The following is a 144179-nucleotide window of genomic DNA, read 5'->3' as shown; positions in this document are numbered from 1 at the left end:
TAAAGACAAACTATACTTTAACACTTCTTGCCAAAACTACAGTGGTTTATAATAATTAAAAATCAATTTATAAAACCTTTTTTAATAAATTGAAATAGCTTTTTTCTTGTATTTAAGTTATTTTTTTAAGTAGAATGACTTTGAAGAATTTTAAGATGATAGGTATCATTTATACATAGAAGTTTTAATAGCAGAGTTTAGAAAGGTATAGATGGATTCATGGTTTTGACAGCTTAGGAAGATTAGCATATTAGATATTTTTTCCCAGATATTGGAAAAAAGCTGAAGAAGTTCTTATTTAATTTTTTTCCAAGATGTTTCAACATAGCCGTTCATCAAAACAAAAACGTATTTATGACACGGTAAATCAGCTACTTGAATGATGTATTTCACTGTTTTTTTTTTAAATTTTATTATTTATCTGAGAGAGAATGAAAGTGAGAGAGATCACAGAGGCAGAGGAAGAAGCAGACTCTACTGAGCAGGGAGCCCGATGTGGGGACTTGATCCCAGGCCCCTGGGATCATGACCTGAGCCAAAGGCAGTCGCTCAACCTACTGAGCCACCCAGTGTATTTCACTGTTTTGCAAGCGAATATCATGGCTCCCTACTGCCTAACATAAAATAAATCTTTAAAAGTTAATTCTTTGCATGACCCTCCTCATTCTTGTGTTATGTCTTTTTACTTTCCATATTGATCTCTATATCAATACAGCATGTTAATTTCCATTTTTCCGCTCTTAGCTTCTATTGCCTTTTTGTTCCTTCTTTTTCATTGTTTTTCTAAGTAGGCTTCATGCCCAGCACAGAGCCCAGTGTGGGCTGGAATTCACAACCCTGAGGTCAAGACCTGAGCTGAGATCAAGAGTCAGATGCTTAAATGACTGAGCCACCCAGGTGTCCCCCAATTTTTCTAAGTAACGCTCCACACACCTAGGCGCTCCTCTTCTTTGCCATTTTATACCTATCACTCTGTTCTAGATCTTATTCAAAACATCTTAAATCCTTGTCTAATCATACTCCATTTAAAATATTACCCTTCAGTACTTGCTCAGTTTTTGCTATAATTAGACTTAATTATCTAAATTAAGGAAAGTGTCAGAGGATTAGGAACTAAATATCTACCATAGCCAGGGCATGTGATATGGTGTCACATAATGGATGTTACTAATTCTTTATAGATGAGAATGTTGTGGCTCTGAGAGTTTCAATACTTTGCAAACAGTCTCAGAACTACTAGCAGAACTGGGATTCAACCCTAGGACCATGTCTTCTCTCCAGCCAAAGAGTGTGTCCTACTGCCTCCTAATCCAAAATGGTGGTTGATTCAAAAAGAATACCTATTTAACTTTGGAAAAAGTTGATTTTGTATTTACATTTGAATATAGCAATGTCAGAAATTGTAGAAAGAAACATGTCAAACCAAATTATGGGCATACACAATAAACTTTTAATAGAGATGCACAAAACACCAGGATTAGCAGGAACACCCCTTCTTGAGCTTTTGATTGGGCAGTGGTTTTAGGTTTGGAATAACTTTTAAATTATTTTCTCTACTAAATATTTTCTGTTATAAGTATCTGTTATCATATCAGCTGCATTTTGTTTGATTATAAACAGAAACCATATATTTTTTCAATATTATTCATTCCCTTGAACTTGTGTAGTTATGAAGAGTACTGATTTAATAATTATTTGCTGGTAAACTATAATTAATCAGGAAACTCAGGTTTTCTTACTACTGGTTAATTTTTGAGTGTATAATAATGTTGTCTATAACCACCATCATCAGAGAAGAGAGAATTCCACCATTCGCTCATATTTTTAAAGAGGGCGCTAAATGTAAAAACAAAACAAAACATTCCCCATAAAAATGTATGTATATAGTAAATAGTATACCTATGATCAATGTTCAATAGAGTTTTTCTTAAACCCTATTTGTATTGATTTTCCCTTTTATACTTACCATATCTCTACTATTTATGTTGAAACTACTTTCTTCATCTTCAACTTCTGCCTCACTTTGTGATCTTCATTAACCTTAGTCCTTTTGAAACTTAATGAATAATTTTCATTTTAATCTGTACAATTTAAAATAGACATTTCTAAAACCTTTAACAAAACCTCTGGATGTAGCTAGTTCCATATTGTCCTATTACAGGGACAAAACAATTACCCTGAAACTATCGCTTTCTGCCAGTAGATGGCGCCTACGCCTAAGTAACACAACCTCCTTTTTTTTTTTTTAAGTTAAACTATTTGGAAAAATCCTTGTCTTCCTTTGAGGTAAATCCCTCTAGAGAATTTCCATGATAGGTATAATTCATTTCTAAGATTTAAAGAATTGTTCATTCTAAACAATTTGGATTAAAGCCTTTCTAAATGGGCTATACATTTCCTTCTTAAGCTAGAGCATATAAGCCTGTTTCCTGATGATTGATTATCATCATCATAAATATTAATTACAGTGCTACATAAATATATACAGACTATTCTAGTGTTTGTACATTAAAGGCCCCAGATAGCTATGCTTTTGGGGCTTATCCTTTACAGTTATTTAGTACAGTTTAGTATTTGGGGACTTGTTTTTTAATAAGCATTTTTTCTCTTTTGTCCAGGTATTGCTTCTTAAAAGTAACTGTTAACAAATGTCTTCTTTCCCCAAACTTTGTTTCAAAATATTACTACCTCTAATGTATTATAATCAAATACACTAGATAAGTAAAGTTATTAGAATTGGGTCAAATGCAAATACCATCGTTGAATTACATAGGCCTTAGTATGTTTTACAGCATCTGTTTTGACTGCTGAGACACTTTGATAGTTCTATTTGTTTAATAAGTGATCTATTTTATTATACTGATTATAATTATAATTAATAATTGAATTCTAGAGCATTCAAAATTTGATTCCTATTTGCCCTACTCCTTTGACTTCCTTCTCCTTTTAATTTTAGTATTAATAATATTATTGATCCCATTAAGATGACTCCAGGTTTAAGAACTTATTTATTATAGGAAGTTTCAGGAGGTTTTTTTACACTTTGCAGACATATTTTCATTTTTTGAGAAATATTTTTGTTTGTAAGAGGAAATATCTGAAGAAATTTGTGACAAGCGTGGATATTAATCAATAAAGTCATTCTGAAACTTTAACATGCATGAGAATCAAGTAAATATTTTGTTACAATTGCATGCACATTCCAGGGCCTCACTTCTAGAGAGTGTATTTCAGTTGGTATGAGGTAGAGATCAAGACTCAGTATTTCAAATAAACATTCCTATTTATTGATTCTTCTACCTCTTCGTACTTCTCAGAGTTCTTAGCTGACACTAAAGAAGAAATTCTCACTAGAGTGGATGTAAAGTTGAGTATTTTATTTTGGATTCAAATTAAGGTGTGTAAAATAAAAAAAAAAGAGAGAAAGAAAGGAAGGAAGGAAGGTAGGAAGGGAGGGGAGGATGGAAGAAGGAAGGAAGAAAGAAAAGAGCAAAGGGGGTGCCTGTCTGGCTTAGTTGGTAGAACATGTGACTCTTAGTCTTGGGGTTGTAAGTTCAAACCCCACACTGGGTGTAGAGATTGCTTAAAAAAATAGGAATTTTAAAACAAAACAAAACAAAAACCAAAAAAAAAAAAAAAAAGAAAAAGAAAAACCAAATTAAGTTGTGTTATACAATTATAACTTACATGAAGGAAATCAGTTTTCATGTCAAACCCTCTTCCAAAGTAGGGCAATATTGAACATTCCATTTCATACTTATTTTCTTGATAATGTTTGCAGACATCTCTTCGTAATCCAGGTCCCATTTAAAGATGGTAAACTGAAATCACTTCAGTTTACTTTCTGTTAGTAAGATTTTCTAATATGCAATGATAAGAAATTAATTAAAATTAAGATAACTCAGTGTTTAAAATGCTGATCCTGACTTAAAAAAAAAAACAAAAAACAAAAAACGCTCTTTCTAAAAATCAACTTTCACCCTCCTTACCTTGTAGTAACACTTTTCCACGCCTTTTACGTGACCCTGTTTTGAACAGTGTTAACACTTCAGAAAAATCTCCAGATATGTGTCATGTATCTTTTGGTCTACTTTAATAACAAAACACAGTCTCCTTGTTATCCTCACTTGCTCAACCAATGCATATTCTTGCCCCTGTGTTTATACAGTACGTTCATTAGTGGTTTTTACTTGTCTAGTCTTTTGGACCATAAAACTAGAGTTTATTATCCTCCAGGTGATGAATCTTATTTTCAAATTAATTGCAGATCATGTGTGGGCAGCCTGATTGCTGATCCTGCCTAACGAATACATTTAGTGTTTAATTTTTTTTTTCTGTTGCTATTTTCTAATTTGAAGTGGGTAGACCAAAACCAATTAATTCTATTCCAGTTTTCAGTACTTTGCTGCATGCTTCTTCTGTCACTACAGATGCTTATGACTCTTAATGTATGGCTTTAAATAACATTGATATTAGAGATGTGTTGGTATTAAGACTACATGCTCCTGGTAACTGCCGTTTTCAGGTAAACCAGAGCTGCTAATTACCTTAAGACATTTTAGGTCACATACTCATAATGTGAATTAACTTAGCTTGAACAAAGCTGCTTATAGTCAGATCGCGTTAATAGTAATCCCAGTCACAGAACTAGACATCCTTAAGAACATTAAAAAAAAAAATGCTTAAAGACTAGCATACCTAGGTGAATGTGATTTTCCCAGAGGGATAGTTTGTGGGTTGTTTTCTTAATATCTGAAGATGAGATTAGGAAATAGACATGAAGGATATTTTAGATGTGGAAATTAGTAGGTTTTTGTACTCCTCAATATCTAGTCCTTCAAGAGGTATGGATGAAGCGGAAGAGCAACTTTACACACGTGGGGACAAGCATTTACTGAGGCTATTGTAAGATTTCAGGATTTCTGGTGATTTTTACAGTTGATTTTTACAGTTTGTGGCCAAGATTTTAGCAATAATGAGTGAGTAGAAAGATGAATTAAATGACAGGTAAATATTTGTGTTAACTATATCATGACACACACAGTCATAACCCTACGACTACAAGAATCTAGTTTATAATAGAAGTATTTTTTAAAATTGTGCACTGGTTCTAGTTCATAATATTAAACTAATGACACTCCGGCAACTCTCGCCTTCACATAATAACAACCAGGTACCAAAAAACGATGTGACATAACCAGCAGTAGACACTTGAAACCTAAGGAGTAATGAGTGTGATACAAATGGATTTAAATATAACTATTGTTTAGTTTGTATTATATTTCTAACACTGTGCTAGTCATGACTACATGGGTTATTTCATTGTGTCCTCAATCTTATACTCTGCAGAGGAATGGATAGTAATTTTATTCCTGCTTTATTAGTTTTCTCATTCTTAACTGCATATACCCCCAGCAGAAGTAAGCATTACCATCACTAGAATTATTCACTTTAAGGTTGTGTGAGTACTTGAAGAGATCCAAGCATCAGATGGGTGCTTGAACTGGATGAAGTTAAAAATTCATCCAACCCTAGGATTCTCTAAATTTATGTAACACTGCTCTGTTTTAGATTGTGGAGAAGTCTTAAAAACCATACGGCTAGGGCACAAACCCAGCAGGATAATATGGAGATGAGGCAGAAACCATGTTCTGGTGCTCCTAGATAGGCCACTTTCATGGCAATCTGTCCAAGAGAGTTTGGAGTTGATTATGTATACAAGATTAATTGTTTGTCCTGAATTGTCCACATCAGAGTAAAATAATCATCTAATACATAAAACACGAGAAAAAATCGGCTCGAAAGGACTCTCCCTCCCCGATTTTTTTGAGCAGTCAGCTTTATACTCTCACCTACAGAATGAGCAGAGGTTAGAACATTCTAATTCTATTTCTCTGTAGGACACCAAAAATAGAAGCAGCATTGAAATAGTGCTGTGACTAAGCCTAGCCTCACTGTTGCATGTTACTAATTGCATGCACTTCAAGGTTTGAGTTTTTTTAGAAAGCTATTAAAAAGTAGGAAAGTAGGCCCTACAGTATGACTTAGAGTTTACTTTTCAAAAATTCAACTACTTAAAATTCATTAGTATTTAAGGCAGTGTTATTTTCCACCTCTTTTTACTTTATTCCTTTTCATTTTTATAAATAGTCACACAGACAAGTTATAGGCTCATGTGCACGGGCTTTAAAACAACAACAACAAAAAAAAACAGAAAAAAAGATGGCCATTTGGAAAAAATGTAGAGGACAGACTAAAAGATCTGTAATAAACTTTGTTTTCCTTTAATATTATCGTTCAGCTACGTTAACGTGATAATCTGTGTTTGAATATATTCCAACAGCAAAGAATTCTTAAGTGTGTGCTCCAGGGAACTGGGAAGAAAGTTTGGTTTGCCTGCTTAATCTCTCACATGCCTTTGCATCCTTTCTGTAGTACGATTGCTGTTTTGGGGGGCAAGTAGTTTCTTGAAGTCAGTCCCTGATTTCTCACTCAGGTTCATCTTAACCTCTATTTATTTTTACTGTGGTAAAAGTAACATGAAATTTACCAATTTCACCAGTGGTAAGTGTACAGCTCAGTGGTATTAAGCACATTCAAATGTACAATCACTAGCCACCATCCATCTCTATCCACCTTTTTTTGGGGGGTGGGGGTGGGCGGGATAGATGGTCGTTGTTAGAAATATAGAACTGAGCCATTGTTGCAGCTTTCCTGGGCCATATTTGCCCTTTCTTAGCTGGTTTCCATAAGATAAATTTGCCAAAGTCCCTCTAACCTAAAATGCCACATTTGTTTATCTGTATTTGCCACCAACACATACTAACAGCATGAGGGAGATGAGAAGTGATGGCATTAGGAAGTGGATGGGCCAAGGCAAATTATGAGAAGTAATAAGGATGTTTGCAGACCCAAAGATGTTTTGAACTTTCTGTAAAATTACAGTCACATATTTGAAATGAAGAGTTAAAAAAAAAAAACAAAACTCTAAAAGTAAAAGCTCAGAGCTATGAAATTCTGCAGCATGGAATTCTTTCCTCCAGAATATGCAATATGGCACACAAGATATGATTTTATATGATATTGGGGATAAAACTTGTGAAAAATGTCAATTCTTTGTATATTAATTATTTGTAGAACTGAACATATTACCATAGATATTGAATCTCCCAAATAGCTTTATTCACTTTTTCTCAGAATGTGTGTGTGAGATCAGGCCAAACTCACTCTTCCTATAAATATTCATCCCGTAATTTAGTTTTCAATGGAGCCCGAACATATATCAGGTGAAAATAAGATGATCCAGATCTGCCCGTATTGACGTACATGTAGGTGGTTCTTTTACTACCATTTGTGAAATGCTAGCAAGCTGCCTTGGTGAGGGATCTCACATGGAGAGAGATAATCGAGGGACAAGACGGCAAAAGTAAGTCAAGTTGGGCAGTTTCGTGAAGTGACCAAGTACGATATATTTTAAATAAACAAGGCAACTTGTTGACTTATTCAAAGGCAAGGTGTGATAGTATGGCATTTTAGTGCAAATTATTTGATATCTTAAAAACTATTTCTTATTATTTCTTTTCAGTCTAAAGTGACTGACAACACTTCTGAAATCGCTTGTTCCCATTTGAGTGGCATTTCATTAAAAAATCCCAAGCTAAGACCCCTCCTTTCCATTATTAAATATTGTAGTCTACATCAAAACTGTCTACAATGATGAGTTGTTGGTGTTTATGTCTTTACATTAACTGCTTTCCAATTGTATTGGGAAAATTTACTTTTGTTTTTCAAATGCTTATTGGATTCTAAGAGAAACAGTTGTCAGAAATAAGTTTACAGTGACGAATGGCTGCCTCAGTAGGTGTAAAATCAATTTGTAAATTTTGTGTAAGAAAAGGGATATGCAAACTACCCACTGTTCCTTTAGTTACTGATTTTTGGTAGTGATGGTATACCTAATTCCAAAGAGAAAATTTTGTGTTTTAAAAAACAAGACCATGTACTTTATCATGAAGTCAAACATATCACAAACTATGCTGACATTCTTTAGGCAAGGATTTTTTTTCAACCTTCCTGCTTTATATGTCTTAAGTTTCTTCCTGAAATGATAGAATCATCTTTTCATCTTACAACTAAATCTATTTTGGAATCAATGTTCACAGTGGAGAACTGACGAATGAGCGTAGTTAGCACTAAGATGGAAAAACGACAAAGACTGCAGAGAAAAAACTAAAGGACCAACCATGCAAGTAGATCTTATGCTAAGATAGTGCTTATAATTTTAGTTGTTTTACCCTTTATATTTCTCTTGAGGTCAACTTCTGCACTTCAAAATCAATGATTAAAACAGCACAAGCAAGAACAGTAGGTAGATATGTTGTCTAATAGGGTTCTATTAATGCCAATCCTCATTTGAGATAAAGGTACTATTGCTAATTTGCAAATACTAAACCAAGGCCAATAAGGCCTTTAGGTTCCTACTTAAACACATCAAATGTTGCAATGAACTTGCCACGTGGACGATTTTGATTCAACTAATAAGTAGAGAAGTATAATGCTTGCAAATACTGAAAAATAATTTAATTTTACCAAAGGCACAGTATTAACGGCCTGCATTTGAAAACAAAACTGTTGGGTTGAAGTGTAGCCAACTAAGCAAAAACAAATGGTTGTGGGGGACGCCCGTCAAGAGGATAAGTTATTCTGGGTCTACCTGAGGAGGGACAAAGATGAGAGAAGCCATTTAAGAGCAGTTCTGCTTTCTGCCTCTTTTGTTCTTGCCAGGGTGCCCATTTTTAAAGTATTCAAACAAAGAACCACAGACCGCCAGTCACACCATAATACCAGCTTGTGTTTACATTTTCAGCTCTCCGGATCGTGATCCTATTCAGTGCACACAGAGCGAGTGCTCGTGTACACGCGCCCGTCCGCCATCAGGAGGACTGAAACTGTAAACACAAGCTGGTATTTTGGTGTGATCACGCTAATATGGCGGTTTGTGAGGTCGAGGGGTGGAAGGTGAATTATGGATCCAGAATTTCCTTGCTTTTGTCAGTTTAAGTCAGGCTGCTTACGCAGTAGCTGCTTTTCAAACTTGAATAACTCAGCTATTTTAAAGAAATGAAGACCTACCTTAAATAATTAGAGGAACTACACTGGAGAATTGTCTTCCCGGGAAAGTAGGGGAGGTTCCGTTCTTCGGAACCTACAAAGTTAGACCGTGAAAGGCATGGTAATAGTCGAGTTCAGAACATAACCATGTGTTGGGTCATGTCAAAAAGTGTTGGGTAAAATAACCCAATGCCTCTACAGGACCTCTTGTTTCAAAGGAAAACCACCTAGGTGGCTTGTTTTACTATTAAAAGTCCACTTAACCAAGAACATTGGGGAAAAACTGTTTCATTGTTCACTGCACTCTAAAGAGAAATGGACCGAGTTTGAGAAGTAACTTGGAATGCCTTCCCCATTTTGTTGTTGAACGGTTGATTTTTGCCCTTTTGTTACAGGTAGGTAATACATCTTTAATGGAAGTTGTGCTAGATGAGATCATCAAGATATCTGGATTTTGAGATACTATGAAGTATCCTCAGTATAACAAATGTCAGAAATAGTACCCCAACTCTCCTCAACAAGGACAAGAAAAAGATCATTAGAAGCAGATTTATTAGAGTTCAATTTCCTACTCAAACATAGGCTAGCAAATAGATAAAATTAGTTTTATAGTCTCATTTATACCTTCATGCAAATATAGGTAAATATAATCCTGTTAGTCTGTTAATTTTTAAAAAGTATAATTGTACTGAAATTATCAATGTTAGAAAAATAAATGGTGATTTCAGTATATGGGATACAATTTCCTTGCTATTGGCTCTTTTGCATGAGAGTTATATGAGGACTGGTTATGTTTCTAGTCAAGTAAATTAAATTTTCCACTTTGTTGACAACACAGACATTTCTTCCAATGTGTATTCTTTCAATTTGTGTGAAAAATAGTCCTAAATAAAAACTGGTTCTCACACTGTGTTTGTTTGTTGCATTTGTTGTTCTGTGTACAGAGATGGAAGACTAAAAGTTTTCTTCATACATTCAGTTATTTCTAGTTCATCAGAATTCAGTTTGAAACAAAGCTCAAAGAAAGTAAGGTTTTCGTTTTGAGGCAGACAGCCCATTAATAATCATACATGATAATATAAATACGTATATATATATTTAGTTGTCTCGTAGACAACAATTATTCCTGTGACAATACTGCAATTTTTAGAGTAAGAAGTCCAGGTAAGTCCTTTGGTCCATTATCATCTTCAAGCTGACTCCAAGCGTGGAATTATCAGCCATCCATATATCAAGATATGTGGAGTCCCCTTCTCTTAGAAGTCTTCTCATTAATATAGAGAAATTGACCAGTTCATCCCCTATATATGCATATGTTCACATGCAAGAATATATCCAGTGAATACATATAGTTATCTATATAAATGGCAAACCTATAAAAGAGTAAAGAATGCATATTAGCTTATTTTCATTGAATTCATTTCAGGCTAATCTTGTCTCTCCTATGACACTCGGCTGCTTAAAAATTTGTACTATATTTGAACGAAAAGTTTGAGCTCCCACTACATCATTTATTCTGCCCATCTTAGTAATGAATGATGGCAGGACTGATTAAAAATCAAGGTGATAAGGGGCGCCTGAGTGGCTCAGTGGGTTAAAGCCTCTGCCTTCGGCTCAGGTCATGATCCCAACGTCCTGGGATCAAGCCCCGCATCAGGCTCTCTGCTCTGCAGGGAGCCTGCTTCCTCCTCTCTCTCTGCCTGCCTCTCTGCCTAGTTGTGATTTCTCTCTGTCAAATAAATAAAATATTAAAAAAAATAAAAATCAAGGTGATAAAATAGAATCCAAGGAGAGCCCAAAAGTCTGAAAAACTGTTAAGATCTCAGTGGGATTTTCCACATTTTGACCGAGCATTAGCGTATCTTCCATTACCTGGTTTGCAACAATGTCATTTTCCATTGACTTTAGAAATACAATTCTTTTAGAAGGAAGAGGGAAGTATATAAGAATAAAGAAAATGATATGAATGATTAAAAACAAATTTAAAAGAATGTGTTTAAAAACACATTATTTCTTGCTGTATTTTCCTGCTCTAAGGTTTTGCCTCTTTTCCCCCCACCCTTGGAATGCTATCATAGAAACATATATGAAAGTAGCTTTTTTTCTACTTGTTTAGTTAAAAATTTTCCTCTCTTGGGAAAATGGTGGCTGACTTCTGAATTTGAAAAGAGCAGAAGGGGATAGCTATCATTAGATATTTTTTATCCTATTAGTTGAATATTTTTTCATTTAGAGAGTAGCAATATGTTTTATGAGATGATTATTTGGTTGATAGTTCTACTGACCAGATCAGATTCTGTGGAAGATAGTGGGACAGGTGATGCCTCAATTTTCTTCTTCATATCTTACAAGTTAGCTCAAATGGCATTAAATGAGAAAGCACCGGGCCTCGATCCTAAAAAAATTTTCCTCTTTTCAAGAATAAAATCTGTTCAGATTAAGTTAGGCTTCAGAGAAAGTAATGAAAGTCATGGTTTAGATATCCAGAGTTTTGAAAAGTAGAGACCAAAATCTGTAGGTGACATGGAAGGGAGAGTTACAAAGAGGAAGTAAGTTGAAGCATTTGTAACATTTAAAAAATTTACTTTTTTTGGAAGCAACTTCTCATTCTATGTAAGCATTTTCCCTCCCTATTCATTTTTTAAAATATTTCTCATATGATAACATGGAAACAAGAAATAATTTTATAACTATGTGTTAGATTGTATACAAGCATATGTAAAAGTAGAGAGTAAGAAATGACAAGAGCTAAGTAGTGCTTTTATACTTCTTTTTAAAAGAATTTTTTTTTAAAGGTAAACTCTACCCCCAACCTGAGACTCAAAGTCAGGACCCCAGGATTGAAAGCCACATACTCTACTGACTGAACCAGCCAAGTACCCCTTTTTTCAAAAGCACTTCTTACATTTGGTTTACAAAGGCATGGACAAGACTTAGCCTTAGCAATAAATGATGTCATGTGTGAGGTAGACAAATGGATGGGAAATAATATATCACAACAGAACATACATTAATAAAGGTTAATACTTAAAGCAATGCGTACTTAAAGAAAAACATTAACCCAAGGTGATATAATTCAATATAAGACAATCAGATAAAATGCTAACATAGGATGTATGTACCCATTTGAAGGCATTTAAGAACGGTTCTGTCTTTGACTTTTGGTAGAAATGATCAGCTGAATCTCCCTGGAAGATTTACCAAGAGGGACCGACATGCTGGGTTCTCCTGCGCTCTCAATACCGTGTGTATGAATGGTATCCACTGGGTTAAATAGAAACTTGTTTTTTTGCCACTAAACAAAGAGAAGGACATAATATAAATGAGGCATTTTCTAGGCATATCTTTATTTCCCTTTTCATGTTTTTAAAGAGGTTTTGGCTTTTTGTAGCTTTGTAATGGGTGGGATGTGTGAAGAGAGGAATGGCAGAAAAGATGGAGATGTGGAGAATAATTATAAATGTTATACCTTATACTTTAACATTGTTTTACCAGGGAAAACTTCTCTCCCTAAGAAAGTACTGTTTAAAAATCTCACAGGTTTATTAGTCATCTAATTCATAAATGCATGCTTCTTCTTAAAAATTAGGGGTGCCTGAGGGGCTCAGTCATTAAGCACCTGCCTTCTGTTTGGGTCATGATCCCAGGGTCCTGGAATAGAGTCCCATGTCAGGCCCTTGCTCAGTGGGAAGTCTGCTTCTCCCTCTCCCATTCCTCCTGCTTGTGTTCCCTCTCTTGTTGTGTCTCTCTATGTCAAATAAATACATAAAATCTTTAAAAAAAAATTAAGACACAGCACCCATACAGTAGAGTAAAAAAAGGAAAGCCATTGCAGAACCTTAAAACATATGATTTAATCAATATACCTCTGTATCCAGAGGTAAATAATATTAAAAGTGTTGTCTTGTGTTTTAATATTAAAAGTATCATTTCAGAACATATGTTTATTCATTGACGTCACATAAATTATTTGGAGAATTTTGTGGTTTTTCTCAACATTCAACAATACATCTCGGAGATCTTCCCATGTGTTAATGCACAAACCTACCTCCTTCTCAAATGGCTGTGTAGTGAGATGTACCTCAATTTATTTAATTTCCTGCCAATGATGAGCATTTAGTTCCTGTCAAGTATTTCTGTTGAAAACAGTGATGCCATGAGTAGTCTTGTAGACCAATCTTCGTGAGTATGTTCTATAGGATAAATAAATATATATAGTGTGTTTTATAGGATAGTCTATTTTACAGGATAGGTTCAAAGAACTGGAATTGCTGGGTTAAATATATGTGTATTAAATTTGAGGACCACTGTGGAAGTGCCAACTACAATGAATGAAAACGCCAGCTAAACATTTTAAATTGTAGCTTTAAAAACAGCAAAGTTGTACCCAAATTCCAAGAACCTACAAAGGGCCAGTTTTGTTAGCGTTACATTACACTGTCAAGTTCATCCAACTGATAAATAGTATCGAGTTTGGCCATGCCTCAGGTGTTGCTTAGCGGTGGGACAGTCAGTTCCAAGGCAGAATAAACACTATCCTCACCCTTAAGATCAGAGTCAGTCCTCACAGCAGAGGCCCAAGATGCAATTTTCCTTTTGTTTTACAAAAGAAGGAACAAATGTTCAAATAAAACACAAAATGGTATAAAACTAAATTGAGTTTTGAGAAAAGAAAAGATAAAAAAAATTGAGTTTTGAAATTGAAGTAGACATCCTACCTACCTTACTTCCAGCTTGTGCGTGTCTGTGGCTGCACTGGTGATTCTATGAGCAAGAGAGCAAGGCTGTCACTTTTGATCACACTCTTCTCCAAATGGGTTGATCTGTCTAGATCCAATGCAAAGAAAACCTTAAGGGATTTTCAAAACTAACACAGACATCAACACACTTTGACAGTCTATTAATAATGCAAATAGGAAGTTATCAATAGTTGGAATAATGCAATTTTAAAAAGTGGAACCAACTGGAAAGCTTGCAAGCAGTGAAGGCTATTTAACCATGTGAAGTTGAGTAAGCCATCAAAAAGTGAAACTAGGCCTTCACTTGGGCCAAAATGCAATCAGAGCTAATATTATCAGTAGTGTGAAAAGAATATTTGTAAAAAATTGGGCGAGATTAACTGACCCATTTATAATATGCAAAGACATTGCTTCTTACACAAAGGTTACTCCACTGAGCTGAGGTTTGGGAATAAACTGATGTGTTTTCTACACACACAGACACACACGCATTTCATAGAACCACTGGCAGGGGATTAGATAAAAACAAAACCATCCTACCTCATTCTTGCTTTCTACCAAAACACATTTCTTGTGACTGGATCTAAATTAATTGACAGGTTTGTGTTATATTTTTGAAAACTGACATTTATTCTTTCTTAAAATTTCTCATCTCACATATACACACACACACATACACACAAGGAACAGCCAGTGGCTCATCAGACTGAAAGCAAAGGATATCTCAGCTCCTCCCAGTTGCCCTTTTACCAAGAATTTCTTGGTTTTGTGTTATAGACCCCTTTTTTAAAATGCGTTGATGATGCCCCCTTGGAAAAATCAGTTCTACAGCACTAACGAATAACATTTAAAGGGGCATTTTAGTTCTAAAACTTGGGTCTTTGGAGGACAAATGGAAATATATGACTCTAAAATTAAGCCTTAAAGTAATGCCTAAAAATTCAGTTAAAACTCCGAATTTCTCTGTTATAATCAAGAATAAATGGGTTTAGTGCTGGCAATGTTTTGTTGGACGCTCATAAATAAGAGCCTGAAATGATCCCCAGAACATAACTAACCAAATGTATTTCTATCTATTGTCAATTAAGCAATTATGCTCTTTCATTCCATGTTCCAAATATCGATAAATATGTCGATATATTGCTATGATTAAACTACATAATAAATATTTGAGTTAATTTTTTTATGAACAATACAGATTAATGTGTTAGGCAACTTGAGACAAATTCATAGACTCACACTGGTTGGAAGGGCTCATCTGGTCAGTCATGTACCTTCAAATGACCTTCCCCTCCTTCCCCACACATGCCCATGCTCTCTTTCTCTCAAATAAATATGTAAATCTTAAAAAAAAGATGTGATCCCAAATAGGAAGTGATTTTCAAACAAAAATTAATTAGTATATGATACAGAGGAGATATTTTCCCTTGCCTGTTTAAGAATATTCAGGAAATCAAAAAAATTATGTTTGTTTTCTCCCACATTGATTATTTGTACTTTGTAGATAAATCTTAAAGTCTTTTTCTTCTGTCCTTTTGCCCTGACAATTTACAATCCTGTAGTGCCCTGAATGATTATGATTATACCTTGCACTTACTTCTTTTGAGCATCATTTAAAAAAATATAATCAATGGACCACCTGGGTGGCTCAGTCTGTTAAGTATCTGCCTTTGGCTGAGGTCATGATCCCAGGATCCTGGGATGGAGTCCGAGTTGGGATCCTGGCTCAGTGGGGAGCCTGCTTCTCCCTCTCCTCTGCCTCCCTCTCTCTCTGCTAGTGCTCTCTAGCTCTCTCTCTCTCTGTCAAATAAATAAATAAAATCTTTAAATTAATAGAAGAAATATGATCATTATCCTAAATTGAATTATAGTTTATTTTTTCCAGGATAACAAGCACCTTAATTAATCTAATATCATTTGAAAATTTGTGCAGTATTGTTTTGACTTGTTTGAATAAACAGAAAATATTTTTATTGTTATGGGTCTTAAGAGTAATCCCTCAATCCCTTCTGGTAAGGCCTTGAAACAACCTGATCATTCTAAAAGTAGTATGATTGAGATTCCTTTTTCAGTTGTTAATGAGATGAACACATGACATGGCATCAAATTTTATTCATTCACCTGGGAAAAATGGCATAGTTAGAAAAATGCTATATAAAAACAGAGTGATGGCGTAAGAGCTAATCTGCCCTTTCACATATTAAAGTACATTGTAAAGCTATAGTGTATGCTGAGGAAGCAGATACACACTTATTGAATTACTAGATGCCAGTAATTTATTATTTATATTATTGAATCTCCACAATTATCGTATTTAAGAGTGAAAAACCTGGGTCTTTAAAAATACAACTGGCTCAGTATTATTTGTTTATAAGTTTTCATTTTCTCCAAGTCCTTAACTTGCCTTTCCTGGGAAGGCAATATATTTTCCTTTGTCATTCACGTAGGGGTTGGCCAAATCGATGGAGTGGATAGAGAAGAGACTGTGCTGAGTTGAGATTTAAGAAGTAGGGCCAAAGTTTTGCCATCCTTCTTGAACTCCTGTCACTTATCACGAGAAGAATATGCTCTAACCAAAGAAGCATGTGAAACAGTCCTAAGTCTGACCTGGAGCCTGAAGCAAAGTCCATTTGCATCTGGCAGAACCGTGCAACTTCACAGCTGACCCAGAGACCCACGGGAAAGGAAGAAACGGCTGTTGTTGTAAGCCACAGAGCTTTGGGTGAGTGTTGGTTACACAGCACTCTTGCTGCAAAACCTGAACAGTGTTCTTGGAATCTCACTAATATAGAACATACTAATACAGATAAATGAGACAGAAGGAAAAAATAAAATCTGGAACTAGATTACAGTGTATCTAAGAACTTAGTGGGAAAACTATCAGTTGCTCAAAAATTAACATTACCCATTTGGAAAAAAATACGGTCAGATCTCTCTGTCTCAAAAAAGAAAATTTAGATAAGTTAAAGATATAACTGCAAAATATGAAAACACATAGTTAGAATAAACCATTTGAGAATCTTTTTTCACTAATCTTGTCATAGAGAATGTCTAAGAATGATACCAAAGGTATTAAATTAGGTGATAACTCACAAATTTGATCACATAAAGACTTTGTATGGCAAAAATGACATAAATAAGGTAAAAAGACTAAAGATGTACTGAAATATATGGCTATAACAAAGGATTAATATTCTTAATCTTTAAGGAGCCATTTACAAGCCGGTAACAATAAGACATATACTCCAGAAGAAAACCCGGAAAGGATAGAGTAGCTAACTCACAAATACATATGGAAATAACAATAGGCCATAAGCATGCAAAAACACAATAAATCTCCTTTGTAATGAAGTTCTGGAAATTAAAAGAACAATGAAATACCATTTGTCATCTATCAGATTCTAGAAGATTTAAAAAATAATGTCAATATTCAGTACCGGGACGGTTTGAGGGAAAAATCACTGTGGGGTTTTTGAGGGCCAGTTTGGCAGTGTGTATCAAAAGTCTTAAAATTAAGCAGACTTGTGGGGCACCTGGGTGGCTCAGTGGTTAAAGTCTCTGCCTTCAGCTAAGGTCCTGATCTCAGGTTCCTGGGATTAAGCCTCGCAAGGGCTCCCTGCTCAGCAGGGAGCCTGCTTCCCCCTCTCTCTCTCTGCCTGCCTCTCTGCCTACTTGTGATCTTTGTCTGTCAAATAAATAAATAAAATCTAAAAAAAAAAAATTAAGCAGACTTGTTGACCCAGCATTTCCATTTCTTAGGGAAATTACATGTCGAATGTGAAAAGATGTTTTAGAATATTCATTGTAAAATACTGGAAAGTGGCTAATTGTTCATTAAACTGATCAAATTATGGAACACCATGAAATAAAATATACATTTTAATGACAGCCATTAAGAATTATGAAGATCTGCATTTACAGACGTTAAAATATAGCAGCAGTACTCTACTTTAAAAGAAAAAGGAAGCTATTAAACAGAATGCACAGTATGGTCGCATTTTATAAATACATAAAATATATATGAATAGAATTATTTCTTGAAGATTAGGCAAAATACTATTAATAGTATCTTGTTCTGGATGAGAGAGTTGTGGCTGAACTTCACATAAGGAAGTCTTATTTTCTATAATATTTGAATGCTTTTTATGATGAGAATATTGTATATTTATAGTCAGGAATAAGAGTAGTAAAACACCTTCCTTTTTGAAAAGAAAAAAATATTTAAAATGGCAGTATCTTCTACTACAAATATGGAAAAAAGTCTACAGGATTCAAAATAGGTCATATCTATTATTTCTTCCTTGTCTAGGTCCTCATAAATTATTCATGCAAGTCCTATCTATACTAATAATTATTTTTGTTCATTACTCCTTTGCATTTCATTTAAAAAAATGACAGGTATTGTATTCTGCAGTCATTTATATTTTAGGATATTCCTCATAATTGCTATTTTCTTAATTCCAAAGAAAAGCATATAAATAAAAACAATGACATTGAGTAAATTCAGAGTATTTCTACATAAACCAGTCATTTTAGTCTGAACTTAAACTGACCAACTTAAGATGACCAATTATTTTAGGATTATTTTTAAAATTCAAGTTAAGAAAATTGAAAAATCAATTATTTAAAGAAAAAAGCAATTAGCAAATAGTTTTCAATGAGACAAATTAACTTCATAAAAAATCACAGTTATGTAATATATATTTATGATACTGTATATCTTTATAATTCTGTATATCAATCTATAGACATAGATATATAATTTAGATATTTATTGGTATATAAAGTTGAAGTATAATAAACTACAGAACTTGAGTAGGTCCCATCTGAGAACAATTAAAAAACTTTACTGAGGAATGCAAAAATTTTTATAAACTGTTCCTATATGGGAAAATGGCAATATTATATAAAGATGTCCCAATTCATTTATGAGTTGAATGCAATTCTGTTTAGAATTTCAGGTGAGTTTTTAAATCCAGACTGCCTAAAAGGACTACTTTATAGTAAAAAGGAGAAGTTCTTCTTCCCCACAATATCCATTCCCACACCCCAAAAGTAACCATTGGTAACAATTCTTCTTGTTTAATCTTTTAGAAATTTTTTGTGTGTCTATAAGGCACGTAGTCACACACACGCTTCTATGCTTTTGCTGACTTTTTTTAATTATAGGAGGGATAATATCATCCATACTGTTCAACGACTTGCTTTTTCCACTTAATGTATCTTGGGCATTTTTCCATAGCAAAACATATGCTCTCAAGTGAATTTTTTAACTTAATAAAGTAATTCTGAAACGTATAAAGAATAAATAAGCAAGAATACAAAAATGAGTTTGGGGGAAAAAAAAACTATTGAAGAGACACTTGCACTACCAGATGTAAGAATGTATAATTAAAATACTGTGATGGGGCACCTGGATTGCTCAGTCATTAAGCATCTGCCTTTGGCTCAGGTCATGATCCCAGAGTCCTGGGATCAAGCCCCATATCAGGGTCCCTGCTCTGCGGGAAGCCTGCTTCTCCCTCTCCCACTCCCCCAGCTTGTGTTTCCTCTCTCCTGTGTCTCTCTCTGTCAAATAATAAATAAAATCTTAAAATAAAATGAAATACTGTGATAATGGTAAAGGAAGAAAGAAATCAGAGGAGCAGAAATTAATCTCAGAAATGGACTCTGGAAAATAAAGCCAGCATGATTCAAAAGTCTTTTTATTTATTTATATATTTATTTATTTTAAAAGATTTTATTAGTTTGACAGACAGAGATCACAAGTCGGCAGAGAGGCAGGCAGAGATAGAGGGGAGGAAGCAGGCTCCCCACTGAGCAGAGAGCCCCATGCAGGTCTCCATGAGGGACTCCATCCCAGGACCCTGGGACCATGACCTGAGCTGAAGGCAGAGACTTTAACCCACTGAGCCACCCAGGTACCCCTCAAAAGTCTTTTTAAATCAATAGGAAAGAAGTATATCATTCAATAAATATTCAAGGACAGTTGCTGAACAACTGGAAGGAAATGATCAAATCCTCATCTCATGTGACAAGCCAAATAAATTGCAGATTGCTTAAAGCATTAAATGCATGAAATTAAAATAAGAAACAAAAACAAATCAGAGTCATCAAATACGTAGCAGGAAATGTAAGTGAATATCTGATCTCCATAAGGAGTATTTTCTAAATGTACAAGCACAGGTAGAAATTTTAATGAAAACATTTGCGAAACTGATAATTTAAAAATGAAAAAGTCAGGGTGCTCACCTGGCTCTGTGTGTGGGGCATGACTCTTGATCTCGGAGTTGTGAGTTCAAGCCCCATGTTGGGAGTAGAGTCTACTTAAAAAAGAATTAAAAAAAAAGAAAAAGTCAATGACAACATATGATATTACCTTGGAAAAATATAATATATGGCACAGTGTTACTATCCTTATATAAAAAACCCTCAGAAATTAATTAATATAAAAACATCCCGATAAAAAAATGGATCATGTAGAGAAAAGAGTAAGCCACTATGAAACAATATAAATGGTAAATAAATATATGAAATATATTAAAAATTTTGAGCCGACATAACAAAAACTAGATGAACAAAACTGTTTTTGAAACATCACAGTAGATTAAAAAACTGGTGACAGTGTTGGTGAAGAGATGAAAAAACGGACACCTTCATACCTTTCCAGTCGGAAGACACGTTTGATTTACATACAAAAACTTTAAAAAAGCATTTAGACTCTCAAATTCCCATTTTGGAAATTTGTATGGAGGATCTAATTGTAGATGTATACAAGTATTGTCTACAGAGATGTTCATCATGGCATTGCTTATAACGTAGGAAAGTTAGAAACCACTAAATACAGTGCTAGAGAACTTGTTAGGTCAACTATGGTGTACCAGACAGTCATTCAAAGTAATTCTGGTGACCAACATTTAATGACATGGGAAAATATCTGTGATATATTTTAAGTGAAAAATGTAGATCACAAATGAGGTGCCCTGTATTCTAATTATTTTTAATACATATTACTGTACAGAAAAATACGCTGTAATGATATACTTTAAAATATTGACAGTGACTATCTCTCACTGGTTGGGCTATGGGTGATTTTTATTATATTATTTCCATAGTGTTCACAATAAACACTTATTAGTTTTATCATCAGTAATAATGTCACAAAAATAAAATCATGGGGTGCCTGGCTGGCTCAGTTTGTAGAGTGGGCAACTCTTGATGCCAGGTATGTAGGTTCGAGTCCCATGTTGGGTGTAGAGGTAATCAAGAAAATAAAATCACAAAAGAAAAAAAATTAAACAAATGCTTATGATGCAGACATTTAAATTTATGTTTTTTCTCGGGGCACCTGGGTGGCTCAGTGGGTTAAAGCCTCTCCCTTCGGCTCAGGTCATGATCCTGGGGTCCTGGGATCGAGCCCCACATCGGGCTCTCTGCTCCACGGGGAGCCTGCTTCCTCCTCTCTCTCTGCCTGCCTCTCTGCCTAGTTGTGATTTCTCTCTGTCAAATAAATAAAATATTAAAATAAATAAATAAATTTATGTTTTTTCTTAAGTGACTGGCTGCTTTGGGTTGCTTTGTTTAAGTGTAAGCCCCGGTTAGCTTGTCAGCATTTCATTGAAAAAATACACCAAGTAAATCATGAGAATAAAATTATATGTTGATTTTGTAAAAAAAAAAAAAAAAAAAAATCATGATCTTTTGTTAGACAAAATCACACATCTAAAATACATAATATCTTCATTTCTTAAAATGAAACAAATTACTATAATAATTAAAAGAATTCATGGCGAGCCTGGGTGGCTCAGTTGTTAAGCATCTGCCTTTGGCTCAGGTCATGGTCCCAGAATCCTGGGATTGAGACCCCCATCAGCCTGACTGCTCAGTGGGAAGCCTGCTTCTCCCTCTGCCTCTGCCCGCAATTCCCCCTACTTGTGCTTGCTCTCTCTCTGTCAAATAAATAAAATCTTAAAAAAAAAAAATTCAATTAACATTATGCGCCTTTAGGTAAAGACTAAATGGTCCTCCCTAAATTTTATTATGTATTCCCGCTTCATTTTTAAATTAATTTTAAATTAAATTTAAATTAAATTTTTCATTTTTTAATTAATTAATTTTAATTAATGGGAACACAATAAGTATAATAAAATAAGTATAATAAAATTCAATACTCAGCAACAAATCTTTTTTTTTTTTTTTTTTTTTTTTTTTTTTTTTTTTTTTGTTTTCTATTTATTTATTTTTTTTTCAGCGTAACAGTATTCATTCTTTTTGCACAACACCCAGTGCTCCATGCAAAACGTGCCCTCCCCATCACCCACCACCTGTTCCCCCAACCTCCCACCCCTGACCCTTCAAAACCCTCAGGTTGTTTTTCAGAGTCCATAGTCTCTTATGGTTCGCCTCCCCTCCCCAATGTCCATAGCCCCCTCCCCCTCTCCCAATCCCACCTCCCCCCAGCAACCCCCAGTTTGTTTTGTGAGATTAAGAGTCATTTATGGTTTGTCTCCCTCCCAATCCCATCTTGTTTCATTTATTCTTCTCCTATCCCCCTACCCCCCCATGTTGCTTCTCCATGTCCTCATATCAGGGAGATCATATGATAGTTGTCTTTCTCCGATTGACTTATTTCACTAAGCATGATACGCTCTAGTTCCATCCACGTCGTCGCAAATGGCAAGATTTCATTTCTTTTGATGGCTGCATAGTATTCCATTGTGTATATATACCACATCTTCTTGATCCATTCATCTGTTGATGGACATCTAGGTTCTTTCCATAGTCTGGCTATTGTAGACATTGCTGCTATAAACATTCGGGTACACGTGCCCCTTCGGATCACTATGTTTGTATCTTTAGGGTAAATACCCAGTAGTGCAATTGCTGGGTCATAGGGTAGTTCTATTTTCAACATTTTGAGGAACCTCCATGCTGTTTTCCAGAGTGGTTGCACCAGCTTGCATTCCCACCAACAGTGGAGGAGGGTTCCCCTTTCTCCACATCCTCGCCAGCATCTGTCATTTCCTGACTTGTTAATTTTAGCCATTCTGACTGGTGTGAGGTGATATCTCATTGTGGTTTTGATTTGTATTTCCCTGATGCCGAGTGACGTGGAGCACTTTTTCATGTGTCTGTTGGCCATCTGGATGTCTTCTTTGCAGAAATGTCTGTTCATGTCCTCTGCCCATTTCTTGATTGGATTGTTTGTTCTTTGGGTGTTGAGTTTGCTAAGTTCCTTATAGATTTTGGATACTAGCCCTTTATCTGATATGTCGTTTGCAAATATCTTCTCCCATTCTGTCAGCTGTCTTTTGGTTTTGTTAACTGTTTCCTTTGCTGTGCAAAAGCTTTTGATCTTGATGAAATCCCAATAGTTCATTTTCGCCCTTGCTTCCCTTGCCTTTGCCGTTGTTCCTAGGAAGATGTTGCTGCGGCTGAGGTCGAAGAGGTTGCTGCCTGCATTCTCCTCAAGGATTTTGATGGATTCCTTTCTCACATTGAGGTCCTTCATCCATTTGGAGTCTATTTTCGTGTGTGGTGTAATATGTCAGATCAAGAGTTCAGAATGACGATTCTGAACATTCTAGCCGGGCTCGAAAAAGGCATGGAAGATATTAGAGAAACCCTCTCTGGAGATATTAAAGCCCTTTCTGGAGAAATTAAAGAACTAAACTCTAACCAAGTTGAAATCAAAAAAGCTATTAATGAGGTGCAATCAAAAATGGAGGCTCTCACTGCTAGGATCAATGAGGCAGAAGAAAGAATTAGTGATATAGAAGACCAAATGACAGAGAATAAGGAAGCCGAGCAAAAGAGGGACAAACAGCTACTGGACCATGAGGAGAGAATTCGAGAGATAAGTGACACCATAAGACGAAACAACATTAGAATAATTGGGATTCCAGAAGAAGAAGAAACAGAGAGGGGAGCAGAAGGTCTATTGGAGAGAATCATTGGAGAGAATTTCCCTAATATAACAAATCTTTTTTTAATAAAAAATTTCCAATATTTTTCCATATACTTTCCCTAGGGAACAAATCATACCACAGAGCAGGGCGAATAAACTCTAGGGAATATTCTTCATTTGTTCTTTCTAGAAAATGCTAACTTGTTGATTTGGTGGCAAACATATGTATACATATTATATTAAAAATAAAATTAATGTGGGGCGCCTGGGTGGCTCAGTCGTTTAAATGTCTGCCTTTGGCTCCGGTCATGATCCCAGGGTCTTGGGATCAAGTGCCGCATTGGGCTCCTTGCTCAGTGGGGAGCCTGCTTCTCCCTCTCCTTTTGTCTACTGCTCCTTCTGCTTGTTCTCTCTGTCAAATAAATAAATAAAATCTTTAAAAATAAATAAATAAAAACAAAAATAAAAAAATTAATGTAAACCTAATGAAATGTTAAAATTGTGAAGCACAAAGCAGCTAGTTAAAACTATCCACTCTTGCTCATGTATCCTTCCATTTGCTATTTAAATTAGTAGAACAAGCTTTGCACAATCCTCACCTGGTTTATTAAACTTTAAAAGACTCCCAAGTAGCAAATATTGTGCATGATATTATTTTAGGATCTGATTTAAGGTCTGCCTGATTTGGCCGGCAGTGTGATAAGCAGCATGTGAACAGGAAGGGTCAGTTCCAAGCAGATCCTGAATGAGAAGAGCAACTCATTTTCCATGAGCCAGACGCCTTTTTAATTTGTCAGTGCATCTTCCATTTGAAACCAGGTGCTATTCCCGAAGGAGAAAACACTGCCCTCCAGTGGTCGTCACTGGAGAAATGGAAAGAGTTTCAGGTACCATGATTGCTGCACTTAGAGAAAACATTGTGTGTATTAGCTAGTCTCGTTTCTGGCTGTATTTCTTAAGCTGAAAACTACGTCTACAACCGGGCATAAGGACAAAACCTCCAAAGTAAATTCTAGTACAAAAGTAATTACGCCAATTAAATAGTTCTATTAGCTAGGAGAAACGATTATGGCTTTCTGACCCCCAAAGCTGACCATTTATTTGACAGTCAGAGTTGGATTATGTTATCCACCTAGAGCTTGTCACTTCCCAGATAAGGAAAAAGAGATTTCATCTCTATGTTTCCCTTGTTGGCCAATTTTTTAGCTAAAAGACATTTAAAATTGTACAGCAGGCAGAACCCCAGGGGACTGAACAGTGTTCCAACATCCTTAAAGGCTTCCCATCACTTGAAAAACCAAATTCTTCCTCCTGTTTCTTAAACTAACCAAAGTAGGCAAAAGCAATTTTAAAAAGTCTTTGTGTCTAGCATTGGAAGTTTCTCATATTTCACACCATTATATAAATGTCACTCTAACCTATATGTATCACAAATGCTACGCTAAATTAGGGCCAAATTTGCAACCTAGTTTAACTGGGTTTCCTCTTTTTGCAAATGCAGTTTTTGTGTCTGCATTTAGCAATGCATACAAAACTGTCCGTGTAGCTAACTGCTTCGAATTGCTAAATTTGAGGATGGATGTGTAGATCGCCTGAGTCTTTATGCCTGTGCCAAAGCAATCCTGTTCTAGGCATATAAAGACTTCCTAATCAAATGGACCTCGATTACACTGCTAAATTCTTGGACTACTTCATTGAGTCTTTTGGATTTAGTAAAGGAAAAATGGAATTTTAAGGGGAGGGAGATGGTTTCCTAACCTCCCATCCCTCTATCCTTCGGACACCAGAACAGAAGTGCCACGTGTAAGATCAAGGACCAGTCTGTTACCAGCCAAGTGACTTGAACTTAGCCTTATTTTTCTCATCACTGAATAAAGGTAATAACAACCATCACAATCGCCATCACTGCTGAGACTATTAAACGAATGGCCAAGTAAATGTCCTAGAGGCATGATTTTCTAAATATATTACTCTTTTACCATCTTAAGTCAAGGCTCCTCATTCGGTTTACTACATAGATGTCCTGAGTCCTCCAGATAAATTCTCCAAAACAAATGCCCTGTACTATTAAATATTAAGTAAAATATTTTAATATCATATTGTTTAGGGGCACCTGGGTGGCTCAGTGGGTTAAAGCCTCTTCCTTCAGCTCAGGTCATGATCCCAGGGTCCTGGGATCGAGCCCCGCATCAGGCACTCTGCTCAGTGGGGAGCCTGCTTTCTCCTCTCTCTCTCTCTCTCTGCCTGCCTCTCTGCCTACTTGTAATCTCTGTCTGTCAAATGAATAAATAAAATCTTTTTTAAAAAAACATCATATTGTTCAAATACAGCATCTTTAAGTATGAATCAAAATTTTTCTTCTTTTCAACCCCACAGAAGGTGGTATCTATTATATATTCACCTGGATTCACAAAGCAGTTCAAATTAAAAAAATGACAAACATGTAATTATATTTATCCTGAAAATGGCCTAGGAATTAGACATATTTGGGTATAGTGGAACTAACTGTAAAGTCTTTGGTCTTGAAAGTATACAGTTCCACAACCACACCTGTTCTGGTTGTTTATTCAGTTTAGAAAATATACCCTTCAGAAAGAAATACTGCTTCCTTTAGGAGATTAATGTGTTCTCTTTTCAGATGAAGAAAAACTTACAAACACGTTTTAATAAAACACATCGTTTCCCTCTGTCACTAACTGTGGTAATGAGTTTTTACTGAGCCATGGTCCCACATCTTCATCTGTTCCCGCTCTGTACACCTGCAGCATTGTAAGAGATAGTTTTGAGCTGGATAAATTAATCCAGTGCTGTCTTCACTGTCAATGACATCTCATCAACCACCTTGTTATGATACTTTGTGTCATTTTGGTCAATCAAAATAGTTTTTAATAATACCACAAACTTTATGATTTAAAACAGTAGGATATAATAAACTAAGACTATAACAATGAAGGGGTCAATACACTATATTAGAAATTTTTGGATGAAGTTCCATTTAGAGATGGAGCAAAGTAAGCGCGGGTAGATAATCCAATAGCGCATACTATTCCAATATTCCAATATTCCAATAGTGCATACAGGGGTTACACTGAACCCCTGTATAAACATTATCTGTGTATTAATAAATGCAAAGAAAATAAACTATGGTTATGACAGTTATAGCTAATCTAAATAAATCTCAAAATCTGACGTTGAAACATATGAACTTGTGGCATTCTGAATTTTGAAAAATGCATTATTTGTGACAGCATCAAAATAATCTAAAGTCAGAACACCTTTCCTGGATATAATTATATTATTATAATTCTCTACCTTGACAGATGACATTTTTAGAAAACTCTAAATACAACTTCTAGTATATGCACTAAAATAAAATGTTAACAGATAGACAACTCACCATAGTATAAGTAACACATTCAAATTTAGTAATTTATTTTCCAGGTGGAAACCAGGCTTCTTGGAAGACTTCAAAGTATGCCAAATGGTCTGATTTTACCATAGAGGTAGGCACTAAAGGACTAAATTTACTTCTGTGTAATTTTTGTTAACTACATTTTACATGCAAATGTCTATACAACCATGTTAATGAAGTTATAGAGAAAGAAAGAAAGTTGGCATTCCCATTTTTCTGTTTTATTCAAAAGCAACTTTCCAGTTGACTTGCTATATCATTTTAAACCACTTTTCATTTAGTGAAAAGAAAATAGAAAAGCCTAACAATACTTTCAAATTGGATCACAAGTCAAGAAAAATAATACCTTACTTAGGAACAGGCTTGACAATTTTTCTCCTGTACCTTAAGTTTTCAGAACATAGGCTACTTTTATTGGAATCAGACAAAAAGAAGTTCTGTTAATCATAAGTATTTAGAAAGTGCAATTTACGGACCCAGAGTTTGTCACTTAGTGGGAAGAAAAAACTTTATCCTTCTTATTAGGATCTCAAATTTTTTTGCACCCAACGTGGGGTTGGATGCTTAATTGTTATCCAAAATCTTCCTTTCCAAGAAAAACAAACAAATATATTTAAATTCTACATGGGTGAATTTCCTATTAACATTTTGGTATTCACGCTTCAAAGCACATCGTGGCATTGAAAATTCTGCCTTCAAGGGGTGTGTTAATCCCAAATTTGTCTCATATTATAAAAGAAGTGTCCCTAGGGTCTAAGACAAAGTGTGTTCTTTAAAAAAAGGCACGCTTGATTTGTAATAGAACTAAAAGTGAGAACATCAGAAGTGGAGGTGATAAAAGGAGAAAAAGCAGAGGTGATGGTCACAAGTCCACATTTATGGTCCACGTTACAACCAGGACCAGTACAATGTCACCTCAGAACATCCGGAAAAATAAAGCAAAAATAAAACTTCCTTCACTTTTGCACATTGAAGGGAATCGAGATCCTCACCCAAATTCCAAACTCCCGGAACTTGGAAATACCTGTAAACCCCCCAACACCAAGGTTTCTGAAACCTGCCACCTCCTAGAAATAGGCCGATCTTCAACCACGGAATCCTGACTACTAAAAATTCACAGATTATCTGAAACATTTACTAATGTTTCAGATAAACCCCACCCCCAAGCTACAGGGAGAGGAAGACCCCAAGTATTGGAGGAAAAGCCTGCTGTGAAAATGCCAGGCTCTTCCTAGGCCTTAGGTTGTCCACCTAATTCTAGCCATAACTATTACATGACTGTATCAGGGAAAACAGTGTGTGTGGGCTATGTGTGTTTGTGAATTGGGGTGGGGTGGGGACAAGGGACCAGGATGTCAAGACATTTAACAAATCCATATGACTTTTTTTTTCTTTAAACATTTGAGAATGTTGTGTTTCTACACGCTGGGCAACGTAAATCCTAAATCTTGCTGGATTTCTGCTACTGCTGCGTGAAGCCTAGGAACGGCATTCTGTCAATGGGAGAAAGAGACGGAAATCAAGACAGAGACAGGCAGCACCCCCAGGACCCGAAGCTTGTTCCTCCTCCCGCATGCTGGAGGGGAAGGAGATGATGACATCCAGAACAAAATGTCTTTGCCACGAGGATGCTAAGGCTCTTGCTTTGTGATCTCTGTGTATGAAAAAGCATGATCAATGGAAGGGACTTCATTTTCCCCCTCTTCTGGAATCAAAATATGAGGGCTTTTTAGTTATTTTTAAACTTCTTCCTGTAGAGTCCATTGCTGCGTTCCATGGAACAGACAAAACTGAGCAAGACAACAAAGACTTGATCTGTAGGAGAGAAGGTAATAAAGAGCAAGTCCTTTCCAGAGGGTAATTAATCCTTAGTCATTCATCCTAGAAGTCCCAGTTACAGTGGAGGTTAATGTTCAGGTAGCTTCTTTCTATTTTCTTTAAAATTTTTTTTAAACATTTTTTTTTTTTTGCAGAATGTTATACTATTAATTGCCAATTTGCATATGTGTGCAGCTGCTGTTTTGGCTCTGAACTCAATCCGATAAGCTTGCTGGAGGTATCGCAGAGCACTTGGCAGCTTTCCTATTTGAAAAGAAAGCCTCTCCCCACTACAGAACAGCTGATCGTCTATCAGCGATAGACCCTGATGGCGTGAATTACAATTACACTACTTTTCACACTAAATCTGGGTGATAGCTACTTGGAAAGAAGTTTCATCATTTTTTACCACAAACTGGAAAAAGAATTACATGGTCATGCTGTGCTTTTAAAGGCAGTTTGGTTCACTTTTGTCTATTTAACACCTAATTCCAAGAAGTCCATAGGCATCCAGAGATCTGAATGGCGCGTAATGAATTCACTGTTTAGATTGAAGATTTTTAAAATCTACCTCAAATTACATTTATTAACAAGGCGACCAGGAAGTGTTAAAGTTGTTAGACGCTTCATTTATTAAATAATTTGTGGGTATTTTCAGTTGTCATATCTAGAGTCATGGGGTTTGCTTATTTTTTTTTAATTAGCAATCCAAAACAATGCTACTGCAATTTAACAATTCATCACATAATCTTGGGCTCTTCAGTTCAGCTGTTAATGTTAGATAATTCAGATTGTTATTTTGATCTGTTTATAAATGATTTAGGTTGCATTGTGCAGTGAGGAGAAGCGCAGCCGCCGACGCCGGAGATCTTCTCCTCTCTCCTGCATGGCTCAGGGGAGCTGAGGGGACTTCCAAAAATGCATTTGGGGAGCTGACCGTCTAGCAGGAGGGAACAAGCGATGGGGGCGAGGGCCACTCGTAATGACTTGACTTATTATAAGTAGTTAGTTCCCTTCGTTCTTAATTTACATTTCCTGTCTGCCTGGAACACTGAGGCACGCCCTCTTCGCCAAAGTGCGTCTTCTTAGAATCCTACATCTCTCACATTTTTTTTTTTTTTTTCTGGGACATTAGAAAGTACCTTCTTTCCTCTTCTTGCGAGAACCGACCAATCATCAGAAACTGTTAAGAGGCCCTAAACACCCCTCTCGGTCTCGCTCTCCGCTCAGATCGCCTCCCCTCCCACCTTGACATTTTAATCCATTTGTTTAAAAAAAAACAAAACCCAAAGCAAAGCCCCAAAGAACAAGAGTTAAGCCCACCTCAAGCAGCAGAAGTGGAACACACTCATCCTGACGTAGTTAACCTAAGAGAAAAATAGATTGTTTTCCTTTTTTAGTCGCTAGCTTTATTAGGTTTCTCACTCTCACAGATTATCCGAAGACTACCCATTGATTGATCGCCCGTAGAGCTGCATTTGGTGTAAAGAAAAAACTCACAGCTTTATTGGCTCCCAGGAGACAAAACAAACAGAACAAGATATTCATATTAATGCAAACAATGCAACAAATGAGGAGAAGAACCGCCCGGCTGGAGCGGGGCTGGAGCAAGGCGCAGAGCGGCGCGCGGCCGGGCGGGGAAGGGCCTGGGTGCCTCCCGCCCGGGAGCCGGAGCAGGAGCCGGAGCCCGAGCCCGAGCCGGGCTCCCCGGCCTCCCCGACCCCGGGCGCGGAGCGGTCGGTCCCCCGCGCCGCTCCCCGGCCTCCGCGACCCCCGGCCGGGCGCCCGGCCTCCAGGCCTCGCCGGCCCTCGCAGCGCGCAGGCCTCCAGTGCAGGCCTCAGGGAAGGGCCTGCCTAGGCCCCTCCACCTCCGCGGGGCTGGGCTGCGAGGACCGAAAAGCCCTCCTCGCTTTCTCTTTTCCCTTCGGTCGGCTCCAGGGGCCCCGCTGCGGAGCCTCAGTCTCCCCTCGGCTCCGGGTCCGAGGCTCCAGGGAAGCCCTAGCGGGGGCGCGCTTCCCCACCCGCCTGCCGCACCTGGAGGGAGAGGCCGGGAAGGGGCCTGGCAACCCTGCAAGGGGGGAAGAGGCAACGTGACCCGGCCTCTCTGAGCTCACGGCATCACGGAGGAGCCTGTATACACACATTGAAACACAACACAAAACACTGCACGATCGAAAGTATGGACAGCAAATGCTGACAGAGATTGAAGAGGCGCTGAGATTTCCCTTGAGGAATGAAAAAGGAAGAAAGAGTTCCAGGCACAAAAAGAGGTAATTGCCTCACACCTAATCACACCCCCTCAAATCCACTAAGAGCCAAAAAAAAAAAAAAAAAAAAAAAAAACCAAAAACCAAAAAACAAAAAACCACAAAACAAAAAACAACAACAAAAAAACAAGCCAAAAAACAAAAAACCAAAAAAACCCCGAACAAAAAACCCCCCAAAACAAAACAAAAAAAACAAACAAACCCAAAAAATTAGAGGAAAATCTGTTAAGTAAGGCTTGATTTCACATCATTACAGTCAATGAAATATTAAAAACAGGGTTCCTAAATACTGATTATCTGTTTTGAATACTGTTTATCTGAAATTCAGATTTAACTGGACATCCTGTATTTCTGTTTGCCAAATCTGGCAATTCTAACAAAAAATAAATAAATAAAAATAAAAAAATTTTTTTTGACCAAACCATACAAGAAGCAAGGTTTATGCTCTGACGTACATTAATATAATAATCAGGACAGTCAGGACTTTTCAATGGGACTTTGACTTTGAAAGGAAATGAGTTACCTTCACAGGATACTTTTCCAAGCTCACTGTAGGCTGGAGGAGGAAGAAATGATGAAAACACTTGGAAATGTCCTTCTATGTGGGAGGAAGTGGCAGTGTCATTGTTGACTGGACTAGAAAATGGGCCAGGGTTCCTTCCTTGAGGCTGGCTCCTTTCCTGACCAGTACACATCCTGCCTGCAATTAATCTGACAGTGGTACATCCCCATGTCAGGATTACATGTTTTCTACCACTTACTGTGGAACCACAGTACTCGTTGGTATTTATCTGGAAAGAGACAAAGTTGGGACCTGAAAACTTTTTTTTTAAAGATTTTATTTTTATTCATTTGACAGAGAGAGATCACAAGTAGGCAGAGCAGCAGGAGGAAGGTGTGGGGTGTGAGGGGTAAAAAGTTGGAGGGGGTGGGAGTGGGGAGGGAAGCAGGCTCCTGGCAGTGCAGAGAGCTGGTTGCTGCTTGATCCCAGGACCCTGAGATCTTGACCAGAGCCCAAGGCAGAGGCCCAACCCACTGAGACACTCAGGCGCCCCAGGGCCCTGAAAACTTTTAAAGGTGGAACAGAACAGCAAAATCTGCTTTGAAATTTCACAAGTGCTCTCACCTATAAACAGATCTCATCCAGGCCCTACAGATGCTGAAAGAAAAGACTTTCAAAGCGGCAGTGGTAGAAACCTCAGGAAAAACTGAACAGTGGGTCTTTGCATATTGGAATGTGTGTGCGTGTGTGTGTGTGTGTGTGTGTGAGTGAGTGTGAGGGAATTGAGAAGCTGAACGGTGGGAGCCTGCTGCTTACATTTCTCCCTCAGTCCTGGTTAGTGAGAGCTTTTTCAAGGAAGCTTTATCACCCTTACTGATCCTTTGGATTCCCAGGGAGCTTGCCTTCCTTTTAAGCCAATTGCTTGAAGTTGCATGAGTACACCCACACAGGCTGCCCCTTTCACAACGGCAAAGGGAGAGACTATTTGTCTAATGAGAGCTGTTTCCCAGAGTTGATTCACCAACGTGTAAGGGAAGAGGATACAAAGCCGAAGCCTCTCCATCGGCCTCAGGGCCATCTTGGAACAAATGAAGGCCAACTCTTGAACCAGTGAAACATTTGCTTGGTTTAGGGAATGTTTTAGTTCCAGCTGGATAGTTTCAGGAAATATATAGGCTCACTTCCAGTTCATACTGGTTTACTTTGTTTTCTTTACTGTACAAACGCTAATCTTCGGGTTAGAGTTTTGACAATTAAAGTTAGCATTGTGGTTTGGGTGTTATGGTGAGGTTTAACTCCAAGCTTTTGAGAAACAAATCTTTTTTACTTTCTCTCCTTAGTTTGTGTCTTAAGCTTCAAAAATACGTTCTAACACTTGCTGCTTGGAGCAAGGAAAGAGAAATGCTTCAGTGCACTAAGGTGCTTCTTCCTCCCAGCAGAAATGTTCTGAGGCCTGCCTCCGGGTGGTGATAAATGGATAATCCCTAAATAATACACCCCACCCGTGGTCAGGTAATGTCAGCCTCCCCACTGTCCCTGTGGTTTAGTATAATGGTTAGTCTCTTGGTGTACAAAAATCTTCTGAGAGAATGATTTAAACTTCCTATGAAGCCAAGTACAAAGCCAATGAAAAAGTATACTTATTTTAAGGTGAAGGATGATTACAGAAAAAGCAGTGGGTTGAAAGACAGGAGAGCTTGAGTTGGGTTCTAACGATTGGAGTGGGTTTGAGGGACTCATTCATTCTCTTTAAATGCAGTTTATTTGGGGTTTATTGTTTGTTCATTTTTTTTTCATCCATGCAGAAAGAAAGTTGGATTAGGCAATCTTTAAGATTTCGTTATTTCAAAAACAACTATTCCTTGAATTAATTAGTAAGCGATGACTTATCTTTTGTACACTGCTTCCAAAAGATATAAGTAAGGTATTTAAAGAATGTATTCATGCTATGGCTCTAAACAACAAAGGAATCATGGACACACTTCAGGTTATGCAGGCGTTCCAGATTCCACGGGGATATTCAAATGAGGGAGACCAGTTCAACATCAAGAGATACGTAAGCAGGTGCAAGTACCCTGGGGAACTTAACAGGACAAGGGATAACACGTTTGAGAACCTACAGTAGAGTCCTCTTTGGGGCCTGAGACCTGAGAAAGAAAAAAGACTGCAGTAAAGAGAAAGCTAAAGTTATTTAGTAAATATACGTGGCATCATCATTCTCGATATCCTAGTGTTTGCTGCATTTTTAGTGTATGAATTCATCCAAGAGGTGCTCTGAGGCTGGAGAATGTTGGTGATCTAGCTGTAACTGGTTCTAGAAAAGACCCAAGGAACTCACTTCCTGACATCCTATCAGGGTTATAAAGTGGTAAGTCTTTTAATTTGAGGCCCTCCTTGTGCTGGAAGCTCCAACAAGCTTTCGCTAAACAGACTTCATTCACATTCTGAATCTGGTTTTTGTCTCACACATATTAAATTTTACAAAACAGAAAGAAACAATAGAGCTTATTAGGAAAAACTTGTTTTGAATAGTAAATTAAGCATAATGGAAATAGGCACATGTTTTAGCACGGTTTTCCCCCCTTTTTTACCAATTGAACATTTACATCTTTTTCAAAGTGCTGTGATTTTCCCCTTAAGTCTTAAGCTGGCATCACATACTTTCAATAAATGAGACTTACATCACTTGTATCTACTGAGAGGAGTCATTGTAATACTGTGGATTCCAAATGCATAGCCTCCATCCATAAAGAGAGTTTTAAGCCGTCTCCTCCGAAACCGTATTAATCAAATCACGGTGGCATTCTAAGAATCCACAGAACCACCTGATTTCAGACAGTGTAAAGCAACTATCAGTTCTGACTGGTTTCAAATCATACCCTGTTCTTGGAGACTGGAAACAGGTACATTCAGAGGTTCACCTGACTAGATGGGTTGTTACTGAGAGATATGCCCCAGGTGGAGGCATCTTCAAAGCCAATATATTTGCCTTATAACTGGTGTCAAATTGATGTATATATTAAAAAATCTTGGAAAATGATCTCAAAAAGGAAGTAACAGCCCAATGAGCCATATGTTCAGGGAAACTAACAGGTTTCCACTGGGACCAAATTTCACTTCACCTTTTTGTCCTTATGTGCAAATAAAAACTTATCTGTAAATACACCATTAAAACAACCATGCAAATTTGTGAAGTCTGTAGACTAGAAGAAATTGCATTAAACCCCTAACAACCAAGACATTGGAAGGTAAAGAGTATGATTAGGTATTAGAAATACATACACAGCACGGAACTGAACTAAATGTACTTGAACGCTATAGGTTTACCACTTCAGAGAGATAGAGATTTTGGTTCTATAGAATTGGTTAATGAAGAAAAAGCTAATGATAGTTAATGAGCTGGTTAATTTTGATGCTGATGGAGAACCTGAGTCTCCGAATTTACATTAGTAAATGTAAAGGTGATTTTTTCCCTATTAGGTAGGTTGCTATTTTAACAGATTCAGATGCCAGAGAGTTTTCCAAATGCCAGATGATACTCTTGCACCGAAAAGTCTGGGATGCAGTGAGGACAGACAGGCCTGCTTAGTGGTTTTCCAAGGAGTAGAAATGAAAAAAGCCATCATTTGTACAAAACTCTTGAGGTAACTCTTTTAAGAATTCTTAATTTTCAAAGGTATAAACATTCTGTGTTATTCTGTTGTAGATCCCACCAATTTTGCACTTAGCTATTGTATTGGTATGCCTGGACATATTCTAAAAGGAAAACTGATTCACTCTGTGTGTCTGTGCAGGTTTTCACTAGATCAATGATGATGATATAAAATACCAAAATTTACTCAATCGTTTTTATTTTATTCTCGTGTGTTGTACTTTAATTATGACACATTACAAACAGAGAAGGGTAGAGAGAATAATATAAGTGAAACTTCCATGTATAAATGACAGCTTTATCGAATCTTCACGTTTTGAAATTGATCTTTTTTAAACGAACAGTTGTGTGTGTAAATTGATGCAATGGTAAAGGTCAGCGGAAGAAAAAAAATTATACTGGCGGGATTATCTTTCAGGGGCTTTTCTTTTCCATCTACATTTTTGGGGAAGGAAGTTTTATGATGTTAATTTAGACACCTGCTTAGCTAAATAGCACAGAAAATGTTGGAAGGAACCACATTCTCATTCAGTCCAAATTCCTGCCAGTCCTCTGAAGCTGTTTCCTTTAACCCACTGAAGTCACAAGAACCGCAGTGTTGCAATGTTTCAATCTCTAAGGGTAGTTTATGTGGAAGTAGAACAGTAAAAGTGTAGGGTATGGGGAAAAGTGCTTTTTAAGCAAAAGCTTTGAGCTAGCTCAACAATCAGCTTTTAAACTCAAAAAAGTAGGAGGAAGTTGTATCACAACCTCAGGTCCTGGGCCTGCCTGCCGCAACAGGTAGAGCAGAGACTCAGGGTCTGGTGGATTCTCCTTCGTCGAGCGACCAACTTCACTCAGGTCAGATCCCTGAGAGGAGCAACCGGGCAGCAAGCTGTGCTTCCAGAAATGCCTCAGCGTCCTCTTGCCTCCAAGTCTATGCGGCAGAGGGTGGGGTGGCCGTTTTCTAAAGGCTTTCTCTCACCAGCAACAGTTTAATGGTGGTTTCTCTGGAGGTCCAGTCTAGTCCTGGGTCAGGAGGTCAAGCCTTGGAAGGACAACCACTGCGAAGGCCCATTGTCTACCTCTCTCTGATTTCTAAGTCGTGGGCGCTATTCTGGCTTGGTGGGACGGGGAAGGTTCTGGGGTTGTCTGTGGGGCGCAACGAGGGAGCCTTTGCTAGGGGCTGACCTCGCCCGCTCCTCGGCTGCCCTGGCGCGGGCCACGGGCCACGAGAGGCCTGTGGGGTGGCAGCCGCCCTAGGGCCAGGCGTCAGATCTGCAGTTTCTCCAAGGACCTTCCTTGCCTTTCTGGTCTCCCCTCTCTTCCCACTCCTGTCTGTCCCTCCTGTCCCTCGTCCTTCGCGAATTCGCTTGGGTTCTCACTCGCTGCCCAACTCGTTCAGTCCCCCAGCAGAAAGCAGGCGTGCACGAGAATGCAGGCTCCTTGGCCTCTCCTCCAAGATGTGGAAGCGAGAGCGCGGGCCCTCGCCCCCCACCCCCACCCCAAGAGGCGCCCAGGGGTGGGCGCTGGGCGCACTAGCGCCGGGTGGCTCTGGCCCGCGGCGCGCTTAGGCCGGGCCCAGAGGAGGACGCCCGCGGCGAGCTGCGCGGGGGCTCCCGACCCGCGAGGGACGCGAGAGCGGTGGCTGAGTTCCACTCGCCAGCGGCGGGAAGGACGCGCGGGAAAGCGAGGGAGCAGGAAGCGGGTGGTGGCGGCGGCGGCGGGCCCGCTGGAAAGGAGGGAGCGCCGCAGGCGGGAGGAGGGAGCGCGGAGGAGGGAGGCTGGGGGGAAGGAGGGAGCGCGGCAGGCAGGCGGAGGGAGGGCTGATTAGCATGCAGCAGCGCTCGCGCGCCCGGCTCCATTGTTTTAACACCTCCCCTCTCCTCCGCGCCAATCTGTCACCGTTCAGCAGGCGAACGCTGCTGCCTCAAATGCTGCTCTTCTCAAATGAGACGGATAATTAGTTGCCCCGCACGAATGCCGCACTCTTCTCACCCCTGATTGCTATCACCTTCTTGCTCCTGGCAGTTTTGACACCTCGTAATCAGCCTGCTGCTTTTCTCTTTTCTTCCCGACTTCTGCTTCCCTCCCCACCCCACCCCCCAAGTTTATTTATTTATTTATTTATTTACTTATTTACTTCTTTATTTATTATTATTTTAAATGCAAGCCTGGTTCCTATTTGGACGGGGCCTCCGCAGAGTTAACCGCGCGCGTATACATGCGCGCGTATATGCGTATATGTAAAATAGGGTGTATGCGCGGGAGTCGGGGGCGGCCTGGCAGTTTTGCGGGAAACACTGCTTCCGCGCGGAGAGAATTCTCTTCTCTTGAAGATATTTTTGGGAAGGGAGGAGTTGGGGAGAGGGGCGGGAGGGGAGAGTTGGGGAGACCTCAATTAATGCTTTAAAGATCTCTTCGAAATTAACAAACTGGGGAGTCTCGGAATCTGCTGTCAGAAGCGTGTTCTTCCCGCTCTCCTCTAACAAGCACTGACAGTCTAATTACTGTAGCTACAAGCAGCTGTCGAGGCAGCAGCCCGGGAGAGAAGGCGCCACAGGCGGAGCGCACCAGGCCGGCCCCTGCGCCCGGCCCAACCGCCCAAACCAGCCCGACTCCGGGGAGGATGGAGAGAAGGGCGAGGCCCCGCACCCGAGAGCCCCGCGAGCAGAAGGCGGGCTTGGGAGCTAGCGGACACGTTTATCGTTTCATATTTATAAAGTCTTTACCTTGAAGGTTAAAAGATGTGGGGGGGGGGGGAAGGAGGGGACGTGAGGGAGTGGGAAGAAATCTCCTGAGCTTCCATCCACCCCTTTTCTACCTCCCCGAGCTCTCCCTCCCTCGGTGTTGGTAAAATAACCACGCAACCCGGGCTGAGGGGGCGGGGTGAGCCAGGCTGGAGTGTAAGAAAGCAGATGTCCCCGCTGGCAGCAGCCTCAGCCTCCGGGGAAAGCTGCACCGGGGGGGCCCTCCCGAGGACATTCACCTCCCACTTCTCAGGCATCCCGCTCACAACTGCCTCGTCTCGGCGGGGGTGGTTTTTTCAGACTCAGCGTTTCGCGTGTGCAGCTTTTTTACCTGGGAGCTGTTCTTACCCGGCCACGCTGAGCAGATGCCAAGATGCAGCCCCTGCACGACTCAGTAATGAGAGACAGAGGGAGCGACCTGGCGGGTGTCCACTCTACCTCTCAAGCCGCAGCCAGTGCCGCCTCTGCAGTGCAGGACTGGAGGCTGCTCTCGGGGCTGCATTTCCTGTGGCCCAAGAGGGCCTTTGTCCCTCGGAAGTTGGAGCTCTGGAGCCCAAAAGGAAACAAGAGTTTCCCGCTCTTACTAACAGTGCTGGAGGTGGGAAAGAGTGGACTGGAGAAGAGTCCCTCATAACACTCTGAGTCACTTTCTGGGCTATCATTTCCTTTGGTTGTCAGCAGGCTAGTAGATGGCAACTGTGTGAAGGGCTCTTTCTCTTCTAGAAAAGAAGGAAAAAGAATCCTCATCCATGAGCTAGGTACAGTGGTGTATTCTGGCTGGTACAGGCTGAGAAGTTTTTATTTTTAATTTTGTGTGTGTGGTGGGGAGGAGTAAGAGAGAGGGGAGGCTGGGTGGGTGGGAGGTAGGGTAGAGACTTGGATAATTGTCTAGGTATTTCCATTCAGCCCCAGTGGCAATGGAGGAAAGATGTACATATCTCAGAACCCTTCACAGTGAATGCCTAATCATGGCTATGTCACCTTGGTGAGGAAGACGTCAACGTGATGTGCTTGGCACCCTGAGAAGTCGAGGCACCATTCTCATTCTTCCGAGCTAAAGTTCTTTATGGTGGCACAGGGGCCTCTCAAATTCCCCTATCCTAAAACCCTCCAATTTTTAAATACACTTACTCCAAAGAAGGCTTAAATTCCTGTTTTGAGAGCTGCAAATCGACGTTCACTTTCTAAAATGGAAGCCATGCTCCAAACGTTCTTAAAAATTGGAGGGCAAAGGGAAACCTAAAAGACAAGCACCACAGGGTCAAAAAATGAAAGACAAATCTCATTTTAAACAAAATTCTGCAGCCCTCTCTCTCAAATGTCTTCCAGTAGCCATCAGTCAGGCTGCTGACAATGAATAACCAATTTCTGAACAACAATATAAATATTTCTAATATAAACCACTGTATATGGATAGCCCTTACAGGGCTTTAGATTTGCTCCCAGGTAATACAAAGTTTCTTTAGCAAGTTTAGTTTGAAAAATAATTTTAAAATTCAAAGTAATCTCCTACTCATAATTAAATATCACCAGATCTGATATCATCACACTTCTATCATTAGAAAACATTAATGTTATGAACTTCCCCAAAATGTGATTTATTCCTTTATTTTTTTCACTCAGGAACAAAGAACACATTTAATGATCACAACACAAGTATTTTTTTTAAATATTTAACTCATTTCATCATGTAGCTATAAACACAGTAAAATTTAAACCAGGTATATTATTAACAAAACAATCTAAAGTGTTTAAATAATTCTACCAGTGATTTTTATCACTTGGCAACACATGTCTTAGGTTTGGTATTTACTTAGACATTTATGTTGTCTGCTGTTCTGTATTGTAGGTTTATTTAAAAAAAAATCACCTATAGCATAAATAATCTAATTAGGTGAAAAACCCTATAAACATCTGACATCACCAAATTCAACAGATCAAACTAGATATCCAAGCAATAAGCTTAGATATTTGAAACAAACATAAATTAAGGTAAGGAACACTGTAAACATGAATACAATGAATTAGTTTCGTACAGAATGATCTTTTAAAAGATGATAAAAGAAAGTTACAATGCAAGTTTAGGGAAAAACTCAAATAGCTGTGACCCAGCTATTTTTCAATAAATGATCTTGAACTAAGTTTGCAATCAATTATTTATAGTATTACAAACCCAAGATCATCATATAGAACTTGATGATCACATAGAATCATCACACAGAGCTGTTTTCAACTGCAGTTTAAGTCTCCCCATTAAAATGTGAATTAAGATGCCGGAGGAAATCCCCCCTGGATGTAATGGAGGGTGGGAAAACCGCTTGACAGAATTCACACACTCGAGGTATATGCAGTTCTGAGCCTGTGCCACTTAGTACCGATGATAAGTCACTGTCTTGATTAGGAAAGGGCTTCCAAATGGGCTGCAGGAAACAAACAAAAACATCTTCTGTTATTTGTATTTAAAATCAACTTACAATGAATCTCAAATTTAATTTTTTTTTGTGTAGGTATGTGCATAAACACAAAATTCCCCTATAGGAAAACAAATTACCTTTCCATGGCATTAGCATGAAGACATGACTCAATCCTCTTTTCATTAAAGGCACAGCTAAACTTTGATTAGAAGTCACTTAAAATACATACATGCACTTTATCTTCACATATTTAAAAATTTTTAGTTTTACTACCAGCAAGTTTTAATACCCATTATCAAATAGCAGTAGTTTTGAAACAACAGTCAACAATTAAAGACTCTTTAAAAATTAAATTCTATCTTTTCTATTTTCCAACAGAAACCTTAAGTTATAGGGCTCCTACTAATACTTAGTACACTAGACATGAACTGTGCATACATGTATTTTGATCAAGAGCCATTCAAATTTCACTATTTATAAGCAAATAAACAATGAATAAAACATACAGGAATAAGTATAGTTTTGGTTTTCAAAATTTAAAATACCAAACAAATTTTACTGATGAGCTGTTTTCTGAAACCTCAAATATTTAATCACTCAACAAAATCTAACATGGGATGCATCCTTTTGACTTATTTTGCTCTTGTTATATAGTGCATCGCTTTGCCTTCTTTACTTTCTTGTGACTGAACACAGTGAAACTTGTCAATAGCTGCCTAACTGAAGTATGGAAAATCACAATTCAACACAACTATCTCCACTATAAGCAAGACATAAATACTCTGAAAATACTAAAGTTATTCTTTCTAAAAAAGAATCTAGTAGGGCAAGAAAAAAAACAGCATTTAGTTCAATAGTAGGTGCTCAATAAATGTTTGTTGACTGGAGTATCTTATTTTCCTGAAATATTACTCTGGCATACCTCGACATAGGTAAATTACCTTGGCATATCTAATTTCTGGTATTTTGAGGAGAATCACCTCAAAAAGTTAATTTAAAGAGATCCCTTTGGGCTTCTATTACTAATATGTTTTTAAAGTCTAGTCCTAGTCCAACACCTGATACAGTGTTAGTTCTCATTCCCTTAACCAATCTCTTTCATTCTAGTTAACCAATCATTTACAATAAACAGTGTATTACTAATTGAAGCACTTGAGTTTCACGACATCACTGTCTTCTTATAAACATTTTACTGGACAGCTGCGTACAGTTGGTGTAAATATACAAAGTCTGTCTAGGCACCGAGATACATTCAAATATTAGAGCAGAGGCTTATAGTAATATTGACTCAATTCCCTTTTTAAGAAGTGACAATTTTATCACAAAAAATAGTAATATTAAAAATATTTATTTTAAAATTTAAAATAATTTTCTTTAGAAAATATGTTTAAAAGCAGTAGTAATAACTGTGAGCATGTAAGCAAAAATAAGTTAGAGTTAATCACATTTAAATTTTACTGCTTGCAGTTTAAACAAAAAGTACAAGTGATTAATGTGCATCACTTTAATGGGAAACTGATATGGACATAAATAAAAAATTGTTCCATTAAAGATAATTCTTATTAAAATCTATACAATAGTAAGAAAAAAGCTTAGATGCAATTTAGCTTCTAAATTTGGTGAGCCAATCTTCTACTGCCAATTTATCTTTAAATCCCAGGTTTATCCTTCTCTATTAGGAGTTACTGGTTCAGATTTGATCCTTTCATAGAATTCAGTTGGGACCCTACTCATTGACTCAGCAAAAGTAGGAAGAAAAGAAAATTACACAGAGCAAAAATAAGCAGATATATTTTAGGCTTTGTTATGATAGCTGAATGTATAAAAAAGTAGTAGTGGTGATTGATATAAAATAAAAATCTGAAATATGCAAACCAAATATTTCACTTTTCTTCATCATTACTAACAATTCAAGAATTTTGTATTTATCATACTAGCTTTATTAATACAAATAAAATGGCAAAATGTTTTTAAAAATTAAGAAATATTCTCTCAAGCCTAAACTGCAACATGGCCTTCAAAACAAACTAATTTCTTTGCCTTTTCTGCCAAAATATCAATTATCTAACCTTATGCCCCATGTCTTGTGACAGCTCAACACCAATTCTCCTGCATTTTTTAAGCTGAATACTTCTCCATCAAGTTGTAATCACATACCAGCTGTTTCCCTTGCTGTAGCATAGAAAGCAAATGCACAATGCAGGGTGCCATCTACTGAAACATGAATGCACAGACTAACTAGTAAAAGAACAAGCAAGAGATATAATGGGGAAAAAAGTAACAAGCATTAGAACTGATGTACTTCACAGCTCCACAGGAATTCTACCTGTAATAAAAGAAATTGTTTAATTTGTTTCATTTAGTAGTAACTATAACTGAGACTATGATGTGAAATAAGGCACAATGTAGAACATAAGTGAGTTTATAATTAAAGCTTACTGTCAGAGATGCCTAGTTTTCCTCACTACTAAAATACCACAGCTTGACTACTGCCTCCTTTGTATGCTGATTTAAAAGTCTGTAACCTATACCAGTACTTAGAAAGCCAAAGGGTATTCATCAAATTGTTGGATTTTTAAAAATAAATATCTCAAGGCAAAGAGAAATTAAACAAATGTGTGCAAATTATACAGATATTTACACCCTTCTGTATTTTCACAAGCTTCTGCTTATTGTAACAATTACATATTTTTCATTTGCTTTCGGCCATTAATTTTCGCTTTTTTTTTAAACTAAGAGCATCATTCTGTGATAGAACCTGGATAAACAGGAGGGTAGTAGTAGATTGGGGGGCTGTGAGTAGTCTCTGAGCTTTAGAAACATTGAAGTGTTTGATTAAAATAATACATATGTAGAGACTATTTAAAAAATATATTAGGCTGCATGTTCATTGCCAGATTAGAAACCAAAACCAAATCCTACAGATCTACGCACTGTATGACAGAAAATGTAATGGAAATATTAGATGAGAGACAGTTCACCTATTCTGATAAATAGGAATACACGATACAATTATTTACTTATGAAAAACCTGCATTCTTGTAAAGAGGGAAATGACACACACAAACTTTTTAATAAAAAAATACCGTTTTGTTTCACAGTATGAAATTTAACAAAGAATCCTACTGTAACACTAATGCTGAATAAAAAGCTTTGAATAAGGGACTAAGAAAGCAACACACACTAGGTATGGATAAAGCTGACATACATTTTAAAATGTGCCCTACATTTTAAGGTACTTTATAATAGAGTTTTACCATATTCAGCTTCTAATTTCATGTCATTTATTATAGGACCTGGGTTTTTGTTTTTGTTTTGTTTTTTTTATTAGAACCCTTAACTGTAGCTAGTCATTAGTTTAAGAAGGATGACTGATAACCTAAAAAAGATGCATTTCTGTGCATCTATGGCAAAATGTGTGTTCACACATAATATATTTGTTAATGCAAAATGGTTACCTGCTGTGGTCCTCGGATAGCTTTTCCCGGGGAATCAAGTGAAGCAAAAGGTGCATCAGACGGGTCCTGAAGTGGTAATGTATTTACATATAATGCATTATGGTTTCCAGGTGGCAAACACGGAGCTCTATCCAGAGTTGTCCTGATACACGTGTTTACAAGATTGGAGGGTTTTGTTTTGTCAGTTGTCTTAAGGTTTTGTATAGCTGATGCTATGGGGTCAATTCCCTGAATTTCAAATAAAGTTTCTTCTGTTTTAACAAAGTTTCCCGGGATGTCTCTGAACTCCATATTAAATTTATCCTGGTACACTGCCTCAGATATGACAGGACCAAGGATATTGGGTCTTTCTGGAGTACTATGTAAAAAAGTAGAGTCATTGTCCGTAGGTGGAAACTTGACATTGAATTTAGAAAGTGATTCAAAAGAGGTATCTTCCTCATCTCGGCCCAGTCCTCTTGGTGTGACAGATGTGACGCATGGTGCACCTCTATTTATATCATCTTTAGCCTGAGGCTTAAACAGCGCTTCTTGTTTATCTGTTTTATCCGTACACTGTATAGGGAGAGAGCACTGTGTTTCTGCAGGGAAAAGAACACAAAAGGAAAACAGTTGCATTCCAATCATTCTTAAAAATCTGAACGTTCAATTAGCTTTGGACAGATGAGCATTATTTTTTCTATTGGTTTTTACAGCAACTGAAGACAACTGGGATTTTTTACAATTGTTACCATCTTCCACAGGCATATTAGCAGTCTCCAGTGGGTGAACTAGAACGTAGTTTATTAGTCACAGTTAAACTACTTTGTCTTTTCCTAGGTCTTCTGCTGTAAGCTTTGCATCTTTTTCACAGTTATCCTGCTCTATGCTTAAAAAAACATTTGCTTGTAGTGTATACATTTAAACATTTTGTCAGTAATGGAAGCTCCAACTGTGAGCTTGCTCAGACAAATAAGTTGTTAAAAAGGAAAATCCTTACTAGGCATATGTAACATTAGACAGGTTAAGAATTTACGTGGATTAGGCCATTTATTACCCTTAATATCACTGTGTGACACAGTGTTTCACCAATCAATTTAGCCGTTGTGTGTACTCTCAATAATCCTTATGTGAGGGAGTAGCAGTAGCAGGGGTAGGGGAAAAAGAAGACAGCAGAGGCAAAAGAAGGATGAAATTTTGGGATGCATGTTCAGAAAACTGTATGTGAATACATAATTCTCTCATTTTATGTACAGACCTCTGAAGCTAGTAGGTAGGTATCAGGTAGGATACCATGGCCTCTGCAGCTCATTTAACAAGAAGCTACTTCTCTAACAAATTCAGCTCTCTAGAACAAATTCAGCTCTCTAGGACACAGGCAAAAGCTAGAAAGTAAGTAAATAGAGCTTCTGAGGAGTCAGAATTAGAGCCAAAAGGCCCACAGATACATGCATTTTGCTCTTATTCTCTTTTTAGATTTATTCTAACAAGCTTGATATTTCCCTAGCTCAGAGCTGGTTAGAAGTAGCAAATTAAAAGGTAGGGATAGGAGTTGTTGAAGACAGATATAGATATCAACAAGAGCTAAAAGCATAAGAGGAGACAAGAAAAACAAAAAGGCAGATATAACAACTCAGAAAACACTATACTCTGGTGCAGGGCCAGTAAGAGCTACATTTCTCGATGCAAAAAAACAATGATCAAAGCACTCTCCATGTTGACGATCCTGAGACATCAGAAAAAGCTAAACTGTGCTCCATAATTTTACCCAAGAAGACAGTTAAGGCTGGAGATTGGTAATGTGTGATTTTCATTAAATGGACCAAAGGTAGAAATTTAAAAAAAATCACTTTAAAAAGGCAGTCATCAGAGAAGTTGGACCTTCACAAAAGGAGGCTTTCCCAAGGACACTGACTGAAACAGCGAGCCCCCAGCACAATTCTGTCCAGGTTAGTAGACACTTAACAAATCTCAGTTCCTTTCCCTCTGGTCCTTGCTGTCTCATGTCACCTTTCCATCTTTTGCCACAGCACATTCCAACACGAGATATTTTCTGCTTGGTCATGATGGCAGTACAGTGCAACAAACTTCTTTGGTTTACCTTCTTATATACTTACTACCTCTCTTTAGTACATACCATCTTATTGGTTTACAACAGCCTCTGAACTGCTTCTTTGCTTCTAAATTTAGCTCATATCCAATCCATTCTCTACATTGCTCCCTATTTTTTTTTTTTTTTTTGGAAATACAAATCTGGTCATGTTACCTTCCTAATAAAGTCTTTTCATGGCTCTCAAAGCCTCATCCCTCAGAAAAGTCATATAGAACTGTCCATGACCAGCCCCTGGTCGCCTCTCCATGCTCTTACCTTTCACCAAACTATAATGGTGGGGAACTTTGTACAGTTCTCCAAAATAGCCATGCTTTCCTGCCTTTGGGCCTGTGTACACACTGTGCAGACTGCCTGAAGTGTCCTCTCCAACTATTTTTTACCTAACTCTTATTTGTCCTTCATTTCTTGGTGTAGACATTAATTTCTCTCACAGCTCTCTCTGGCTCCCCTCTTGGAAGGGGAGGCATGATTCTTGGGTGCCCTGGGGGCTAAACACTTTGCATTATGCTTCCAAGTACACTGTTCTTTCTCCCATTAAAGTAGGTTTCTTAAGATCTTCAACTATGTTTTGTCTCCCACTTAACCCCAGTACCCTGTCCAGTGCCTGGCACATAGAATGCCCTCAATAAATGTATTCTAAATGAATTTGTATTCTGTTCCCAACAGAGTCTAGTATGACAATCTACATTCACCAGATAACCTGTCTGTGACTGGGAGTGGTACAGTATAGAGACCAAGCTCAACTGTTTGGCAGGCTTTCTTTGTCCTTGGAGGTGCCTTCAAGTCCATTAACTCTAGTTATTTTTCTTGATAGTATCCATAACAGTAGCAGGAAATTCTAGGAAACAGTACTTTCTTTGCAGGTAACATTTGCTAACTGCAAAAAACAAATCAGGAAAATCAACTGCTGAGGTAACCAAATTCTCTAATAGTGAGGAGGAAATGCTTACCAAAATGATGTTCACAAGAACAGGAAGAATGATGAAGAATCTGCTGCTGATAATAACGACAACTATTAACGTTAACAGCACTTCTATGTGCCATGCACTGTTATAATCATTATATATGTCTTAATTCATTTCATACTCAAAATAATCACACGGTAGGCACTATAGTATCCCCACTTTACATGTGAAGAAACTGAGACATGAAGAGATTACTTCTAAGGCTTCATAGCTTACAAGTGAGTGGTAGATGTGGCACTGGAACCCAGGCAACCTAATTCTAGAGCCTGTGGTCTGAACCACTAAGCTAAATCCAACATGTTGCTTTCTGTATGTATAGAAGAGCCTCCAAAATGATAGAAATGTGTTCTGAATTTCTTTTCCAGTAGCTGACCTATCCCCCTTGTGAATAAAACCTGGAAAACTCAAAACAGCTCAAATAAAACAGGTATTTTCTTTTTCTATAGCTAGCAGGCATACTTCAGCCGCATTAAAGAAATTTTCTTAACTAATCTGTTTAAGCAATGAGTTACTAAAAAAATATATATATATATTAAACGAGGTACAGAAAAGTACTTGTCATCCTGACACTGAGAAACATGATCAGGGGGAGCAAACTGCTTTTCTATTTTGTTTATTTCAAGAACACTTATTTTCACAAGGAATAAAAAACCAAAATGAGAAACATTTTTAGATTTCCAAATTTTAAGTACAGGCTGTCCATTTAGACTACTTCTTGGTTTAATTACCTTACATACTGACAAAAGAAAAAGATCTGATGGTTGTTTGTAACCTGCAATCCTATATTCTACTCTCATGATCTCTCCTGAAATAGGACCCTCCTTATGGACTAAATAATACTTTTTATGAAGCCACATTTGCTTAAACATACATTTATCTTTATCCCCTCACAAGATTATTGCTGTAAGTGAATGAGAAGAAAAATGGAAAAGGAACTGTACAATTCTACTAACAGCAATTTTCATGAATTATATGTTTATTTATCTAGAAGTGAAAGTCAAATTTTCACAAAAAATAACATGGGGACAATAATGTTGATTTCCAGCTGTATTATGCAAATCACATTTGAAGTGGTTTCTTTAAATTTTTACTCAATGTAATGTTCATTCTTATAAAGTCTGAATAGTCATCTTTTCCCAAGATATTTCTTTCTTTCCCTTTTTGACCTACTACTACCAGAATACTACTTAATATTTTGCTTTTTGTTTGGACCCAGCAAAACTTCCTGAAGTCTGTGGGACACAGATCTAGAATATTTCAAGAATAATGCTGTATTTATTATTTGTGACACGTTTAATATAAAACATAAAAATAACATTAGGAAGCAGTTTTAGTGGGGAAGAAATTGAAGTTAAACACTCAGTGTCCTAGTTGACAGATACATACTCAGATTTAGACCTGTGCAATTTAAAAATGGTCAAAGTATTAAGCCATTGATAATGGGGTAGGTTCTCTGTGTAACAATGAATATATCACCATTACAATGTTTTGAAAAGATGCTGATGTTAAAAAAATAATGTTTATGAATTCTATGTACTGCATCTCTATAGCTAGTACATTTTAAATAAAAATAATTCTTCTTGCCTTGAGTCTACACAAAAGATAAATTTCTCATGAAAATGACAAAGATTCAGGTGAAAGAATTAGAGTTCTTTTAGGGGAGGTAGAAGGGAAAGGGGAAGAAATAAATCATGTTGGTCTACACAGACTGTTTTGCTTCTCCACATTGTGTACCTTTTCTGAAAATAAAGTGGTAGTAGTATGCAAAAAGTAAATTTATACTATAAAATGATTTCTAAATAGCCCAGATATAAGAGCTGTTAGAAATGGAAAGTGATCTTTAATTAAAGGGGTAACAGCACTGCTGCAACATCTTTCAGAGTGAAAACTGTAAATCACATCTCCTGGGAATTGTACGCAGAGTATCTCAAATCACAAAGGTAAAGGAGAATTTATCATTTTAAATGATCAGTTTACCTTCCTTTTGTTTACAGAAGTGCTTGGTAGCCAGATTCAATCCCTGACATTTTGCTATTCATATGAACGACTGAAGCAAACACCAGGCTGGGGTTTTAGGTAAAGGTTTTAAAACACACACAGTAACACATGTGTAAGACAGATGTTCCTTTTAAGTTATATTTTATACTAAATTTGTACTTCATATCTCCAACAGAACTGGCCTCATGAAATGTGAAATGTTTATTTCTGAAACCAAATTATAAAAATCCATAGTGTTCAATCAACTTTCAAGCAGAAGTTAAAAACAAACCTGATGTTTATAATTCACGGTTGCTTACTAACCTATGAATTAATGTTTAATTAAACCTCCAAATAGCAACTGAAAACCTTGAGAAAGACTTTCTATATTTGTTTTGTACTTCTTCCAAGGTGGGACTTCTCATTCAGATGATTAGTAATTACATCACTCAATTCATTCTATATAGTCCCACACACAATAAAGAAAAAAAGCCAATCATTACATAATGTAACACAGTACAGAACTTAGACAGCACTTACCCATTATAAGTGGTGGGAGGTGCAAACTGCAGATCCTTAGCACTTAATAAGCATTTAGAAATATTTTCACAATCAAAAAGAAATAAATTTAAATCAATCGAATTAATATTACTGTGTGTTAAGTCAAACCTTACCAGTTGCAGTGGCTGGTACATTAAGTTTGCTTAAGTGGTCTTTTTGTGCTTTTGCTAGCATGCATAATCTATGAAATTCTTCTTTTAGATCCTGGAAAGTCTTCTCTATATAAGCCCTAAAAATAAATTATTTTAAAATATAAAGCTTTATCTTCAAATATTTTTTAATCATTATTAAACTTAAATAGCACCATTTTGTAACCACAAATTAATTACTGAAAGGTTAAAGTTAAAACAAATTATTTTAAAATCCTAGAAAATGTCCCAAAGAATTACTTTAATGTTTGGAGAACCAGGAAGAAAGGCACAAAGTAAGCAACAAATTAAAAGTTGTAATACCAAAAAAAAAAAAAAAAAGTTCTGATACATAAATGTAGCACAGACTAGCATATCTACTTGTTCATAAATCACACTTTTGCTGGTTGTCTCATTCTCAGTTAGAAATTTCAATGTATTGATTTTTGTTCTCAGTAAGCATTTTAAATAGAAGAAAATTAAGTGTTCCTCATTTTACATTAAAATCTGTCCATATAAAATAATGTGGCCATAATACTTTGTTTATTAAATATTAGAGCTTTAATTTAGTTTTTAAATCCATCTCTGCTATTCACTGTATGACTTACATATGTCATTTTAACCTGGAGGAGCCTTGGGTTGGTCTCTTCTAGTTCTAAAGGGCTGTTATTTTGTTACAACTTCAAAGATTAAAAATATGTAAATAAAAGTATATTTAAAAATTCATGATATTTAGAGTTGGCAGAAAAAGATATAGAACTACCTTTCATGGAATAAAGGAATGCCAAGACTCCTTGGTGAAGTTTCTTTTCTAGGAGAAGAAACCTCTTGTCTTCTTACCTTAAAGATACAAAATAATCACCACTTTAATAGCTTCTAAACTCAAATGAGAATGGGTTAACAGAAAATACAATGGAAAATTCATCTTCCTCATGGAAAAGTATATTTAGGTAGCTTACAGATATATATATGTATTTTTTCTTTAAATGAGAACAATCAGGAAAAAGGAAAATTAAGGTAGAAAAATAGGATGGAGACAAGAAGTATTTCTGGTAACTTCTGTAATTACTATTTCCAGTACTGACAATTCAAGAACTTTCAAATTCAAGTACTGACTGAAATTGTTACTTTGATTATCAAGCACCTGGCATGACCAGCAACTAGGGAAAAAACCTGTATGTATGTGCAATTACTTCTTTCCCATTATTGGCCTGTATGTTTAAATCAATGTCTTTGTATTTTGTTACAGATTCTTTGCTGAGGCATGTAGCTCTATTTAGAGGAAGAAAGAAAACCAAGCTACAGCATCTTAGCATTTAACAAGCATTTTAAAGACAGCACAATGATGTATTTAAGCTACTTTCTGAAGCTAAGTTCTTGCCTTTCACTCCCACCCTGTGGCTTATTCTGGTATTACATTTATTCTGACACTTAAAAGTCAACATTAAAGAACATGTAATAAATCCACTGCATGGTTTGGATTTTTTAAAAAAATCGTTAATCAATCCTAGAAAGCTTTGTGTATCTTCTAAAGACACAAACTGACAAATTCAAAGATTTGAAGATGTCTTTATAAATTATAATTCTACCAAAACTTTATAGGTCTTATTTAAGTTCAAACTAAAACCATGGACATTTGTATTTAGCAACTTTTTAAGATTTAAGGTCATTGTAGCCATTACTAAAATTGATGATTTTACCTCACCGCTTCTTATCATCTGAGTATAACCCTTTTAATTTTGCTTTAAGTTCTTTCAGTTTCTTAGGAGTTTCATTTGTTAAGAAAAATCCTTGATTCCAATTTTTAAAAAAAATTAATATCTTCTCCAATTTATTTCAGTTTATTGCTTTACTCTTCCAGTTTTTTCTTAAGAGTATTTGCTTAACATTTCTAAAATACAGTATTTTTAATTAGTAAAATAAAATCTCGGCAACCCAAACAATTTGTGATTTTATATACTTTATGTTGTCACACTAAGGTAAAATAAATACCATTTGCTGCTGCACGCTTTCTGTCTGGAAAACATTTAGGCCATGTCTTCTTCTGGATTAAAAGCACTTTACTGAGCTTGCAAAGCAGTCACATTAGAAGACATTTTCACAGTCAGTTTGTTTTTAAAAGCAGTATACAAGGTTTTTCATTACTGTTATGTAGTTAAACACTCAATGGATTTTAGTGTGGACCAGGAAAAAAGGCAACATTTTAAGACAGCCAACCATTCAGGATGACACAAGTATGAAAGTAAACTATATTATATATGTATATATATACTTTATTAAGGGGTGCCTGACTGACTCACACAGCAGAGCATGTGACTCTTGATCCTGGGAGTCATGAGTTCAAGCTCCATACTGGGTATAGAATATACTTAAAAAAATTAAATATATTAAATTATATTATATAGATATATTAAATATATTAAAAGATATATAAAAATTATATTACATAATTATATATAATAACATAATATAGACATATATTATAAGACATATATTATTTATATATAATTATATCATACAATAAATTATATATTATACATTAAATAAATTATATCATATTAAATTATCTATATACTATATATTAAGTCATATTATATATATTAAATTTAATACATTAAATTATAATATATTAAATTATATTTATATATAAATTAAATTATATATAATTATATTAAATCGGTATCACCAAAATTAGAGAAAAGGTAACATTTAGAGGACAGAAACACCTGACAATTTAATGTTAAATCAAAATAAAATATGATTAAATGAAATGATTAGTCTCCTTTAAAAATCTATTAGAAATTCTCAGTATGAAACACAATTTTTTTTTTTTTTGAAACACAATTATTTTATTAGGAGCCAGAAAGAACCAAAAAGAAGTACAGTTGACCTTTGAACTATGTGGAGTTAGAGGTGTCAACCCCCATATATAAAATCAATGTGTAATTTTTAAAAAGATTTTATTTTTCATTTGACAGAGAGAGAGAGAGAGAGATCTCACAAGTAGGCAGAGCAGTAGGCAGAGAGGGGGAAGGAGGCTCCCTGCCGAGCAGAGAGCCCAATGCAAGGGAGGCTGATCCTAGGTCCTGAGATCATGACCTGAGCCGAAGGCAGAGGCTTAACCCTCTGAGCCACCCAGTCGCCTGTCCATGTGTAATTTTTGACTTCCCAAAAACTTAATTACCAATAGCCTACTATTGAATAGAAGCCTTACACATAACAGAAACACTCTATTAACACATATTTTGTATGTTATATACTGTATTCTTATAATAAAGCTAGAGAAAATGTTATTACAAAAATCAGGAGGAAGAGAAAATACATTTACAGTATTGTATTTATTAAAAAAGAATCCACATAGAAGCAGACCCACTCAGCTCAAACCTGCGGTATTCAAGCTGTGCTCTGTAATTTTAACTTTTTTTTTTTTTTTAATTTATTTGACAGAGAGAAATCACAACCAGGCAGAGAATCAGGCAGAGAGAGAGGAGGAAGCAGGCTCCCCGCAGAGCAGAGAGCCCGATGCGGGGCTCGATCCCAGAACCCTGAGATCATGACCTGAGCCGAAGGCAGAGGCTTTAACCCACTGAGCCACCCAGGCGCCCTGTAATTTTAACCTTTAAGTGAAGATATTTACAGAAAGTCATAAAGACTATTCCATTTTCCAAAGTACTGATTTGGGGATCAGTACCTGGAATGATTGCTTCTGATGTTAAAGGAATCTTAAAAACAAAGGGGGTGGGATTGGAGATGAGGAGATGAAGGTGAAGGAAGAGGAAGGAAAAGAACGATAGACTTTTATGGTTTGGCAAATAACCTGTGTCAACCTACTACTCTGACATTTAGATTTTTAAAAAAAGATCTTATGTATGTATTTATTTGAGAGAGAGAAAGTGTGGGTGCATGCACAAGGGGGTAGGAGCTGGAGGGGAGCAGCAAGGAGTGGGAGAAGCAGACTCCCCGCTGAGCAGGGAGCCCCTTACAGGGCTCAATCCCAGGACCCTGGGTCATGACTTGAGCTGAAGGCAGCCACTCAACAGGATGAGCCACCCAGATGGCCCTCTGACATTTAAATTTGATAACTGGTGTGGGTGAATTTATCTGGAAAAGATTCCTGAGGTATAACGGTAGGGGGTAAAGGGAGGACTCTCTTACTGAGAAATTTCCATGAAGTACATAAATTTAAGGTCTTCAACTTTGCTGGGATTAGGAACACAGCCCCTGCATACTATTATTATTATTATTGAAGAAAAACATTACAATTGTACTAAGCAATACACTGCATCTTCTATCATTTATACCAAATAAATCTTTTGATATAGTCTGAAAATTTCTGGTCTCCAGCATGCCCCCAAAAAATTTCAAAAGGGATCTTTTAACATGTTAGTTCAACAAATGACAAAAATGGCGAGCACTTCTGACATTGGGAAGCAGGGTTTATCTAGAAGGGGTATAATGCATCAGTGCTATTTTCCACTGTAGCTATTTGACACAACTTTCTGAAAACAGTCATTTATTTTTCAAAAGATGTAGAATTAGTGTTGTCAATGGCAACTCCAACATTATCCCCAGAAACTCAAGACTTGCTTTGCAATGCTAAATTACTTTACTTAATAAAGACCATGCAGTTCGTGGAGCATCCCAGACAGTAACTAAACATTAAAAGAGATAACTTGTATTTTTCTTTCTATTCTCAGCTATTATCCAAGCAGACCCTGCACTGCAGGAAGCTGAAGCTACTGCAACTTCAAATAAGAAAGCAAGGGAACTTTGAACATTATATTTTAGGAGACTTTAAACGTTAAATCATTCAACAAATGAGTTTATTTTGAGGTACTAAAACTTAAAATACTTAACATTATAAACTGTTCCAAGTACTAGTTTGGAAATGCCGAACTTGTGGAATGAATACTGAAATAAGAGCTTTACACGTCGTACTTTTCATTTACACTTCCACTATGGCGCTGGATAAGTCATTCAACTAAATCATTAAGATAAACCCATTTAAAACAGTTGAAAGATGTTGTGAAATGATTCCTTAAATTGCCTCTTATGTGAATTGGGAGAATTTTGTTTTAGTGTAAATCAATTTAAGTTTCTCATAGATGGGTATCATATAAAAAAATGTATGTTCCAGGGCCAGTTGAATATGCAATGATATTTAAGGAGGGAAAAGAAAAAGTGGCTAATATTTTTGTTAGTCCCAAACCAGATTTATTCTTCATGCAAAGATAATGGAAAACTGTGTGTGTGTGTGTGTGTGTGTGTGTGTGTGTGTGTGTGTGTGTTGGGAGTCCAGAATCTGTTAGATATCAACATCTTAAAAGAAAGAAATGTAGGTTTCCCCCAATGCTTGCCTTTTTTTAATATTTAGCACTAAAAGTGAAAGCCTTTTATAAACCAATTTGAAAAATAAAGAAAACTTAAAATTACCAAAATATGGATTCAACCTAAGTGTCCATAATCAGATGAATGCATATAGAAAATGTAGTGTGTGTATACATATATATTACACACACACATACACTATGGAATATTGTACAGTTGATCCTTGAACAACATTGGTTTGAACTGTGCAGGTCCACTCTATGCAGATTTCCTTCAGTATATACAGTATACTACTATAAATGTATTTTCCTTATGATTTTCTTAATATTTCATTTTCTATAGCTAATTTTACTCAAAGAATACAGTATGTAATACATATAACATATAATACGTATATGTAATACATATAACATATAAAATATGTGTTAGTCGACTATGTTAGTAAGACTTACTAACTTACTTAACTTACTACTAAGACTTACTATGTCAGTAAGGCTTCTGGTCAACAGTAGGCTACTAGTAGTTATGTTTTTGGGAAGTCAAAAATTGTATGATTATATGATTATATTTTCAACTATGCGGAGAGTCAGTATCCCTAAATTACACACACACACAATGAATATATCAACCTTAAAAAAAAAAAAAGGAAATCATGTCATTTGAGACAACATGGATTTGGAGGACATCATCCTAATGAAGAAGGCACAGAAAGACAAATATTGAATGATCTCACTTGTATGTGGACTGTAAAGAAGCCAAAATCATAGAATTAAAGAGCAGAAGAGTAGAATGGTAGTTGCTAGGGTTTGGGGTGGTAGTGGTGGTGGGGGAAATGGTAGAGGGATGTTGGTCAAAGAGTACAAAGTTTCAGTTATGCAGGATGAATAAGTTCTGAAGATGCATGAAGTCATGTATAGCATGGTGATTGTAGTTAATACTACCCCACTATATGTATCATTGTATGACTCTTGATTTTGGCTGAGGTCATGATCTCAGGGTCATGAGACTGAGTCCCACCAGGACGTGTGCTTGAAATTCTCTTTCTCTCTGCCTCTCCCAGCCCTTCTCTCTCTCTCAAATAAATCATAAATTTTAAAAAAAGTATACCATATTGTAAGCTGAAAATACATACATTTTATATTTGATAATTATACCTCCATAAAGCAGGGGAAAATGCAATAAAACTTAAGTTCAAAATTATGTTTTTTCTTAAAAATTTTAAGCAACTGAGGTTAGGAAATTAAACTTTGTTATGAAACTTTTAAAGATAATACTACATTCATTAATACAATGTATCTCCCCTATATGGAATTTAAACTTTAAAAGGCTAACATTAAATAAACTGGTAAGTCTGCAATGACACATTTTGAACTACAACAATGACTATCATTCTATTTCAGTGTTCATACCAGAGTCCCTCTAAAATTTAGTTGATGCAAAAGGAGTATTTTTAGATGGCTGAGGCAACTCAGTGTAGCCAATACTTGATTTTGTTTCTGAATGAAGCTTGGTAAAATTATGATTTTATTTACTTATTTTTAAAGATTTTATTTATGTGAGAGAGCGTGAGAGAGCAAGAGTGTGGGGGAGGGGCAAAGAGAGAGGGAGAAGCCAACTCGCCACTCAGCAGGGAGTCCCATTCAGGACTCCATCCCAGGACCCCCGGATTATAACCTGAGCCGAAGGCAGATGCTTAACCGATTAAGCCACTCGGGCGCCCCTAAAATTATGCTTTTTTTTTTTTTAAAGATTTATTTGTTTATTTATTTGACAGAGAGATCACAAGTAGGCAGATAGGCAGGCAGAGAGAGAGGAGGAAGCAGGCTCCCCGCGGAGCAGAGAGCCCAACGCGGGGCTCGATCCCAGGACCCTGAGATCATGACCTGAGCCGAAGGCAGCGGCTTAATCCACTGAGCCACCCAGGCGCCCCTAAAATTATGCTTTTAAGACAGAAAAGAAAGCTATGCTCTTACTTAGAACAATGTAATTCAAGAAATAAACCAGGATGAGATAGGATGGATTAATAAAGAAAATATAAACTGTGGAATAGTTATAAATACTAGCTTGATAAGTCTTCTACAGAAAAATGAGAAATAGGGAGCCTGGGTGGCTCAGCCAGTGAGAGCTCTGCCTTCCGCTCAAGTCATGATCCCAGCATCCTGGCATCAAGCCTCAATCGAATTCAGCCTCCCTGCTCAGCAGGGTGTTTGCCTCTCCCTCTCTCTGCCCCTCCCTCCTGCTCATGCATGTCCTCCACCCTCTTCTTCCCAGAAATAAAATAAAAAGAAAGAAAAAAAGAAAAAAGAAAAAGGAGAGGGGCGCCTGGGTTAAGCCTCTGCCTTCAGCTCAGGTCATGATCTCAGGGTCCTGGGATTGAGCCCCACATCGGGCTCTCTGCTCAGCAGGGAGCCTGCTTCCTCCTCTCTGCCTGCCTCTCTGCCTACTTGTGATCTCTCTGTCAAATAAATAAATAAAATCTTAAAAAAAAAAAGGAGAAACAAATGAGCAGTAGAAAAACCAATCTGAAAACAAGAATTCACTTATCACTTAGATTACTGAAACTAAGAATGAAATGTTAAAGGAGAAACTGAGGTTGAGTATTTTTAAACAGTTTTAGATACATTGAGACAAAGATGTTATGGTAAAGTCAAGCACTGAATATGGCTAAAACAGGGAGAACGTGAGAAAAGGACTGAGACAAGGAAGAGATTAAGATGGAAAGAATGACCAAAAAATTACAAAAAAAGAGATCTGATACGAATATAAAGGCACAGTAAAAAAAAGTTTGAGGACAGAAGGCAAATAAAAAAATATAAGAAAATTGTATTTACAAGAATTCGTGGCTGTGTGAAATCCATAGTTCTCTCACCCTCATTAATATTACTGAAAATCTAGCAAAGCAAGAGAAACACAAATCCTACAAGTCTTGTCTGTTTGGCATGACACAGTGTGCCAGGCAAACCCACTGCCAGTGCAGGAACAATTTCAAGGCAAAATGGGACCCATTCCAGAGTTCTGAAGGAAGCAGCAAGAAAATAAACAATATAAGGATAAAATTAAATACCCCAGTTACTTCCAAGTTCTTCACAGGATTCTGGTTTAATGTAAATCCCAAAAAATCACTATCAATGCTACAATAAAACATTCTTTTAAAAAAAAGTTAAAATCCTTTACCAGTACTGTCACAATGACTGTAATTTCAATTCTATTAAATTAATTTGAATCTAAGAGAGATTAATACTTTTCTACAGTCTGTCTTTTGAAACTTAACTGCGCATTAGGTTCCTTTGCACATCTTTCTGAATTTATTTTAAGAAGAAATATCAAATTGTGAGAATGCAAAATAGAAATAGAATACCTTAAATGACCAATTTATAAAAGTTAGTCCCACCCCTTCTCCAAACACTAGATTTAAAATGAACTGACTTGGAAAGATCCTTTTTGAATATTAACCACAAATTTTATGTTATACCATTACCATGTTGAACTGAAAATATCTTTATGAAAATAGCTGTTATTGAAGCAACTTGCATTTATTAATTATATAACAACCCACATAATCTTGTGAATTAGATACTTTGATTTTAAAGTTTGCCATAGTAAATAAGGCTCTGAAGAGGTCCAATAATTTGCCTACAGTCCAGTAGATGGAGTAGCTGCAACTGGAACCCCAGCTTCATCAGTCTAGGCTCTTCACTTCTCAAGTATAGGACTTGGCTGACATGGCAGCTCAGTAGTAGTTAGCACGGTGAGGTGGATACAGAATGGTAACATTTACACATCACACCAGCACAAACTAATTTTAAGATTCTAAAACCTGTCATACAACAAATACATTTCTCACTGAGAAGCAGTGATAAGCCAAGTTTTGATGTTTAAATTTTGCCTGGGGAAAAACCTTTGGTATGGCCTTTTCTGTGCTCAAGAATGTCCAAATAGAAATTTACATTTTTTTTTTTTTAAGATTTTATTTATTTATTTGACAGAGGGAGAGATCACAAGTAGGCAGAGAGGCAGGCAGAGAGAGAGGAGGAAGCAGGCTCCCTGTGGAGCAGAGAGCCCAATGCGGGGCTCGATCCCAGGACCCTGAGATCATGACCTGAGCCGAAGGCAGTGGCTTAATCCACTGAGCCACCCAGGCGCCCCAGAAATTTACATTTGAAAATAATCTAGATAGATTTACTTAAATTCTGCCAAACCAGTTCACTTGCTGTCAGAAATAATCTGGTAATAGTTCCTTATGTTCCTTAACCGAAATTTCATTGTTTATTTCTCAAACTTATTATTAGAAGTTAACCATGATAATGGAGAGTATCTTATCATTAATTCCATCTTCTCAAAACCTCAATTATCTTCCTACCCCCTCCCCCCCAACAATATCCTAATAGAGGACTGGGCATAGTTACAGTTTTAAATCATAGCTGATTTAAAACCCTTGTCTAACAATTTCACTATGTAGATCCACTTAGGGTTGATGTGTTCCGTTGAAATTGGGTCAGAACTGACTATGTATTGAATAACTTTGGGCTGTACTCTGAACATTGTGAATATGTTGTGGCGACATTATGCTACATGGTGACAAGGGTGGTAATGTTTTTGCAGGCAATTAACCCGATGAAGGACAATTCAGATTATCAGTTCTTTCCTATAACCCTTAGCTGCAAACTGCTTCCTATTTTGCCCCTGCACATCCATGACCTCAGGGGAGAGCCAGAGACTTGGCCTGAATCCTTTCTTCTCTGGCTCTCTCCTCTGGGGCTCCTTCACTCTCTCTGGTGACCATGCTTATTCTGAGCTCATTCTCCTTCCTGTTTCTTCCAGCCAGAATGATGGTGGGCTTCCTATTGCAATTTCAGCCACTGCAGCTATGCCCACTCTCAGGACAGAACTATAGAAAATCAAGAATTTACTCTGAGTGACTACTTGCTCCACATTTGACTCCTTTCTAAAATATGCAAAGTTCAGTGTCCAGGTCCTCTGGGAGTTGTTCCTGTGTATGTTGCCACAGTTAATACTATTTGTAGAGAGCTGGTTAGGTACTCATTCTTCATACAGAAGCGCCAACTCCCAAACTCAGGTTTTTTTTTTTTTTTTTGCTTTTTAAAAAAATTCCTTCATTTTTCTGAGCTTTCAACATAACTTTCCAGTCTTAATCACCAATCCTTTGGCTTTTCCTAAAGCTGTCATTCTGTTCACTGCTGATTTGACAGTATTCACACTACTGACCATATCCTCCTCCTTGAAACATTTTTTTTTGGGCTGACCAGTGTAACATATTTAGGTTTCTTCTTAAGCTTTGATATTTGCATTGCCCCCTACCAAGGCCATACATGTGGGCATTCTCTAAGGTTTAGACATGGGTACACTGTTCTTCTCTCATTATATACTTTTCTTACCATTCATTGTCACATCAAATCTACTGAGTTTTCATTTTCTACAGTCTATATTTGCAGGCCTCCCTTCTCTCTTTATAATCACACATCTCTTTTGATCACATACCTTTTCACTTGCTGTGTTGTCTTACTGTAGACCAAGTTTTAAAACATAACCTAATTACCTATTCCTCAAATATGGTTCATACTTCTAACCTTCATTTTCCTTTTTAAATATAAGGATGTTCTCCTTAGCATCAGAAGATCTTAGGGTAAGAAAAAACTAAGAGGAGAAGAGACTGTTTCATCAGCTGCAGCAAGCAGGAGAAAGCAAGAGTTACTGGCCATCCAACAGAAGTAAATTCCAGATGACACATTGAGGGAATATGGACAAGTGAGTGAGCCCCTGCAACATTATGTGGATGCAATGTAGAGTGAGACATACTGTTCCTAATGTTAAATAATAAAGACAATTGGGGTAGAAAAATGGGCGTAAACCCATCTGATACGGAATTACTAAGATGAATATTAAGTTGCAATACAAAAATCAAAACACCACTGCTGGTAAAAAAAATGGGAGAGAGAAAACAAAAGATCTCCATCTTGGATAGAAAAAAAAATCTTTCAGGAAAAAACTTAGGTTTCGTAACACGGCAAGACTGCCTAAGTATAACATATTAGGTACAAATGAAAAATTAGGTGAGCCTTCCATGCCTCTCCCCCACCAAATTCTAGAAATATCTTTAAGGAGACTACAAATCCATTAAGAGCTTGTTAAAATACAATATTGGGAAAAATGCTAGTTGGAGATTCTGTGGTTAAATGAAGCTAAGTGGTTGTCTTACTGTTGATTTCAGATCCCATAATATTCTTATGCCTTTAAAAACTGTCAGAAAGGGGGCGCCTGGGTTGCTCAGTGGTTTAAGCCTCTGCCTTCAGCTCAGGTCATGACCTCAGGGTCCTGGGATCGAGCCCCGCATCGGGCTCTCTGCTCCGTGGGGAGCCTGTTTCTCCCTCTCTCTCTGCCTGCCTCTCTGCCTACTTGTGACCTCTCTCTGTCAAATAAATAAATAAAATATTAAAAAAAAAAAAAAACTGTCAGAAAGAATACACAGTATGTAGCATTTTATAGGTCTGGAGCTCTGTGGATATCCCAGGAAATGTATCAGGCACCACACTATCTTTAACAGATTAGAATAAGAATTCAGTTTGTTCTAGACTTAATAGGTATAGAGAAATAACCAGAAGCAATATATAGGTACTATGATTTCAAGTCTAAGGATATAGCTCTCTAGGCTCAGATCTAGTTTGTGGCGACATGGCTAAACACACCTAGGGGGCTGGAATCACTGGTAAATACAGGACCTGTTCTGGTGTCCCACCTTGGGAAAATGGTGAAGATTGAAAAAAACCAGTATGCCAAGTGTGCTAGCTCCTTCTACGGCAAAACCAATGTGAAAAGATAACCTTTGGGGATCTGGCATTGTGGTTCCTGTGGGAAAATGGTGGTGCCTGGACCTACAATACCACTTCTGCCATCACCGTAAAGTCTGCAGACTGAAATAGTTCAAAGACCAGTAGGAGCTCCACCATTTGAAACAGTGCTAGCCCATAATAAATGGGTTAATTTATGTAACAATAACAACATAAAGGATAAAGATGTAGAACAATTATTTAATAAACGTGAAAAGGACCGAGGAACAAGCAATACGACTTCTTTGCATAAATAAGGATTTCTCAGGAGATGTTAAAGTATTCTTACAGCATGACATTATTTCAATAGAAGGAAAAGTAACTTACTGAGAAAAATCCGTATTTTCTAACAGAAAATTATAATCTGGTAAAAACTGGTTCCCAAAATACGGCTTAGTATCCCTCGGGTCCTGAGATCCTTTCCGGGAATCTACTTTTGGGAGAGAAATCTACATGGGCCCTGAGTGTCCCTGCACATTTTTGCCGCATATGCCAAGAATACAAGGCTCTGACTGTTATTTACGTGGGATAGTTCTTGGGATTGTGTTTGCAGGAGGTAAACCTGAAAGATAATGTCTCCCTTGGACAAGGAACAGGCTGCTGACTGCTTGCTATAAAATGATAAATCTCCCAAGCTCAGGGTTTCTCACCTTTAATGCCACTCAGTGCATATGCAGGCATCCATCTTGGTCTCACTGCATTACCCCTCCCCATCGCCAGGAGGGACCAAAGCAAATAATAATGCTCTTGCTTGCTGTGCTGTGTATAATAAAGATCTTTTTCTCTGATTCAGGAGTCTCGTTTCTTAGAGCACCCCTGAAGCAGTAACTGGTTAACTTATTAGCTAGTAAGTAGGGGAAGATCAACTCTCTGACCCTGAAATCCATGGAGTCAATCTTATTACAACACTATTAGATGTTATTTGCCTTTTTTACTTTGTTGGCAGCATTTATACTGACGACGCACAAACAACAGTTGAGTGAAACTGCAGGCACCTGAGTATGATCGAGGCCATAGAACTAAACTGAAGTCACTGTACTCTTCAATGCCACACATTCAGTAAAAAAAGGATCCCGGGGTGGGGGTGGGGGGTCCTAAGCTATCTTTTTGATTCAACAGTAAAAAATATTAATTTTACTAAATTTTGATCCCAAGTTATTAGCTTTTAAATCTGTATGAGACAAAACAGGAAATACACACAAATTCTGTTTCATACCAAAGTACAAAGGTTGTCTTGGGGAAAAGCACTGGTTCAACTGTTTGAGTTGCAAGCTGATCTAGTCACTTTTTTAATGGAATGCCATTTTCACTTGAAAGAATGACTGACATGTAAGCCATGGTTATTCAGACATTCTCAAAAGCAAATGAAGTTAGCCTTTCACTTTCAAAATAACAACTGACAAGATTTGTTGTCCATGAAAAAAGTTTAAGTTTTCAAGTGAAAATTAAAAGCTTGGGGAATGTATACCTGTTACAGTAAGCTTGACAACGGCCCAATCCTTAAGACTTTTATGATGAGATCAGTATGATGTTAAATATGATTTTTAAGCATTATATCATAGTCAATATTTGTAAGATCTGCATAGCTCAGTGAACCAATATTCTCCAAATAACCAATTCATGATGCTACAAAATCACATAGGTTAAAGATCTAAAGTACAAACAGACCACTGGCTTTTAAAGCAGCAGAAAATTTCACTGGTTTCAGCTTTTATACTGCAATTAACAATTAAGAGACTACTACTTACTGAATTTTGGTATGGTATCAAAAGAGAATAGTTGCAATTTCTAAAAAGGTTATTAAAATATTCTTCCCTTTCCCAATTACATATCTGTATGAAACTAGACTCCATATAATTCAACCAAAAAACAACACAACAGATCATAACAGATCAAATGTGGAGGCACTTCATAACGCTGAAAAACAAATGTCTTCAAAACAAATTTTGAGATTTTTAGGATGATACATTATAAGAGAAAACTGGATTGTTTTGGGAGGCTAAAAGGGGGAAGTAAGAAGAGAAAAGCCATCACTAGAAATAATCAAATTTGCTTAGAAGCCCGGGAAGAAAATTTAAAAAGTGATATGCCATTTCTCATCTTTTTCCTTTCCTCAAAAATTACTTCCATTATTATAAAAACAAAAATCCTAAAATGACGTATTGAATTAAAAAACAGAGGCCCAGAACAGGAAAGGGCTAGGCTGGATTAACAATTCAGATCTGGAGGGGTACCTGGGTGGCTCAGTCAATTAAGCATCCAACTCTTGATTTTGGCTTGGGTCATGATCTCAGGGTTATGGGATCGAGCTCCACGTTCAGGGGGAGTCTGCTTGAGATTCTCTCTTGCCCTCTCCCCTGCCCCTCCCTGTTGTGCACTCTCTCTAAAATAATAAATGAATAAATCTTTAAAAAAATTCAGATTTGGAAACAAAAATTTCTGCCACAGAAATTTCAAAGTAAATATTAAAATGCTTTGGATATCAACATTTTTTTTTGTTTAAGTCTCTGATATATTTATTATGATACTTGAGAAAAACCTCTGAACTTTAATGAATGAACTGGCTGAAGATAATTTTTCTTCCTTCTAATTATTATTCTACCAGAGGGTCTGCAAAGACGAGTCTTGAAAGAGAAGTAATACAGAAGTGTTACATATTAAAAGAAGGTACATTCAATCCAGTCTCTAGTAACAAAACTAGGGGGAATAGGACATTAGCTCTCACCGAGAAGGCAGGGTAGGGTGCTCACACACGTTTTCTCTGATCCTACATAAGCCAGCCCCACCTTAGGCTGCCATGTGCCATTGTGTAGATGGTATAATCACTACTTCTATCTAATAAAAGATGATGAAAAGAGAGAATTGATCATCAAAAGAATACAGTAACTCTTTTTTTTAACCAAGTTGAGTAATAAATTCATAAATGAATTTATTTCAAGTTCCTCTCTTAGAAAAGGTACTCTGTTTAGGTGATGTAAACCAAATTTGACTTTGCCACAGAAATCATTTGATAGTTACTACATATCTTGACTAATGGTATGATTTCTAACTTTTATTCAAATGATGAAAAACATGACAATCTATTTTTTAAATAAACATGTAGATTTATTTTAAATCAGTTCAGTACATGATACAGACTGGTCTTGCAGTTTTTAATGGACTAAAATAGAAATTTCTAAATACAGCAGTGTATGCCTGAGCAACAAATATATGTAAGGTAAAATAGGCGTTTTTTTTTTGTTTTTTTTTAAAGATTTTATTTATTTGACAGATAGAGATCACAAGTAGGGAGAGAGGCAGGCAGAGAGAGAGAGAGAGGAGGAAGCAGGCTCCCTGCCAAGCAGAGAGCCCGACGCGGGGCTCGATCCCAGGACCCTGGGATCATGACCTGAGCGAAAGGCAGAGGCTTTAACCCACTGAGCCACCCAGGCGCCCCTAGGCGTTGTTTTTAAGTAGGCTTCACACGTAGTGTGGGGCCCAACACAGGGGGTGAACTCATGACCCTGGGATCAAAACCTGAGCTGAGATCAAGAGTCAGATGCTTATGCCCCAAAATAAGGTATTTCAACAGAACAATATCTACATGAAGAAGAGAAATCTGAAAATGTTTCTATATACCTTTTAGCTAAAAAAAAGAAATCAAACAACCCAACCAAATTATTAATGACTGCAGATATTAACCTGCTAAAGGAAGGGGGGAAAGGCTGTAAGTTCCATTTTAAGAGCTCTTCTTACAAAACCTAACTGGTTTCATATTATGGTTTTATTGTTAGAGCATTATAAAATTATAGATGGGAGGCTTTATCAGCTACATTTTCACAAAAATTGCTGTATGTATTGACATTAACATCTATCTAGGTATTCATAATCACAATAGTCTACTATAAAGCTTTTATAATGCATATAAAACCAGGTACTTGGACAATATATGGCAACTTGACAAATATAGTTTAAGAGACTTGCAATAGAAAAGTGAGAAACTATAGGTGGCCTAAACTCAGAGAGATCCTAAGTGGGTACTGCATCTGAAATCCGGTGTATATGACAAATGAACAGTTCAAGGATGGGGATACTGTCCAAGTTGTAGACTTGTGAAGCTAGGATTTTATAAGTTACAGAAGTCCAGAGAGTAATGCAGAGTTAAAGTTCATAACCTGCCTGCTTAAACTGTCATACATACAACTAGAGGAACACAGCAATGCCTCTCACTGAAATACCATCTATAGAATAAAGTAACAAAATGGTAGGGAGCATTCTGTCTTCTGTAGTCATTTTAAAAAGGTTATAGTAAATGAAATGCTCTTTCAAAACCTCCAGTTTTAGCTAACTTAATTTATGTAAATATGTACATATGTATGCATCTATGTATGTAATTTGGCACCCAAATGGGGCTTGAACTCATGACCCCAAAATCAAGGGTCACATGCTCTAATGACTGAATCAGCCCAGCACCCCAGCTTTCAGTTTACGTTATGTTCTCCAAAGTGGCCTGTAATAATTTTGATGCTTGCCTAGAAATTTTTTCCATTAAAATCTTGCAGAAAATCTACATATCTCCATAGATTACCAAAATATACGCATTTAACAATTATGTTTTCTTTTCTCTACTTGAACTAAATGTTGAGTCCCTGAAGCCTACCTTCAGCTCACCAGGAATTTTTATTTTTAAATTAAGGTCCTACATGTTTTATCTGTACCATAAAACTATAATGTTTCATTTTATCATATAATTAAGACTTTGCAATGTCTTATAATGTTTGCTATTGTTTAGCATCTCCAAATCCTTGTTTTGCCAACTAGGTTATATAGTTCCTTAAAGGAGGTGGATCTTGTCTTCCTCTTTTTTTGGCATTGCTGTCCGTGACTAGCAAGACTAGGCAAATAGGAGTTGTTCAAATACTTCTCCCCTAAGTGACTGACAAGTGAATTTTTAGACATCAGCTTTCTTCAAACATGACAAAGCCTCTGTATATACTAGAATTGCCAGGTACAGTGCATGTGATTTCCTTACTGTTAGCACTGATGGCAGCTCCACAGCTCCATCACTGTTTCACTCTTCTAGACCCACAAAATCTTTGTGCTCCTCAAAGCTACCATATCCGCTGACCTAATCATAATGACAGGTAACATTAGAAATGTGCCAACTGTCTAACCAGCATCTTTCAGTAACAACTGCATTCTCTGTATTTTTATACTTTTGCTTCAAGCATGTAAGTCAGATGAAAAAAGACATGTATAAAGAATAAACTAGATATATATGCAGAAAAGCAAAAATAAAGCAAAAATCAGCTCTTTGGACAAACACATGAGCTCTATTTAAATAATTAGTTAGAAGTTCAAATAAACTCACACCATACTTTGTAACCTGGATCCTCAACTCTGAAATGACTTTACATTAATCAGTAATGTCAGTTTTTTTGTTTTGTTCTTTTAAACAGAACGAGCTTTTTTTTTTTTTTTTAAAGATTTTATTTATTTATTTGACAGACAGAGATCACAGTAGGCGGAGAGATAGGCAGAAAGAGAGAGGAGGAAGCAGGCTCCCCACTGAGCAGAGATCAGGATCTGAGCCGAAGGCAGAGGCTTTAACCCACTGAGCCACCCAGGCGCCCCAGTTTTGTTTTTTTTTTTTTTTTAACTGAATCAAGACTTTAAGCCAGATGGCAGGGACAGTATCTTTGTTCTTCCAGACATGGCTTGCAATGTCAGGTACACATGCAGTCCAGTTAATGACTGAGTGAAGAGAATTTACCAATATGACCAAATTCTTCTATGCATTCTATATTATTGCTCTCTATATATTTTCTTGCACCCAAATACTCTATCCAGACTTTTGTGTAACTTCCACAAAAACAAAAAGTAGGATCAAAAGATGAGAGCAAACAATTTTTGTTAAATCCTGGGCAGCTAGAATAGTATTTAGTTTGGCAACTGAAGTGCTTTCCCAAAGCAGAATTATAGAAATTTCTTATTTCCAAGATCTTAAAAGTGACCCATTATCACTTTTTTTGGCTTTTAAAAAAGTAAATTAAACAATACCAATTTATATTTACATTAAGACAGACAATTTGTTATTTAAATAATTGCTCTCATGACATGTTACTATGTTTGACAATGGTGTTCTACAAATAAGACAGTAATTTGTGAAGAGTAAGTATGTATATTTTTGTGTTATTTGATTTCCTACATATTTTCAAAAATTTTTTAGAAGATTTTACTTATTTATTTGACAGACAGAGATCACAAGCAGGCAGAGAGGTAGGCAGAGAGAGGGGGAAAGCAGGCTCCCTGCAGAGCAGAGTCCAATGCAGGGCTCAATCCAGGACCCTGGGATCATGACCTGAGCTGAAGGCAGAGGCTTTAACCCACTGAGCCACCCAGGTGCCCCCATATTTTCAATTTTTAAAACTGGCTACAAGAAAAGAGTAACAACAGGCAACAGTTTCTTGGTTCTTTAAAACACTGCTCAGCTATTCTCTGGGAAGTCTACATTCATGTTTAGAATTTTTGAAATTGTTCTTAAGAGGAGAAGCTATGGTATTTTTTTTTTTTTTCTTCTGAGATTAACAGTGAACAGTAAATTCAAAGGAAGTTGAATTTACTACTAAATTCTGCCAAGGTCCTCTACTTTTTTTCACTAGTATTTATCATATCAATTAAATATTACACCCCACACCCGTGATCTTTGGTACCCTCTTCTGTATACCACAATCTACAATCCCATGATACTTTTAAAATACATCTACAAAATCTCTAGTACTCTTCCTTTCAAGAGGAGCTTATTTCCTTGCCTCTGGAGCATCTCTTAACTTATTTCTACTGAGCAGAATAAAGTGGAAGCAAAGGTATGTGATTATATTAGAGACCAAGTCATATAAAGCACTGAGATTTCCTTCTTGCACTCTTGGATCTCTTACTTTTTTACTATGAAGAAGTTACTGGCCAGGTTGTGAGGAAAGATCCATTGGGAGAAGTCTCCTGGCAACAGTCATGTCAGTGAGCCATCTTGGAAGTGGGTCCTTCAACGACACCAACCCTTTAGATGACTGAACCCCTTGCCCATGTCCTGACTTTAATCACATGAGATCTTGAACCAGAACCATCTAGCTAAGCGACTCTCAAATTTCTGACCCACAGGCCGTTGAGATAATAAATATTTGTTGTTTTAAGCTGGTAAGTTTGGGGGTAAAATTTGGGCTACTTTATTGTATGATGGATGATGCAATGACCCCTTCGCCAAAATAATGTCTCATCAAGAAAGACTGTGCAAACTATGGTGGTGTACAAGAAGTGCAACTCAGGGGAACCCAGGTGGCTCAGTTGGTTAAGTGTTCAACTCCTGATGCTGGCTAGGGTTGTGATCTCAGGATGTAGGATTGAGCCCAGTGTCAGGCTCTGCACTGCTTGGGGTTCTTTCTCACCCTCTGCTCCCCTCCCCTAACCCCGCCAATAAAAGAAAAATAAGTGAAACTCAGGTTTTCATTAAATGGAGTACTTTTCTCCTAATGCTCTGAACATATAAACAGAGTACTAAGGGTCATTCAATTATACAGGCTCTGCTGTCTTAACTTTTTTTTTTTTTTTTTTTAAGATTTAGTTTTAGAGAGAGCACACATGTGTGCATGCATGGCTGGGGCACTGGCGGGGTGGAGAGATGATTTCAAGCAGACTCCCCACTGAGGATGGAGCCCTATGCAGGGCTTGATCTCACGACCCCGAGATCGTGACCTGAGCCAAAATCGAGAGCCGGACGCTTAACTGACTGAGCCACCCAGGCACCCCTTGACTTCTTTATGTCCTTTGAGAGGTCAAAGGACCCTTGCATGCTCTGTGTAGGAACACCATGAACAGAGGTTAAACTATAAATTTCATGTTTCCCAAATAAAATTTTCTAAAAGAGCTTCTTTCTCCTCAATATACCTCTTTCTTCCATTGTCTCATTTGCCAAGGCACTCAAAGTTGGTATTCACCATAATGTAAAAGGGTCTTTCCCCTGTCAAATATCCTAACCAAATCCTGAACAAAATATATACTCTAAAGAAAACAAATCCTCAAACCACTCACAAAACTGAAGGAAATGACTGTGGGTGATTAGTAGCTTTGTGTTATTGGTTCAAAGCATATCTATTAACTTAGTAATTCATTACAGAGGCTAGGCCAACTGATTGGGAATGTGATTTCTGGAAATCATTCAGTTTTTAAGAAGACTAACACTATAAAAATATACTGAAAATAGAAAAAAAATGAACTGTACCTTTATCTTAGCCATTTCTGCATCATGCCTTGCAGTTGTTTTTTTTTTTTTTTTAAATATTCTGTTTAATTATCAGAGAGAGAGCAGAGGCAGGCAGAATGGGAGGCAGTGGTAGAGGGAGAAGCAGGCTCCCTGCCAAGCAAGGAGCCTGATGTGGGACTCAATCCCAGGACGCTGGGATCATGACCTGAGCCAAAGGCAGCCACTTTATCAACTGAGCCACCCAGGCGTCCCAGTCTTGCAGTCTTTTTAAAGATTTTATTTATTTATTTGACAGAGAGAGATCACAAGTAGATAGAGAGGCAGGCAAAGAGAGAGAGAGGGAAGCAGGCTCCCTGCTGAGCAGAGAGCCCGTTGCGGGACTTGATCCCAAGACCCCGAGATCATGACCTGAGCCGAAGGCAGCGGCTTAACCCACTGAGCCACCCAGGCGCCCCAGTCTTGCAGTCTTTATATGGAGATGAATACTTTTATAAAATTGCAACTGATAACCAATATATTTCTTCATTTTGGAAAAATGCTGATATATCCAAAATTGAAGTTCTTTAGGAACGGATTTCCCTTGTATTAACTAAAAGTAAATTTAATTATAACTCAGTATGTATAGATCAATATATATGCCAGTTTTAAAGATTTTAATTTCAATTACCTAATTAGGCAGTATTTTTCTAAATGAAGCCTAACTCTACAATATACAGCCAACTCTCAAATATTCAATAAATCCAATTTATTCATTCTTTTAGAATATATTTACTCTTCTTTTTAATTTGTTATATATTTAGTGTTCATGAGCTGTTTGGCTCTGGATATATAAAGATAAGAAAGCTGAAATACAAGACAGTTAATTTTTGTTCTTATTAAATGGTTACAGTATAAGAAGACTGAGTTGACAAGTTATTCAAAGTATTAAACATGTGGCTGTCAGGTAAATGTTTCTTCCACTAGTAAAGATCATTATGAGAACTCACTGAATTTAGATTTATTTCTTACTTGGAACTTTATTTTTTCCCTCCATCGTCTGTCTACAAATTAAAGTTACAATTGATGCAACATTATTTCTTTAGAAATAAGCCATGTCTGACATAATTTCTGTTACTTAAATTTAACGTTAACCCAGGTATCTAGACATATATTTTACAAACAAAAGATACCTTATAAAAATAAAACAAATGTATTTTAAAAAATAATTCTGTTGAAGTCAATGCTTACTGACTGAAAAATAAACACCAAAGCTTTCATAAACAATGGCAAATTAAACAAATAGAAAATAAATGGAATTATTAACATATCTAAGAGCCTTTTACACCATCCCATTTGTTCTAACCAAGACTAATCTTTTCAAAAATACCTTCTCTATATTTTGAACTAGAGATGCTAGATAATAATATTCAAAGAAATGTTACAACCGGAATACAGGAATTTTGAATAAAGATTAATGGTAAATGGTAAATAATATTTAGAAGTCCCTGAAACAGGAAAGTAGAATGACAGTTTACTTAAGCACTAAATTTGTAAGTCGCCATTTTACAGTCGTTCAATTATTTTGTAATATACTATAATAGACCCAATCATAAGACTGCATTTCAGAAGTCAGAATCACTGTTTCTGAATCTAATTTTTGCAAAATAAACCTAAACATATTCCAGTGCCAGGTTTCTTGTGTTTATCAGCATTTTCAGATAAATGGAAACTGCAAAGGGGAGGAGGAGAGATGAATGATCCAAATAAAAAAACAAGAATGATTTAAAAAAAATGAAATGGGAGATACTTTAGAGAACTTCCCATTCTAAAATTTTTATACACAGAAATGTATCTAGATTGGATTTCTCATATTTGATGTTAAATGAAAACAAGTTAAGACAGTCTTAGTTATGGGCTTGGTAACTGAATAATCTTGGCACACAAAGCTAAAATCTTCTACCTTACCTAGAAGAAAAGAAATAAACAGAGCATTCTTGACTTATTTGGTCTTGTGGATGTTAAGAATCCTCATTTACTGGGAGAACTTATTTTATTCAAAAGCGGTTTCATGCTACTAAAACCTAACTCGTTAAAAAAATTCCTTTTTAAACATAACATTTCAATGATTCATAAAAAGAGGGAGAAAATGCATCTGTATATCCACCACGTTGATTTAACAAGTGTTAATATTTTACATCAGCTCTTTTCTCAAAAAAAAAAAAAAGTTGTAGATAAAACTGAAGCTCTCTTTATTCCCTTCCAGAATCACACTCTTCTTTCTCCAATTGTAGAGGTGATCATTTTTCTAAAAAAGTGGTGTAACTTTCCTGTCCATGTTTTTACACTCCTACTACATACTTATGTTTTATAAATAATGTCATTTTGTATTTCAAAAAATTTACATAAATTATTCCCATTTTATCATTTTATAATTTCTACTTTTTATTCAACACTGTTTCTGAAATCTAGGCATACTAATATATATTTAGTTAATTTTAATTTTTCTAAAGTGCTTCACGTAAAGGTGTTATCATTCTGCTACTGATGGATGTTTAAGTTGTTTCTAAGTAATGTAGCTTGAACATCTTCTATATGTCTCCTTGCAGGTACAGAATGTTTCTTTTTATATTGTTTCAATGACGCTTGGACATCCTTCTATATATCTCCTTGAAGATATAGAATGTTCCTTTTATACTGTTTCTTTTTGCTTAAACTGGTTAGGTGGATTTTTTTAAAAAACTAAGCATAAGCAATTGAAGAAAAAAACCAGAGTGTTGTTTTCTAATCCAGAATAATCTATGCCTTCCTATCTACCTTTAGTTAAATGTTTTATTTGTTAAATGCCTGTGATACAGAAAAGAGAATACCAGGAAACATGAAACAAACCTAAGCCTTTATTTTACTTGGAAATACTGCTTCTATTTAGAAACATGTAAGTCATTTGTTTGTATATAAACAGAATTTCTGTTTAAATTCCAATTGTGGATCTACTTCAGGAAAATAAAACAAGATGTGTTATGTATCGGCATCTGAATGTTGCTCTTTGCAGAAGTAACGTTAGGATTGGAAAGATCTTATCCACCTTCTCCCCTGTTTCTGCCCACCCAAATTTGACAGAATACTGACTGAATAATTCAGGAAGTCTGTGGAACCTGATTTCTCATTTCTTATTTCCTTTAGGGAATAAACCAGCAGTGCAGTCTACCTTTAATTCTTTTTCTCTTGGTATTCCTGATTTTACTTTATCATGTGGCTGCTCAAGAGTCAAATTATTCTTCCTTGCTTCACTGTCTTCAAGCAGGGGAACATTGCCAAAACTGTTATCTGCAAGACAAAAACCTCTTGGATATAAGTAGAGAACCCCTGCTTTTGGTAGCACCTTGAAAAATAAAAACAAACCAGAAAGCCTAATTTTAAAGAGATTTTAAAACTATGAGCTTCAAAAATCTTTAGAAAATTACTTTGACAATTTAAATATTCCCATTTAGATTTTTTTCATTCCTACTAAATACACAGAACTCCCACTCCCAAAATAAGTGGTGTTAAAAAATACGTAGAATTTAGAAAACTAGAAGCTCTTTGCACTTAGTATCAACAATAGCAATTAAACTTTTAATAAGCCATATTTCCAGGTATGTATCCCTTGTTTAAGATAATTATTTGCATAACTACCCCATACTTATTCTAGGAAAATTAGAAAGGGCAGACATGGCAAAAATAAATAAATAAAAGCTGCCCACAACTTTTATGACCTGTGAATTATTCCTATTAACATTTTGGTTTATATTTTATCACAGTTTTTCTTTTTCTATACATATAAATTCAAATAAGAATTTTTTGCACATATAAAATTATATATAGATTTTTATCCTGCTTTGTTCATTCTTCTATATATTGTGAATATGCCTTATGTTAGTAAGTTAACATCTATTATCATCACTTTTTCATGGCCACATAGCTGTTTGTTATGCGACTAATTTAATTGTTGACCACTTCTTTATTTCTACTTTTTCATTATTAGAAATTATATTGTTATAAGCATCCTTATATACATGTCTTTGAGTTCTTGAACAAGTATTTTCTATGACATATTTTTAGGACTTGAATTTTTCATTTAAAAGGCACAATCAGAGCTCCTGGGTAGCTCAGTTGTTAAGCGTCTGCCTTTCGCTCAGGTCATGATCCCAGGGTCTGAGATCAAGCCCCATGTTGGGCTCCCTGCTCCATGGGAAGCCTGCTTCTCCCTCTCCTGCTCCCCCTGCTTGTGTTCCTGCACTCTCTCTCTGTCAAATAAATAAATTTAAAAAAAAAAAACAAAAAAAACTTAAAAAAAAGGGCACACATATTTAAGAAAGTTTTTCCTATTTATCGACCTTCTAGGAGGTTTCATCAATTTAAAGTTCTATAATATAGTATATGTGAATGTTCATTTCCCCATAACCTGCAAGTATCCATTTCTTAAAGAAAAATATGTAACTGCACCAAAGTTATTAAAACATCAGAATTACTGAGAAACAATGGAGAAATAAAAAAGAAAAACTTGATTTCCACTTTTCAAGAGGTTCAAGAAATACATAAAAAATTAATATGAACATACCTTGACTGGAATTCACAAGGAATAACTGTGATTTTAGCTTGTCAATAATAGTTTGTTGAAGAGACAGCTGTTCCTGTTGCTCACGTATTCTCTGCTCATAGTTCTCAGTCTGCTGACATAAAAACCAGTTAGCCTGATATTTACTGACAAATATGTACATACATTTACTGTCCATTAATAATTAATTACATATAGATATGAGCTGCCCTACTGCCATTCCCAGGTATTGAGCATGTTATCTGTGAACTAAAAACTGGCTCCAACAGTTTATTAATAGTCATTATAAACATCACTAATTTAAAACCCTTAAAACACTGTAAATTTTAAAAAATCATCTTAATTAAAGAAATTTCGGTTAATAGTTCAACGTATGGTTTCTTGGTTCTTTGGTTAGGATAAAAATTGTAATTTAGAATTCAGTCCCTGATGACAACAACAAAAAAGCATGAATGACAAAATGGATGCTATATTATTCTATAAAAATACCTATTAACTTAAAAAATGTTAAGGTTTCATTGCTTTTAAATAAACAGTTTTGAATTTGTATGTAGAGTTTAAAACCACAAAGGAAGTAGCATAACTAAGACCCTATGAAAATCAAAGGAGTGAGTACAAATTATAAGATTATATTGATCAGAAACTTCTTTTCTCAGATTAAGTTTTATGAAGTCAAGAGAGTACGTGGTTAATCCTTACTGGATATCTTAAATATCATAGTTTCCCTTATATTTTTAACCCTTTCATCTTGCTATATTATTGCAATGGTTGTGAGAATTAAGCAATGAAAGAAGATACAGTTTGCATTAGAGAATAACAGATGTTAACAAACCTTTAAGTAAATATGAAAATGTTGTATTACAATTACCAAATTAGTACAAAGTCTTAAAAATATATTACCACAAATAATAGAGAATTCTTTATCAATTTTTATCATTTGTGCAACAATAAATGACTAAACTGTAAATTTCCTGGATGTAAAATAGGGTCCTAATAATCTCAGAATGTTTTTCAGTAGATACTAAATATTTGATTTTGAGGGGCTCCTGAGTGGCTCAGTTGGTTAGGTATCTGCCTTTAGCACAGGTCATGATCCCAGGGTCCTGGGATGGAGCCCTGCATTGGGCTACCTGCTTAGCTCAGCAGGGAGCCTATTTCTCCATCTGCCTCTGCTGCTCTCCCTGCTGGTGCTCTTTCACTCTCTTAAATAAATAAATAAAATCTTAAAAAAATATTTGATTTTGGGGGCGCCTGGGTGGCTCAGTGGATTAAGCCGCTGCCTTCGGCTCAGGTCATGATCTCAGGGTCCTGGGATCGAGCCCCGCATCGGGCTCTCTGCTCTGCAGGGAGCCTGCTTCCTCCTATCTCTCTGCCTGCCTCTCTGCCTACTTGTGATCTCTCTCTCTGTCAAATAAATAAATAAAATCTTAAAAAAAAACTAATAAAAAAATATTTGATTTTGAATTCAATTTTTATCAAAGTTCAAAATTAGTGAAATTATTATTTTCAGAGACCAGTAAGCTTAAAGTTCTTCATAAATTACACAGCTATTCCTAGATTCCCAAAATAAATTAGCTTACGAAATTAAAGCAAAATGCCACATTTTCCCAAATAAAGGGTGAAATTTTATAGTAATACACTTCAAACAAGAATAACTGACAGAACTGCTAAGTAACTCAAGTGGTTTGTTATCTTTGCATGTTGCCTGAGAGTAGTGTTATAAAACTTGATAACCCCCACAGAACTCTGCAAAGTAACTTATACATAGTACATCCTTGTACTATGTATATAGTACATCCTTGATGAAAAAAAGAAGGAAATAAAGACTCCAAGTTAGAAAGAAAAAGAAGCCTAACTTTATTTTTATAAATAGAACGTATCTTGTGCGTCCATCTGGGCCATATGACCTGTGATTATGAGTCTCAGAACAAAACCTTAAACACCTGGGCCATGCCTCTTACAACAAGACATCTTATTCCTACATAACTTTATAATCAAAACCCTAGAGTGAGTAGGTTGACTGAAAGGATTTAAAGGTCTGTAGCAAATTCTGTAATAGCTTAAATTTACCTGGGCTACACAGAACTACCAGGCTGAGGAATCAGCAAACATGCTGATATTACTTCTTCAGTATCTACTTCTGCATATTTACAACTTTCTCCAAAGAACTCAAAGCTCTTCATAAACACTGATCAATAATTGCCCATTCTTTCATTACACTTCGATAGGGAAAAATATTTTACCATCCAAACACTAAGTAACCAGTACAGAAAACTTAGCTTAGCAATCACAGATAGGCCCAGAATAAGTATGTAAGTTATTCAAACCTCAGCTCATTCTCCTTCTACTATGTATTTTTTCCCCCACCTTCACGGAAAACCAAAGGACTTGTATTTTCTTTTGGAACCAACTCAAAAGGCTCTACCGGGTAATATTCATCTTTAAGTCTCTGGCTTAGAAACATATTTTAGCACACCTACATATAAAATAGTGTAGTAAATGAATAATGCTGAAAATGTATTCATTGGCTGAGAAAAATTTCAAGTTGAAGTTTTGAACTACATCTTAAAACTACTTAATAAAGTATAAACTCCAGCAAACTCTGTAATAACTTAAAAACTGATATTCTGGAAGTTCAGTAGGGGGAAAAGAATAGCAATGGTCTTTGTTTTCTTACTGCTTTTTACATATACTTATATTATACACATACTATATTATATCATATTATAGTATTCTAGTCTAATTATATTTCTGATTTTGCTTTAGACTATGACTTATTCAAGGGTAAAGGCTATTTTCTTCTGGTATCTCTAGAATATAGCACAGTGGCTGGCAAATGTTGAGATGCTCAGTAAATACTAGTGGAATAAATAGACTTTAAGTTGTTAATTAAGTAGTTAAGTATCAGAGAAATAGACATGACTTCAGAAGTTACCTGAAAGAATGGAGAAAAGGCTTTGCTTATATTTTATAAAGGAAACAGGAGAAATGGAGACAGGTCAGTAAGTGAATAAGACGAAAGGAAATTAAGTTGGAAAAATGGGCACAAAAGATAGGCAATATCGAAAGTTTTTTGTTTTTTGTTTTTTTTGGAAAAAAGGGAAGCTCATACCATTAACAAAAAAGTACCAATTCAAGAAAAGAAAATACATATTTAGAAAATAGTATAGGGGCGCCTGGGTGGCTCAGTGGGTTAAAGCCTCTGCCTTCAGCTCAGGTCATGATCCCAGGGTCCTGGGATCGAGTCCCAGGGAGCCTGCTTCCCCTTCTCTCTCTGCCTGCCTCTCCACTTACTTGTGAACTCTGTCTGTCAAATAAATAAATAAAATCTTTAAAAAAAAGAAAATAGTATAAAGATTCTGACCACAAGGTTATGAGAGGGAAAGTTCAAAAGAAGATATTATATCAAATTGGGAAATAACCAGCAGAATTAAATTTATTTGTTATATATATATATATATATATATATATTAAGATTTTTTTTTCTTTTTATTAAATGCTTTTGTTCACTGAACAGATCTGAATAAACTTACAACCTGAAAAGTCCTTTTTAAAGGTCAGATAATTGTACTGTCACAGTATTTTTAAAAAAACAATACAATTACAAACCAAGTAGATTCCAGCCCTATCAAAGACCTCACAAAACAGAAAAATCACTAACAACCACATTGAAAATGTACAACAGCAATGTCTTGTCAACACTTCTGTACAGAGCACAGACATGACAGCTAAAACAGACAGAAGAGAAGATGCTTTTGACAGCCAGTGTGTGTGAATGATTCTTTGAGTCAGATGGCAGCAACAAGTTACCAACTAGGAGATCTGCATGACAACTAACCATCCATCTGTATCAAACACCATCTGGCCAAGATGACTCTGGCTTCTGTGTATTTGACACGCCTTCCAATTCCAAAGACTAGCAAAACAAGTGGTCTACCAGCATCTAAAGAGGTAAACAGGTACTTAGGTACTTGTGCCATAATGTACTCTGCAGTCTTTCCTAGTGTTCAATAGCAAAACTTAAAACAATGCTATCAATATAGTACTCATTTTAAATTTATTAAAAATGGTTGTCCATACATGTCCTTCCCTGGTCATAAACAAAGCAAAGCTTATCTTTAGAACTGTCCCTTTATCCAGGGAAAATTTCAATTCATCTTCAAAACTAAGGCAGCATATTCTCTATAATTTTGGATATACAGCTGCTCAAGTTTTCATGGGTTTCATAAATATTAAAAGAGTTCTATAAATTGAATTTTTTTTCCTACTGCTGACACTGAAAACTGTCATTTTTTTGTATTTCTCAAAGCACTTTTTTCCTAGACGGAGGAACAAAAGTTCAAGTGCCCTTCGTCATCAATGATACTTACAAAAGGTCAAACATCATCTCTTTTCATCCTCAAGAACTAATCTCAATATTCTCAAAAATACCATTGTTTTCCTATTTTCTTCTGGTATAAAGACAATAGGAATTTAACAAATTGAATTGGTTAAAAAAAGAATCTCAATTTAAAACCTTTCAGACTGTTACAAGATAAACAAAGAGAACAAAAGCTTTATAGAAGGCTATCACAAATGCTCTCAATAAGGAAACTCCACAGTTCATGAAGTAAGACAATTAAATAACAACTGTCCCAATATGCAACACTTCCATCACAAACTACCTTATCTTGAAACTCTGGGTAAACTAAATACCAACTTCAATTTTAAGTCAAAAAAAAAAAAAAAGAGAGAGAAAGAGAGACTGTATAGGATTAACAACTCAGAGATCCTGGTTTACACAGCTTATTCTTCAACCAGTCTTTGCTGTATTTTCTTATAACCTAGTTATATTCCCCCACCCCAGGGTCCCCAGTCCCATAAAAAATTACTTAGACTGCAATCTGACAGATCAGATAATCAATCTGATTATCTACTATTTAGTGACAGTGCTGCAAACAATTTCTCAGCATGCCAAATGATAAAAAATGACAAACTATTTTTATTTTATGATCTTGTGTTCTGGTTCTGATTAATTTACTTAGTCTCTTGGAGCTTTGGCTTCTTTTTTTCTGAAATGAAAATGGTATTTGCCTGAAGAACTGAAGAAAATGTTGTGTATAAATTATCTGGTACATAATAAGCTTTTTGCAAATGTTAGTTCCTTTCCTTTAAAAATGAGCAAGATATCTATATAATATCTGTTACCATAGTATGCAGTGTATGCATCCATTAACTAAAGCCTTGATTACCACTGAACATGGATAATATGTCACCAGACTTAACAACCTCTCCATGCTCTAAGCCAGTTTTCTCAGTCTTTCTTCTAGTTCATTGTAACCTAGGACTCTGAAGTTTCTTTCTGAGAAAGCAGTGTGGTACCTCCATTGAATCAAAAACATTTTGTCAAGCAAAAAAACCAAGAACCCCCGTTCTTCAAAGTTTACGAAGAGAAAAAATAGTGAAAAATGATTAAGGAACAATTAATGGCTGTTAAAAACTACAAAAGCAGCACATTTGTTGAGAAAATGCAAAACAACAAAATGGCTACCATCACTTCCACAACAAAACCCCACATATATACATGGTAAAAGTGAGTCTCCTCCTTAACTGTGACTTCTATTCCTCCTCAGAGTTAATTACTGACACTTTGGTATGTAACCTCTCAGAACTTCTGTACACATATATATGTATCTTACTTTTCAAAAACTGAACTATTTTGTAACCAAAATTTTCAACAATACATTATCATTATATGGTCATTTCACTGAACATTTACTATGCACCAAAATCAGAGTGTTCTATTTTATTTTAGTTCTTTAAGTCTGAGTAGATTATCTCCCACATTTTATAGGTGAGAAAAGAAACAAAGAGGTACAAAGTAACTTGCCCAATGTTTCTCAGTAGGCAGTGGAGCTGGAATTTGAATTTAGGTTTGCCTGACCACCAAAGCCCAAGTCCCTAAAAAACCACTATGGCATATCACGTAAGTATATCCAGTTCTACCAAGATTCTCTTTTTGCTAAATATAAATACTCTTTCCTTCATCTCATCTGAAGTGGCAGGTTATACACCAGACTCTCAAATTTCTCCTTTTAACCCAGACCTCTCCTCTGAGGTTTCTAGGTCTCTCCTCTAGATCTATGTGGCCAAGTGTCGCTGGGAAAGCATTTCAACTTTTAGATATTCAGAACTGATGATCTCCTCTCCCCAACTTCTCTTTCTCCCTCCTCCCACCCCAGTTTCCTGCAAAATCAAGTCCTTTGCACTTCCTCTCTGTATATAGCACCATTATTTATCTACCCACATATCTACCTATTGAGAAAGCTGTAACAATCCTTCACATCTACTTGTTCTATAGTCAATCCATTACCAAGTATCAATTTTAATCTTGTATCTCTCAAATCTATCCACTTTTTAATCTCCAATGTAGCCATCGCCATTCAAGAATTAACTTGCTTTAATTAACTACTGTAATACCTCACTACATGCCTTAAATGTATCAACCAATCCATTCTCTGAACTGTAGACATTGTGTTTTGCAAAATGCATAGGTAATCATAACACCCATTCAGTCCTCCCATCCTTCCCCCATAAGTATCTTTAACAGTTTTCTACTGCTTTCAAAATACAGAACCAAAAATCCTTAAAATAGCTTCTAAAAACTCTACACAGTCTTGCCTGATTCTTCTCATCGCACATTTCCCTTAAAGTTTAAATTCTTCTAGGCCAATGAGTCTTTATAACACATGTCCTTGTACCTGCAAAGGACCCCAACCCTGCCCTTTCAAAATTCAGTTCATAAAGACTATCTTCTCTGGCCTCCTAGATTAGGTCAAGTCCCTAACAGATGTTCTAATAGCAGTTTACTTTTCTTCCTAATATTTATCAGTGTTTGAAAATTTACATTTATTAGATTTCTTGACTAGTCTCTGTTTTACTAGATATACCACCATTCCATGAAGCAGGGAGCATATATGCTTATCATTGTGGACTCAGTACTGAGAACAGTCCCTGATATAATACACTGAGTAGTTGCTCAGAATATCTTTGAATGAACATCACAATTTAAACATTCCCAATTATTAACAGATCTTCTTGAATTTGTATCTTAGCATACCTGCCTAAAAGTTTTGACAGGACATATTTCTGGAAATAAAAACCTGGAACAAAGGACACAAATATTTTAAATTTTGATAGGAAGAAAATAAGTCTATGGCAAAGTACTGACAATGTCCAACAGAAGAAATAAAACTTCAGTCAGAAATGGCCAGAAGCATCTTTATTCTGATACCAGTAGCTTCTGTAGAAAAAAACAAGTGACAACTACTCCATTCCCATGGACACTTTACACAGAAATTTTGGGGACCAACCAAAGAAAGAAAAAAAGAAGAGTGGTAAACAATGAAGCCACTCCCATCTTAAGTGAAAGTAAAGGCGTTATTAAAAATAGTACCTATCATAAGGGAATTTTATGCCTTCATACAATCCTAGAAAACATGTTCTACAAGCTTTTAGAGGTAACATAACCCTGACACTTTACATTTCAGATGGGTCGAGACTATGGATAAAGCAATCTGACAAAACAATCCTTAATGGCTTAACATTTGTTGTCAGGCAAATGTTTGGATCTGAAACGCCTGGGTGGCTCAGTTGGTTAAGCGTCTGCCTTTGGCTCAGGCCATGATCACAGGGTCCCGGGATTGAGCCCTGCGTCAGGTTCTCTGCTGAGCGGGAGAGTCTACTTCTTCCCTCTCCTCCGCTCCTTATCCCAGCTCATGCTCTCTATCAAATAAATAAAATCTTAAAAAAAAAAGTTTGGATCTATAATTTATGATAAAAAATACATGGCGAAATTTAGTCTTATTTGAGGATTTCATCTTAGACTCATTGGTTAGTCAGTAAGGCTCTTGGTAAATGAGATGGCTCTAAATATTCTGTATCATTCACTTTTCTCAGCAGTACAAAGAAAGGGAATTTTCTTTGTAAGCACCTGAACTATCTTATAATTAAGAGATTTCTACCTCTGTATACAAGACATTGCTGAATTTTCACTTTTAACCAAGAACTCGCAAGAAGAGACAAGTATGTTATATTCCACATTTCCTTCTAAAAAATTTTTTTTAAAAAAGATTTTATTTTGAGAAAAAGAAAGTGCATGAGTGGAGGGAGGAACAAGGGAGAGGGAGAGAGAAAGAACCTCCAGCAGACTCCACACTGAGTGCAGAGGCTGATGCAGGGCTTGATCCCAGGACCCTGAGATCATGACCTGAGCCAAAATCAGGAGTCAACTGCTTAATCAACTAAGCCACCCAGGTATCCCTGTTGGCATCCCATTTTCTTTTTACATAATGCAAAGATCTTGGGAAAAGCAGGAGATTAGCTGTAGGAAGTTTTCTGAAACTTAATTCATTTATGAATATGGTAATCTGATTTTAAATGTCAATTTTAAAATTTCAAAATGTTTTATTTATTTTATTACTGATCTTTCTCATAAAAAGATGGTCAAAGAAGCAAGAGAGGATACTTAACTCTTTATTACATGTATTTGGTTTCTTCCACAGAACAGTGGCAGAAATGGATGAGAAGCAACCTGGTATAAGTAATAAAACTGATTAAATATTTTAAGCCCACTTTATGGACTCTTACGATATTTGATACTCTCTAGCAACTTTAGCCTAGTCAGTCAAAAGATGTGGCAAAGATTGCTAATTATTCCTCCACATTTTTTTTTTTTTAAAGGATTTTAAAGAGACGCAGTGAGAGAGGGAACACAAGCATGTGGAATGGGACAGGGAGAAGCAGGCTTCCTGCTGAGCAGGGAGCCCAGTGGGGGTTAGATCTCAGAACCCTGGGATCACGACCTGAGCCAAAGGCAGATGCTCAATGACTGAGCCACCTAGGTGCCCTATTTTTGTTTTTTCTTTCAGTAATACAAACTTTTACCTGGACACATGGTCATCCAGTTGCGAATATATTTACAGCCATATGATCATATGTCTAAGTTCTGTTCACAGGATGTGAGCAGAGTGACCTATACAAATTTTGAACTGCATAATTAAAAGAAAGCTATCTGCTCTTCCATGCTTCTCTCTGTTCTCACTGGCAGGGAAATGTTAACAAAGTAGAATGGCCACTGCAATCCCAGAGAGGGAAACCACAGTGAAAGGACTGTAGAGCTACCTTATCATCCCTGGCTACTTACCTCTGGACTGCTGCAGGAGAGGATAAACATCTATCTTATCTAAGCACAGCATTTCTTGGTCTCTTGTTTAAAGCTTATCCTGTACAGTAACTAATTCAAGGACCATGCCAACTCTACCACAGCACTATATAAGAGTTTCTTCTCTTATTCTGTAAGCATATTAAAAGTTGTCTAGGGGCGCCTGGGTGGCTCAGTGGGTTGGGTCGCTGCCTTCGGCTCAGGTCATGATCCCAGGGTCCTCCGATCAAGTCCCGCGTCGGGCTCTCTGCTCGGCGGGGAGCCTGCTTCTACCCTGCTCCCTCTCTCTCTGCCTGCCTCTCTGCCTACTTGTGATCTCTGTCTGTCAAATAAATAAATAAAATCTTAAAAAAAAAAAAAAAAGCTGTCCATGTCAGGGGCTACTGTGATTAAAATATCCCTCTACTTTGGAGCAACCAGAAGTCCTCTTAGCATGGGTAACATATGAATGCTTATATAAGGCAACATACAGAATAAGTGATATCAGATTATGAACCTTTTAAGTTCATGCTCTACGTTTTATTTATCTTTGAATCCCTAGCATTTATTATGTACCTGGGACATCATAAGTTATAGGATGAATGAAAGAAAAATTAGTAACAAGCATTATACTCAAGCCTCTTTTCCTAAGAGGTATATAAATTACAAAGTAAGGATTCATTCAAGAAAAGAGGAACCTAAAATAGGTTATTCATAGTAATGGGAAGAACAGTTTGAATACCTGGAATGGGCTGTGATTTAGCTAGATTAGTCAAATAAATCTGGATTCTGGTAAACCTAGTTTCAGTATAAATTCTGCTATGTTGACTGAAAAAAAATTAACTTATTTCCAAGTCTCAGTTTCTTCATTTGAAAATGGGCTATATCTACTTTGCCAGGCTAGGAGGATTTAAACACGAAGCATGTGAAACTTGTAAAATATATTCACTCAGTGAATGATAATTTTCCTTTGTTTTATGATGCAATATAAATTTAAGGATTTAATGAGGAGGAGGATGCAACTGGTTCACCATTATCTGGGGTTACATGACATTTCAGTATGGAGTAGAATAAAGGCTATCCTGGAAGGAAAAGGTAGGAACAGTTATGTCTTAAATGAGAGATTCTAAGATAATTTAATGGCATGGTAGGAACAACAATGGAAAATCTGGTATTGAACTAAAAAAGAAAAACTACTTAGGGTCCAGAGAAAGTAAATATACTTGATGATCAATAACAGGATGCTAATAATAGAATGAGGAATCATTCTTTGAAACTTAAGTGAGGTAATTAAGGATAAATAAAAGGCAGTATAATTCTCCAGAGCAGTTTGTAAAACTCATTACTGCTTAGAAATGATACAGATGAGGAAAAATTAGTAAAGGTCTGGGGATTCAGTTTAATATCCTTCCAAGTAACAATGCTATATATATGGCATATATATATATGGATATATATGGCATATAGATATATATATCTATATATGGATACAGAGCTCAGAGGGCAGATCTGGACTAAGTAGGGAGATAAATTTAGGAGTCATTGTCATAGGTATCTGAAATTACAGGAAAAGATGAGACAGTTCCTATAAGAAGATAAAATAAGAAGTGAAGAAGTCTTGAAAAACTACATGTTCTGGCCCAGTGGTAGGGAACAAACCTAAAAAGGAGATTAAGGGGGCACCTGGGTGGCTCAGTGGTTTAAAGCCTCTGCCTTCGGCTTGGGTCATGGTCCCAGGGTCCTGGGATTGAGCCCCGCATTGGGCTCTCTGCTAGGCGGGGAGCCAGCTTCCTCCTCTCTCTCTGCCTGCCTCTCTGCCTACTTGTGATCTCTGTCAAATAAATAAATAAAATCTTAAAAAAAAAAAGAGAGATTAAGGAAGTAGGGCTCAAGAAGAAATGAGAAAAATCAAACATGCTATCTGGAATGTTAAAAAAAATGTTTTAAGGAAGAGGTAGTACAAGAGATATGGTCAGCCATTAAATGGAATGAGGTAGCCCTACTATGTATGAATCTGAAAGACTACTGGAGATTTTAGGCAAATAAGTTATAGATATGTATTTACGGTCAGGCATTTTTTTCAAATCACAGTTCTACTAGCTTTAGTACTTATTAGATACATGGTTGTGAGCAAATTGTTTCACCTCTCTGCACTTCCTTTTCCTCATCTGAAAAATGAAAATAATACTTCCTCATAAGATTTGTATAATGATTAAATCAGATGACTGTATAAAGCACTTTGGTAAACATAAACTTTGATAAATCTTAGTGATGATGAATGTGAAGATAAAGGCATTTTCAAAAAATGTATTTATTTGAGAGGAGGAGAGAGAGAGCACGTGCACCCTTGTGCATTCCTGCACGGTGGGAAGGGGCAGAGGGAGAGGGAAAGTCTTTTTTTTTTTTTAAAGATTTTATTTACTTGACAGAAAGAGATCACAAGTAGGCAGAGAGGCAGGCAGAGAGAGAGAGAAGGAAGCAGGCCCTGTTGAGCAGAGAGCCCGATGCGGGACTCGATCCCAGGACCCTGAGATCATGACCTGAGCCGAAGGCAGCGGCTTAACCCACTGAGCCACCCAAGCGCCCCGAGAGGGAAAGTCTTAAGCAGACTCCCTGCTAAGTGCGGAGCCCAATGTGGGGCTTATGATCTCATGATCCTAAGATCATGACCTGAGCCGAAACTAAGAGTCAGACCTTTAACTGACTGTGCCACCTGAGTACCCCAAAGATAAAAGACATTTTTGAAAAATTTTAATCTTTTTCAGATTAGCAACATCCTGTTTTTCAAAAAATATGATTCAGGGATGCCTGGGTGGCTCAGTGGGTTAAAGCCTCTGCCTTTGGCTCAGGTCATGATCTCAGGATCCTGGGATTGAGCCCTGCATGGGCTCTCTGCTCAGCAGGGAGCCTGCTTCCCTCTCTCTCTCTGCCTGCCTCTCTGCCTATCTCTGTCTGTGAAATAAATAAATAAAATCTTTAAAAAAATATATGATTCACAAATTACTAACAATGCTTACCCCTGGGAAGTAAGGGAACAATGACTTTATATTCTGTATATCTTGAATTACTTGTATTTTTTTCAATATGCATGTGCTGCTTTTGTAATTTAAGTCAGTACTATTTTTAAAATCACTTATGTGCCCTTATCTGAATTGTTTCTCTCATTAATTTGTAATACTTGTATGCCTTTGCTTGACAGAATGCTCTTAAATGGATGTAGCACATTGACTTCTTAAACAGGAGTCTTGGGCGCCTGGGTGGCTCAGTGGGTTAAGCCGCTGCCTTCGGCTCAGGTCATGATCTCGGGGTCCTGGGATCGAGTCCCACATCAGGCTCTCTGCTCGGCAGCGAGCCTGCTTCCCTCTCTCTCTCTCTGCCTGCCTCTCTGTCTACTTGTGATCTCTCTCTGTCAAATAAATAAATAAAATCTTTAAAAAAAAAAAAAAAAAAAAAAAACAGGAGTCTTAAACTGAGTTCTTGAATTGTACTTTTTCACAGAAACACTGAGAGAACTGGCCTGGAGTATGGACAAGTAAGTCGTAAAAGGCTGGTGAGTTTGTACAAACAGATGAACAGCAACAAAGCAGCTAGTTAGAGAATCCAGGTTACACCAATTCTTTTTTTTTTTTTTTGCAACACATTTTTTTTTTTAAGTTGTGGCAAAATACATACATAAAATTTGCCATTTTAACCAATCTTAAGTGTCCACAGTATTAAGTATTACACTTAATACTGTGGCATTAAGTATATCACAATGTTGTGTAATCATCACCACAAACTATCTCCAGAACTTTTTCCTTTTCCTCAACTGAAACTCTGTACTTTTTAAACACTAACTCTGTTCCCTTCCCTCAGCCTCGAGAAACCACCCTACTACTTTGTGGCTCTATGATCTGACTACTCTAGGTACCTCTTATAAGTAGAATCATACATCTCTATGTCATTTTGTGACTGTCTTATTTCATTTAGCATAGTATCTTTAAGGTTCATCCATGCTGTACTATGTATCAGAATTTCCTTCTTTTAAAGGCTAAATAAATTCCCCTGTATGTATATACTGCATTTTGTTTAACCATTTACCTATCCATGGACATGTGGGCTGCTTCCATCTTCTGACTATTATAAATGAGCTTCCTATGAACATGGTTATACAAATATATCTTCAAGTCCATGCTTTTATTTCTTTGGGGTATATACCCAGAAATGGAATTGCTGACTCATATGGTAATTCTATGTTTATTTTTTTGAGGAAATACCATACATTTCCCACAGTGGCTATACCATTTTATAGTTCCCATCAGCAATGTACAAGAATTCAAACTTCTCTGTATCTTTGCCAATACAGTGGGTATGAACTCGCATCTCATTGTGGTTTTGATTTGCATTTCCCCAATGGCTAATAATGCTGAGGATCACTTCACGTACTTACAGGTCATTTGTACAACTTCTTTGGAGAATGTTCATTCACACCCTTTGCCTATTTTTTATTCGGGTTTTGTTGCTGCTGTTGAGCTGTAAGAGTTTCTTTATATATTCTAGATATCTATCTCTTGCCAGATATATAATTTGCAAATATTTTTCACATTCCTTGGCTGCCTTAATTTTGATGAAGTCCGGTTATCTAATTTTTCTTTTGTTGCCTAATCTTTTGAGGTCATATACAAGAAATCACTGTTAAATCTAATGTCAAGAAACTTTCTCCCTATGATTTCTTCTAACAGTTTTATAATATTAGCTCTTACATTTAGGTTCTCGTTTGAGTTAATTTTTGTATATGGTGAAAGGAAAATCCAATCCATGAACACAGAATTTTCTACAATTTGTTGATGTCTTTATTTTTTCAGCAGTGTTTTGTAATTTTCAGTGTATAAGTCTGTCACCTTGGGTAAGTTTATTAAGTATATCAATATGTACTATATTAAGTATATTAATTATAATATATAAAGTATATTATTTATTTTGATGATACTGCAAATGGAATTTTCTTAATTTCTTTTTCAGATTGTTTAATGTTAATGTATAGAAAATCCTACTAATTTTTGTGTGTTGATTTTGTATCCTACAATTTTGCTGAATTTATTCGTTCTAACAGGTTTTGGTGGAATCTTTAAGAGGTTTTCTACACAGATATAATTTTACATATAACTTTCCAATCTGGATAGTCTTTCTTGCCTAATTGCTCTGGGTAGGATTTCGAGTACTACGTTGAACAAAAGTGGTAAAAGTGAGCATCTTTGTCTTATTCCCATCTTATAAGGAAAGCCTTCAGTCTTTCACTATGGAGTATTATGTTAGTTGGGGTTTTCCATAAATGGCCTTTATTATGTTGAAATATTTCCTTCTATTCCTGATTTGTTGAGTGTTTTTAAAAGGTTTTAAAAGGGTCTGAATTTTGTCAACTGCTTCTTCTACATCAGTTGAAATGATCACGTGGTTCCCCCTCCTTCATTCTGTTACAGCGGTGTACTCCCCTGACTGGTTTTTTATGCCGAAACATTTTTGCATTACAGGAATAAATCTCACTTGGTCAAGGTGTATAATCCTTTTAATATGCTGTTGAATTTGGTTTCCTATCATTTTGTTGAGGACTTTTGCATTGATATTCATAAAAAATAATTGGTCTGCAGTTTTCTTGCAATGTCTGTGTATGGGTTTGGTATGAGGGTCATGATGACCACTTAGAGTACATTAAGAAATGTTCCCTCTTGTTCAATTTTTTGGAAGACTATGAGAAAGACTACTGGTAGTTCCTCTTTGAATGTTTGGCAGAATTTACCATGAAGTCACTGGGTAGTAGGCATTCTTTGTTCAGAACTTTTAAATGACTGTTAATCCCTATCGAATTTTCCTTCCAGCTTTAGGTTTAGTTTGTGCTTCCCTGTCTAGTTTCCTAAGGTGTAAATTAGGTTATTGATTTGAGATCTTGCTTCTTTTTAATATAAGTATTTATAGTTAAAAACCTCCCTCTTGGCAGAGTTTTTACTGCATCCCCTAAGTTTTTTTTTTTTTTTTTAAAGATTTTATTTATTTATTTGACAGACAGAGATCACAAGTAGGCAGAGAGAGAGGAGGAAGCTGAGCAGAGAGCCCAATGTGGGGCTCAACGCGGGGCTCGATCCTAGGACCCTGAGATCATGACCTGAGCCGAAGGCAGAGGCTTTAACCCACTGAGCCACCCAGGCGCCCCATGCATCCCCTAAGTTTTAATATGCTGTGTTTTCATTTTCATTCGTCTCAAGATATTTTCTAGTTTCCCTTGTGATTTCTTTTTTGACTCACTAGCTGTTTAATACTGTTATTTAACTTCCACATATTTTTAGTTTCCTAGTTTTCCTTCTGTTGATTTCTAGATTCATTCTATTGTGATCAGAAAAGATACTTTGTATGATTCCAATCTCTTAACATTTATTAAATCCTTTTTAACGACCTAACATATGGGCTATCCTGGATACTGTTCCACATGAACTTGAGAAAAAATGTGAATTCTGTAGTTGTTGACTAGGGTATTCTATATATGTCTGTTAGTTCCAACTGGTCTACAATGTTGTTCAAGACCTCATTTTCCTTACTGATCTTCTCTAATCTGGGTGCTCAATCCCTCACTGAAAACGTTGAAAGTAGAGTACTGAAGTCATTTGTTTTCTTTTCCTTTTTTTTTTTTTTAAAGTAGGCTTCATGCATGTAGCCCAATGCAGAGCTCAAACTTAAAACCATGAGATCAAGACCTGAGTCGGGACCAAAAGTCAGATGCTCAACTGACTGAGCCACCCAGGTGCCCCAAGGTACTGAAGTCTCTGATGGCTGCTGTACGGCTATCATTTCTTTGAATACTGTCAATGTTTGCATCATATATTTTGGAGTTGTGATGTTTAGTGCATATATAATTACCATATATTCTTGACAAACTGATTATTTTTTCATTATATAATGTTCCCCTTTATCTTATATAAAAATCTTTGATATAAAGTCTCTTTTGTCTGGTATCAATATAGACACCCTTGCTCTCTTTTGGTTACTATTTGCATGGAATCTTTTCCCATCCTTTCATTTTTCAGTCTATGCATGTGCTTAAATCTAAAGTGAGACCTGAGAACAACACAGCTGGATTCTGTTTTTTATCCATTCCGCTAACCTATGTCTTTTGATTAGAATGTTTGATCCATTTACACTTAAATGTAATTACCAGTAGGGAAGTACTTACTTTTGCCATTTTGTTGTTTTCTGTGTATCCTACAGCTTTTTGTTTTTCATTTTCTCCATTACTACCTTCCTCTGTGTTTAGCTGATTTTTTTGTAGTGACATATTTATACATTTTGATTCGCTTTCCCTTTCCTTTTGTGTATATTCTGTAGATATTTGTTTTTAAAAAAAAAAAAAAAGATTTTATTTACTTGAGAGAGAGACTGAGAGAGAGAGCATAAGAAGGGGGAGGATCAGAGGGAGAAGCAGACTCCCTGTTGAGTAGGGAGCCTGATGCAGGACTCGATTCCAGGACTCCAGGATCATGACCTGAGCCTAAGGCAGTTACTCAACTGACAGCCATCAAAGTACCCCTCTGTAGATATTTTCTTTGAGGGTACAATGGAGACAACCTACAACATCCTGAAGTTATGACAATATTTTAAATTGATATCAAACTAAATTCAATTGCATGTAAAACTCTCCAACTTTATAGCTCTGCCTATTTTGTTACTGATGTCACAAATTACATCTTTATATACTATGTATCCATTAATACCAATTTAAAGTAAATCTCTATTTAGTGGGTGCCTGGGTGGCTCAACTGGTTGAGCGGTCTCCCTGAGTCTCCAGACTCCCAGGACCCAGCTCTGCATCAGGCTCCCTGCTCAGCAGGGACTCTGCTTCTTCTGACTCTCCCCTGTCTGGTGTGTGCTCTCTCTCTCTCTCAAATAAATAAGTAAAAATCTTTTAAAGTAATTTTTTAATACTTCTGTCTTTTAAATCCTGTAGAAAATAAAAAGTGGAATTACAAACCAAAATTACAATAAAACCAGTTTTTATATTTGTCTATATATTTACCTTTAAAGAGAACTTTATATTTTCAGATGGGTTCAAGTTACTATCCAGCATCCTTTCATTTCAACTTGAAGGACACTTTTCAGTATTTCTTCTAGGTCAGGTCTAATGGTAATGAACTCTTTCCACTTTGTTTGTCTAGGAAAATCTGAAATTCTTTCTCATTTCAAGGACAGTTTTACCAGATATATAGTGTACTTGGTTAAGAAACTTGTTTCTTTCTTACAGCCCTTAAACATATCATCCCATTGCCTCCTAGCCTGCAAGGTTTCTGCTGAGAAATCCACTGACAGCCTCATAGGGCCTCCCTTATACATGATAAATCCCTTTCTTCTTGCTGCTTTCCAGATTCTCTTTTTGTTTTTGTTGACAATTTGAATATAATGTAGTTTGATGGACGGCTCTTTGGATTTATCCTACATAGAATTTGTTGAGATTCTTGGATTTGTATATTTATGTTGTTCCCCAAATTTCGGAAGTTATCATTTATTATTTCTTCAATCTACTTCTTTTTGTCCTATTCCTTTAATTTCTCTCTCTTTACCTCCTCTTATAATGTGTATATTGTTCCACTTGATAGGTGTCCCATAAATCTCTTAGGCTCTGCTCACTTTTCTTACTTCTTTTTTCTTTTTGCTCCTCAGACTTCATTATTTCAAATGACCTATCTTTGAGTTCACAGAATTTTTCCTCTGCCTGTTTGAGTCTGCCTCTGAACCCCTCTAGCGAAATTTTCAATTCATTTATTGTATTTTTGAAATCCAGGTTTCACTTTTTAAAAATAATTGTCTCATTGTTATAATAGTCTCATTTTGTTTATATTATTAGTTTCCTCATTTCCTTTCTTTGATTCTGTTTTCCTTTAGCTCTTTGAGCATATTTATGACAGTGTTTTGAAGTCTTTGTCTAGTAAGTCTGATGCATGTTTATCAGGGACTGTTTCTGGAAATTTATTATATTCTTTGAAATGTCTACATTTCCCTGTTTCTTTGTAGGCCTTCTATTTTGTTGAAAATTGGGGTATGTGAATAAACTCTCCCAGTCTTTGCAGCCAGGTATGAAAGATCTTCACTAATTAGCATGCCCTTTAGCCTTAAGATTAGCTCAGGGTAAAGACTTAAGGTCTTCCAAGTATTTTCTGAGTGTGTATCTTGTTTGGGCCAGTGTATGTTTCTGTTTGTTTCTGATTTTCCCTGGCTGGTTGGAAGTATCTTAACTTCTCACAAAGTCTTACCCCAGTTTCTTAGGACCTTAAGTGTTTATTATATTCCTCTTCCTTCAATCTCTTACACTTAGATGTCCACTGCAGTCTCTTTCCACATGCTGTGCTGCCACCACTGCCTTCCACAGCTTCCAGCCTGAGACCCAAACCATGCTACCATTCCCAGCTCTGAGTTCCGAGTCAAGTGACTGAGACAGAAAACAGTCCCTTGGATAGTCCACAGACAGGTCAGAATGTTTCAAACAAGTTCTACCCTGCTCCTTCCTTCCTGAGGGAGGGAACCAGGATTGTGCGCTATTTCCTCCCAACTGTACCACACACCCGATGGGCACGGAGTAGGTAAGGGCAAGTAGAAATGCCATGAAATCTCCTACAATATGGTTTTTTCTTGACGAGGTGTCTGCTTGGTTGCTGCAGATCACTAATTTCCAAAGCTTCTATAAAATTATTTCAATCACTCTAAACAAGGGCCTGCCACTTCCTAGTCTGACATCTTGCTGATATCACTCGACAGACCAATTCTTTTAAGCCTAATATTAGGAAAGGCAGGGAGGCTCATTGAAAGCACAGCCCTTGAGGCCTTTTTGCCATCAGAATGCCAGGCAACTTCTCCAAGGTTGTCCTCTTGCTTCTCTTCTTCTCTTGCTCTGCTCTCTCTCCCACTGGTACTTCCTTCTCCTATCACTCCAAATATCTCTGTGAAGATGATTCCCAAATTAGTATTTCCAACTGGTACCCTACTTTAAAGATCCATACTTTAACTGCCTGCCGATCAGCTTCCCCTGACTAATCTTACATTTGAATTCAAAATTTCCAAATCGGGGCGCCTGGGTAGCTCAGCTGTTAAGCGTCTGCCTTTGGCTCAAGTCATGATCCCAGGGTGTTGGGATCGAGTCCCGTATCAGGCTTCCTGCTCCACAGGGAGCCTGCTTCGCCCTCTCCCACTCCCCCTGCTTGTGCTCCCTCTCTTGCTATGTCTCTCTCTGTCAAGTGAATAAATAAAATTTAAAAATAAATAAATAAAGGTCTCTTAAAAAAAAGACTTTCTCTGCCTTTCCCTCTGCCCTTCACTCCCAAAATAAATAAAATCTTTAAAAAAATTTAAAAAATTTACAGTGTATATAAAAGTAATGGAAGACAATGGTATTGGAAGAGAGATAGACACATAGAGATCAGTAAAACAGAATACATAATCCAGAAACAGACTCACCCTTAAAAAAAAATTTTTCCAAATCAAATCAAGTAATAATTTCCTTTACCAAAATCACCACTCAGAGCCTTTGGTCTAAGTTTCACACTGTAAGTTTGAGAGCTTGTCTGTATCATTTACTACTAAAGATTCTAGCTTGTTTTACTTTAAAGTTCAATTTCATTTCTGGGAGTAGTTAGATTAGAACAAATCAGTGATTTACACTTGGCATATCTGATTCTATAATTCAAAAAACAATAAATGTTTCATAAAATAAAATCCCAAGAAATATCAAAAAGATAATAGGTTTTTTGGAATAACATCTTAGAAAAAAGTTAATTAAAAAAAACATAATGAATGAGATCAAAGTACAAAACTTTCTGTCACAACTCTTATTTCATTATACTATAGAGAATGTAATGGCTAAAAAATCTGAATTTCAAAAAGACTGGTATCTTGCTTTAAAGTGGGAATGATTACATTGTTTTCTGAGGATACAGATGCCTCTGTAGTCCCCTCATATGAAGTAGTCTACATCAAACCACAGGGTTTGGGCAATGGATGGTATAGAAAGTGGGAGAACAAAAAGATAAGCACTATCTTGCCTCATCATTGCTACTTCTGAACCAGCAGTCCTTTAAATTCAAGCAAAAGGCCATCCACAAGAAATCCAATTATACCAGTCTTTCCTCAAAACTGCTTATCCTACAATATACCAGTCATTCTATCACATTCAAAAAGTATGGCTCTTCCCTTTTTAAAAAAAAAAGCTATTTTATTTACTTATTTGAGAGAAAGTATGCACACAAGTGTGCACAAACAGGGAGGAGGATCAGAGGGAGAGGTAGAAGTAGACTCTCTGCTGAGCAGGGAGCCCGATGTGGGGCTTGATCCCAGGACTCAGATCATGACCCCAGCCCAAGGCAAACGCTTAACCATCTGAGCTACTCAGGTGCCCCTTGGCTCTTCCTTTCACACAGTCTCTCCAAATACTCCTAATCTTATCACCACTTTAGATGAAGTGCTCTAATCTGAGTTTCTTGAATTTCTCAATCCCACTCCAGCTATCCATTTTCATGACGTTATGAATTTCCTAAACATCAATTCAAAAACTCATTAGTAATAGTCTATTACTAATAGAGCTCTCACATTATTCTACTCCTTCTGTGTCTTTTCTCTCTCTTCATGGAGACCTCAGACATAAACCCTCTTTTTGTTCTTAGATTAGACTCCTAGATTAACTTCTTTCTGATGTTAGTTTGTATCTCAAAGCACACAATTTCAATTGCTTTTGTTCCCACTTTCTAGCCACCTAACCATGCTTCTATTCTTAACTCTGCAATCTCCTAATCCTAGATTTGGCCATCTGCTCATTCTACTTCTATACCAAGAAAGCTGCTGAAAAAAATGACCAACAAACATGGACTGATACCACCAAAAATTCATGGTAAATATTGGATGCAACACTTTTCTTCTTCATTTGTTAACTGAAATTGTTTCTTTACTACCACAGAATATCCTAAAATCACTTCACTCAGATGACCCCACCTTGTATTTCATAGGAAATATAAATAGTCTCTTACACTCAACCCTTTTTTTTAATTGAATAAATCTGACATGTAACATTGTATATATTTAAGGTGTACAGTGGGCTACTTTGATACATTTACATATTGTAATATGATTGCCCCGTAGCAATATTTATCACATTATATAATTATAGCACAATATTATTGTCTATATTTATTATACTGTGTATTAGATATCTATGGCTTATTCACAACTTGTTATAAGTTTATACCCTTAAACACCCTCAGAATTATCCCCACCTCCTAACACCTGGTAACCACCATTTTACTGTTTTTAATAGGTCTGACTTCTTTAGATTCCACATACAAATGATAGGTGATAATCCTGCTAATTTCCTGCCACCACCATTTCCAATCTGCAAACTTATCTTTGTGTACATCTATATATTTTTTTCTTGTTCCTTCCAGTTCTCAGAGGAATAGGCATTTCTCCTCTTGTTTCATAGTCGATTCTTTAACCTAGTTTTGACTCTCCAATAACCAACTGGTTGGCCTTATTTCCTTCCTCTCACACTCTTACCCTACAAATACTCCTTTGCCCTATACACTCGAACCTGGAAATGCTATTTTTTTCAAGGCTGTAATAAAGGCTTCTGGATCCGTGTTTGCAACCATCCATTGGACAATTTCACCTGCATATTCCACAGGTAACTAAACCTGGTAACTAAAACCTAATTATGCATTTTATTTCCCCATCTATAAATCTCTGTCTTCTTCTCTACTGATTCTTTTAGTCATCAGCACCACCATCAATCTGGTTTTCTATTCTAGTTACCTGGGTATCATCCCAGAATCTATGTTATCACACTCAGAAGTGGCCTGCATTCAGGTGGCACCTGGTTTCCATTCTATTTCCTAAATAATCTTAGATCTCTTTCTTAATTCATCCCTAATGCTTAATTTAAGTTCTCATGTTAACCGCCTGAAATGAGTGCCATTTATTTATTTTTTCTACACTGATGTATAATATATATACAGTTGACCCTTGAACAGCATGGGTCCACTTATATGTGGATATTTTTCTAATAAATACAGTACATTACTATATATAAATGTATTTTTCTTCCTTATAATTTTCTTAGTAACATTTTCTTTTCTGTAGCTTACTTTATTGTAAGAATATGGTATATAATACATATAACATACAAAATATGTGTTAAGGAATTGTTTATGTTATTGGTAAGGCTTCCAGTCAACAGCAGACTATTAGTAGTTACGTTTTTAGAGAATCAAAAGTTACATGCAGATCTCTATGTGGGGGGTCAGCACCCCTAACCCCCATGTGTTGTTCAAGAGCCAACTATTTAGCATATATATTAATAGATGTTCATATATAATTATACATGTTTTTATATATATCTATATGTATATACATATATATGTATATATATATATATATTTATATATGTCCCAATGCCAGGAAGACTTTTTTAAAGCATATATACTAATCCTTCAGTAAATTCAGACTGAATAAGAATACAGTATGAACTACTTAGTCATATTCCTCATGACAGGGCCCTAATCTACCTTAACAGCTGCTTTTCCTGTACTGCTCTACTGTTCTTGTTGGAGCCATTGAATCACCTTATTATATGTGGAATGTACCATATATTCCCTTACTTTTGTGTTTTTATTATATATACTGATCCCCCTGCTTTCAGGACTCTTCCTCCTCATCTACCCAACTCCTAATCTTAGCACAAGCATTGGGCTTGAGAGTGAGCTTATGATCTGATTCTCCCAGACTGATTTAGGTTCCTCTTCCTTGTGTTTGTTTGTTATCCCCCACAGATATCCACTATAACACTTAGTATACTGTGGTCATAACTATGAATCTTCCTTTTTATCTTCTTATTGGAACTTATCCTTATTAAGGAAAGTTCCTTAGGATGTAAACTTTGTTTCAACATCCTCAAACCCTCATCAAAGGCTCAGTATACAGCACGCACACATTGATTTTTCTTAAATAAATCAGGATAGCTTGAGTTTAGTATATAAGAGAGAGAGCATACACGTTTTCTTTTATTCTTGAGTACTTGACAAATACTTAAAAAAAAACCAAACAAAAACACTTTAACCTCCTTTGGATAATTGCTGATGTGAGCAAAGGCTTCTCCCACGGCAGTTAAAAGGTTAAATCACAAGTTTCTGGTTGCTTACCAGTGAAGGCAGAGGAGCAGTTAGAGAAATTTCTGTTTCTGCTTCAACCTAAGAATATCTCAGTACTCCTCTTCCCTAACTCTGTTTCTTAACTTTCCTAGAACAAGTATAAGATTGTTGAAGTTTCTTACTGAACCTAATGGGAAAACAGAATAAAAGTTGGGATTTTTTGTTGTTGTTTTTAAAAAAGTGATTATGCCTTATACCTGAGCTAGAAAGGCAAAGAAATCCAAATTCTAAACTTCAATAATTTTGGAAAACTCCCTGTTATTGTTATGCCCGTTTCTCCTACGTACCACTAAGGAAGACCTAGTCCATAAGTCTACCCATATAACTGGAAGTAATCTTTTGTAAATGAACAGGAAAACTACAAATAATAATGATTTTTGAGAAATACAAGGAAGTACATATAACATCTAGTTTTACAGATGTGTCAAGTAGAAAGGATAAAGAGAATTGTGCAGTTCCTATATTTATGGAAGAAACTAAGAATTGCATGGCCAGCATATTTCTTCGACTTCAGAGTATTAAGACTAATAAAATTGTTTCTTAAATGAGCTAACCAATTTAAGACCTCCACTTTCAACTGCCTGTTGAAACTATTGCAAGGTTGGCCCTTGGCTGGCATCTGGAAACTTGACTTGTTTTAAAGCTGATAAAAGTGATAAAGTTGACTGCTGTGCCAGCTTAATTAGACTGTACCATGAGTTTATGGTGAAGACCTACTTTCTTTCTGAGAGTCTGAAATTTTGGATGACACATGGTATCTGAGAGTCTGAAATTTTGGTTGACACAGGCTATCTATGTGACCAGCTCTTAATAAAACCCCCCAAATTCTTGGGTCTCAAATGGAGTTCCCTATGTAGAAGGACTGTATATGTGTGACTAAGTTTTTGAAGCTGGAGGTAGGGTACACTCTGTGTGACCCTTCACAGGAGGGAAAGAGCCTAGGAGGCCTGCATATGGATCCCTCTAGAGTCTGCCTGATGTTGTACATTAATGATCTGGCTGTGTGTCTTACCACGTCACTGTAATAAATCTTAGCTGGTGAGTGTTCCTATATGCTAAGTCCTATGAGTTCCTCTAGACAACATAGGATATGTTTTTTGGTATCGGGGACCCCCAAAACACTCCTAAATAGTGGCATTAAACAAGCAAACAAAAACACTTTCATTATCATCTCACAATAGTGTTTCTTAATAAAATTCTGCCCTATATTCTGATAGTATGGAAGTATAGTATGAGAATAAAGGACAGAATTTTAGCATTACGAGAAGTTCACTTCTTATTTTTCTCATTTTGCTGCAGATCAGTGAAGACCTAATCATGGACCAGTAACAGACATCTGCCTGGGAACTACTAAACTACGTTTATGCATAAATAACTTTCTTCTAATTTACCCTCTTTTGAAACTGAAAATTAAAAATTATTTATGGAGGATAATTCTCTTTATGAACTCTTTCCTTGGGTCACAATTTAAAAAAAAACAACAACAAATAAGAATCTTAAATTCCATCAATATATATCTCTGTGTTTTAGTTATTATAGTTCAAGAAAGTTTCTAATAATACAATATTTTTCACTTGCAAAAGATTCTCAAATTTCCATTTACCAAGACAAATAAGAACTTTCAAAACCAAAACCATATACCTTTTGCTGTAGTTCTTTCACTGCAGAATCTCTATCCATACATGCCTGTCGAAAGGCTTCGTAAGCTTTATTGAGTTGCTCGCCAATATTTTTATCCATTCCTCTCTGTTCTGTAGCATCACTATAAAGGATGGAGTAAATGACAGGTCTGGAAAATAATAAGAACAATTTAGATAGCTATGAAATTATATAAATCTCATTTCTAAAATGCATCTTATAGACAGTTCAATACCGTTCATCATGAACATTATAGTCTCAAGTACTATAAAAGTTTATAAAGGCAAATAAGTCTCATCTAAAATCCTGATTAGAAATCTTTTTTTTTTTTTTTTAAGATTTTTATTTATTTACTTGACAGACAGGAGATCACAAGTAGGCAGAGAGGCAGGCAAAGGGAGACAGAGAAGCAGGCTTCCTGCTGAGCAGAGAGCCCGATGCAGGACTCAATCCCAGGACCCTGGGATCATGACCTGAGCCAAAGGCAGAGGCTTTAACCCACCGAGCCACCCAGGCACCCGATTAGAAATCTTAAGAAACATTAACTTCTTCAATTTTTAATATTCTTTACTGTTCAAGATGCAAGTGGGGTTCCAGTTCAAAAAGATGCTACTTTGAAAATAGTAATCTAAAAATGCAACCTTAAAATGGAGAAATATGAAAGGTCATTTGTTATTAATATTTTATTATAGAAATGCACAACAGGATTAGCAATGCGGGAAGGGATTTCTTTTTACTAAACGGACAGTTATTCCCACTTACAAGGTGAATTCTTGCTACACTGAAATTAGAGCAAAATTAAATAGATAATAAATGTTTGTGGATGGAGTTCACACTGTTGTTATCGCAGAGCAATTAAAATGTGTGAAAATGCTCTTATTTTAGCACAAAATCTAGGGAGAGTTGCTGTTGGATTGTACATTAAAAAAGAAAAATCACATCCCTTCAGTCCTACCCACACTCCCTATTAGTTTTCCAACCTCCCTGCTGTTTCTGAACTACAGGTGCTTTACTGAGTGGAGGTAATTTGATTTTATCATCTCAATTTGCATAACATTTCTAACCACATTCCTTGGCTCTGAGCAGAGGGCCATGTAATGATTCCGATTTTTCCTGTCCAGCTGTAAAAACCACACCACAGGATCTTTCTCTTAATCTTCTGAAAGCCACAGAATAGATAAAGTTCTCTATCAGTCATGTGGGGTTTGGGGGAACCAAATTATTTCACTTCTTTATGATTGGAAATCCTTCATAATCACAGTCTCTAATCTTTCATCTGTCCTTTCATTTTGGGTACACAATGCTCTTTAAAAAATTGTAGTGTTTTACATTAAAATCAATTCATGGACATAAAATTCACCATATTAAAGTGTACATTTCTGTGTCTTTTTGTATATTCACTATGTTGTACAATCATCATTATCTAATTCTATACTTGTGTATGCACACACAAATAGTGTAACTTTCTATAATTCAAAGGATTTAGGGCGGCTTATAAAAATATAAGCAAGATTAAAAATAGGTACACAAGCAGGCAAAGAAATTAAGGACAGGCAGCTATCAGGACAGTAATACAGTGTAAAATGCTAATGCAGAAATGAGAGGTTTAAGTAAGTATGTGGCTAAGTTACCTATCACTGTCTTAAAAAGCTGCACAAAATAACAACTGTCAACATAAAACACACCTGTATTTTAAAATCAGAGACAAGTTAAGACCTTGAGTTAGAAACCCGTCTAACTTCTTATTTTGTTCTATCACTGAATGATTCTGTGACCTTGATTCAGGGCTACTAAATCTTTCTGACCCCAAGTTTCTTTCTCTCCAATACAAAGAAGATGTTTGGACTTGATTTCGAAGAACTTCTTTGTTCAACAGTTCTTGAGTCTGTGAGTCTAAAAATGCATGTCTGTTCCATCAAAAAGGTGCATTCTTGTTTTTAAAAATGTAAATGCAGTACTAAAAATAGCTGCATCATATGCAAGTAAATCATGTGGATGCTTCACTTCAGGTCCTTGAATTAGATCACACAAATGTCACTAAGAAGAGTTACTGAATAAATTCCACATGGATGCATCCTATTTCCTGAAATAAGAATGTAAGCTGGAGAGATATGATTCAGGTCAATACAACTAAATAAATGATACATTTAATTTCTATCTCACATCCAATAACAGAATTGGGTGTTAGATCAGTGACACTGACCAGAGAAAAAGGAAACAGTCGCTGGGACCCAACTAATTAAATTGGACAGATTTCAAATATTAACACCCTGAACTTTAAAGTCACTTGTTCCTCTATTTTTTTTAAGGATTTGTTAAGTGTAAAATTAATTTCACAATTTAAGAGGGAGTCACATTTCAATTACATTTTGGTATGCCTGCTGCAAAACTTGCCAGGCTCCAGGGAAATGGTTTTATTTATAGTAAACATGTTCAAACCCAAATCTCATTGCCTAAACCCAGGAGATCCAAGCTAAGGCAACCTCTGCCTTGGAAGCACTCTTCTAAGTACACTTTCAGGAAAGCCTTCCATGGTAGTATCTTTATTCTCGGTCTGATCTGCTGGTTTTCGTACACTACAGGAGGAGAAGATTAAGTCACTGATACCCCAGAAGGTATCTGGGCAAGCAGAATGCAAAGCACCCCCATCCACCCAGGGCAATCCCCCTGAAGCCAGGATAGTCCCTACCCACCCACATCTGACCCTCTGGCAGTAGTTCCTCCCCCACCACCCCACCCCAGTGTGTTTCCTGTGAGAAGGAAAATGAAGGACAAGTTCCTGTTCTGCCTCCTCCCAGGGTCTACTGTGTGCCCAACCCAGGAGGAAGCACCAAGAAAATCCCTGGGCAGCAGGCTGCTTCCTCTTTCATTAATTCCTTGGTTCAGTAATTAAACTGTTCTAGGGTAGGAGAGGTAGCCTATACAAGGGAGATAACTTTATCTTCCCTTTGTAAAGTTTCCCAGCTCCAACAAAGGTTTGCCAACTGCTAGGACCAAACTTAGATGTTAATAAAACAGATCCCATTACTATTCAAATCAGTTAGCAAAAACAAAGTTTATATTTACTTGTGACATGTAAGGCACTTTTGTGGGGTATGGCAAGGAGCTTCAGAGAGTACCACCTCAGAGTTAAGGTCCTTTTACAAAGTTCTTTCACCGATTCTTTGTTTCTTTTTATTCACATCCCATTTGACTGATACGGGCTCAGGGGCATTACATGACTTACCTAGAGCTACAAAGCAATAAGCAAGGGAACTGGGACTATACCTTTGAAATTCTTCATTCAAAAACAGTTTATTAGAGACAACTGCAGGGACGCCTGAGTGGCTCAGTTGTTAAGTAAAGTTTGCCTTTGGCTCTGGTCATGATCACAGAATCCTGGGATCAAGGCTGCTTCTCCTTCTCCCATTGCCCCCCCCCCCCCCCACTTGTGTTCTCTCTCTTGCTGTCTGTCAAATAAATAAATCTTGAAATAAAATAAAATAAAGGCAACTGCAAAGTATTCTCCCAGGATGCCATGGTGGATATGTTCATTTGATAAAACATTGCCAAGTACAAACAAAGCCTGTACTGGGCACCACTGACAATGAGAACGAAACAAATACGAAACCTATCTTCACAAAAGCACCGTTAGTTATAATTTAAAATACACACACACACCCTCTGAGGTACCCAAAGGCTATAGAATTGGGTAAGTAAAGTGGTCACATCTATTTTTGAGGTTTAGGAAAGGCTTTGAGAAGTAGGTAATATTTGCACTAGGTTTCAAATTATGGATAGGAATGATCTCACCCATTCCTTTTATTTATCAAATAGCAGTCATCCCTTCTACAGCAGGTTCCCAACGGCTACAAAGATGTTTTTAGTGTTAGATAATATCCATTCTTCACTAAAAAAGGCTAGGATAATAAGCATTTCTTTATGCATTGTTCAGGTTACTTTTTCTAAATACTTACTTGAGAGAGACTGAGAGCAAGCACATGGATGGGGGGGAGGCAGAGAGAGAGAATCTCAAGCAGACTCTGTGCCTTAGTGAGAAGCCCCCACATGGGGCTTGATCTCAGGATCCCAAGATCATGACCTAATAAGCCAACATGAGCGGAAATCAAGAATCAGGCACTTCACCAACTGAGCCACCCAGGCGCCCCTTCATTTTTCTGATCATGCTACTCTTAAACCTAAGACAATTTTTCAGCATAACAATGATGGTTACTTACAGAAATGACTGATTATGCTAGTACTCCTCCCATGATACTTGAAAAGCAGCAGCAGTGAGAATGAAATAAAGGATAAATCTTGTATCTTCAATAGACCTCAATTTTCCTTTCTTTTAAAATGAAGGGGCTAAATGATATAATCTCCCTCAACTTTATGATTATATAGCATTTCCAAACAAATACAGAGGACTGAAGCTATTGCTTGGGAAATACAGCAATATACTTTTCCTCATATGATACCAGCTTTAAAAGTAGTAGTCATTTTGTTAAACTGTACTATAAACTAGGCCTTGGTTACAAAACAGCTGATATGGCATTTAATTTCAAGATGGTGAGAAGCATGGAGTAAAAGTTATATAGGGTGTCCTGGAATTAAAGAGATGATATGACACTGTGAAAATGTGTGATATAAAAATATGTGCAATAACACTGAAGATGACTTTATTTAATAACATTTATGTATGTCTTCCTAACACAACTACATAGAATGAAAAGAGTAAGGGCTTTGGATTCAGATCCCCTATCTGCAATTTTCTAGCCATTTACTTGGCTTCTCTGAGTATTAGTTTTCTTTTGATACATAGTTTGCTGTGTTATTATGAAGATTAAATGAAACCATATATGAAGTATACAATATCTATTCTCTTCTCTTCTATTATTTCTAACTTTTAACTGGTATGGTCAGATGACTATGTTCTGGTCATTGGCAAGTAACTTCAACTTCCAAGAGGAGCTCATCACTTTTTTCCCTTCCCCAACTGGATGGGATGCTGTGGTGAGTCACCTAGAACACCACAGTGAGGACAACACTTCAGGGATGGTGGAAGGACAAGGGGATGAGGGAACAAGGACGATATCTGGGTCCTTGACACGATGGAACTGCAGATCAGTTTTGGACATCTTACACTTTATAGTATGTGAAAGAAATAAAATGTGTCTAATTTAAGCCACTGTCTTTGAGAATCTCTTCAGAGAGGAGCTGAGTTGTTTACTAATCAGTACACCAGTTAACACTGGTTCAGTTCTGAATACACTGTATGTGCCCCTTTTTTCCATGGGAAAGAGAAAGTCTACTCTTTTCCTTTTTCTCTAATTAGAACTTATAATTTAGTAAGGCAGACAAGCAAGAAAATGATTAACCATACTAGCAAGCCAATTATAAATGTGTAAAAGGTATGATCATATCTTAATAGGGGTCTGGGAAGCACAGGTGGAAGCATTTGTAGGAATTTGTCCAATGGTTCACCGAAGACTTACTGCATATAAGTTTTATCTCAAAAGAAAAAAGAAAAAGAAACCTGTTAAATAAAAGGTGTAAGCAGGATAACAGCTCAACAGGAAGAACAATTAAAATGAGGGATCATGGAAGGCTTCACAGAAGATCTGACACTTAAACTAGGCCCTGAAACATAAGGATTTCTTTTTATTTTTTTTTAAAGGATTTATTGATTTATTTATTTGAGAGAGAGAGAGAGAGAGAATGAAAGGGAAGAGGTCAGAGGGAGAAGCAGACTCCCCGCTGAGCAGGAGCCCGATTTGGGACTCAATCCCAGGACTCCAGGATCAAGACCTGAGCCAAAGGCAGTCGCTTAACCAATTGAGCCACCCAGGCACCCAACATGAAGATTTCAAGAAGCAGAGAATGACAGGGAGAAAAGAATATTCACTCTGAAAGAGCAAAGGAATTGAGAAGCCACTAGTATAGCGCATTTAGGAACAGGAGGTATTCTATTTATGGAAGTCTAAGATCTGAATATAAAATGGAGAATGAGCGTGTTAAGACAGAATAGTCAGGGCCTCCATGTGTGCTTGAGCTGAACTACAAAAGCCCTAGTGGCACCATTCAGGCAGACCATAATTGGAATGGAACCCCCTAGGGTTACAGAGTATACTAAGTGCGTAAACTATATGCAGCAGACTCAGTTTGGCCAGATTGTAGTGGACCCTGACTGTTACTCTATTAAATTTATAGAATTTAACCTGTCACTAAGAAGTAATGCAGAATTTTCAGGGTGCCTGGGTGGCTCCCAATTAAGCATCTCACTCTTGACTTTGACTCAAGTCATGATCTCAGGGTCCAGGGACTGAGGTCCCTACTGGGCTTGAACTCAGTGGGGAGTCTGCTTCAGTATTCTCCCTCTCTGTCTGCCCCTCCCTCCGCTTATGTGAACGCACACTCTTTCTCTCTAAAGTAAATAAATGAATCTTAAAAAAAAGGGGGGGAATTTTTAAGCAGGAGATAAACATATTTCAGAAAGGTAAACTGGATACCCACAGTAGAACAGAAACTAATGAGGAAGACAAAGTAAGGATATCCATAGGAAACTACTGCTGTAGTCTGGGTCAAAGATGGGCTTGAACAAGAACAGGGGAATGAAAGATGAATACATTCAAGAGACATCTATAAGTCAGAACCAACAAGATTTGTTGGCCAAGTGGATCTAGACAAGAAGGCAGTATTCAGGTCCCTGCAATTCTGAATCAGCTGGCCTGGAATGGGGTCCTGGAATCTTCCTTTTAATAAATAACCCCGGTGACTTTGCTGAAGATGGTTCACCAGCCATATTTTTCAGAATACTAGGCAGACAGCGATAACAGCCAGAGAGAAAAACAAGAAGAAAAATGTTTTGGGAAAAAAAAAGATATAGAATACAATTTTGGATAGAAGTGCTAAAACAGACATATAATTAACAGTAGGCGGGAAAAATGTACCAACTGAGTAATACCCAAATCTAGAGGAACAAATAAATATTAAGCATGGCTTCCCTCCTGTTTATATTCCTATTCCTAAAAACCTGTTTTGAATGTCCTCTGATGCTGGTAAGTCCTTGGACAGTCAACCAAGCCCAAATCTTTTTACAAAAAAAAATTTTTTGAAAAGAAAATAGTGGAGAAAGAAGCCATGCTCATTATTGCATCACTTCATGTCACAAGATATACACTCTTTTCCTTTCAAATAGTAAGCAAAAGAGAGGATAGGGCCACTTATTATCTGGACAATGTCTGAAGGTAAATAATAAACTAGGGCATGCATAAAACGGGCCTTTTAGCAGAAGTCTGTTATCTTATGGAAAGACACTGTTAGGCAAAAAACTAGGAACTTATCTAATGCTGTGTTCTGCAAATGCTTACATGCTGCTAAATAACAGGAAAAATAACTCCTGGTAAAGTGTCTGAATGTGTGATCTTTTTGAAATCTCCTCCCTTCTACTCTCCCAAATTTATGACAAGTAGCATTACTAATGATCTTTCACAGGAGTGGGATAGTTTGTACCTATCTTTTGGTCTTAACCAAAAGAGTCTGAAAAAAAAAGTTTTTTCAGTAATCTTAAAAAAGTCCCCCTAAACAGAACACAATAACGTATGAGATGTCACAGGCTGCGCAAGATTCATAAAAGGAAAAGTTGCTTTTGATGAAGTAGTTAAAATCTCATGAGTTAGGGCACCTGGGTGGCTCAGTTGGTTAAGCACCTGCCTTCAGTTCAGATCATGATCCCGGGGTCCAAGGACTGAGGCCCAAGTCAGGCTTCCCACTGAGCAGCGAGCCTGCTTCTTCCTCTCCCTCTGCCACTCCATCCTGCTTGTACACTCTGTTTCTGCGCTGTCTCTTGTGTTCTCTCTCTCAAATAAAAAACAGAATCTTAAAAAATAAAATATCACGCGTTAACAGATTAGGGACCCCTCCAGCATCTCTGAGTCATTTACTTTCTCAGAACAAAACCAAACCACTATAAAAGGAAAGAGCTCTTCTATGAAGATATAAAACTTCAGGAGACAGATAGGGAACCTTTTCACAATGAGGCCTATTTTCTCTTAAATCACCATTTAAATTGCTGAGTGGTCGTTTAGTTTTGAGAATATTACCAATGATAAATGGGAATAGGCAAAAGCTTACATAATTATAAAGCTGTACTCTGTGCTCCTAACCATTGGCACGGGACTCCCCAGCTCTTCATACCCCCGCTTTTAATTTCCCTGAGGACACCTCGAGGCTGTTGGGCAAATGTTTGCAAGTCACAACTTGCTTTATTAGAAGTAATTGTGAGAATTCGAATGAGAAAATAAATAAGGTTTCAGAGATTTCCAAATCTCTATTTCCAGTCATTCCCAAGATGTTTAAGGTGTGATTTTAAATGTTTAGTATGGTAAAAGTTTAAAACCAGATATAATACCATTAAACACAATCTTACAACAGTTGTTGAATACCCCTAAAGACAGGACTCCCAAATCCCTGGGTACCCTGACAAACCAACCTCTCAAACCTATATCTGTGCCCAAATTGACTGAATTTCCACTCTTTTCAAAGCCAGTTTTTCTTAAATGTGAATATGCAGATCTAGTAATCTTTTAACACCTGCTGTGCTATCCTACTGTGGGGAACCAAGAATTTATTAAAATTTTTCCCTTTTTTCACTCTTCACTTCTTTTTGTATCTGGAAAAAATAAGAAGATGCTATAAAATAAAGACCCCAAACTTAAATTTTAATTGAGACCACATCCTGTATAAAATATATTGATTTCTTCTTTATTAAGACAACTTGAACATTAGAAATCAAATGAAAAAGCCTAGTCAACTGAAGATAAATGGGAGTATAGAATATATGCTTGCTGCCAGGTGAGAGTGAAGTCATTTAACCTTTCTGTAGACCTCAGTTCCCTCATCTGCCCCAGTTTAGGTTGTTTGGGTTAGAACATACTGTCCTACATGGGTCAACAGAATCATCCAGGGTGGTTTAAAAAAACAGATCAGCAAACCCTGTCAAAGACTTCTTGGATAATTTGGGAGGGGGGAGTGGTTAAGGGGAAAAGAGGGAAGAGCAGATGTGAGACAAATTTAGAATCACTGCCGTAGGGTGTCAATTCATAACTGGAAAAGCACTGTACTCTGTATAACACTATAGAAATATGCACCAAGGAAGGGAAACAGACTTTTTATCGTGTCTTATTTGTTCCACAGTGATCTGCTTTTTGAATCATCCCAGAAGTATATAGAATTTGGAAACAAAAACAGCAGTTGCTGAGGTAGATGTTCTTAAAGAAAGAAAAAAGGAGGTATTTTGATACTTTGGCAGATGGCCCAGAACAATAGCACTCTAATGGTCTTGGTTCCCTGAAATTTCCACAACTCATGAGTCTATACGAGTGTTTCCTCTATTAATGGAAGAGATTCCATTAATGGCATTTACACTGAAGTTCATTTTGAGAAAGATTTAAGTGTGACCACAGCTCTTCTCCTACCAAGCAGCAATGGCCCTTTTCACTTGCTGATCCCCCCACCGATATTCTAATCATCTCAGTTCTATCTTCAATACTTTAATCATCTCAGTTCTATCTAAATTCTCAAACTATGTATAGATAGTTGAAAAAGGGCATAAAACTCAATGACATGCCTTCAATTCAGAAAGGCACACAACCCCAGACCTTAGGGACAATTTCAGTTTTGTGTCTGAATGACAAGCATTCCAATAATGAGAGAGAGGCATTTCCCTATTTCCTTATGGGAAACATTAGGGATGGGGGAGGGATTGATACTTACTGAGTTAATATTACTTGCCAGGTGCTTTATATAAAGTACCTTATTTTAATTTTTCTTCTGCAGGAGCATAGATTATCTTCCCTTTCCACATAAAGAAAATGAGCTTCAAAAGGTTATATAAATTGACTAAAGTCAAGGAATTAGACAATAAAAGACGCAGAAAAACCCAGGTCTGTGATATGAAAGTCCAATCTCTAGCTCTTTTCACTCTAATTTAGTTTTTATTTTATTTTTAAACAAAGCTGTACTTATCTATATTTTAAGGAATCAAGGAGTTTCACAAGGCTTAAGAGAAACTATAAATCCCTTGCTCTCTTCCTTCCCCTTCTCATTTCCCACTTCATCTTGGCAAAAATTCTTAATTCTTTTGGTTCTTTCTGGTATTAATCTTGGTATCTCTAAATAACATGCTAATACTGCCATTATTGATTTTTCAGTTTTACTTGTCTTTCCACTATGCAAAGTAAGGATTCAGCTCATAGCTTTGCTATACTGTCTTCTAGCTTCCATTTGTTTTTGTGGAAGCCCAGAACCATTTTGATTTCTGACCTTGTACTTAACTCACCTGGAAGTTCATCCTTCACTTCTAGGAATGTTCTTCAATTATTTTGGGGGGCAATTTCATTTCTTCTGTATTCCTTTGTGCGACTCCTCTACCTGGATGCTGAATCTTCTGAAGGGATACTCTAATTCCTCCCAGCCTCCTTCCTCTTGAATGAACTTTTTTTTTTTTTTTTTTTTAAGATTTTATGTATTTATTTGACAGACAGACATCACAGGCAGGCAGAGAGGCAGTCAGAGAGAGAGAAAGGGAAACAGGCTCCCTGCTGAGCAGAGAGTCCCATGTGGGGCTCAATCCCAGGACTCTGGGATCATGACCGGAGCCTAAGGCAGAGGCTTTAACCCACTGAGCCACCCAGGCGCCCCTGAACTTATTTTTCTTATTTCATATATAAAATATCTTAAGCCTGCTGTCTTTGGTAACCAGTATTATTCTGCCAAGTGATAGTTAACCAATCCTGAATAAGTAACATAATAATCAAAGTAAGTAGTGGTGCTTCCAGAGCTCTACTGAGGCTGGGGGTGTGTGTGAACCAAAACAATGTTCCACCAATTGCCCAGCTCAACCAGAACAACTCAACTTTGATTAGATATATATTTTCGGATTTCAAGTTTGAAAAGAATCACAGGCTTAAAGGTATCAGACCCCCACCACCTCCACCCAGAAGGATTTATAATGCTTTAGTAAGGCCTATTTTTTGTGGGGTGGTAGAGATAAGTACTGGTGATTTGGGAGGTGGGAAAGGCCCCTCTGTTGGGTTCCCCCCCACTGCTGAGACTATTCTGTGTCTGGGTAAGTGTTCTGCCAGGTTCACACTTGTGGTGAGAGGCCACTTTAAATCTAAAGCAGTTTCAGGATGGCAGGAGGAAATCACTCCATCCTAGAAAAGTCATCTGCTTTTTCCAACTCCCTGGGGTATGTATAATAGTAAGCATTTACATTCTATTTCAGCAAAGCTGCCACCTTAGCAAAAGAAGAGGTAAATAAGTTAATGGAAGACACAACCTTCCTTTTTTGTATTTTAGCTCTTTGTTCACCTTTTCACCCACAGAAAAGATCAGAAGCAAAAAGCAAAAGTCATTAACACAGTAAATACTTAAATAAAAGGACATCCTCTGTCTCAGTTACAGTAAAATTTTAACGACACCAATAGTATGTGTGTTTTCCCCACTTAAAGAAAGGAAATGGAAAAGAACTGTCACTCCTAACAGTTACAATCATTTCCCACTTTTAAGAGAGTTCCCTAACATAAGCAGCCAATTCCCCAAAATGACAGTTTGTATTTCTAGTCTCACTTTCCGATATACCCATAGCATGCTGCACTACAACTGTGACTGTGTTGCAGTCGACAGCTGAAATAATAGAAACTTAAATACCATTGATGCAGCAGTGTCAGAATTTAGATTTTGTATTTTTTCTGTAAGTTGGTAGTAGGCTAAATATATCAGGATAAACAAGGTGAGACGACTCCCCAGTGATCAACCCAAAAGCTCCCCAGATCAGGTTCTCCATTTTACTGGATGTTCAAACTTGGAGAAAGTTTCTGTGTTATCTTCTAAGAGTTAAAAGATTTCATAGCCAAAGACCACACCCATGCATCTCATTTTTGCCTTACTTCCCTTTTTTAGTCCAGTAGTACTTCTTTCTCTCAGACTGTTTATCAAATTCTAGGAGTTGAAGCACACAACCAAACTGTGTAACATCAAAAGAGAAACTGGGCATGGCACGTGATGTTCTACCCCAATGTAAACAGAAACATGGCACTGCTCAGCTTGCTCAGCTTCCTAAGGGGTATCCTCTCTTGAGTAAAGGTCATGTTAAAATCTAGAGATGGGGTGTAGAATGGGATTTATACAGTTTAAAATGGCTATTTAATATTAAAAATCTGTTTTCATAAATCATATAAAGTAGTGCTCTATAGAATGTTCTTGGATAGGGGAACTATATGAGCAAGTTATATTCAGTATGAGGAAGTGTAAGAGAAGAAGACTGTGTGGGAAGGAGAAGCAAATATTAAATCTCCTTGGATATGTGAGATTTTGTGCTTAGGAAAAAAGGGATAAGGATTTTTTAAAAAGCGAAGAATCGGGGCGCCTGGGTGGCTCAGTGGATTAAGCCGCTGCCTTCGGCTCAGGTCATGATCTCAGGGTCCTGGGATCGAGCCCCACATCGGGCTCTCTGCTCCGCAGGGAGCCTGCTTCCTCCTCTCTCTCTGCCTGCCTCTCTGCCTACTTGTGATCTCTCTCTCTGTCAAATAAATAAATAAAATCTTTAAAAAAAAAAAAAAGCGAAGAATCATCAATATCAAAGGAAAGGCATTTCTAGTTTAGAGATAGCAAATACATGAAATTATATTATAGCAAACACAACATAACAAGTGGCTATGAATAATACAAGCATTTAAATATCCCATAAGAGCAGGTGATTTTATTCAAATGATTTGAGATCATATATTTTCTAGAAAAGACCTAAGTCCCTGATTTCTGTCCTCCCTAGCATCTCCCTAGCAAAATTACCTGGTTGTGTTTGTTCTGCTCCTCCAGAGAACAATTCTTTATACTTCACTCCATGGGACTATTTCAAAGATTCTTAAAACTTCAACTTCTTAAGTACCATCAAAATGGAACTCATGTTATTTTTCTTCATTTATCAATTCCCAGTAATTCCTTACTGAAATGACTTGAAAGACAGACCTTGTTTTCACAACCTGTTTGTAAGAGACACTTTTTTTTAAAGCAAAATTATTGGTAATAAGTGAAAGCTAATGCACATCATCAGTGCTCAGTTTACTCTCATAATTTAATACTGATAATTACTATCACAGAAAGTATATCTCTGGATAGAAGGAACAAAACTCAGGATACGATATAGGACATTTTCCCTGTGAGATAAATATTATTTACTTCCCACTCTTATTCTTAAAAAAAAAAAAAAAAAGTCCCTTAAGAAATGTTTTTCTTCGTTTCACAATATAAATACACTCAACACTACAAAACTGTACACTTAAAAATGGTTACTATGATAAATCTCACATTTTATGTATATCCCCATAATTTCAAAAAGTTTTTATAGACTAGGGATTGAAAAACTATGACATACATATTACATAGGTCCCAAAAGCTTGTTTTCAGTTGCAAACAACCTGATACCCCTGACTATTCTGGTCCTCCTCAACTTTTCTGAAGAGTGTCAAATATTGTGTATAGTTCAAAAGACTCTGTACACTAATTAGCTAGCTATCCACAAGGCAGTTCATTTAATAGTCTCTGCTCTTCTTTTCTGAAGATGACTTGGCATCTTGGTCCCAGACTATAAAGAGATTTTTGTTACCTATTGTAGATAATAGCCTCTTTCCCTCTACCCATGACTGAGAACCACAGTAGCAAGGAGATGGGGGGAAGGGGAATGGCAGCCACAACATAAATCCTAGAGGAACTAGAACCCAAAATTTGGCCTGACATAGTAAGATGCAAACTATGTGAAATTAAACAGTAATATATGCTTATAAGGGGTCAGAAAACAAACAAACAAAATACCAAACAGTAGTAACAGCTCATCAGTTAATCCATCATGTCAGAATAGCTAGAATAGTGAAGTTTTACATCACAGGCTACTTACTTTTATTTACCATTTCCTTTTGGATAATGAGTAGGGCTTTAAAAAAAATGCAAAGTCTTTCATTTTTATATGGCACACTCCTAAATCATGTCAATAATTATTTTATCTAGACTGATACATGATCAATTAAAATACTCAAATATGCAAGCATTCACATAATGCCTGCATCCCCCTGTACATAACACTTAGGAGTGTCTTGAAGCCCTCCACAGTTCACAGATGTATACTGCTAAATTACATTACCTGCTTAAGGTCATATTCTTGAGTGATCAAAAATGCCTGAAATAATCATCTATAAGAGGTAACAACTCAACTAAAGAGTACACAATACATATGTCACATGCGTATCTGGACTATGCTAATAATTTTCACTTCATATTAACTAAGTACAGGCATGCTGAGCTTGTGTTTTGTTTTTGTTTTTTTTTTCCACCTACTCATTCTGAAACTCTCCTATGGGATTTGGCTACAGTAGAATGTTAGCGTGATTATTACCTCTAAAGAAAGAAATTTCCCAACAAAATTGGGAAGCTAATGACAACAAAGTGAAACTGATGCTTTCCCACTTAAGTGTCACTGCTGGTTTCCTTCAGGGCAGAGAAGAACTTGCCCATGTAGACGCAGCAACACCATTTACTTTACAGTATAACTGGAGCAGAGTAAAGAAGGAACAGCAATACATTTTATCATTAGCCTCAACCTACCTATAGCATCTTCTCTGACTATGAAAAAAAAGAGGTAGGGGAGTGGAGAGAAATGAGGAAGATCAACACAGAAGTTCTTTGTTTTCAATATACTGATATTTTAGACTCTTCCATTTATTTGGATTTACTGCGGAGTTTTTGTTTGTTTGCTTTTTTAAGGTTCTGAGGCTTTTTGCTGAATATTATTGCTATTTTAAGAACTATGTACTTTCAGGCCAACATAGTTTCATGAGTGAATTCTTTCAAACCTTCTAAGAATAGAAAGCTCTTACGCTGTTTAAACTAACTTCAGTGCAGAGAAAAGCAGGAATTCTTCTCAGTTGTTTTTAGGAAACCATTATAAATAACCCTGCTATCAAACTGTGGCAAAAATAACACAGAAAATCATGGCAACAGAAGATACCAAATTACTGATTTTAAGTAAAAATGTTACCAAAAAGAAACCTGTATTTTTAAATATTACGCCATGACCAAGCCTAAGGTTGTTTCACAAACTATAATTCAACTAAAATAACCCATCATCCTAATAGGTCCAAAAAAACAAAAAACAAACAAACAAAAAAACTCCCCCCACACACAATAGGTTATGAGAGATGCCAAAAGCCATAGGACAAAATTCAACTTCCACTCTTGATAAAAATAGTTAAGTCGTAATGAAAAGACATCATCTTAACAACCAGAAATATATAGACCAAATAAACACTCAACATCTATTATTCAAAATTGCTTTCAATGTGCCAATGTGAACAGACACAAACACACAACCCTAGTCTAAGATCCATCCTCTGTGGGGTGCGTGGGTGGCTCAGTAGTTAAGCATCTGACTATTGATCTCTGCTCAGGTCATGATCTCAGAATCCTGAGACTGAGAACTGCTTCAGGCTCTGAGCTGAGCATAAAGCCTACTTAAGATCCTTTCTCTCTCTCCCCCCCACCCCCTCCCCTTTTGCTCTCTCTCTAAAATAAAATAAAATTCAACACGCAAAAATCCTAGTAAACTAGAAATATTAAAGAACTTCCTTGATAAACAAAATTTATTGTAAGTTAATATTAAACCCCTTATTTAATGATGACATAGTAATAACAGCCACAAACTAAGAAATAATATATGGATGACCAGAATCACTGTTATTACATATCACTGTGCTGGAGAAGCTAGCAATTCACTAAATCAAAGATAGAGAAGTATAAAGATAAGATTATATTAAGATGACTTTTCCTAGAAAATTCAAGGGAAACAACTGATTAAAACTACTAAGTTCAGAAAGTTGGCCAGATGTAGAATCACTTATCTACAAACCAGCCACAAAATATTAGTTAATATAATAGCTAAAACCTCCAAAAGGATTATTTTAATGAAACATGAACAGTTTATACTTTAAATTTTACCCTAAAAAGAATGCAATAATATTCAAGAAAATTTTGAAAAAGATAAATGAAGGACTTGCTTTATGAATTACTAAAAAATGGTACAATCAAGAGATTGGTATTTGTATAGGAAGAGCCAAACAGAAAAAAGCAACATAATAATAATAAAAGACCCATGTATACATGGAAGTTTATTATACTGAGGTAGTACTCTAGCCAGGAAGAAATGATTCTAACAAATGATTTCAGGAAAAACGGCTAAATCCCTACCTTATATAATGTACAAAAATAATTTTCAGATATTTTAATGAGTAAAGCATAAAAAACTATAAAAGAATTAACAGACAATATAGGAAAAACAGTTTGATCATTTTTGAGTGGGAACTGTCTTCTTAAGCGATAAAAAATCTGGGCATTTTAAACCAAAAGACTGACAGTTCTTGAACATATCTGCCATATATTTCACAAAGGATTACTATACCTGGACCCTAATAAAATACAGATAAATAATTCTGAAGCATAATGGGCAAAATATATTGAGAGGTCATGTCAAGAGATAGTTAACTACTATGGTACATCCTGACAAAGAATACCACGCTGACGTTAAGATAAAGCAGAGCTATGTATGGGAAAACTTCCATCTTACATTTTTTTTGTCTGAAAATGCAGATAACAGAATAGTATGCACATATACTCTCACTTTCACAAGAAAATGAAATAACATATTTATGCATATGTAACAGTGACGTGGAAGGCCTTATGAAGTACTACGACTGGGGAAAAGAGCTGAGAAAAAAAGTTTCATTTTCTCTATAAAGTGCTGGCTTCATACATGGTCGTATCATTTTAGGTTTTCCCTCTCCTCCCAATGACGCAAAAATAATTTTTCCATGGATTACAGCGCTTGCTTCTCCGCTACCCCTCGTCTGAAATGCGTATTCCACCACGTTAAGGAGGCAGATCATTTTATTTTCCCTCATTTTCATGTCACCTGACTTCCATTACTACCATTTCTCCGTTTGGACAACTTGTCAAAAGCATCAGAGAGATAAGGACCCTTGTCATAGCAAGGCTGTTCAATTTTTGCTTGTTATAGTGTAACAAGGGAGACACACCTACTCTTTGTCTTTGGTTTGAGTATCTTCCCCTTACTTTCCTCACTTCTTGACAGGCAGAGATTTTTACACCTTACCTCGTTGCTACTGAGTTTACATCCGAGTTGAGACCCTACCTGACGCCTAGGTTCCCACTGGGGGTAGGGTTTGCTTTTGCTTTTTCCACTCGCCCACCCATTCTTTCCGTGACCCTCGGGGAAGTTACCCCACTTCTCACTGACACGGCTATGATGACACCCCACAGGGAAGCAGAGAGCGGAATTGAGCAACCACCTTGGGAAGAACGAAAGACCAACTTAAAGTTTTCGAAAGAATAACCACGATAGTACTAGTTTCCGGGACAACCCTCGCGCCGAAGGGAGTCTGGGACACTCGCGATGGGGCCCACTTCTCACCCTGACATCGCAAGCCCTGCCTCCCTCTTCCCCGGCGTGGAAGTCAAGTCACCGCCAGCCGTGGACGCGGAGCTGGGCTGGATCCCTCCCCAGAGAGCGTCGCGGCGGGGAGAACGTTGCTGCGCTGACGTCGCGGGCTCGGAAAGCCCCTCCCGGGTCCACTCCGGGACGCACACCCGGGTAGTTTTTCTGGCTCAAGGTTCCTCTCCACTGTGAGAACAGGTCGTCTCCGCGGCTCGTCGGCTTCTTTCCCTGCGGCACCCGCACTGCCAGCGTACCGCCCTCGCTCACACACACAACTTCCCCGCCGCTGTGCTCGACGGGTTCCAACAAACCAACTCGTTCGCGAAGTTTCTTACTCACAGTTCAGGGTTTCCGCGCCTGTCTCTCACACCCCGGAGCGGCGGCGCCAGGCCGAATGATTGGGCCGGAAGTTGTTTTCCGTTCCAGTTCAGAGGGCAGCGCCTGCGCGCGGAGCTTTTAACCCTTCACCCTCCACCCCGCCAGGACAGACCGGACCCCTCCCGTCCCACCCACCCTCACCCCGCCCACCCAAGCACCGCCCCGCCCCGCCTCACCCCGCCTGGCCTCGCCTCGCTGAAGTACGGCAGCTGAAAGTCAACAATGTCAAGGTTAAAGGCCACCTGAGGGACTTAGGGAGACTTTTTTCCTAAACAGAAAATAGCCAGGTCTAATATCACCCTGTATGTGGGTTAGCATACACAAGAATCGTCTGAGACGCTTGTTAAAGATGTAGATTTACTAGTTGACCCCTAGAGATCGGAGAGTTAGGGCAACTGGGGTGAAGCCTGGAACCTGCATTCTTATAGGATTCTCATGTGAATGTGATTAAGGTGATTAAAGTCCACACTGAGAACCACAACACACACGCACATACACACGCACACCCATTTGGTATTTCCCCAGTTGTAATACCTTTCACTAAATGTGCTTGCTGAAGTTGAATTGGTTGCCAGATACAAGTAGACCGTTACAGAAAATTCTCATGAATTAAGACTTCTCCATTATTCCATTTCCTAACTCGACTTGAACACTCTCCAAGATAGAAATGTTAGACAGATACCTCTAGAAGTGCGTGAACTCTCAGTTTTAGCTCTGATAACCTCCTGGCTCAGGCAAGTTGCTTAGCCTAATGAATCTTAATTTTTTATCGGACAAATGGAGACAGTGATGACCTACTTCACTGGATGGATGGTTGTGAGGGTCAATCCAATAACGTGAGCAAAAGCACATGGTAAATTTTAGAATGTTCTTCAAATGAAAGATATTGTCCAGAGTCATTCATGTCAGGCTAGATCCTTGCCACCATGAAGGTTTTCCCTCAGATTCCTTGCACTAAAACAGAACATTCAGATCCACAGCACTTGCGGAAGCCTCCTGAGAGCCCTGAAGTCTAGGACTTTCCACGTTGACTGGAGCTTGATTGCCCCTGGCTGAATGCATGTAGCACTCTCTGAAGCTTCCATAGTCATGACTATGTTATTTATTTAACTTAAAAATATTTTTTAAAAATCTCACCACTTTTGCACATATCTGACATGGGTTGAGAGGGTTTGGAAAAGACCTCATCACCAAGCACAAGCATCCTCAGGACACTGAAATAAAATTTGATAGCTTGGATTAAAACGACCATGAATACTATATGTTGTTATCAGGCACAGCCTATTCTAGAACATAGCTTTACATCCATAGACTTGACAAAATTTCTGAAGTTGAGAACTTTCTTGTCCTGGAGATCTTGGCCAACCCATGCTTGATTAAATCTTTAGCCAATGATTCTTTCTTCATCCTGAAAGATTCAAGCCCAGTCTGGAATTCTTGAGCTCTCTTTTTTCTGATCATACAGTCCCACGGAACTTCGAAGCTGCTATCTTCTCGGGAAGCTTAGCAACTTGTTCTTCCTGGGATTGTATTTTTTGTTAGAGCAGGAGGCTCGGGTTCTGATTGCCACACTTTCTCCTTACACTTCTGAGCCATGGTTGTTTGTACTTCTTTCCTTAGGCTTGTAAATCCAAGGATTTAAAAACTTACTAACTTACAGTGCTCTTTTTAATATTGGGCTTAGTTTTAAAAGTCAAAGCCAAAAATGTATTGTAAAAAATGTTTAAACAAACAGAAACTTCTCATATATAACATTGTGATCAGTTGAACAGTTTCTTATAATAAGCAATCAAGTTAAATATGACAGTAAAGCACTTTTTTTAAAAAATAAGTTTTATAGTGGTTTTAGTTTTATAGCAAAATTGAGTGGGAGATACAGAGATTTCCCATATACTCTCTATCCCAACTTATGCAGAAAACTCTTCCATTATCAACATCTCCCAGCAGAGCAGAATGTTTGTCACAACTGATGAATCTACATAAACATAACATTGTCTTCCGAAGTCCATAGTTTCCTTTAAGGTTCATCCTGGACAGATATATAACATGTATCCATCATTTTAGTATCAAACTATACTAGAGTAGTTTCACTGTCCTGAAAACCCTCTGAGCTCCACCTAGTCATCCCTTGCACCCCCAATCCCTGTCAACCACTCATCTTTTTATGGTCTCCATAGTTTTGCCTTTTCCAGAATGTCATATGATTGGTATCAAAAAGTATGTAACCTTTTCAGATTGACTTCTTTCACTTAGTAACGTACATTTCAGCTTCCTCCATGTTTTTTCATAGCTTATCTTTTAGCACTGAATAGTATTGAATTTAGCATTGAATAGTATTCCATTGTCTGGATGTATCACAGTTTATTTATCCATTCACCTATTGAGGGACATCTTCGTTGCTTCCAATTTTGGCTATTATAAATAGAGCTGCTATAACAGTAGTGTGCAGGTCTTTGTGTAGACATAAGTTTTCAACTCCTTTGGGTGAATACCAAGGAGTGGGATTGTTGGATCATATATATATATTTAGTATGTTTAGCTTTGAAAGAAGCTGTCAAACTGTCTTCCCAAGCGACTGCACCATTTTGTATGCCCACTAGCAATGAATGAGAGTTCCTGTTGCTCCACATCCCTGCCAGCATTTGGTGTTGTCAATGTTCTAGATCTTGGTCATTCTAACAGGCATGTAGTATATCTCATTGTTTTAATTTTCTTTTTTTTTTTTTTTTAAGATTTCATTTATTTGACAGAGAGAGATCACAAGTAGATAGAGAGGCAGGCAGAGAGAGAGGGAAGCAGGCCCCTGCTGAGCAGAGAGCCCAATGCGGGGCTCAATCCCAGGACCCCGAGATCATGACCTGAGCCGAAGGCAGCGGCTTAACCCACTGAGCCACCCAGGTGCCCCAACATTGTTTTAATTTTCAATTCCCTGATGACATGGTGATGATGTGGAGCATCTTTTCATATGGTTATTTGCCATCTATCTGTATATTTTCTCTGGCGAGATATTTGTTAAGGTCTTTGGCCCATTTAAATTTGTGTTCTTTGATTTCTTGTTGTTGAACTTTAAAAGTTCTTTGTGTATTTTGGCTTATAGTCCTTTATCAGATGTATCTTTTGCAAATATTTTCTCCCAGTCTGTGGCTTGTCTTTTCATTCTCTTGACAGTGTCTTTTGCAGAGCAGAAATTTTTTTATTTTAATGAAGTCCATCTCACCCAACTTTTGAGCAAATTGAAGGAGCTGCTTTGATAATTTCTAATTGAAATAGTGGGATGTTAGTAATACATCTAGAATATAAAACTAAATGATAAGCATTTTGAATGTGGAGGTGTTAAGAGTTTTGAAAAAGGAATAAAAAATTAAACATATACATTTCTTAAATATATATTTTTCTCTCTTTTCAATCCCATGATGTTGTAGTCATAAAGAGAAATGGCTGCATGCTTCTCTAGTGTGTGAAACATGCATGAATGCTGGGGTAAATAGACAAAATTTAGGCTAAGATAACATCAAACATTTTCCTTTGTTTATAATGATGATGAATTTTTTAGAACTGACATACAGTATGTTTTATAAGGTTAGGAATCGAATTGAGACATTTATTTGATGATTAGTCCTTTAGAAGAATGACATAATTTAACTTCAATTTTCCTCTATTTATATTGTATTTATATATACCTTAGGCTAGCAAGCAGTACTATGGGGTATAATGGGATGCAAATGAGAACTGCAGACTCATTAAAAATATTTTAGGTGCTATTTTCAAAACTGCTTAATATTTTACTGAGTGTTCTGAATATAAATCTAGGGACAAGGAAAGCTGCCAGTATAAACACTTACTACAACTTGGAATGTCAGGTATGCATCAATGATCTCTGTCAAATCTTTGATGTGAAGTATCACTATTAATAGAATCTGGTTGACTTCCGATTTAGGATGACATCTGGACTAGCTGTTTGTTTCTCAGACTCTAAATTAAATGCCTAATAAAAAATCAGAAAAATATGAGAACTCATAATAGCACTGAAAGAAAGAATTGATGACCAGATCCAGCACGTATGGCTGAGCAGACTTTGCCATATACAGAGCACTTGGCTGACATGGCCGGTAACCTGCCAAGCTTGGCCCTCTTGGGCTTGAGTCTTTCCCAAAGGACTGCCTTTTTCTGAGTCAGAAAAAACATCAACAACAACAACAATTAACATCAAAAGAGTAGCTATAAGCCTACCCATAGGCGTCCTAGTGACAAAATTTGGCAGGATTTCCAGTCATTTCCAAGAACTGTGGGGCTGAAATGGACACAGCCTTTGTTGCTTGAGAATGAGGAAATCTGCTGGCCTAAACAACAGTGGTAAAATGATCTGCCTCATGGCACCTGCTAGTGAATTGGGTAGAAACCCCACTACTATGTGTGACCTGCATATAGCATTTGACACCTGTTTGCCTCAGTGTGCCCATGAATACTTCTCTTTATTATCATTTTTGGAGCTGTGATTTGGAGTATATAACACAAGCCCAATGGAAGTGGATAAATGTGATGCTTTATGTGAGGCCAATAATGAAAGGGATGAACAAACCCAGAGCTCTGTGTTTCGACTATCCCTGAGACTTTGATTTTTCATATAGTGTTCCTAACAAGGAAAAGACTAATGATTGCTTCTGATTAACCAGAAATTCTCCTCTTCATACTAAAATAACTAGACAATAATGGTAAGGGATCTCACCTCAGGGCAATAGCTATAGTGAAACATTAATAAATGTCAGGTTCAGGCCAAAAAACTCCCTGTGACTTGTGCATGTCTTCCTATCTCTCCGCTTCATATCTGTGCTGAGGAACTAAGAGAAAGCAGGCAGATAAGAACCAAGGAAAATCCACACATCTGGTTAGTAAGGGCTACAGAATGATTGGAATGAGAAAATAGAAGACAAAGCATCCCTTTGAAAAGATTTTGCTGCATAAAGGAAGAAAATTTCAAAATGCTTTTCAAAATGCTGAGAAAATTAACACTTTGGAAAATGGCTTACCAGAAGCATAAGTAAATGGGAAAATGTGCTTTGCATTTTCTGTGAAAAAAAGAGATGTTATATTAGACAAAATATTAGACTGAGGAAAAGATGGACCTAGTTAAGAGACAGGGAGAAATAAAAACAAAGTTGGATAAGTTAAGGCTGTAAGGACATAAAACACACAATGGCAAAATTAAAATTCTATTTGGTCATAATCAAGGATGGAATCAATACTGCAGAATATTAAATCAATGATTAAAGTAAAAGCCTGAAAAACTCTCTCAAATGTTAATGGAAAGGACAAACAGAAGAAAAGCATGAAATGGGACAGTGGAAAGAAAGTGTTCTAACATCTTCCTGAAGAAGAAAGAGAGTAAATAGAATAGAAATAGCAACCAAAGATATATCAGAAGATATATCCAAAGCAATTGGAGATGCAAAGGATTCAATAAGTTTTGAAATGTATTAATGAAAAGAGACAAACCACTTTGACATGCCTTGATAAAAATTTTGATATGGAAGTATTTATCAATTTATTTATATATTCAGCAAATATTTTGTGAGTGTTTGCTATATGCTAAAAGTTAGAGATACAAAGATGACCAAAACACAGTCCTACTTTAAAAGAACTTAGTGTCTGTGGTGGGTAACATATGTAGAAAAAGAAGGCAATTGCTGCACAATGGTTATTACACTATTATAACAAGGGTCAGAATAGGGTATTTTGAAAACACAATGGAGTCCAGGCTTGAGAGGGTAAGGAAGTTTTCCTATATCTAAGGTATGGAAAGAATTCAATAAGAATACAGGCAGAAAAAAAAAGAAGAAGAATACAGGTAGAAGAGAATAAATTATTTGCAAAGAAAGAAAAATAGACTATTTTCAATATTAAACTTCAGAAGCTGATTAGAATAACATCTACAGTTGTGTGGGAAAGTTTTAACTTACTAAGTCTATACCCACCCAAGTTATCATTCACATAGGAAATGAAAACAAAGATATTCTTTGATACATCAAGGTTCAGAAATATACTACCCATTTCCTGAAATAGTTGAAGACACACTTTAGATAGTCAAGAAGGGAATCACATTTTTTAAAAAAGGAAAGGTAAAATTCTAGATAAAAGAAATATTTGTAAATATTAGAAATAACTACTGGATGAAGTGAAAATTTGCAGCAAATATAATGAGGCTATTAAAAGTAATTTTGAAGATATAGGGTACAAATATAAATAAATAATTTAATAATAATGTATTCTAAAATTCCTGTTTATAGCAACAAAAACTCAAGTGGGTGGAAGAGAGGTGGCAGGGAGTGAGAAGTTCTAATTTTACCATTTTTCTTATCTTCTCCTTATAGAAATAAGCAAATGATAGATAGGATGTTATTCTGACTATGATAATTGGACATATGTTATTTTAGGATTCTTTTTTTAATATGAAGGTAAGTAGCTATACGTAGAATTCAAAACTGTATGTTTATTTTCACATTAATAGAGGAAGAAAGAAAAAAAATTGCCCCATAGAACAAAGATATAAAACTCTTACTTTCTGACATTTAATCAGTCACCCAATAAGGTAACTCACATGAGTTCTCTGCAACATTTCTTGCATGTATATACTTTCTGTCTTCTTTGTTACACACTGTTTTCATTTCCATTCTCTGTCCTTATTGCCAACCCCTTGTTCAAGGCACCATCAATTCTTATGTACCATACTAGACTCCTAATGGTTCTTCTCATTTTCTCTCCTATCGATTTCTAAATGTTATACTCAATGAACTCCACTAAGATAAACTCAGAGAGACCTATACTGAAGCACATTATAATTAAACTGTTGAAAGCTGCAGATGAAAGAATCTTGAAAGTACTGAGAGCAAAGTGACTCATTATGCACAAGGGATCCTTAGTGAGATTAACATCCGATTTCACTTTGAAATCATTGAGTCTAGGAGGCAGTGGGATGACAAATTTAAAGTGCTAAAAAAATATATGTCAACCAAGAATTCTCTATCTGGCAAAATCATTCTTCAAAAATGAAGGAAAAATTAAAATGCTCTGATATAATAAAAAACTGAAGGAGTTCAGTGCTAGTAGATTTACTTACCCTATGAGAAATGATAAAGGGAATCCTTTAGGCTCAGATAAAAGGCTACTAGACAATAATTCAAAGCATTACAATGAAAAAATTTGACATTGACAGTTACATTGATGGACATGAAAACAAAAATAATTGTATTTTTGGTTTGTAACTCCTCTTTTATTTCCTATGATTTAAAAGACAAATGCTTTAAAAATTATAAATCTATATTAATGGGTACATACTGTATAAAGTCTGTGATTACAACAACATAAGGGAGGAACTAAGCTGTATAGGAGTAAAGTTTGTATATTATTGAAGCTATGTTGGTATTAATTAAAATTGAATAGTTATAAATTTAAGTTCCTAATTATAATCCCCACAGTAAGCACTAAGACACCATCTTAAAAAATATATATATGGGGGCGTCTGGGTGGCTCAGTGGTTTAAGCCGCTGCCTTTGGCTCAGGTCATGATCTCAGGGTCCTGGGATCGAGTCCCACATAGGGCTCTCTGCTCGGCGGGGAGCCTGCTTCCCTCTCTCACTCTCTCTGCCTGCCTCTCTGCCTACTTGTGATCTCTCTCTGTCAAATAAATACATAAAATCTTTAAAAAAAAAAAATATATATATATGTATATATATAAAATAAAATGAGAAGGGAATGAGCACTAAGACACCATCTTAAAAAAATGTATATATATATATATATACATAAAATAAAATGAGAAGGGAATAAAATGGTACAAAGCAAAGGATCAATTAAACACAGAAGAAGGCACTAATGTGAGAAGTGAGGAACAAAAAATGGTATAAGGCATACAGAAATCAAATAGCAAAATGGCAGAAGTAAGTCCTTGCTTATCAGTAATTTCTTGAAATATAAATGAATTAACCTCTCTAATCAAAAGGCAAAACTTAGCAGAATGGATAATATAACATGATCAAACTATATGCTTACTACAAGATACATACTTTAGATCCAAAGAGACGACTAAGTTGAAAGTAAAATGATGGAAAAAAGATTTTCCTTGCAGACAGTAACCAAAAGAAACATGTGGCAGACATAGTAACACAAAATACCTTTCAAGTCAAAAACTGTACAAGAGACAAAGAAGGACATTATATATTGATGAAAGGGTCACTAATCAAAAAGATCTAACAATTATACACATTTACATATTAAGCAATAGATCCCCCAAATATATGAAACAAATATTGATAGAATTGAAGGGAGAAATAGACAGTTTCTACGAAACTGTTTCTACGAAAACAGTTGGAGAATTTACTACACCACTTTTAATAGTGGATATAAAAATAGAAAATCAAGAAAGAGAGAGGACTTGAATGATGCTGTAAATCAACAAGATCCTAGAGACCATTCTACCCAACAAGAGCAGAATATACATTCTTCTCAAGTAGATATGGAAACTTCTCCAGGATAAACAAATGGTAAGCCACAAAAAAAGACTCAATATATTTAAAAAGACTGAAGTCATACAAAGTATCTTTCCCAACCAAAATGAAATGAAGCTAGACAGCATAACAGAAGGAAAACTAGAAAATTCAAATATGTGCAAATTAAGCAACACATTCTTAAACAACTGATCAAAAGAGGAAATCACAAATTAGATTTACTTAGAGATTAATGAAAACAAAATTGTACCATACCAAACCTTATGAGATGACTGAAAGCAGTGCTTAGAAAGAAATTAATAGTAGTTAACATCTACATTAGAAAAGGAAAGAGCTCTGAAATCAATAACATAATTTACACTTCAAGGACCAGATAAAGAAGAGCAAGCTAAACCCAAAGCTAATAGAAGGAAGGAAATAATAAAGATTAGAGCAGCGATAAATGAAATAGACCAAAAAAACCCCCCAAAACCAAAAACACCCAACCCAATAGAATCAATGAAGTCTAACTTGGTTTTTTGAGAAGATGTGTAAATTTGACAAAACTTTTCTAGACTTAGAAGAAAAAAGGAAAGAGAATAATAAATAACTAAAACCAGAAATGCAAATGGGGACATTGCCACCAGCCAAATAGAAATAACATCGATTATAAGAGACTACTATGAATCACAGACCAACAAATAAGATGATCTAGTTGAGATATAGAAATTCCTAGAAACACACAATGAAAACTAAATCAGAAGAAACAGAAAATCTGAACAGACCTATAACAAATTAAGAGATTGAATCAATAATCAGAAACTTCCCAACAAAGTCCAGAACCAGATGGCTTCACTGGAGAATTCTAACAAACACTTAAAAAAGAATTAGCACCAATCCTTCTCAAATTCAAAAAAACAGAGGGAGAGGGAATACCTCCTAACTCGTTTTATGAAGCCAGCATTACTGTGATATCAAAGCCAGATAAAAACAACAGAAAAAAGAAAACTAAAAACTAATGATGTTCTTTATGAATAAAAATTTAAAATTCCCCAAATATTAGCAAACAGAGTCCAATAGCATATTAAATAGATTATGCATCATGACCAAGTATGATTTATCCCTGGACTGCAAGGGTGGTTAAAGAAGAAAAAAATTATTCAGTGCAATATACCACATTATGGAATAAAGGAAAAACACCCCACATGATGATCTCCATTGATGCAGAAAAGGCATTTGACAAAATCCAACACCATTTCATGAATATTAAAAAAAAAAAAAAAAAAAAAAAAGACTTAGCAACCTGGACTAGAAGGGAACTTCCTCAACATGGAAAAGAGTATTTATGAAAAACCTCCAATTAACATTGTACTCAACAGTGAAAGACTAGAACATTTCCCACTAACTTCAGGAACAGACAAGGATGCATCCTTTCACCACTACTATGCAACATTGTCTTGAAAGTTTTAGCCAGAGTTATTAGATAAGAAAAAGAAATACAAAGCATATGAATTAGAGAGAAGTAAAAATAAGGGGGCCTGAGTACATCAGACTCCTGGTTTCAGCTCCGGTAGTAATCTTAGTGTCCTGAGATGGAGCCCTGTATGGGGTTCCACACTCAGCACAGAATCTGCTTGAATTCTCTCTCCCTCTCCCTTTGCCTCTTCCCTCTATGTTCACTCTTTCTCTCTCTTTCAAGTAAATAAATAAGTAAATATTATAAAAAGAAGAAGAATAAAGAAAAAATAAAAATAAAAAACACTTCTCTCTCTCTCTTTTTTTAAAAGATTTCGTTTTTAAGTCATCTCTACACCCAACATGGGTCCCAAATTCACAATTCCAGGTTGCATGCAAGCTCCACTGACTGAGCCAACCAGGCATGCCAGGAGTAAAAATATTTATATTTGCTGATGAAATTATCTTATGTATAGAAAATCCCAAAGAATCCACAAGAAGGCTGGTAGAGCTAGTAAATGAGTTTAGCAACAGTGCAGGATACAAAAGCAATGCTCAAAAATCAGTTGTTTCCATACATCATCAATGAACAATCCAAAAAGGAAATTAAGAAAATAATTCCATTTATAATAGCATCCCCAAAATAAGATATCTAGGAATAAATATAACCAAAGAAGTAAAACACTTGTATATTGAAAACTACAAAACATTGCTGAAAGAAATGAAGATCTAAATAAATGGGATGACATTCCCATGGATTAAAAGAAGTTATATTGTTAAGATGACAATGCTTCTCAAAATGATCTACGGGTTTAATGTAATCTATATCAAAATTCCAATGGCCTTTTTTTGTGTCAGAAATGTAAAAGCTGATCCTTAAATTCAGATGGAACTACAGGGGCCTTGAATAGCCAAGAGAATACTGAAAAAGAAAAATAAAGTTGGAGGACTCATACTTTCCAATTTAAAAACTTACTACAAAGCTCTAGTAACTAAAACAGTGTCATATCAGTATAAGGATAGACATATGATCAATGGACTATAAATGAGAGTGGAGAATAAACCCATACATATTTGATGAATTGATATTTGATATGGACACCAAGACTATTCAATGGAGAAAGAGTAGCCTCTTTAACAAATGATGTTAGGACAACTCACAGTCATAATCAAAAGTATGAGTTGGACCCCTTTTCCCACACTATTTACAAAAATTAACTCAAAATGGATCTAAATTTAACAGGTAAAGCTATAAAACTTAGATAAAAACATAGTGGCAAATCATTATGACCTTGAAGTTGGCACTAGATTCTTAGGTATGATACCAAACTCATGAACAAGAAAAGAAAAAATAAATTTGACTTCATAAAAAATTAATAGAAAAATTGGGCATTGAAAGGCCCTATCAAAGACATTATTAAAAGACAATCTACAGAATGGGAGAGAATATTTACAAGTCACATATTTGATGAAACGCTAAGAATCCAGAATACATAAGGAACACTTAAAGCTCAACAGCAAAATGACAAACAACCCAATTTAAAAATGGCTAAAGGACTTACAGACATTTCTCCTAGGGAGACTATACTCATAGCCAGCAGGCACATGAAAGATTCTCCATATCATTAGTCATCAGGGAAATGTAAGTCAAAACCACAATGAGGTACCACTTAACCTGCACTAAGATAGCAATAATAACAACAACAACAACAATGGAAAATAACAAGAGTTGGCAAGAATGTGGAGAAATCAGAGCTCTCATACATTTCTCGTGGGCATTTTAAAATGGCTTGACAACTGTGGAAAACTATTTGGTTCTTCCTTAAAAAGTCAAACAAAACAACCCACTATTCTACCACTTGGTATATTCTTAAGAATTAAAAACAGGTACTCAAACAAATACATATAAATACATGGTCATAGCAAAACTATTTACAATATCCATAAAGTAAAAATAGCCCAACTATCCTACCCAACAATTGATGAATGGATAAGCAAATTGTGGTACATACATACAATAGAATATTGCTTGGCCATAAAAGGAATAAAGTACGGATATACCCTACAACATGGATGAATCTTGAAAATATTATGTTAAGTGAAAGAAGCCAATCAGAAAAAGGCACATATTATATGATTTCATTTATATGAAACACCAAGAACAGACATATCAATAAAGACAGAGGACAGATTGGCAGTTGCCAGGCATTGAGGGGAACAAGAAATGCAGAGCACCTGCTTAACTAATTCTAATAAAGTGTTTCCTTTTGGGGTAATAACAGTGTTTTGACACTGGATAGAGATGGTGGTTGCAAGACACTGTGAATGCAATAAAGCTGCCAAATTTTTTAATTTACCATGTTTAATTTTATGTTATGTGAATTTTACCTCAATTTTTTAAAATGGGAAAGAAATATGAAAGTTTGAATAAACTATAGACTGAGTTAATAAAAAATATCAATACTTGTTCCTTAATTGTAACACATACACATGTACATCCTAATGTAAAATGTTAGTAATAGGGGAAATTACATAATGAGATGAGGCAGGGTGATAATATGGAAACTCTCTGTTGTGTTGGTGCAATTTTTCCCTAAATCTGAAGCTGTTCGAAACAAACAAAGGCTATTAACTGAAAACAACTTGGTTGTCTGAAATAGCTCTTGGATCAAAGAGGAAATAAAGCTACAATTAAAAACAAAATAACAATGACATGAAAGTGACCTATCAAAAGTTGTAAGACATAGTTAAAATGGTTCTCAGAAAATTCTTAGCTTTAAATACTTTCATTAAGAACAGGAAATAATAAAAATAAATGAACTAAGCATTTAACTGAAAAGAGAAAAAGTAAAATATTGTAGTCTAATAAGAGACATTAAGAAAATAAAGAGGGGTATCTGGGTGGCTCAGTTGGTTAAGCTTCCAACTCTTCATTTTGGCTCAAGCCATGATCTTAGGGTCCAGAGATCAAGCCCCACATCAGACTCCCTGCTCAGTGGGGAGTCTGCTTGAGATTCTCTCTCTCTCCCTTTAGCCCCTCCCTCTTAGATAGATAAATCTCAAAAAGAGAAAATACAGGTAAAGATAAAAGCAAAAACGACTAAAAAAAGAGCTGATCATAAAATGATAAATCCAAGAGATAAATTCTCTGACGTGTTCAATCAGGAAAAAAAAAAAAAGAGAGAGAGAGAGAGAAAACATTAATGAACAAAATTATTGGTGAAAAAATTTATCCACATAGTTATGGAGATGATAAAAAAAAAGTACAAGAGAATGCTGTGTATGGTAATACCTTTGAAGAATTTGATGAAAAGGATCATTTATAAATCACCTTAACTGTGTGGAAAAAACAGCATTAAACCCAACTAGGTCAATAACAATAGAAAATATTGGAAAGCTTTTAAAGAATTACTTCCAAAAGTGGGTGCCAAGGACAAACAGTGTGAAGATTTGCTCTTTAAACATTTCAAGGAGCAGATAACTCTCATTGAACTTTTTTTAAACATGGAAAACTTTGGTGTTTTTAATCAAAAAATAAAAATACAAAGTAATTTCACTTGTGAAAATGAAAGCAAAAGATCTTAACAATTTACAGATTTCTTTTAACATACATTTTCTTAATATAAATTGGTGTAAGATTAATTAATTTGGACACACATTTTGCATATTGTTGTTGGTTATAACACAATTGTGGCTTGCAACTAGCACAGTCATCATAGGGGGAAAGCTTTTTTGCACAAAGCATAGGAACAGCTGCTTTGTTTGAGTATCTGGTTGCTCTGCCTGGATAGGGTTCCTTGGCTATGCCACATTGTTTTCATTCTTTTCTGCTAATTTGAGTTGTGAACTGAATTGTGAAGCCAAAATAATAGAGAAGAGACATCTAAGCATGTGGATTAAAGAGAATGAGGAAATGTGTAGGTTTGGTTTGGTTCATTTTGATCAACCGATTTATTATTTTACCTAGAGCAATAACTAAATATATTTTATAATTATAAACCTACCTTTATTATGGAGGCATGATTTCTGATAAAACTGAATTTTTTTAAAAAGATTTTATTCATTTATTTGACAGAGAGAGAAATCACAAGTAGGCAGAGAGGCCGGCAGAGAGAGAGGGAGAAGCAGGCTCCCCGCTGAGCAGAGAGCCCGATGTGGGGCTTGATACCAGGACCCTGAGATCATGACCTGAGCTGAGGACAGAGGCTTACCCAACTGAGACACCCAGGAGCCCCCTATAGCATCGAATTTTTAAATAAGGCAATTACTGCATTGTGTATAGCAGAGCATATATTCCTTAACGTACAAAAACCTTACAGTTATCTCTAATATCACCAAAAAGACATTGAATGTAGGTTAACATGAAGTCTTGATATACTTTTCGTAAAACAGTATGAGAAGTAGATTTTGTAGTTATTTGTATTTTATGATAAATGTGTTTATCTCAAACCAACAGCCATCATCATTCTTAATGTTAACCACTAGGGAAATTCCCACTGAGATCAGAACAAGACAAAGTTAGCTTCTGTCTCCTCTGTTATTAAACACTCTTCTAGGAGTTTTGGTGAGAAGAAAAAAAAAAGAGGAGAAAAATTATATTTTTCTTAACTAGGCATCATATGTGAATTACCTAAAGTAATTTGGAACAAATAGAGGATCAACATAATAGCTGGATACAAGATAAAAATATGAAATAAAGAACTTTTCTAAATGCTAGCAGTAATTGGTTAGAAAAGTGGAAAGAATGTCCCTATCCAAAAAAATATCCCCAGCCTATAGGCAAAGAAGATAAAATATATTGAGATATATTTTATAATAAATATAAATAAAATACATTGAAATATATTTTATAATAAATGAATAACTTATGGTATTTCCCAGGGCCTTAATACATGGAGAGGGGAAAAAAAATGTGCAGACAGGAAAGTTCTTTACTGTAAGGATGATCATTTCCCTCTAATTAAGTGTGTAAGTTCCATGAAATTCCAACTAGGACTTTCTGGGCAGAATTTAACAAACTGATTTAAAATTTTCCACTTGGCCATCTTTATCATTGTCACAGTGTTTAAAAGAAATAAACACTTCTTTAAGTGTTTATGTGTGCGTTGGGGCCCAAAGTAGCTACTTGGAGGAACCTCCATCAGGTTGGACCTAGTCTACAGCCCCATGTTCCCTGCTGCATGGAAGTAGACAAATGTGTGCACCTGTGCATGGGTGGACATGCATCCTGGAAGGAATGAGGGGAATGGGGTGGGAGAGTGAAAAAAGGGAGATCTTGGAATGGCTTCTAAGCTTCTATGAATGACTTTGCTAGTCTGTGACCTTGGCTAAGTCATCTTCCTTTTCCCTCATCGCTCTGCACTTTGGCAAAGACATCTCAAAATGCTATTTCAATATTGTACAAAGGCAGAGCAGCAGTAAGAGAGAGTCAGAAAAAAAAAAAAAAAGAAGCAATATGAACTCAAGTTTGAGTTCGTCACTTACTAGGTGAGAGATCCTGTTGCTGTCTTTCTCCAACAGACATTCAATAAACAGCAGCTATTGGTGTTGATAATGATTTTCGCTGTTTAGTCTTTTCAAACTATCAACTTTTCTTAGAATTATTTTTTTTAAAGATTTTATTTATTTATTTGACAGAGAAAGAGAGACCCACACACAGTGAGAGAAAGAACACAAGCAGGAGAAGTGGGAGAGGGAGAAGCAGGCTCCCCGCTGAGTAGGGAACCACATCCTAGAACCCTGGGATCAAGACTTGAGCCCAAGGCAGAGGCTTGAAGACTGAGCCACCCCTCTTAGGATTATTCTTGAGAAAATACTACATAATCTTTAGCATTCTTTTTTTTAAAAAATATTTTATTTATTCATTTGACAGACAGAGATCACAAGTAGGCAGAGAAGCAGGCAGAGAGAGAGGAGGAAGCAGGCTCCCTGCTGAGCAGAGAGCCTGATGTGGGGCTTGATCCCAGGACCCTGGGATCATGACCTGAGCCGAAAGCAGAGGTTTTAACCCACTGAGCCACCCAGGTGCCCCAGCATTCATTTTTGATTGTGAAAATAAAGGCCAATTTGTGCGAATAAGCCTGGATTACTATAATGGCCAAAGTTTAAATGTTCTAAGATAGGAAACGCAATGTTGTCTGTACGGTTAATATTTTACTGTAAAAAATATTCATTTACGTGTGTTTCTTAGGAGATGAAAAAATACTAACCTTGAGTTAATTTTTGAAGGGACACACTGGATCAGGCAAGAATTGATCTTTAAAAATTTAGTTCCCCCAAAGTATAAATATATATAGTATTAGTTTACTATTCAACCTAGTAAGCTACATACAATTTAATTATGACAAATACAGATCTTTTAAGTCTTGCATTATGTTATAAAAATCACTTATTGGAGAAGGCTTATATATTCCAGATATAAACTTAAAAAATTATTTCAAGTAGAGACATAAATTTGATCTTAAAAGTTGGGAAGAATGTAAAAAGATCACAGTATTTAAAAATTTTCTTTAGTCTTGGTTAGGGACTCCACCTTTTAAGGGCCAAATTTCCAATTATGACAATGAATATAAAGACATTATCGAATCAGGTCATAAATTACTCACTTTGTAGAAGCAAGAGTAGAACAAATCTGCCAACACTTCAGTCTAAGACATGCCCGCCACCTTGCTAGGTTGAGAATTAAATAGGTAGGAACAACTAAAACTTTGGTTACCTCTTCTCCAGGTTATCAGTCTTCCTTCACAGACTAGTGCTCTTGAAAGAAGTGGTCAGTTACGAAGTCTGGAAGCTTTATCTGCAGGCTCTAGCAATGTTGCCCAAACTGTCCTGAGCTCTCCCTTGTGTTGCACTGGGAACTTCCACTGAGAAATCCCCTAAATTGAAGACTTCCTTATTTGTAGCTCTCAACAGCCAATCGTGGCAAGATATTGAAATGAAGCAAAGACTACCAGAAAATGTTCTGTAAACCACCCGTGCCTGTAGCTCTGACTTCCTTTTGAATCAAAGATTCTTCTCGTGAAGAGTTAAGGCATCAGAAATTGTAAACACAAAAATATTTTTGGATTAAGCACATTTTCATGTGAGAAAATGTTAAAGTCTGTTTGGAAAATTTCTTTTTTTAGCTTTAAAGAAGGTATATATATATATATATATATATATATATATTTTTTTTTTTTTTTTTTTTTTTTTAAACCTGAGCAGTATATTTATAAACAGCAGGCAAAGACTAGATTTGAGTGTGGTTGCCTTTGCTTTAAGGCCTACGGAGGTCACTAGGAAGAAGCCTAGTAATGATGAAGCTTGTCCTGGATTCCAGAGCATGGTCTCAGAGACTAAGAAGAAAAATGAAGCCAGAAAGTCTCCTAAAACAGCTTTCTCCTTGGGAACTAAGGTGCCCTGTTTGTGTGGCTGAGGGCCATATGTGTGTTCCAGCACTCAGGGGAAGTGTTTCACAAATGCATTCATTCTTCTCAGGCTAGTTGGAGCAAAACATCAAGTTTTACATGCAAATGGAAGGCAGCACAGATACTTTTCTTTGTTATAAAATTTTAGAGCTGGAAATGTCCTGAGACCCCATATATTCCATTTCCTTTTTATTACAGATGAGGAAACAGGAGAGGGTGGATGTTCAAAGTCATAAAGTTAGAGGCAGCTGAGTCTTTTGAATGCAAGTGCATTTCTTTTTCTTTTCTTTTCTTTTTTTTTTTTTTTTACTGTACCACACTCTTAGCACACCAAGTTGATAAACAGGAAAATGACTGTAACAACAACAACAATAACAACAAAAGATGGAGAGTCTGTTCAATTCCTGCGTTTTGCAGATGAGGACTTTGAGACTTTACCCAAAGTTCCACTGTTAGAAGGACTAGAATTTCAAGCTTCTGATTCTCAGTCTGGTTTTCTACTTTTACCTACCGCTCTCTCTTAAATTAGATGTTAAGTAAGCCTGAGATATTTCTACTCATGATGAAATTGTTCTGTGAAAAGGAAATACATTTTAAGGCATCTAAAATGATGAATAAGCATGTAATGAAAAACATTCCATCTACTCATCTAACATAGAGTGAAGTATTAATTTCTTTCAGCACTTGTGTTTTACAACTACCTTACTGAGAGCAAACTTTAAACTTTCTTGTATGCAATGGAAAAGTAAAACCTATCTAATACTGTAAATATAGCAAAATAAAACAAAAAGTGGAAGGAAAATTTTCTTCTCCAGAATTTATATTTTGGGGGCACCTGGGTAGCTCAGTCGCTAAGCCTCTGCCTTTGGCCCAGGTCACTATCCCAGGATCCTGGGATTGAGCCCCACATCGGACTCCCTCCTCGCCGGAAGCCTACTTCTCCCTCTCCCACTCCCTCTGCTTGTGCTCCCTCTCTCACTGTGTCTCTTTCTGTCAAATAAAAAGAACAAAATCTTTTTAAAAATTTTTTTAAATTAAAAAAAGAATTTATATTTTTGCATGAGTGGAATTTTATAAACACAGCTTTTTTTTTTTTTTTTTTTTAAAAGCAGTGTGCTGTCTTAACTGGGAAATGTTCCTTTGGTCTCTCCATTCTATGCCCTTTCCCTCTTCTATTTGCTTTGGCATGTGCGTTTGGCTGACACCCAAGCTCCATCAGAACTGGCTAGTCCTGGGAATTTGGTCTCAACCTGGTAGGGTGCTGGTTGCGGGAGGGTCTTGAGGCAAGATGGAGAAGCTGTAGTTAGAGATGCTTTTTGAGGGAATTCTGTCCGAGTGCATGGAATTTAAAACCTGTGCCATGGAGCAGTTCTGGCTCTAGACAAAACATGTGAGACAGATGGAAGTTTTTATCTTTGTTGTCTCTGGCAGTTCCTTTTCCTATTCCCTCCCCCTCCTTTTTTCCTCTCAGAGTCATAAACCACATGACCAGGCAGATTGAAATACGGCGATTACTGTGGGGGAGGAAGGAGCAAAAGGGCACCAAGCCAGGATGGCAAAGGTTAGGGTACAATGACCAAGGCAGGAGGAGATGGGAGGGTGATCCGAAGCCAAACTAGAGAATGAGAGGCAAAAGTCAGGTTCCCATTTAGGCAGAGGTGAATGGCCAAGGAGTTCCTAATCAAGTAAGGAAGCTATCACCACCTTGGGGCTGCAGGGTTCTCAGGGCAGATCCCAAGGCCCCCCTAAGAAGAATCCCAGGAAAGCAGCGTCTTCCCTGGGGAAAGTACCTGGTAAGAAGGTCAGGGCTCCTCATTGCTAACTGCGATTCAGGGATAGGATCTCTCCTCCATGAGAGGACGCAGATACTTGCAACTCTGAGCTAGAAGCTCGCTTAGCAGCTGGGCTGCCTGGGATAGGTGTCCCATCAAGGAACTTGGTTCAGATGATCACATGGGAAACTTCAGGGTGGCTCCTTGCTCCAGGCATAATATGTGTGGAAGCAGCAGTATTTTCTAGCCTCTACTTGCTGGCGGGCTAATGGTCTACAATTTTATTAGCCCATAGCCAAAGCAGGTCTGGAACCTGCAGGGATAATGGATATTCTTTTTCTGCTAACACCGCAATCTCTGTAAACTGCACTGGAGGGAGTAGTTAGTATGACTAATTTGCAACTTAATATAAATTTATGTCAAAGTACTGCTTCTCTGGTGGGGATATTTGCATTTTATATCTTAGAGAGTTGTAGAGTTAAAGGTGTCCCCGTTTAATGGAATTTCTGGCCATAACGAATGGGGAAAGGAAATGTGGTCGAAGTAGGAAGAGATAGGGAAAGGGAAATAGCCTTAGTCTTTACAGTTCCTATACTTAAGCTGTAACCTCAGTTAATGACTGGCCTTATATGAGTAAGGATGTGTAGTTAGCATGCTTGCTCAATTATTTATTCAACAAACATTTATTATCTACTATGTGTTTCTTAGGTTCTGTGCTGGGTATAGGGATTATTAAAAGGCTTTTTCTTGCCCTTGAGGAGCTCATGACCTTAAGGAAGAGACAGGTAGGCAAACAACGTTTTCCTGTTCCCACTGCCAAAGGCAAGAGTGGAGATACAAGGTGCTTGTGGGCAGAGAGGCAGTCCCCAGAGCCTGAGCAACTCAGGAAGAGCTGCCTAATCCAGGGATTGAACGAGCAAAAGGACCAAGTGCTAAAAACATACTTTATGCTTTTCTACTTTGATTTCTTTTGGGCTAAACTTGTGACTTTTTGCTTGTTTCCAAAGGTTTATAAGTAAAATTTCTCAAAAAAATATTAATTTGCTTTTTAATGTTGTAGAGGATTATTTATAGTCTTGATGATAGACACTGTTTTAGTGTTCCTAGTATTTTTCCTTAAAAAATAAATGTGTGAGGTACACAGATAGACTGTGCAGTTAATAAGAACCTCAGGCCCGTTATTTTTGAGAATAGGAATAAAAGTAGAGCTGTGGCTTCCCAGTATTCTGTCCTCCTCATCTTACGATGTCTATATATTTTTGGTTATCAAAATAAAGAGGACATTTAGTGATGTATGATAAAAAGATTGATAGAACTAAAATCCAAAAATATCTTGCAAACTCAAGTTACAGGCCAGTGCCAACATGAACTTTAATAGTAGTGGGCACCTGGGTGGCTCAGTTGGTTAAGCAACTACCTTCAGCTCAGGTCATGATCCTGGAGTCCCAGGATCGAGTCCCACATCAGGCTCCCTGCTGAGCAGGGAGTCTGCTTCTTCCGCTGACCTCTCCCCTCTCATGCTCTCTCTCTCTAGTAAATAAATAAAATCTTTTAAAAAAAAGTAGTTATAAAGTTGTCTAATTACTAATGCCATTCCTACCACTATCCTAGAGATAAACAAACAAACAAACAAACAAAAAACAGGAAATACTGAGAAAGGAGATGACGAGATGCAACTTAGTAGAAGTCACACAAACACTGCTTAAGAGTTTTATTTGAGGTAGTAATCTGGGATGCTAAAAAGCTCCAAAATGAATAGGACTTTAGGATGTCTTTGAGAATAAGGGGAAGGCTAGTCTTGCTTTCATATCTAACTTTCTAGGTACCACTCTTTAAGATGATCATAGACAAACTAGTTGCAAAATACTCATCCATATTACATGTATATGATTGCAGGAATGGAGGACGTTTAGCTTAAAGAAAATGAGAACGAAAAGACAGTGTTCAAATATCAATTAAGTTCTTCTCTGTAGCTCCAAGGTAGACCTAAGACTATTTAAGTAGGAACTATGAGAAAAACAAATTTTGACTCACTATAGAAAGATCAGTACTCCAGTAGTAAGAAGATGAGATAGATCACCTTGGGAGGTAATGAGTTCCCAATTACTGGTAAAAATCAAGCATAAGATGAATGACCACTGCTTGGGAATCCTGCAAGGGCATTAAAGTCTCAGATTAGATAATAATGGTCAATACCTAGGTAGCATTTACTGTGGGCCTGGCACAATTCTAAGTACTTTGCATGTATTATTTCACTTAATTCTGGTAAGTACCCTATGAGGAGAGTGCTCTCTTATAGAAAAAAGATAGAGATATAAAGGAGTTAACTACTTTAATCAAGTGCACATAGCGGAATAAATGCAAATAGGCATCTGTCCCCAAAGTCCATGCTTTTAACAACTTTACTGTAGTGCAGCCAGGATGCCCATTATAGGACACTTCATTTAATACAGATCCTCTCATTCGCTGATAATATGGAATTTTAGAGGCGGTAAAAAGATGTTCAGATGTTTTCCCTACCAATTCTTATCTCTTCTTATGCCCAATTTTGCAAGCTTCCAGACTGACAAGAAGTTAATGAACTGGGAATATACCATCTCCAATCCCTGCTCCACATGGCCTAATTTGGCTTTAGGATCGGGTTGTGGGAGTGGTGTAATCAGAGACAACACTACGATGGGAAAGGAAAAGAAGGTCGATGCAGAAGGCAGGTTCTTGCTGAGAAGTGGAGGAGCGAATTAGACTTGGTGCATTTTCTTCAGTGATAATTTTGAAAAATAGGGCAGACTTAGAGAAGACGGAATATCATTAGTTAAGATAGATGACAGTGCACATTTTGTTTGTGAAGATTTACTTATCCTTCAGTTTTTTCCTTTTCTAACCTGTTATGTATAGTTGACTGAGTTGCACACAAACAAACCTCATGGTACTTTCTACAGGGTACATGGTGAACTATCTAATTCTCCACTAAAAATCTCTGTAAGTTGACAAAATTTCATCAGGGAATAAAGGCACCTCACCAAAGAAAGGTCTGTTTCAGGTGTTATGTATTCAACTTTCTCTTTTAGAGGCCAAGGTAGCAATACATATAGTTTATTGCCAAGTGGCCCTTTTATTTTGATCTATGTACTGGGATTCCTCCTCCAAGGTTAATGAGAACCACTAACCAAAAGAATGAGTCTCACAGGCATTTCTTTCTCTAAACTGAGAAACCCAGACAAATGGTTTAGATATCAGAATAAAGAAAATGAAAATTACTTGGCTCCTTCACAGAGATCCAGAATTTATAAATGGTAGAAAACAAATTTGCATTATCGGAAACATATTTCTTCTGGATTTATGAATTAGTGAAATTAAAATTGCTGTGAGATGCTTAAGGTCATCAATAATTTTCTATGCAAACACACACAGTACAGTAATTTAATCCTGATATAGTTTCTAATATTAGCAGGATTAATAGCTCATACTCATAATTTTCTTGAGGAGATTAAAAAACCACATTGGCCCATCTATAAACTCTAAGAAACAGTGAAAACAAGATAGAAATTAGAGAGAAAAGAGGGAAAGACAAAAAGGATAATCTGTAAACTCTGCATTTTTCTGTGGCTTTAATAATATAAGTCAGACTTTCAAAGATATTTGCCTTTTGAGGCTATTTAGCTTGACTCAAGGAGGACACTGAGAGGCTTAACTAGTTGAAGCTCGCAGAAAGATTTCAAGGTTTCTTGTGTGTTATTTATTCTTCGCTTTACCAATTACCTTTTATCGTATTTGGAGGGATGCCAGAGCTGTGATGAAAGAGTCAATAAACATGGTTCTAAGGAAAAGCACAAGCTATTGTTTGAGTGGGAAAGACTGAAGTAGTGCTAGCAGTGTAGAAGTAACTGTGTGTGTGTGTGTGTGTGTGTGTGTGTGTGTGTGTGTGTGTGTATGCTATTCTTTAGATAATCTGGTTGAATCCCTTCACTTCAAAGAGGAAGGAACTGAGACTCAAAGAGGTTGATGTTCTCAATATCAAGCAGCTGATTGACAGTGTTGACAGATTTCCACCGGCATTCAAGAACCTAGCCCCAAAGTACTTCATCATCTCTGACAGTAATTTGAGGATGCTATAAAGGTTAGAAAGGGGAGTGAGGTGAGTAGAGAACTTTTTCTAATCACTCCATTGGTATGTGCTTTGTTTCTTTTGCCATTGGGATTCAGGTTTTAAAATAGTGTTTGAATGGGGGAAAAAATCTTAGAACACTTCTTTCCCATGTCATTTATTTATTATTCATTATTATTGTCATTCATTTATTCATTAGTCCTTTATTCATCTATTGCTCTATGCTGATCACTTCTGGGGAGAGGGTACCACACAACCAAGCTCTTTGTTTAGCCCATCAGAGGAATTGAAAATCTCCTCTTTGTTGAGAGGCAATTAGGTAGAAGGATTAGCATATAGTTATCTGAACCATATTACCTAGGTTCCAAATTCTGATTCCGTTCTTGAATAGCTTCTTGTCTTAATCTTATGGTAGATTTGAGGAGCCAATGGGTGAGTATATGTAAAGCATTTAAAACACTGAGCACATGGTAAGGCTATGTAAGATTTTTTTTTTGTCATATTCTTTACTCCTTGCCATATTTTTATTCACTGTCTCTGTAAAATCATAATGTGAATATATTCAAGGATTGCAGGAAGATTTGACAAAGGGAAATTAAATTATTTAAGCAAGATATTTTGGTTCATCTATGCAACATCCATATTCCTTTTTCCTATTCTCCATTACAACTTATGTGCTATTTGGGAAGCTAACTCCATTCCTGATTCATGGGTAAGCTAAACACAGGGACTGTAGTTAATAATACTGTATTGCATATTTGAAAGTTGCTGAGGGAGTAGATCCTAAAAGTTCTCATTATAAGAAAAAAATTGTAACTATGTATGGTGATGGATATTTACTAGACTTATGCTGGTGATCATTTTGCAATATGTACAAATATTGAATCATTATGTTGTACACCTGAATCTAATATAATGTTATATGTTAATTATACCTCAACTTAGAAAGCTTAATTAGGGTTCCTCTTCCCTATTCCCCTAGATAATTCCCCCCCAGATGATTTTTTAAACTAAATAAAGATGACATTCATTTGAGCACAATACTGAAACTTGACAGTTGATTAAGGTTCTTGTATATCTAGGTTTGAATTTTTCATTTGTTTATTTTATCTTATTTGATTTGCAGGTTTAATATGAGAATCTATTGCTCTTGGATTTAAATTATTACTGCTTCCCCCCATCTTATTTATTGTAACCAAGATATAAGCCTCATTTGCAATAGATTACTCTGGCAGAAAGCCGAATGATCTCTCTGGTTGTTTGCATTTTTGGGGTTTTTAAACAAATGCTTTGAAGATTTATTCTTTAGGGATGAAGATCTCTTATCTCTCATCTTATATCAGTCAGGTCCAATCAGGAAATAGACACCATATAGTAGTTTGATTAGGGAAAGTTAAATATAAAGATTATTAAGTATAACAGCCGGTGATCTATAAAGGGGTAAACAACAGCAAAAAATGACAACAACCAAAAAATTCCTCAGGTACTCAGAGAGGGTACCTAAGGAAGGAGCAATGTGAAAAAGAACCCTTCTCTCCAAGGGTGGAAATCAGTCCTTGTTGGGAAAGATGTAGTTTCACATCACTGGATTGCAAAAGCTTTGTGGGTTGCCAGGCCAGAACTAATCCAATGATACTGGGGCAAGCAGGAAACACTCTCCTAAATGCAGATGGGCCAAGGCTGGAAAGGTGACGTCTGGGACACTGGTGAGACCCACTGGAAAACTGTCAATAGGGATGCCACTGAAACCTGATGGGAAGCCATCCACGTGCGCCACTGAAACCCAGTGGGGGTGTGTGCCACTGGATGAACCCCACATATGAAGCCAGCAACAGTGAGATAGGAAACAGAAGCAAATGGGAAACACCAGACCCAGAAAGAGAGGCCCTCTTTCTCTCTTTTTTCTCTCTTTCTCTTTCTCTCTCTCTCTCTCTCCAGGTCCTTATATTGACAAAGGTTAACATCATTCTCACTGACAAAGGAGAAATATTTCAATATTCTAGCTCCAGTTTTCAGTGTAGACATTAAAGGGTAGCTTTGGAACTGGGAGGTGATATATTTTTAGCTGGCATACTTTTGAATGTAGGAGATCTGTTTTCATATATTCTTTTAGGTCAATATTCGACAGTAGCTTTTATGTAAGCCTATTATATATACTACTCAAAGGTAGGTCAAACAGTGGTAACTATAAAATCTCTCTTCAGGTGTGGTCCCCACCAAAATCTTGGGGCTCCCCAAATCCTCCTTGACTGATGTCTGAAATAGGTTTGATCTTTATTTGTAACAGAAGACTTTGAATCCAATTAAATCTATCTAGTTAAGGAGAACCATTATACTATTGTGGGCCATTAAACCTCAAGATGGCTGAGACTCTAATGCTAACAGTTGATAAGGGAAATGAGGAATTTTTGAGGAATTAGGTTGGAGGTGGTTGCTGAAGAGGAACATGGGCAAAGAATGAAAAGTCTAAAAGGACAAAAGGCAGTTTTGCCCATTTCTCAATTCTGTCTAAACTCCTTACATGGAAAGAGGCAGGGGATGAAATTCTTAAGAATCTGGGAAATTTGGCAGAAATAACAGTCACTGGGAACTTTGTATATGATAGGGTGGCTCACATCCTCTTCAGTGAAAAAAAAAAAGAGTGAAAAATGACTGAATGGTACTAGAAGGTGGAAAGTCCTTGACTGCAAACAGCAGAATAAGGGAAGAGTAAGTAACTCTATGAGGTGTCAAATGTCCACCAGCTCTAACATACCAATGCTTTCTGATTCTATTCCCTAGCACACTTGAATTTCTCACACAGAGTTTGTTTGTGAGGAAGGGAGAGGACACAGGAGAAACTTGAGAAGAAAAGCAGAGGGAGTAGGGGTCAAGGTGGGAAAGGAAAAATGTGAAAAATGACGGGTGCATTCAGGTTGGCTGCACAGAGAAAGCTCCTGCCCTATGTGCAAGGGTGAGGTTGGGGTTTTTGAGGAGAAAAAAATGAAGCTATCCAAACACAGATGAATGCAGTGTGTTTAGTGTTTAATTTGTTTTGGATGTTCTGCTCTTTCCCGCCCCCCACTCCCAGTAGGCCCCACCCCCAGCATGGAGCCCAACTCAAGGCTTAAACTCACAACCCTATGATCAAGAGTCAGATGCTTAACCAACTGAGCCACTGAGACACCCATGGACATCTATTTCTTGAATTAGATGTCCTTTTGCCCTAAGCTGAAGCTTTTCGCTACTGTGAGTTAGAAGACTTTCCTGTCTCTTCTGAGCTTTCCCAGCACTGAGACTCAGACATGCAGTTTACTTTATCTTA

General features: G+C 36.7%; 1 protein-coding gene across 6 annotated transcripts; it reads right to left on the bottom strand.

Moving 5' to 3' along the window:
• Window positions 1-39774: 39774 nt before the first annotated feature.
• On the bottom strand, window positions 39775-134425 carry TANK (TRAF family member associated NFKB activator). 6 transcript variants are annotated; one of them, XM_046018860.1, is made up of 9 exons: window positions 134308-134425; window positions 99744-99891; window positions 91097-91255; window positions 74718-74829; window positions 73326-73444; window positions 50496-50572; window positions 49718-49833; window positions 44010-44590; window positions 39775-40557 (listed from the first exon to the last, which is right to left on the bottom strand). In XM_046018860.1, exons 2-9 carry the CDS (start codon window positions 99840-99842, stop codon window positions 40378-40380), a joined length of 1443 nt encoding a protein of 480 aa, XP_045874816.1. In that variant the 5' UTR covers window positions 99843-99891; window positions 134308-134425; the 3' UTR covers window positions 39775-40377. The 6 variants fall into 6 exon arrangements, with proteins under 6 accessions (XP_045874816.1, XP_045874815.1, XP_045874813.1 ...); XM_046018859.1 differs by lacking the exon at window positions 134308-134425 and adding an exon at window positions 117619-117740; XM_046018857.1 differs by lacking the exon at window positions 134308-134425 and adding an exon at window positions 117256-117698.
• Window positions 134426-144179: the final 9754 nt, after the last annotated feature.

This window comes from Meles meles, chromosome 9 (assembly GCF_922984935.1).
Source record: "Meles meles chromosome 9, mMelMel3.1 paternal haplotype, whole genome shotgun sequence".
Taxonomy (NCBI): domain Eukaryota; kingdom Metazoa; phylum Chordata; class Mammalia; order Carnivora; family Mustelidae; genus Meles; species Meles meles.
Note: the sequence above shows the minus strand (reverse complement) of the source record. Positions and strands in the feature narration are given on the sequence as shown.

Excerpts from the sequence above, each read along its gene's own strand:
- TANK (XM_046018857.1), bottom strand. Across the intron at positions 49,834-50,495 it reads ATTCCTTTATTCCATGAAAG|GGCTTATATAGAGAAGACTT; the intron begins GTAGTTCTATAT and ends ATTTATTTTTAG. Across the intron at positions 40,558-44,009 it reads CTATCCGAGGACCACAGCAG|CCCATTTGGAAGCCCTTTCC; the intron begins GTAACCATTTTG and ends TGTTTCCTGCAG.